This window comes from Perna viridis, chromosome 12 (assembly GCF_037379345.1).
Source record: "Perna viridis isolate PV_CMFRI_1.1 ecotype Kerala chromosome 12, ASM3737934v1, whole genome shotgun sequence".
NCBI classification, from domain to species: domain Eukaryota; kingdom Metazoa; phylum Mollusca; class Bivalvia; order Mytilida; family Mytilidae; genus Perna; species Perna viridis.
The window spans coordinates 2,043,830-2,159,442 of record NC_142456.1 but is presented as its reverse complement, the minus strand read 5'-3'; the positions used below and the strand labels follow the sequence as shown (position 1 = coordinate 2,159,442).

General features: G+C 32.9%; 4 protein-coding genes and 1 pseudogene across 4 annotated transcripts; 1 reads left to right on the top strand and 4 right to left on the bottom strand.

Annotated features, from left to right (window-relative positions):
* Nucleotides 1-15,606: 15,606 nt before the first annotated feature.
* LOC148600744 (histone-lysine N-methyltransferase MECOM-like) lies at nt 15,607-29,371 on the bottom strand. The gene is made up of 4 exons (XM_088555760.1): nt 29,230-29,371; nt 22,052-22,184; nt 19,019-19,127; nt 15,607-18,489 (listed from the first exon to the last, which is right to left on the bottom strand). Exons 1-4 carry the CDS (start codon nt 29,240-29,242, stop codon nt 16,546-16,548), a joined length of 2,199 nt encoding a protein of 732 aa, XP_088411886.1. The 5' UTR covers nt 29,243-29,371; the 3' UTR covers nt 15,607-16,545.
* A 27,609-nt stretch (nt 29,372-56,980) lies between these two features.
* On the top strand, nt 56,981-62,974 carry LOC148600743 (uncharacterized). Its single transcript, XM_088556507.1, has 5 exons — nt 56,981-57,098; nt 58,737-59,216; nt 61,787-61,872; nt 62,333-62,417; nt 62,749-62,974. Exons 1-5 carry the CDS (start codon nt 57,038-57,040, stop codon nt 62,928-62,930), a joined length of 894 nt encoding a protein of 297 aa, XP_088412633.1. The 5' UTR covers nt 56,981-57,037; the 3' UTR covers nt 62,931-62,974.
* Nucleotides 62,975-69,227: 6,253 nt separating this feature from the next.
* LOC148600742 (neuronal acetylcholine receptor subunit alpha-3-like) lies at nt 69,228-81,680 on the bottom strand. Its single transcript, XM_088556277.1, has 6 exons — nt 81,673-81,680; nt 79,734-79,959; nt 73,361-73,405; nt 72,607-72,716; nt 71,304-71,836; nt 69,228-70,410 (listed from the first exon to the last, which is right to left on the bottom strand). The coding sequence occupies exons 1-6, from the start codon at nt 81,678-81,680 to the stop codon at nt 70,034-70,036; spliced, it is 1,299 nt and encodes a 432-aa protein (XP_088412403.1). The 3' UTR covers nt 69,228-70,033.
* A 4,871-nt stretch (nt 81,681-86,551) lies between these two features.
* Nucleotides 86,552-95,855, bottom strand: LOC148600741 (uncharacterized; annotated as a pseudogene).
* A 2,755-nt stretch (nt 95,856-98,610) lies between these two features.
* LOC148600740 (neuronal acetylcholine receptor subunit alpha-3-like) lies at nt 98,611-110,398 on the bottom strand. Its single transcript, XM_088555090.1, has 6 exons — nt 110,274-110,398; nt 107,196-107,335; nt 102,228-102,272; nt 101,475-101,584; nt 100,228-100,760; nt 98,611-99,324 (listed from the first exon to the last, which is right to left on the bottom strand). The coding sequence occupies exons 1-6, from the start codon at nt 110,323-110,325 to the stop codon at nt 98,948-98,950; spliced, it is 1,257 nt and encodes a 418-aa protein (XP_088411216.1). The 5' UTR covers nt 110,326-110,398; the 3' UTR covers nt 98,611-98,947.
* Between the last annotated feature and the right edge of the window lie 5,215 nt (nt 110,399-115,613).

Sequence of the window (115,613 nt, the reverse complement as noted above, 5' to 3'; positions counted from 1 at the left end):
TGAATTGCGGACTGCGGACTGATCGACGTTAATGACGTCACAATACCAAGTTTCTTTATGCTATCTTGCCAAAATTAGAAGAAAACAATCAGATTAAATTACTAGAACGTACAATGAATTAAACAACAGTGATGTGAAAGCACTAAACAAATAGAACAAATTCACAAAGAAAAAAAAACTAATGAAATTGGAAATAGAAAAAGGCTAGTGACTGCTTTATAAAATATCAACAAGCATACACAGACATTGGTTCAGATAGATAAATTACTAGTGTTACTATCATGTCAATATTTTATGCAGTTTTACATTTTTATTTCTTTTTAATTTGATTTCTATGAAAATAATACTGATTATTATTTTTGAGATCGACATGTCTCTTTCTTCAGTATTCTTTTTTCAACGACACAAATTATGGTTGTTCAAAATTATAGAAAATATATCTGAAGCCAAATGTCATTGGGACGTGATGGATAAACAATTAAGTCGGAAATACATGCAAGAACAGAAGATAATTTGGGAGGAAGACGAATAGAATAGTTAAAACTACAAATGACACAAAATGAAGTAATAACGAGCTGATAAAAACAATACACCTACAAAATTGGTCTGTATTATCATAAACTTAAATATTGGCCGGAAGTTGTTCTGCAGTAAATGCAGCCAACAATCGTCAATATTCACTGCAGAATAGCTCAATAGAAGAATAAATATGTCAAATCGATCCCACTTTTCCTGTCCTGTCAAGAGTAATACAAATAAGATTAATTTTTCGATTTTTGCAGAATGACCAGATTGCTATTTTTCAGGAAAAACGGAAAAGGAGATAAAGTTTATCATATCACATTGAACTGGTAATTAATAAAATAATCGAACGATTCCGTACGAAAATGATCTTTTTACTTTTGTAATGTGATTCTACTGAGATTTTAATTATTTTGACTTCCCGATGTTAAACGACCTGGTTTGTAACCAAACTTGTGTCAGATTTACATCTAGAACTGTCCGAACAACTAGGATTTTTATTATGAATGTCCTACCAATTTGTTATTGTGATGTATAGGTGCTTATTTAAGTAGCAGTCTTGGTAAGAAACATACAAATTCTGTAATATGTGATACACCCCCCCCCCCAAAGAAAAGGGCTACATTTTTTATTTTTTGTATCAAGTTGCAATGTTGGTATATATGATGAAATGCATAATTTTTCATTCCAGTCTCTTTGCTCTTAGGAGATAATTCGCGTTGAAAATCCAATACTTTCAACGGTAATTCAATGTCATTTACAGAGTTATCTCCCTTAATTTAGAAAACTACACTACATTCTATAGGACTTATATCTCTGAAGTGCAAGGGTTCTATGAAGAGCGACATAATAATTTCTGTTAACTAAAGCATTCTAAATAAAATATAAAAAAAATAAAGAGATATAGGCTTTCCAACCATGTATCGCATGATTCTAATCAGGAGTAGTACTTAAATACAAAACGATTTATAAAAAATACATTTTAGACAATTAAATAGCTCATTTATCCCTTTAAAAAAATACATTATAAAAATTGGATTGCCCATTTTTCCATTTTTTTAAATAGTTGTCAGAACATTTTTGTACAATTGGAATACTCAATAAACAAATCCAGAAGTGGTAAAATAATACACACTAGAACAGTGTAGAAAGAAAACTATCTATGATAGGAACAAACAAATGATATGTATCCACTGGGGTACAAAAGTACAATGTAAAACTAGCATAAAGCATAACTGAAACATATATATATATATATATATATATATATATATATATATATATATATATATATATATATATATATATATATATATATATATAATTACGCTGCATTTGTCGGTAAAGAAACACTTGCTGAACATATCAAGTTGGTTAACTCGTCTATCATGTCCTGCTGGTCAAACTTCAAGGCTCGAACTCGTACCGCTGTGACACCGCTGTGACATCTATGGCAACACCGCCTGTACTAAGTCCGAGTGGTCTAGGGCGCTGGACTTAGTGCAGGCGGTGTTGCCATAGATGTCACAGCGGTACGAGTTCGAGTCCCGCGGAGGGAACGACCAAAAATTTGCAGTTCTAACATCGTTGGGAATTTTTCAGACCCATATATATATAGAGAGAGAAAGGTCTGTAAGTACTATTATGGTTATTTTATGTTCTTTGTTGTGTGTGTGTCTGTTTCACATTCTTTTGATTTCCCTTAGAATCTTGGTTCCCTTGGTTACTCTTGTCAACCTGATTTTATTGACATATCCTTTTCAAAAATATGTAAAAATTAATGTCGGTTTGAATTGTGTATTTTTTCTTTTTGTTCAAATTAAAAAAAATCAATATGACCATTATACTGCTGACGTAATCTGCTTTAGATGCTACAATGAATAGGTGGACAGTAAAACATTAATTATTTTAATAAGTCAGAAATAAATATATTATATATAAATATATCAATACTTACATATCATGTGCATAAGATCTGACATTTTGACATGATCCCCATTGTGTATGTCTTGTCAAATATTTATATTATCAAATAAAATTATAAAATTATTTTCACATTATTTAACATGTTATTTTTAATTTAATTTATTTTACTATATTTTGCATATCAATGAATACTTTAAAAAAAATAATTTCCCCGTCCTCCCCATTCAAAACCCCCATCCCCCATACAATATCCTATCAGAACTGTATGTATCTCCTGCTTTGATCGGTTGCATGCAAAAACAAAGAAAACTATATTCACTTGTACGTTATTAACACGTGTCGTAGAACAGCATTATTGTTGCTAGATCATTACAGGATTATTCTCACTTGCAATATGACAAATGCTGCTAGCGGAATAGGACGTGATTACCCTTACGGAGCATCTGATGGCACTCCCAGTTTTTGTGGGGGTTCATATTGCTAGTATATTAGATTGTGTGTGCCGTCTTATTTCCCTCATCTTCAGACTTCATGAGTAATCTATTTTATTGGTTCGCTACTTTATATACGTATGTAGAATGTCTTGGGTTCATGTGTTCACGTTTAGGTCATGTTTATGGATTTTAACGTATTTGAATAACTCTTCTGCTGACGCTTCGGATTTATTTGCCGATATAGGATGCCATGCAACCAGCCAACCTCCGGTACTACGCTGTGCTTCAGTCAGTAGAAGTATCAAAAAAGGAGGGGCAGGCTATGAAGATATATGAGGGTTTTAGCCAGATGAAAACAACAAAATGGGGCCAACCTATTAGTCCACCAGCTGGTCGAAGACGATGTATAATCCTCAAATAAAAAGCAGATTTGCAAAAGCCGACAAGTTAAGCACAGGACGTAAATAGTACGAGGCTTCCACTAGAAAGTAACATGCGATGTTATAATAATAATAATAATCATAACAATAACAATAATAATGAATTTAATCGGAAAACATCAATATATTATATGAACTGCATTTCAATTTTTAGACTATTTATGGAACAGTAATGACATTTCTAGAATTTTCCATCATCAGAGTGAAATAGCGAAAAAAAAAAGAATAATTATAAAAGCAATCTCTTTGTCATAATAATTGAAAAACAGCAATTGTTTTATGTCACATTAAACAGCTTTTGGAGTAAAATCGTGAGGTTAATCAGTTCACAAGGATGGTCAGTTATATGACTCATACAACCACCGCAAAACATTAAAAGACTTGTTCAAAGAAGAAAGAATAAAATTCATATTTGTCTGTAGTCATCAGCATGGTTCTATAACACGGAAATCGATCAACCCTGCACATGTTTGTTTTTAAAACAACGATCCGTAGAAATTCAAAGTCCATTGTTGACAAATAAGGCATATTTTACATTTTAATTACTATTGTGAACCGTTCAATAGATCAATTTAACACCTCAAGTAACGGGACGAACTGCTGATAGTAATATGATACTGGTGTCACACGGTGTATATTTTATTACCGTGATTTAGCAAGTTATGAATTTTGTGCCAAAGTACATAGATATTTGCACGTGGGTTCCTACTGCAGTAACTTAACTATAGAAAAGGGATAATTTTGAAACACACTGTTCTCATTGTATTTAATGTTAATTAATTATTAAGAGGCTCTAGAGACAATGATTGTTTATAAGACCATGTTTGCGAAGTAACTTATAACGTCAATGTTGGCGTATTTCTCTCATCCAATTGTACATGTACTATTTGGTACAATCTTAGCTCAAGTTCATTCAATACCCCATATGGTAAAAAGATCCGAGGGTCGATGAATATGAAAATGATTAGTTATGACGGAGTCACTACGGAGCCATAAAAAGGATAAGTACAATATATATGTAGACATTAAGTTGATACGAAACAAATGTGTATACATCAACTCTTTCATTTATGAAGATACCAGGAAAGATGATTACCCTCCGGTTCTAATAGACCCTGCTTCCTTTTATCATTTTTTTGCGTTCACTTTGACCCTTTGTTTTTCATTTGGTATAATGTACGCTGTTCATCTATAACCTTGGTAACGTTTATTGAAAATTATAATAAACAGGGAATCGTTTTTACAGACCATATACCTCAGTTTAGACCCCTCATCATGTCCTCTCTCTAACTGTTAATCAAAACGTTCGGCATTGGTGTCGTTTGTTATAAATAACGTGTATTAATTACTAATTGACTAATTGTAGCCAAAACGATACTTATAATTATGTTGCTCGTCTTCTGTATAAACGTCAGGAATGTGTTTATCATCTCTTTTAAGGAACTAAATCTGTACCGTTTAAACTCCTAGTCTTCAAATCAGCATTGTTCGTGTTCATTTTGAATGACGGGTCATAAATTGTTGCCCACTCGTGTGATGACTTACTTTAGGGATGAGGTATGTCAAGTATTCTGGTATGATTGACAAGCAATGTTAATGTAGGGGTGAAGTAAAAAAGTTATATAACAATGATAATAATATTAAAATAATAGTAATAACATAATTAGTAATGATAACAAACAATTTATAATGATATGATGATGATGATGATGATGATGATGATGTTGAACACAAACGTATATAATGATATTATAAAGATAAAGATTATGATAATACTGATGATGATGATGACGGATATAATGTTATAATGTACAATTACAAAATTGAATTGAAAAACAGTCAATTTGGTAAAAAAAAACTTCTTGCTTATTTCTATGATATATATTTTTTTACTTCATTATCATACAATTAGCTTTTTTTATAAAAAGTATGTTTATCCTTTGAAACTAGTCTAAAACTACTGTTCTTTTACGCAGCTTATACTCAGTATATGTTACGAATGGAACCTTTTTTTTAACATTTCAGATTTAAAAAAGACCCAACCAACAACCAGGTCAACAATTTCCGATACATAAATAATTTTCTAGTCTTAACAAATATTTAAAAAAAAAATAATCTCATTCACGTAAGGACATCGATTTGGACATTTTCATTTGTTTTTTTATTGACATAAGTGGCATCTTTTTTTATCCTATAATATAACATCACCGAGTTCTTCATAGAATTAGTTAGTACCTGTCGTGCGAAAATGACATATGTTCTGTGGATTGTATATTGATGATACATTGTAAAAGAGTAGCTGTCTATTCTCCTTTGGATTTTGTGTCTAATTCATTTCTTAACAATCAATTATTTTGTCTTCAAAACCATGCTCAATCAATTGCGAATAATGAAACTTGATCAATTTTTGTTCATCCGATTTTAATTACGCCAACTGAACTTTAGTCTTGTAGAAATGAAAACGAATATTTTTGTCATAATTTCATGTTGTCACAATGTTATAAGTATTTATTTGATAGAAGCTACTCGGTTCAGTATTGAATATTATCTTTATGATAAAAGTGCAAACAAAAAGAGGAATAACGAACTTCATGCACAGAAAATAGTGCGAATAGGGTGATGCATTGGTTCTACAGCTCTAACCACATTGTATGCCCAGCTAACGTGATATTTGACAGCTTAATGTCAAATCAACGACGGATTTCAGTTACTCTTACACGATTAGAACTCCCGTCTATGATACGATGTAATGGTCAAGAATCGGATCTGAGTAGATAAAATCATAACTTCTGTATAAAAAAATAAATTTCAAAACAGTTCTGAAATATGATTTTCAAGCCAAATCCTCCATGAATATTCTAAAGGAAATCGATTGTATGATCCGATTTGCATCCATTTAAGGCCCGTTGTTTCTGTCATGATAGCTTACAAATTCTTCCTGCAGTGCCCAGATGTACATATTTTGAGGGAAAAAATCCGTGTGAGCAAATGTGGATCAACAAATAAGAGTGGCTTATAGCATAGTACATTTTTATTACTTCTTTGTCTACTTAAATACCAATTACGTCGTATGACATGTCAGATAATACTCCCCATGAGTGGTTCACTCTTTCTGACTCATTGGTACGGCGCAACGATACTTTTGACCGTTCCAGTACCGCTTTCCCGCTGATACCGAGAAAAGGGAAGTCTGAGTGAGGTGTGTTGATCATTTCTCATACTTCAATAAAAGATAATATCCAAGTTTAAGAAACAGAAAAGAAAGAAGATTATTGGGATATCATCCGTATGTATATATGTCCGTACTAATGTCGACCAGATCCGTATTGATTGTGATCAGGTTCGTTATGATGGTCAGCATTGATGACAATCGAGTACTGATTGTAAGGAGGTTAATTCTTATTGATACAATGGTGAGCCTTTACTTATAGTGAACTGATCCGTAATGATATCGACAAGATCCGTATTGATGGCAAGCTGGTCCGTTATGATGTCGGCCAGACCCGTATTGATGGCGAGCGGGTCCGTTATGATGTCGACCAGATCCGTACTGATGGTGAATTGATCCGTAATCATGTCGACCAGATCTGTATTGATGGCGAGCGGAACCGTTATGATGGTGAGCGGGTCAGCATTAATGAGTATTGATAGTGAGGATGTTCATACTGATTGGGAGCAAGTTCGATTTAATTGATGGCGATTGGGTCCGCACTGATGATAAGAGGATCTGCACTGATGATGAGAGGGTCCATACATTCCGGCTGTCCGATGAGACCTAATACAGAAAAAAACCTAGTTGAGATAAAATAACAGTGATATTTATGTTCAAACATCTTCACAGTGTTAAAATCTCAGTATTTAATGGAAAGGTTCATCCCATACACGTACTTAAATTGACATCACTGACTCGCAATATTAAAAGAAAAAAGATTTTAGTTAAAAATTGAATGGTAAATCATCGGTGATAATTATTCCTCGTGTTTTTGTAGATACTGTACTAGACAATTATACACTCCACGGGATCGATTGAAAAGTCAAGTGTTATTTTCTATAGTATTCAAGATGAAAAGATTCCATGAAAACAATTTCAGGGATCTTCATGCAATTTTCTTATAAAGATTTATAATTTGCTGGTTTGCCTGTCATTCTGTAGTGTCCCAGTGACAGATCGGAGAACCATTCATTGAAATTTAATTTGAAAAATAAAGGATTCCCACAAGGTAATGTTTATATCTGTGAGTTAATTCATCTTTTCTCACGAAACATCTTTATTAATTAACAGGTAAAGTCAATGTTCCCGTGGATCTCAGGTGAGACAACATCACTTAATATCGTCTATTTCAAAGGGATGTGGATTCAATTAGAAAAAGATATTAGGACTCGCTGACAATGCTTCAGCAGCCCTAGTAAGGCGTTATTAGGCATCAATAAAGATAGTTATTGCTGGTTATTAGATGACAAAGATGTATCGAAAGTTATAATGTGAAAACAGACGCAAATTTGTTAACTGAATAGTTCGTATTTACAGATCATGCTAAAATAAATCTGTTCTCTCCGATACCAAGTTTTAGAACAGTAGTACTGGTCATGTATACAGTAAAATAGCTCCCTATTGATATACGTAACATTTACTTTAAATATAGTCTTTTTATCTTTCTGGCTTTGTTAACAGAGTGTCTATCTTTTTAATACTTTGGCATTTTACTTTAACCAATTAAAAAAAGAAAAAAAAAAGAAAACATCAACAAAAGTGAACAGCAGCTAATTACATACAGCAACTGAAGTTTAAAGTACAAACATATAACAAGCTATGAAAACGGGCTTCAGAAAACAACGTGAAAACGTAGAAAAGAGACGTACATCAAACTTCTTTTCTAAAGTAGGAGCTGTTTTTTTACCTCTCGTAGTCAAACTGTATACCGTTTGGGTTATACTATTAAAACGGCCACAAGCATGAACTTGTGACTGCTGTGATGTGTATAAACTATTATAAATATAGGACATAATCTTGGGGATAGATATGGTGAGTCTCCATCATGATTTAGACAGAGCATGAACTTGTCTATGGGAAAGGTGTATGTCTTTAAAGCTATGAAGACAGAGCATACAATTGAAGGTCGTGTATCCACCATCATGAGGACAGAGAGCATGACCTAAAACTTTGGTATGGTGTTTGACGACACCATGAATTGGATAAATATCAGATGGTGTGTGAATGTATCATCGTGAAGACAGAGCATGGCCTTGAGGATCGGTATGATGTGTGACTGCATCATCATGTAGACAGAACATGACCTTGTGGACCGGTATGGTGTGACTGCACCGTGATGTAAACAGAGCAAGACCTTTCGAATAGGTATGGTGCGTGACTGTGCCACGATGGAGACAGAGCATGATCTTGTGGATCGGAATGGTGTGTGATTGCATCATCATGTAGACAGAGCATGGCATTGGCATTGTGTATCAGTATGGTATGTGACTGCACCATGATGTAGACAGAGCATGTTCAAGTATATGGATATGCTGTCTGATTCAATCACCATGATGACAGAACTCCAACTTGTCAATCGGGGGCATCATGATATAGAGCATGAAGTTGTAGATTGGTATGGTGTGTGTACTCACCATAGTGAAGGAAGAGCATAAAGTTGTCGATTCGTAGGTGTGTGTCTACATCATCTTGTTAATCGGTATGGTATGTCGACATACATTTTTGTCTATTTCTCTAAGGTATCGTTCATCATAAAAATGGAAAAGCAGAGGACGCATTCTCTACTTTCACTCTATTGCAGTGTTCATACATACACACGTAAATATACATTGCACAGTTTTAGATGTTTTATGTATTCGTCGTATTTGCTTTCAGTATCTTTATAAAAAAAAACAGTATAAGCTGTATTGTTTGCATTCTTAGTTTTTAATTCGATATCTGCTTATTGGTATTGTTATAATTGTGTGTCACAATTTTTATTTAATAAAATTTATTCACGATGCATGCATATATGAATTCAAGAATTCATAGTGTAACATGACATTAAACATCTCTTCAGGGTATTTTAAGTATAGAGACTAGGAAACAATAAAAGTTTGACACCATATACCTCCACTATCTCTCTACTGAAATGATGGCACGTGCCAATGTTTACATAGGATTAATTAGATCAGCCAAGGTATGGTATCATGGTAATTTCTCTGTCAGATTCTAATTGATGTGTACATACAAGTGATAATACCGTTATTGAGCTTTGTCGGAGGTGGGCTTAAGTAAACTGGGATCACACCACCAGAGTTTGTTACATTGCTTGGTTGGTAGGACTAGACTAGATACGAACGTCCTCGCTGGAATTATGGGTAAACATTCAGATTAGGAAATTGGTCAAACAATAGATCATTAATTTCAGTTTCTAACACGTGGTTTATGATAATGTTAGGAAGGATTATATGGTTAAATGATAACGGTTTCTGTGTTTATGAAGCGGTGTTTTAAACATATAATCTATAGTAACAGTAAAAATGAGAAAATAATAAGGAGATTCAAAACTTTTATTTTAGAAAGCTGTTTTTAATTCTAAGGGTAGTAAGGTTCTAGTATTACTCTATAGAATATCGCTGCACCAAAGCGGACCAATCAGTTGTTGTAGATAAATGAAATTCTGACTTTACTGCATTGTATAATTGTATGCAAGAGTAAACTCATGTATTAACCCTATCATTTTTATGTAATACAAAAAGAACGGGTATGGTAAAACACAACAATGAACCAGCGTACATCCTGAATACTTTCAGTGGTCATCTAAGTGTAAACCAAGTTAGATGTGACGGTTACCCTGTAGGGTTAACCATACTAAGCAGGGACTAGTAATACTTCACATTAGAACATCAGAAATCTCCTATTTTTGATTAAACTTCAGTCACAACTGTTATAGAGAATTCTTTGTATAATTTTGACCAAATGGGGAAATGTGTGACCTTCAACTGAATTGACTCTTTGATATTGTACGGTTTTAAATAAATGCCAAAAATTAATTTTTTAAGACCCTATTGGACCGATGAAGTGGGGAATGTGGATAAAGGGGGGGGGGTCTGTATCTTAATGCTAACTTGAATATACACGATCGTTCTAAAATAGCCACAGCTGCCATGTTTGATCGGTTACGATTACACCATTTAAACGAGTACGTTAATATGGTTTTAATTAACTAGCTTTAAGATTTTTAGGATAATATATTAAGATAATGTTGAACACAAATGGTGATGGACCTAAAACCTCGTAACTTAGATAGCAGTTATATACATGTAGCTAAAACCATATAATCGTAGTAAGATAAAAAGGAAATAAAATAAACATCACACCTCAGGGCAGGCTGCATCAGGCTTCAAAACATTATTATACACAGGTACAGCAAAAGAAACATAACAAAAATCGGCGGGGTTAAAGATCTTTGCCGTGATTACAACCCTCCCCTTTAAAATCTGGTCACTGTGGAAAAAATATTACACAATTAAACTCACTTAAAAATCAGTTCAACAAACAGTATTTTGTTAAAACAGAATAAATAAACTGAATATAAATGACAGAAATGTACGAATTAAGGACTACTAGTAGTTAACTGACAAGCCAGTTCGAGACCAGTTTAAACCTACAAAAAGTTACATGTATGTCACCATTGTATGTAAAACCAATTCTTCCCGTGCAGGGTTGATAACCACAGGTCATAATAAGTCATAAAATTAGTAGGACATAATAGTTATTGTCTGAATTACCTTTTCCGCATTTGTGTCACATGTACAGTTTGAATGAAACTACATCTTGAAATAATTACACGATAGTAGCTTGTGAAGAATTCCTTCTTAAGACTGATATTAGAGTACTAAGAGTAAAAGGAATTCCTCTTAAATAGTGAGGATGAATCACAAAATATTTCGATAATCAAAAGAATTTAGATAATTGAATAACACACGTAGTAAAATGATTTTAATATCACAAAACAACAAAATAATGTTTTAAAGAAAACTTTAAAGCGTACCATTAATACAAAATCCCGTTCCAAAACTTCTCACACTTAGTAAATCCTTTTAAAAAAAGTATCGTTAATAGATTGACAAGGAAAAAATCTCCTTTTAACGACAATGGAAGTAACATTTTAATAAACTCCTTGGTGTCGTTTAATTTGTTCACTTCTTTAATTTGACAATAAAAGTAGATTCAAACAACTTCTCATCATCTTTTGGCAATAAACTGATAAGTGGTGTTATTATCATGGGATGACTCATCCCACCAGGTTCACTTCAAAGCAATCATTGTCAGGTAAGAATACAGGTAAACAGTCTAATTTACACCTTTAACAGTTGGTTTACAGCTCCATGATGGAGATGAGTGACGGATGATCTAAGAGTTCGTGTAAAGAAGGGTCCAGTTATACTATCTGTGCATGCGCAAAATTATTGCTGAGAACGTAGTTGTTAGGGGACAACCGTTTGACTCTGAGAGGGATGTCAAATTTTGTTGGTCAGAAAATTCATTTTCGAACATACATACCGGGGCAAGATTATTTCTTTCCATTTCACTGTATGATGTATCTGGACAAGGGTCAGATAAAGTTACATTTGTACTTATTTTCTAGGAGGTGTACTGTAGGTCAGAAAATTAGCTTTAAAAAAAAAAACTACTAGCCCACCCCACCCCTCAGAATCAAATGACCGTCTTCTTACACTAATCTGTTGGAGCATATGTGACAATACCCTAGCACTGATAAATACAAATGCATGTGTGTAAGTTAAATATGGATAAAGTAAAGTTACTCTCTGTCGTTCCGTCCGTCCGACACACTGTTGTTAACACTCTAGAACCATCACCTGTCTATACGAAATTTAAATTTAACTTGTTTCATTGCAAGCCCTTATGAACATCTAAAATTGTATTTTTTTCAAGGTCATGGGGTCATGTAAAATTATAACACGAAATTGAATCTTGAAAGTTTACAGATATACAGACAATTTACTCTTATCCCAGTTAAATTTGTTTCATCACTTTCCACGCAGCTAATCAAACAGTTAGAACCTGTTCGAATTAAAACAAGAAGAGGTTCAAAACGAGTCTCTGAATATCCCCTCGCTCCAGCGACGTTGTGGGTCAGTAATGTAACGCTACTATTTGCCATTCTGTTGCTCTTCTGTACGTCATTCGTCCGTAACACCTTCTTAAACATTCTGGAATCATCGTTGTATGCGGATTCAGATGTAATCGGTCCAATCTGATGTCTTCTATCTTTAATTACGCTAGCTGTATGAAAGGTCTGTAATTGACGCATAGAACATATACCTGTTTCTGCATCATACTCGACGTCAGCTGAAATATATCAGAGAGCTTGTAAGTCTTTTGAAATCGTTATGGAACGGGTGGGTGTTATGATTTGCAGGGATTAAAGCGCCTAAGGAGATTTTAATTTTGATTAAATAGACAACAGCTCCATTGTACCAAACTTTCGAATCTTGAGAAGATGCACAGTATCCTACCCACTGTATATTTTTCTAGACATTAAGGCTACAGATCATAATTATAGGTTATGTAACTAATCGTTGCATGTGATGACTTTTCTTTTACTTTATTTAAGGTATTTTTTCTTTATTCATGATAAATTTATTTGAAAAACTGTGGGCATATTACTGTATATTTTTTTTCTACGTTATTTGTTTTTTTTTTGTATTATAGACATTAAACATTCAAGTGTTTGGAGAATGCCAATTTATGCTCAGTGCAACTATTGGTTTTTTACTGTACCTTGGTGCAATTTCGAATGCAGTTGTATTCATGGAAGTCAATGTTCGTGGTTTTTGAAGGAGTGCGGTACTTTGCGGTCTTTAACACATTGTTTGACGACGATTTTATCTTTCGTTGGGAACTTGCATTCTCGGTTTTACTGAACCATGAAAATCGGTACTGCTTAAAAAATAGCTCTTTCACGGTATCGTACTTGTATTCCAAATTGAGAATTTATAGTAATCTTCTGCGTGTCTAATTAAGATTCAAATCCGATGTCTCGTTCTCAGTACTTATTACGGTCATCCCCACATTTCTTTCATAGATGAATGCTGCCGGTGAATTTAAGTCAACTCCTATGCATGTTAAATGTGATACACCCCAAAAAAGGCTACATATCTTTATTTTTGTAATTAAGTTGTTTTATGGGTCTATACTATGAAATGAGTAATTATTCACTCAAATCTGCCTACTCTTAGGATATAATCAACATTGAAAATCCAGTAGATTCTATTGTATTTGAGTGTTATTTACAGAGTTATCTCCCTTAATTTTGAAATCTACAGTGCATTCTATACAATTTTTATCTCCTAAGAGTACGGGTTATATGAAAAACCACATGTTAATTTCTGTTTACAACGACATTTCAAACAAAATATCAAATTTAAAAATATGTAGGCTTTCCAACCATGTATCACATTTTGCATGATTCTTAGCTGGAGTGCTACTTAATACGTTTCCGACGCTATTTATTACTCTTGTCGGTTTACACGTATATTGTACCAGCACACAGCACCATAGCTACATTTATATTTGTTCGTTCTGTTTGAAATTTGAAGTTTTTTATTTCCATTTTAGCTGAGTGCTCAAATGTAACGATTCCTAGTGTATTCGCCTTTTATGTTTTGTTCACATATTTTAGAGCGGTTTGAAGAGATATCAATGGAACCAGGATGCGGAAGGTGATGCAAAATATTATAATCCAAGGATAATTAATAGATTTAGCTTGAACGTTTTATATAATGTACATGTGCAATTGAAAATATACAATGAACAATAATATTTCTACTGTGAGCTTTTTTTATTGCTCGTTGCACAGGACCAGCTGGAGAGCTCTCTACATTTAATTCAACGTATTATTTGTTATTTATTAGTACATGTATAATTGCAAGAATTAAATTAGAATATTAAACGTTCGTTGTTTCTTACATCATCCATCGATAAGCTACGTGTACATGTATGCGTTTATAATTCTAAGTTAAAATTAAACAGTAGTCAGGGGAACCGAGATTCGAGTGGAATTCAAAATAATATAATCCGATGATAAAGATTAGACAGGGCAAACAGACACACAATACAGAGTATATGAAATAACCAATATAACACGAACAAAGAAAGAAAATTAAAAGAGCTACCCAAACTCCTCTAAAAGCTGGTAGTTTGGACCAGGTGCAGCGGTAGCGTTTTCAAGATACTTCTGTACAACGTCATTTTTTCTTCTTCAAAATTTCAAAAAGTAGATGTTAAGAAAGAGACAAGGCAAACCAATGGTACACAACATCCGATTGAACTATTTTAATACGAAATCACTTTAAGTCGCTTCAAATTCCTCATATTTAATTAATTTCATTGGTGTATTTATATCAATGACCGATACTGCACATACGTAAATAAGTAATAACTTCTCAATGCATAACATTTCTTGATGCTCTCTTTGAACCAAATGTACAGGTTCACATGTACAAGTCATTAAGAATTAAGAATGGAATACCATTTAAATAAAAAATACATACTTTTAAAGGCATGTTTTATATAAAATTCTATCAAATTAGGAAAATAGGAAAAAAATGGAAACCGCTTAATGATTCCAACAAAAGGCAACATGCACTTTATGCTTGTCTGGTATGCAGATATGATTTTAATGAAAATGGCGATTACATCCTCATTTTATATTGTTCCAACGATGTTTTTAAATGGGAGGAGACGTTTATATCATCAACCCATACCTGTCATTGTTACCATCTAAACGGTTGAAATCGGTTATCAAAAAGTCTTTTCACTTTTTCTGTGTGATGAGTAGAATGGGCAAAATGAATAATAGTCTCTTGACAGAATTATTTAATTGTAGTATCAGTGATAAATAACCCTCATTTATGGAATTAAATCAGATGAAATGTGTTTTTGTTGCTAATAGCTCATATGGAGCCGCATCTATTCTTTATAGCTGACGGTGACATATTGCAAATCATCATTCTACCATGCTATCGGGCGCGTTTCATTATCGAGAGAATGTATTCCCGCTCCGATGATGACATTTTAATGTTGTCTTCTCCAATAATGTATTTGGTATGTAATAGTAATGTGACATTGTCACATGTACAGAGAGAACAAAATCATACCAAAACCAGTGTAGAATAAAGAGAAATTCTTTGTGAAATCGACAGAAACCGCTACAGAAATATATTGATATATCAAAATCTTGAGCCCGGTGGTATAGGTATCTAAATGGTAAAGATAATGATTTGCTGGCTTGAGCTTTAAAAAAAATCACCCAAAAAAAAACAAAGCAAAACAAAAAGAAAAAGAAAAAGTAAAAGAAAAAACGAAAAAAGAAAAACAACACTGGACGGCAGATTTAGACATCCGACAGCTAGGTCTTCACACACAACACGTTCTAAAATGCTTTACATATATGGTTCTTAATTGGTCACATAATGAAATGAAGAACTTTGAACTGTCAATTTAAATTGTTTTATTCAAAATAATCATTGAAACATAAATAATGGAGACATAATGCCTTCTACTTTAATCACCTGTACAAAAAGCACTTATATATTATAAACAAATACATAATGGCAAATAATGATACTGAAAATATATGAATGAAGAATTTATGCCAAAATAATGAATTTTCTTCGCATATGACAGAGGAAATAAAAGAGGGGAGGGTGGGGGGCTTACGATAAAAATGCCTTTAAATAGTACTAAAATCAAGCACAGGTAAGACGGTAATATTTCTAGTACTAATGAACGTAAAAATGAAATAAATATATAATATGATCATGTGCCAAGATGTATACATGTACATGAATTTATTGTACAAATAGCGAAATTTGAATATCATATACATGTATAAATATGATGGACATTTTATTAAAAACTTAATCCAAGCAATTTTACTATAATGAGCACATGACAAAGCGTTAAGTACCTGTAACAACGTTTAAAAGCTACAGAAAAAAACTTATACAAACGTATTGTATACTTTAGTGTATTCTTATTGTTTCCGTATTGCTTGTTGCTAGAAAGTTAAAGCCATGTAACTTTAACATGTATTTCTCATGTTCATCTTAAGAAAACAGCTAGACTTCGTACAACACAACAAGAATTCTTTAAACGAAACAATCACACACTGGTGTCTATATTCTTACAATTAGCACAATTAATTGAGGTTAATATGAAACTACGTGAAACACGGCACAGATCTAAAACTATTAGGAAAGTTATATTTTGATTTCAAAAATTGATTATTTTGAAATGACGGATCTGGATATTGTTCACAGTTTTCCATTTCTGTGTGTTGTTCCGCTTTTTCTGTCTTTACAGCTTCAAGTGCATCTGATCGTTCAGTTTCGTCTTCATTAGACGTGACGTCGATTTTTTCTTCCTCCTCATCATCCGAAGATGGAATAGAACTATTGTCAAAAACATCATCGTCGTTCACTTTGTCATCAGCTGGCGCCAAAAGAGAAAAATCGTCTTGTTCATCTTTTTCAGTAATTTCAGGTTCAGGAGTGTCATGTACAATAGGTCCATCGGTCTCGTGTTTTTTAAGATGGCGATCAAGGTTTGTCTGCTGTCCGAAGCATCGTTCACACAGAGGACATCGATACGGTTTTTCTTTGTTGTGAATGTTTCTAACATGTCTTTGTAAATTTGAAGAAATACTAAAGGATCGTTCACAATATCTGCATTTGTATGGTTGTTCACCTGTATGAGTCCTCAAATGTCTGGTAAGATTGGCAGAACGAGGAAAAATTTTACCGCAAAATTTACAAGAATAGCGCTCTTTTATTTTGTTTACTGATGCCATAAACTGCAAATGTTCGTTAAATCGGCCTTGCGTTAAAGATTTCTCCATATATTCCGAACGAATCATATGTTGATAAAACGGATTAAACTGTGTATGCGCAGATCCGAAAATCGGATATCTTTGATAGGAAATGTCTTGAAATGATCTAAAAGGGAAGCACAATTCACCGGGTAATCTTTTCCCCTCACTCTTTTCTTTCGTGCCCTCAAAATATGGTTTACGATCAAAGATTGAATGAAAATGATGACCGAAACTTTCGTCTTTTTCTGACTTCTTGCATTTCTTCAGTTCTATATTTTCTGTTTCTTTCTTATCTTCTGTTTTATGTTTCAAAGGCTTGCTTGTTAAGTCTAATGGCTGATCCGTAGCTGATTTTAAAATAGAGTCTCGAGGCGAGACCAGAGGTGAAGTTTTTGGTATCATATTGGACCAATTATTTCCAAACATTGCAAACGGTGCCTTCTTGTCCTCAGTACGAAAAGCAGAAAGTGTGCTAGGTGTATAAGTTGGAATCTTCGGGATCGGTGCAAATATTTTTTGTGGCTTCAGTGTAGGTTCTGGGGTAATAGCTCGGTCATGTTTTGGCCTTTTTAAAGGCGATGCTTCCACATTAGGCGAAACACTCTCTCTGTCACTTGTAGAACTCAAGGGCGAGTCACCGAGCGAATGTTTCCGCTCTCGTTTCAGTCCAATATCTTGACTTAAACCTAATAAAAATGGCGATTTCGGTACACTCTGAATAGAGGCAGGAAACGGAACACTTAATCCTGGTTGCGGTGGAAAAGTTCCGTGCGGTATCATGTGAGCCAATGCCGGCAAGTGTTGATAGTACGGTAGTTGTGAGTGAAGCATGAGAAGAGGACTCTGTTGAGTGTTTAATTGTAAAGCGTCATACTGATTTGAAGTTTTATGAAAATTATCCCTACAAAGCCCAATATTAAGTCCATTCCGAAGCGCTCCTTCACAGAAACGTTTGTGCTTGCTGAGTGACGTTACTGTTGAAAATGTCTGATGGCAGTCTTTACACTTTATCTGTTGTCGACAGTCAGCGTGCATTCGTTTATGGCGACATAAGTTAGAAAATTGAGTATATGCTTTGAAGCAGACCTCACATTGAAAAGGCTTGACCGTACTGTGTATGTGTTGATGTTGTTTTAGTCCACTAGATGTCGCAAATGTTTTGCCGCATTCTGAGCATGTGTGAGATCGAGCACCAACATGCTGCGACCGAATGTGACGTTGTAAATTACTTGGATCAGTAAATACTTTGTCGCAATTTTCACAGGGATACTTCCTCATTGTGAGATGTGATATCTGGAAAATATAATAATTATCGAGGCTAAGATTTTAAATTGTAACTTAAATCAAATCAGCATGAAAACGAGTTAAAGGAATTTCATTGAGCCTTTTCTACAGAACAACATTGACAGGTTAACCAATAGAGTCCATAAGCCATGCAGTCTCCTACATATAGTGTAAGAGTTGCTATTTTGGGTCTTTTCTGTCTGCTTCCTTTAACTTGTTGTTCGCATCTGATTATTTTTTACTCGGTTCTGTTATTTTGATTTAGTTTCTGATATTATAGGTTTGGTTTGTTGTCCTAAAAGTGGTTTCAGTTGATTGATCTTCTAATATGAAATACTTCCATAAATTCAAAATACACTGTAATATAAATAGTTTAGTGGTTGGTTTCCAACACGTGAAATACGTGGCTTAATACCGAGTGTAGTATTTTATGTTTGTCCTCAGAAAACATCGAGATATATAATATAAAACTTTTCAAACTCTATGCATCATAAAGTACTATGAAATTTAAAGACTGAGGAAGATTTGCTGTTATTACCTGATGACGTATCATTTCCGGTCGTGATGGAAACGTCTGTTCACAATGACCGCAGTCATTTTCCCCGCCAAAATTTGACTGGTCATTAGCTTCGGATATGTCATCATTACTGAAAAAAATGAAGTTATACAAATAACAAAGAAAATGCATTTCAGTATTTAAAACAACTTGTAGGATCCAATTATAAAGCAGATGAATGCAGGCTTTACTTCTACTTATATTGTAGTTTTCATTTTCCAAAGAAAGTCACAATAAATATATTGAACGGAACAGCACTTCACACTTTAAAAATATGGCATTTTCGTTTTTTTTTTCAGGAAGTCTCCGAACAAAAAATGTCCTATGTATTCAACATTGGTACAATAGATTCAACTTTGCACGTCAAATTAATAATACATTAAAAACACAGTACCAAGAGATAAGTCGACTTCTATTCAAAGGAAGACAGCGTGACCATCATATCGCACATATGTAACTAAAACGAAGAAATGATAAAACCGAAAGCCCTGCGGGTAAACCGTGTTCTAATCCAAGAAAAGCTGCAGATAGCGGATAATTTGCATTTTAATGCACCACTACAAGGAAGAAAATGTATTTCTGACCACGCATCCGTTACAGAAGTTACAATGAAAGACAAAAGATATTTTTTTCGAAGAATCGTTCGTGTAGATGACCTACTGCGATCCAAAGAAATATTGAAGTGATTAAGCATTTATTGTTTCAGATTTTAAAAACAAACTGACAGCGACCGCTCATCAGATAAAGTCCCTCGAACAGTTCAAAACTAACGATGAATCAAGTCGTCATGTGAGGTGCACTCGAATACCTAGTGAGAAAGTTTTTATTTAATTCAGATGTCATATATTTAACTGTCACATAACAAAAGAAAGACAATCAGATAGAACTTATTTTAATTCCAAAAGAATGTCATTTTAGCCATTGAATTCTACTCGGAATGTCACCATGTCAATCGGAATACGACGGAGTCAATGGCCGTCTTTGTCAATTGAGATATTGAATGCAGATATCAAAGTCAACATCGCGTTTTATACTTGATGATAAGATTATGGTAGAAACAAGCATTTATTTGACCCGGATTATTAGCACATCATGATATTGAATATTGATAAAAATCAAATTTTATTTTATCTAATTTTGTCTGACATGGCACTCGGAAGAGCCTATCAAAACAGTTTACCAAGGGAAAAGTTCGATGAGAAACAGGGTAAATTTTTGAAAGGAAATACAAATGAAAATGACTCTAATTGTCCTCCTTTGACATTGAGTTACAATAAATGAGATCATGGAAATATCTTTTTAATTCTAAGATCATACTAAAGTAAAGAAATCATACTGATTTTAGATAAACAGGGAATTTCTTTTCAATGAACGTTTAGTGTCATGGTTTTGTAACCGTCATCAATGACATAAAATATAAAACCTGTTCGTCAACTTCGATGCTGCAGAAGAGAAAAAACTAAAGATCCCTGTTGTTTTTTCTTAATTGGATGTAGAAACCAGTCTACATTGTTATTTTATTATTGTTAGAATAGTTTCAATGGACCAATGGTAACTAGAAATTTTACTGATCATCGTCCATCTTAAGTATATTACGTTTTAAACTGAAAATGATAAAAATCCTCAACAATTTTTCAAACTTGACACGAGTTTTTGGGGGTGAAGTGTATTAGAAAGATTATTAAAAATCTAATTTTGATAAATGTATTTTTTTCTTCATTTCTACCACACTATTACCAGCGAGTGTTTGAACGGGTTTCATAAAAGGCGTAAGTATGCTTACAGCCATAATTTCTGGACGGTAACGCACAAACAACAGAACAAATCAGAATTCAAGTAGATCGTACCGATTTTTCAGGTAGAACCCAAAGTCTGTACTCCTAAGAAATACACGTCATAATGCATGACAGTGCAGAAAGTTTATTACGACAAATCCAAGGGAAGTAAGCAAGTACTGTTCAGTAAGTTAAGAGGATGGGTACGGTCATAAAGCTTCATTACACGTTGTTGTCAAATAGCAAATAAGATAAAAAGAAGACCAGAAATTATATCATTTTGAGTGTTTGTTGAGGCTCAGATTGAAATATTTTATGCACCTTAAGAAGTCAAATTTATGGCATTCGAAATCTTAATAGATTAAAGTTCTATCTTTTCGTATTAGAATGTTATATAACACGTGATATCTTCTAGTGTCTCAGCAATAAATAATACTCATCAAACAATATTTGAAGACATTAAAATCGTTTTTAGTCAGAATTTCCAAACAACAGCATGCTCGAAACACCTGCATGGAATTGCACCAAGTGTCATATCCTAAAAATCATCATGTCCCACCCGTATTTGTTTTGGAGGTTATAGTCTTCGTATCTCTTGTGATCTTTATCCTGAAAACGTTTGCCCTTGTAAATATGTGCATGATTGAAATATTGAGGCTATGTAACAAAGTCTCTTCAGATTAAAAAGGGACCGGGATAGGGAAAGTGTTAGCCTTGAGATAGATATATCAGTTTGCTACTTTAAAGTTTCCTTCGCCATTTTGTAACAAGTGCATGTATAAATATCATATAGATATATTTCAGCTTAGCTTGTCTCTTAAAATGGTATAAAAGCAAGCTAAAAGATGTCCATGGTAAGCACCTGTCTTTCAAAAAGTAAAATTTTCACTGAGGTTCGAACTTACTAGAGTCATTTTGTTGTCATGTAAATGAAACTTTCAGCCAAAGAAAGTACTGTGTTTATAGATTAATCAAGGGAACCAAGATTATAGCGGTAATAAAAAGAATGTAATCCAGGGGCAAAGACTAGACATGGAAAACAGACATACACAACAAAGAACATAAAGTAATTAAAATCGAACATACAAAATAACAAAAGCAAATGAGCAACTCGGACTCCACTAAAAACTGTGTTGGACAAGCATGTGAAAAATATACAGTAAGTCGACGATGTATTAAACCAATACTTTCATTCTGACTTCAGTAATTAACCTCTGAAAACAGTTTTCTTAAATCATACCTCTCACGAGATTCAGACATTCGTCTTACAGTTACATCATGACAGTAGTTTCTTTGACAGACATGTCGGTGACTGTCAAACTCGTCAATGGACGATAAAATTGTCCGACAAATACTGCACTGGAGACGGTCATCTGAAAATAAGATAAAATATGTTAATAACACTGATTTGCTTCCCTTGACAACCCCTTTTCCCACTTAGTGAATTCTGAATTAAACATACTATTTGGCTATAAAAACACAAATTAAAAAAAAACGCAACACAACACACAACAACAACAATACAACCAAAATCTCTGTAACTACCAACAATCAAATCATTTGAATTTCAAAGAAAACAATGTTCATTGTTTTGTCTCTTTTGAAAAAAAAATGACTGCTGAAGAACAGAACTACTCATAATGGCTTTCGATTTTAATGTGTTATGGGACAACCAGAAGTTAAAATTACGCAGTTAGGCATAACACACAAAAGCTTTCGTTTAATATTTTCAAAATGAAAATAAGAAAATATGTCAGCATTATACATGTACACTACATCCCGTGCCATTTCAAATGAATAGCACGAACCAACATTCATTAAATGAGAAATATCTGCGCAACACACCTCATTTTCTTTCCAAATTCTTAATTCGAAATGCATAAGTACATTTTAAGTAATCAGACTAGGTCTAGAACAATCGTATTATATGAACGGTGTAACATCCAATTCTAATATGACAGTCATAAAGATAAGACTTTCTCTCGGCAACAATAAAGAAGCTCTTGATGAGCAATCTCAAGAGTGATGTAAAATTGAAAGTAAATATAAAACCTCTCTTTTCTCTTGTCTTATGTGGGGTTTTGGCAGATGGGCTGAGGACCCATAAAGCAATATATATTGTCTTGGTCGAAAGCGTCTTGAGATAAGGTGAAATCAAACTTGTTGAATTGCTGAAAACCGTCAAGAGGCGTTTCAATTGGGTATAATAAAATTTTCACTGTCATTGTAGTAGACTTGTCCTTGAATAACGTGTGTTTTAATGACATAACGTAAACTCATCATACATGCACGGTCATGTGCACACAAGGAGACATACAAAAACCGGATTGTGACATGTAAAAACTGTGTATATGGTACCATCGTCGTTATTGAAAAAAATGACGTTAAAATTTCAGATTTTTTTAAAATTCCAAATTAACAATAAAATTTTGTGGGTCATTTTTTGATAAATTATAATGGATCTTATACTATAGAAATGGCCGTTTTCATTGTTTACGGCGAATATTTTTTTTTTCACATGTACGCAATCCCAATACCTGGTTCTGTATCAATAGTTAAAAAAAGAGTAATGTCGCATATCATTCAATTTTAGATTTAAGAGAAAGGAAAGCGACTGCTAGAATGGAATGATGGTTGTGTACGTTGGTTTGGTTCATTGATGATCCATGTATTCATAGAAGATCCCGCAATACATGATCAGAGAATGTAAAATTTACTGTTTTTCAAATCATTAATTCAAATATTATTCTGGGTTATTCTGTAGGTCTAAATGGAATCAGCGACCGTAAATGGAAACTCGTGTCAAAAAGTATGCATGTAGATCTATAAGACAATTAAATTGATATGCACCTAATTTGACCTATATATAAAATTTCACTTGATAAAATTAGTTACAATTTTAGAAGTAGGTCAAAAAGTATCTTATTACTTGTAGTTCATTGTCTCTGTAAGTGGAAAAAATCAGACTAATTAGGTCCTTAGCAGTCGTGATAGAACATTTCCCATCCCTCGGTAATTGGACGTACCCATCCTTGTCGCTCCGAATCTCTAAGTGCTGAGTACTATATGCGTAAAATGTACATACATGAGATTTTACACATCTTCGATAAATTGGGAAACAATAGAAAATTATTAATATGTATTTTGTAAATTTGACATAATTAGAAATAATTGAATAGTGAAACTAAATGGGTGTTTCTGGAGCTACTTCCCCGGATTGCAACAACACACGACTATACAAATTTTAATGCCTATACTTATCAATACGATACATATAATCAAATATAATTTATACATAACTAATAAATTGTTTTGAATCAAATATAATACCCTTCAAATATAATTTTTTCTATAATTTTACTAGACTCTTTTCATGGACTACCACACACGCGCACACAAAAAAGGTATCTCCTTAAATATGAGTAATGTATGTATGTACATTTTATTAAATCTCAAAACCAACTGTCTGTTTTACGTCACTGATATACATACATAACCTAGATCAAAGTACCTCTAGTTATTTTATTCCCATATTTTAACATCAAAAGTTAAAATACCATTTTGCAGCTGAGAATACATTGTATGACCCACAAGTGTAATCTTTCAAAAAAAAAAAAAAAAAAAAAAAAAAATTATACAAAAATATATAACCTTAAAAGAAGAAACTTTATGAAATAAATATTCGGCTTTATCATATCCTATAGGGAAATATTTAGAGACGTACATGTATATGTAGATGCTACTGACCTTAATTGAGAGTAAGACAAATTGATAAGACAATTCAGGACGACTTGTCCTGTATATTGTATATTATATATAATAATCAATCGCTTCTTGGAAATTATATTTTCTCAGTTAAAACTGTGTATTTCTATCTTGATTGCAATTTCTTCGAAATTATTCCCGTATTAGAATTCCCAGAAATCTTCATCGCATTAACACTCCCAAAAAAATCAGTTATTTCACAGTAAAACTAGTCTACACTGAACCCCCTTTTATTCCTAGAAATTGGTTTAGATTTGACAGTTGTTAGGATTACAAATGTTCTAAATACATTAAAAACAATAAACACGAACTCTAAAGAGTGTTTGATTTAGAAAGATTTTCGGATTACTTGGGGTTTGGTTTAGACAAGTTTCGGATTAATCGGGGTTCGGTTTTGCAAGGTTTCACTGTTATATTAAAGGTCCTGACTAGTCAGTTAAAACAGAAGCCATATATATCACGACACAACATCCTTAAGATATTATTATACAAGCTTGATAAGGAGAGATTTCTCAAGTGGTCCTTACACAAAGGAAATTATGTGAGGTTAATATGCTAGCTTCGTTATGCTTCCGAAAGATAAACTGATCCCAAAAGATGAGAAGGAGATTGTGCAAGATGTCCTTGTGGCATGTCCTTTACAATGTAAATATGTAGACATTCAAGTTAGTTACAAGTACAAGTAGGATTATGTACATTCATACATGTACAATGTACTTTCTTTAAACAAATATTTTATTATATTGTAGTTCTTGAAGCACTCATTGTTTTAATGAGTATTGCCCGATACTGATACACGTACCATCGACTTCTTAGTAACAATGATATGGCCATACTCTGTTTCTTTACAAAAACAATATCATTAATTATTATAATTATAATTAAAACACATACAATTACATTTAAACTACATTGTTTTCCCAGTTATTAGAATCTACATATACAATGTACATACCCTTTCTACAGGTCGCTCATTATTATGAACAAAGCAAATACACATTTTTAGATAGTTTTAAGCAGTAATTCATTATTTTAAGAATTGCCACACTGACAAGTAATACCGTATATAGTTGCAGACATTTTTCATAGTACATTGTATCCTCTTGACATATTTACTAGTGTCGTAGTTTATCCAAGGATTATTGCATCGTATACTCAAAGAAAGAGTAAGCTTTATCGCTGACTTCTTGTAGACTTTCACCTTTTAACGCTAGTCATTGTTTCTGAACACTCGATGAATCGATAACTGAATAGTAACAGTAGCTGAAACGTGTTTGTATTGATTGTTGACAGACTGAAGTCCTCACCAAGATAATCTGAATTTTAATAGTTATTTTTATTTGTAAAAGTTTGGTTATCATACCCATCGTAATCTTTACAAGTTTTTAGGTATACAAGCATAACATTTTAACGAAAACTTTTAAGAAAAGTGCCCATACACTAAAGTAGGGTATAACAGAGGGGAACAGTATGGGACCATATAAACTGACGGGGCAACAAGAAAGACCAAAAAAATCTAATAATAAAAAAGCGATGGAAAAACTGATGGCTGTGTTTATTTTGTTCATTTTTTAAATACTATCTGCATTTTATAATGAAATCATGCAGATCCATGTGTGTCTAAACATCATGCTTTTCAAAAGGACATGTCTTTTCTTATATTGCTCTAATTCTCGTGTCCTTTGTGCCTGGCTAATGACCATTTTCTTATAATAAAATTTCTTCAATGAGATACATTTCATAGCCCATTAAATCATATCTCATTAATAATGCAGCAGTATAAATTATAACTGAAATGTACTTTTTCGGTCAAAAGTACACAAGTGAAAAGTTTCCCTTTACCAACATTTGTTCCTTATAAAAACATTCGCTATTTACCAATTTAAACAGCAAAAGCCATAAGATTGAAGTAACTGCACTTTTCAACTTTTAAGTTTTCTTGTATCATGTGTTTTAAAAATCCCCCACATTCAATTATATTTAATGTCCATAATGCACATCGGCATTCCGAATATCTAATTGCTGTCTTTTCATAAATTACCCCCCAGCCAATGGTCACTCATGGCAGAGCTTGACCCTTCCCATGACCTAATCACAACTCTTAGGACGTGCCATCGGTCCGTTGCGGTCAATATTCTTTTTTAACCATGATTGTCATTTTGTTAAATATTTTTGAGTGTGCATTGTCCAGTGTCAAAAACAATATCAGATGACCTATAACAATTATAATAATTCATAAATCAGGACGATTGTCCATACCAGGTGACTGGCGGTCGTCTTGACCGTTGGTTGACCAGTCCTTGTATTTTTTCTAAGTTCTGTTTTGTTAGAATCACACAACAGATGGGTCGCTGAACAAAAGATTATCAGTCCAAAAACATAAATCCTGAATTGTTTTTCCCCACCTTGTTCTTCGTTAGTTATTATTCTTTTAATTAAATATTAACAAAAAAAAATAGATAGGCATTTTTGCCATCGAAATATAATATAAAGTTTTAATTTCGTATGCTCTTTATAAATCGAAACTTTTGTTGTCACCAATAGCCTAGTCATTATTTTCAGTTAAACCTAACTGCTTATATGATAACAAAGATTGACTATAATTCATATTTGTTCAGATTCCTATTTATTTAGTTTTCAGCAACAAAATAACCTTATAAAGTTTCTTTTTTCCTTGAAAAGTCTAATCTGAAGTTGATTTGTTTCACTTGAAAACAAATTATTTGTGCCTCCAAAACACGGCTTGTTACATTGTAAGATAGGCGAGTATTCTCCCAATTGGCATGCTAAAATTAAAATATATCACAATTTAGTTTTTTAATTATTTTGAAGAGCTAAAGATTCTGTCAAAATATTTGTATTTTGTCATAATGGCAGCTTCACCGGACGGCAGTCATTTCTTTTTCCCAGCCTCTTTCTAAAGAAAAGGCGGGAAACTTCTTATTGAGTCTTTTCTCACCCAAACTTGAGTAGATTGAAAATACAGTCAATATATTTCATTCATCCTGTAACAAAACTGTGGGGAGAACCAAAGAGAATCACAATGAATGAGACTACTGGTTAGTTAGTGCAGAATTTACAAAATAAGTTTTGGCGGACCAACCGTGTGAGAATTGCACTCGGAAAGATACATGCACATGTACAACTGAGTAGGGTCTCTATAAACAGTGCAACTGATTGGAACAGTGTATAGATAGCCTGATGTGTCTTATTAATCACGGTCTATAAAAAGATGTGATGCGATTGGAGAAGCAATATAATGCTCTTTATCGAAACTGTCGAAATTTTGGTTGACTGACTGTCTAAAATACAAAAAAATTTCGGGTGGAAAATTTTCGCATCAAACTGAAAGCATATGTGTACACATATTTGTAGCTGTAAAATTATTTTATAAAACTTTTCGACGGTCACTTTCATTCTTTTAAGAATAAGTATTAAATGCAGAGTCGAAAAATATTTTTTTGCCCAATGACTTTGAACTTAAAGCTATTTAAAAAGTAAGTTTTTGTAGTAACATTAAACTTCTCAGTTGGTTGACAGTCATATAAAGTGGAACGCTTCTATGTATAAAATACTTCCATGTTGATATTGAAAAAGAAGAAGAAGAAAAAAAAGAAGAAAAAGAAGAAGAAGATGAAGAAGAAGAAAAACATTTATTATCTAATGAAAGGCCTCCAATGGGCATCAACATTAATTTAATAAACAATATATATATATTAATATTAGAAACAAAATGCCATCAGTGCAAGTAGTCAATGACGTTAATATGCTATTACATGTAACATCGTAGACATGAAAAAGATAAGTGTAATATAGTAATATAATACTGTGTCTCCTTGGCAAGCCATGACTTTGAATGCAGTTGTTTACTCATTCAAAATATCCTAATTTTCACCATACTGATATATGAACTGTTTATGTGAAGACCTTTTGATATGCATTAAGTTCAAAAAGAAATATTTCTATAAAAGTTGCCCGGACAGTAAGTTTTAATGTAAAGACGACTTCTACTATAGAATACAACAGAAAAAAAAACTTCAAAATTGGATTTGTTACTTAATGATGTACACTTGAGACAAAAATGCTACAAATAAACTTTTTAAAAGAAAATTTAAAACATTGAATCAAATCAATTATTAGTGATCTTGATTTAAATGATTGTTGCTTGCAGATAATTTGTCCTTCCAAAGAATTTCAAGTGCATGTAAAGCCCTCAAAATCATGGTTTTTCTTTTAGCAAATTGCTTCAAAAAGTTTTAAAGTGGAAAATTTATGTTTGCAGAGTGACTCTTCTTGACACTTTGGTATAACTTCGATAATTTTACTTTGATGGTATTTGGTAAAAGTTGTGAAAAAGCAAATATGCATCAATGTGACAGTTTTGTTTTCACATTCTGTGTCTGTAAATGGTCCTGATTAATGGTCCAAATATTTTAATGCGTTTTGATGACATCATTATCATTTTAAATGGAAAAAAAGATAATTCGTAGTAAATCAATTTACTAAAAATCTAAAAATAAAATTGAAAATTGATTTTATATAAGAACCTAAAAATACAAAATATAAAACTCGTCTTCACGACAAAACAGTTAAAAAAATCACACAAGGTCACTAAATATAAAAAGTAAAAATATGAATCAAAAGATATGTTACCTTCAGTATCCATTCCTACAACTTGAACAAATCGGATTTCTTTAACTTTCTTCACCAACTACGATCCCAAAACACCTGTTAGAATCAAGTATTAATTACTAATATTTACATCGGCATATTTTACATTTATCATTCCATCGATCCTAGCCTGTCAATCATTGGTTTGAGGCGTATCACAATCTGCCAATGGCGTTGTCCGTTACTCTTCAGGCATCTTGAAGTGTTTGTTTTTATCGTGTTCAAATACAATCACCCGTATCGGCTTATAATCAACAAGGGAGGCAATTATGTAGACAGGCCAAACTGATTGACAGATTCAAATAAAAACTGAATAAATACAATAAAATAAAATGAAAAGAAAAAAGAAAAATGGAGAAAATACTGATATGAAATTGAGAAAAATTAAAACAGGTGAAGAAAAAATAACTAAGTTTTAAAATACGTTCCAAATACAAATATATCTTTATACACGTAGTTCATGAACATTTAGCATCTACGATTGGATTGTACGAATGGTGAAAAGAACATATTGTGATTGCCCTAAACTCAGAGATCTGTTATTCCCGTTATTTTGCTGAAGCAACGAAACCAATGTAATACACACATAAAAACATATATATACATTACTAGCGATACACGTAGTTTCTATATTAAATGTGGAACCAATGCTTTTTTAGAACATATGGAACATTGATTTTTAGCTTGTTCGGATTCTTGCAAGATTGGGATGAAACCAAAATGTACAAAACATCATGAATTTATGACTTACATTCTAAATAGAAAAAAAAACTGTGAAATTAAATTTATATATAAACATATTATCATCTTTTATAAAGGAAACACAATAGTGTATGATAATTTGGTAAAAAGATTACTGATTATTTTACATGTTGTTTTAGATATCTAATAGTTGCTTTTCAACAGTTGTAAAAAGACATATTAACTTCTCGTACAGATATTTTTATAATATTTCCCATCTTTGGTATTATTCACGTTAATAACATATTTAATTCCGAGTAAAAATATCATTTTGTTCATACACGAAGGGATAACATTTGATTTTTTTTGTACCAGACTTTCTCCTCGTACTGAAATGTAGATTGCAATATACTAATTTTTGCGTGCTGTCCTGTTTTTCGTATCTCAAATTTTATAATATAATTGTATTTTATTTGTTGTCCCCATTACTTATGTGGATCATATCTGTTTCCTCTTCTCACGTTTTTGAAATGTCTTTGGATTCTGATGTCTCCAAATTGTCCTGTAGGTTGTTTTGTTACTTCGGAATCGGTACACAGTTGGCAAATCCCGGCAATGCTCGGAATCTATGTGATTGGCCTTCCGTAATTGTTTTGGCGATATTCTGATAAAAATCTAATTTAAGTGAAATTGAAAATTAACAGTAGTGAATAATATGTGCTTAATCTAACGAGAATAAGTGTAGTGAATATGTCAACGAAACAACAACCTCACCTGGATGAAAATGTCAGCCCTAGGTCCTCCATTGGTCTCCAATGAACGATGAGAAAACCCTCACACTGCAGGGATGGCTGCAGCTGGCCCCAAACATATTTGTATCCTGATTAGGTTCTGGAATATGCAAGAATAAGGAAAAAAAAATGAAAAATAAACGTATCAGAAAAACACATAAATTGTACAACGTTTGAACAAAGGTTATGGTCTATTGAAGATGAATTGAAAGTTCGTTCGTCTCAAAAGTGTTAGATGATGCAAATAAGCGAGTTCAAAATAGAATGATAGGTGAAAATTGTGTTACCTCATAATGCATTTCCATAATTATTATTAAAAAAGAAATGAATGCCATTTCTGCATTTCAGACAACATATTGAGTAAGATTGTGTACTTTTTTCCACCATGACTCACACATTGCCTGATTCTTACATAGAATAGCACAAAAATCTGTCTAATAATAATATAGTAAAATTTTACTAAGTAACTCCTTTTTCAGTTACTGGTCCCTTAACCTTTCATGCACACATAACTCACACAGCAGACGGAATGGTTCACTGTAATAGAATTGCAAGTCAATAAAAAAAAATCTTATGAAACTACTTTTAACTAATTGAACTTTATTAATTACTTGGTAATATCCTCTTTTTCGCTAACTGTCGGATACTCGATGAGTATGCGTGGAGCATGCTCAAGATACTCCTCCGCGAGGAAAATTCTTTTGTTCTACCCAAACGCTACCTCGTGGAAGTGTATATTGAGCATCCTCATTAAACATCATATAAATAGGTCTATTCGTGAATATTTTCCAAACCCATTCGACCAGGTATAAACTGAGAACTAGGTAGTTTTGTTTTCGAAGAAAAGGTTTACTGTTTACTTTATTGTCAAGCGGCCAACCAGTCTTACTGGTGTACAAGTTATTCCCCTTTGTATGGAAGGTCTGAGAGAAAGAGGACCTGAAAAAAAGGAAATCTGAGCTAAGACCAATGTATTTCTTCCAATCAAATGCTCTTTATCTGAAAAAAAAAACAATAAAAAAACTAAGCAAACAGAAATAACACCATGGATGTGGTGACTAGTGACATTGTCTGAAACCAAAGGCAGGGGTAGCGACACGGTCTTCAGTAGCACTGAGCAAAGAAAAAGATATAATATACATGCCATAGAACTTATACTTATTATACAAAAACAAGTAAAATTGGGAATCAGTGTATGAACACCCTTCACATTCAAATTGATAGATATACAAAAATGTAGCATATAGGGTAAGTGCACTTCAAATACCCGAAATACAGCAATGTCAAGATCGCACGGGCATCTAGAAAAACATCATTATAAGTCATGTAAGTTGGTATTTAACTAGACCCTCGTAAAACTACTTACTGTTTTCCTAAAAAACATCCTCCAGCGTGTAACACGACAGTCACGAGACGATGTTTATACTTCTATTTGAGGTTTCTTATAAGCCTTTTAAAGTGTACATTCAAATTGAAATGACCTTTACCGGTAGTTAGTAACCCTTCAGCTTCCATAATTGCAGAAAAATCTAAATTCGAACATTCTAGTAGAATTTGGCATAAAGTGCAAACAAGTACTTAACAATATCGAGTGTTACTATTCTTGCACTTTACAATCCACCCTAACTTCTAAATAACTATCTACCACGTTTTGTAAACGTAGCATCGTGGATTAAAATCCAAGACTAAAATAATCTATATAATGCAATATGTGAATTCAGACCTCTTTCAATCAATGCAGAAAAAACCTGTCTAAAACGGACTTTGAATAAACAGAAACTTATCCACACCCGACGTCACCTGAATGAAGTCCCTGTAAAACAGATTTAAAGCATTTTAAAACTATGTAAATCGACACATGCATAAACCAAGCAGATTATTTAGTGTGAAATGCGTACTTCTTAGACATGTTTTATTGTATATCTTATCTTGCAAAAATGTAGACTCTTCACTGTCAACAAGACACGAAAACTAAGACTAATTTTGAAAAATCACCTACGCAACTTGGAATAACCGAATGATTCCAGGATAGTTATCATACGTTGTCTCCCGAACCAGATAGTCTAACTATCAATGCCTGCAGGATAATAAATTAAGCAATAACTTCAGAACAAGGCTCATGAGACCGTATGCTACTTAATCCTTTATTACCTGCACGATACCGTTTTGCTGGCTTTTTATCTCTCAGTAAATAGTCTTGAAGAAATAAACTTTTATTTGATGAGAATCGGACGTCATCTTAAACAAATATTACAAGATGTTCCTTATTTTCTCTTGTCAGTTTCCGTCCATACTTAGTCAACAAAGCGCAAAAGAACGACATCATTATCCACCTGTTGCTAAGGAAGTGGCCGATTCTGAGTGCTAGCCTCGTTATGGAGATAAACATCTTCAAAGCGGCTCGATATCAATACAGATAATTGGTTAAATTGTCATTTACACACTTAAAATCAGATCGCTCAGAATCAATGTGATTTTCAGTAAAATATCAGACCTCGGAATTAATTATTCGATTAAATCTGCAGTTAAATTGAATGAGAACTTTCTGTTATCATTCACTACAGCTTACACTAGTTTGAAGACAAATTGTGTTGAACCTTCTACATTATACCTACAACCACAACGTACAAGGTATAAATTGACTGTATTGATGTTTATTAGTTAAAAATGTTCTTTTCTCTATTTTTAGTCGCAATGTCTTGCAAAATAAGGGAGGGGCTGTATACATTTGTACAAATGAGTTAAGACTAACGGTACCAAAAAGTCCATAGATCAAAAACAGTGCCTGCCCGGTTATGCTATACTGTGAATGTACTTATATCATATCCGTTCTTTTTTTATCGTTGGTACAGGTATCAATCATTTCTTTGATTTTTTTTTTTCATTCTTGGATTTTAATTGAATTGTATTTTTTTTTATAGAAATTTAATATTTTGGTGTGAATTTTGCCTTTGAGGTTTTGTCTGGTAACGAAAAACCGCGAAAGTCTGTTCGACAGTACTGAACCGCCAATACTTCTTCTACAATAGAAAAAAAGCTCATGAGTTTTGCTTGTGTCTGTAGGTTAGTATTAAAATAGCTCTATACGTTCATATGGCGTATTTCTCTTATATGAGTTCGAGTTGAATACTCATTTTGAATTAGAGTGTCTGTGAACATGTTCACAACTTCTTGAATTGCAATTTATTTGTTCTTACATGTGTATACTGGTAATTTCGTACTTTAGTGCAGTAGAGTATGAATCAACATTATTAATAAAAAGGGCGTTCGTCGGGCCGTTGCCACCACTCTACATGTTGACGTACTCCCAAATAGAGTGGTGATACGTTCTCGGACCCATGTGGGGTCTGGGAGTAGACCAGAGCGTCAACAGAGCAACCCAACTGCTAGTAGGACATACTTTTACTGAGATCTTCGGTCAGATATTCCGAAGGCTGGGCTCCGCTACCTCCAACTACTAATAGACATCTGCTTACACAATCGCCGTCAGGTGCGGTCGTGCAAGATTCATAAAGATATTCAAGACCGTAAAAACCACCAATCGTCGTCGCCGTTGGCACAATAGACATAAATGAAGTAATACAGACAGCGGTCTTCTTGTGGCATCTTTGCTTCGTTTTTCTCGTTTTCGCTTCGCCAACTTAAGAGTTAAAACAAAGCTCGGCATGATCAGCGGTTTATTATCTACCTCCTACAGCGATACCCTCTAATATCTGCCCGTAACTACAAAGGTGTTGTATATACATGTACTCATTGTGCCCAAGTTTGTCGAATTTCTATCGTACCTACTTCACAAAAAAAAAAAAAAAAGAAACAAACAAAAACAAAAAAAAAACAAAACAAAAACAAAAACAAAACAAAACAAATCAAGACAAGACAAAACAAAACAAAACAAAACAAAACAAAACAAAACAAAACAAAAACAAAACAAAAAGAAACAACAAAACACAACTGTAATAAATCTAACAATAGTTACAAATGAATGTATATAAAACTATAAAGTTATTTTCCAGTACACGTTTAAGACATCTCGTCAGTTTATCCATTCATTTCTAGTGCATTTTATTCAATACTAATCTATCGATATGTTACACAATGTGAAATCACGAATTGTTAATTAAAAGCAAAGTAGGAGCCAAAGACAAACTCCTAAATTTTGCAATTAAACTTGATGCTATTATATAATTACCATGCTTTGTAATAAAAATATTCAAAGATCATTTAACTGTCTCTAGCCATACAAATGAAGGTGGTCCACGCCTCGAATTACAAATTAATTCTTTTTGGGGAAGATTCCGAATTGTCAAATGTCATATTTCAAACTATTTAAATCATTTTTCTTCTTTAAATGACACTGTTCAGATTTATGTATTTTATTCATTTAACAAAACGATAAATGGTTGTTATCGGTTAATAGCGTATCACGTGATGACACCACCATTGTTAAAGGGAGATAAGCGACTCATTTAGAAACAATTAGTCTGTGATATGATATTGAACAATTTGTTGTCTTTAGTTAAACCTATTGTTTGTTTTGACATGAGACTTTTGTTATTTACGGACTGTCTTGGGAGAATGATATGTAAGGTCAGATCCTCTATCAAATATCACAAGACGTTACATTTAGGTATGAGTCAAGTGCTTTTATATGAATGCGGCGGTGGAAGCAAACGACGGCAATGTACTGTAACTAGGAGGTGGTTGGCAGTTTTGGTTTGTCTGTAAGCATTCGTTTTTTTATAATACAAAAAGAACTAACGCTATCTATAATATATTCCATTCAATGTGTTAATACATGTAACTTTCCAAAATATAATCTCAGCTAAAAACTTGTTTGATAGTTGTCATATCATCATAGATAGGATAAAGAAACAAAAGAAAATGTTATTCTTTGGCACCGTCTGCCTAGTCTAAAATATTTTTTGTTTTGCGTTTTTCCACCCCCTTTATTTGAATACCAATAGTAGACTATTTCATTAAACATTGTTTAAAATACATATTATTTTGTGTGTATGTTCCATATGTAAAGTTGGTTTTGCCTTATGTTTGATTGTTATTTTGATAGCTGTTTAGGTATTATAAAATCTGCACATAAATCTAAAAAAAAAAAAACAAACGAAGAACAACGTATATAGAATATACATGAAAAACCAAAACAGCCAGAAAACCACTAAAACCAGGAGTGAACGCCCGGAAGAGCGTTATCTAATCGCACGTTTTACTGTACACAACAAATTACTTGAACTTAATATTAATATATGAATATTTTTCTACCTGCTACTTACATTGTATATCTGTTTTTGTTTTGTGTACAAATCAGGGGTTAAAGTGTGAACCTAACTTTGTTGTATTTTTATCATTTTTATTATTTTATCAGTGTTATCATTTAGTTTTTGATAAAAAAAACCAAAAAAACAAAAAAACCCCAAAAAAACCTTGTCTAAACACATTCCAAATAGTGGTCAATCAACATATACACACTCTGTAGCCAACTGTGGAACACTCGGAACAAAAACAAGGAGGATGTGTTTTAAAATCACAGAGGTTATTCTATTTTATTTGTCAAAACCACATTCAAAATGTCAAGAAGATAGAAAAGATATGATTATAAAAATGTCAGATGAATGATTTAAAACGTGTGAATTTCATTCAATAGATTACTGTTTAAAACATACAAATAAACAATTATCTCTTAAATTCAAACCCACTGACATGGAAAATAATATACACAAACCTCCCCCATACATAATACAGGGTTACCAGACTTTAAGCAATGCTTTCTGTATGTTACATCGAGCTTTTCACCCGTGAAGTAGCTAAAGAAGCCTAATGATGATGAATTAGAACTACAAAATACTTTTGTCTGCCAATGATGAATGAGTTGTAGCCAAGTAATGTTTGTGTACCCTGTACGGATACCGCTGTACTGAATTTAGGGTGGTCTTCCGCAAAACGTTTCAATATGCGGCGAATAGGCCAATAAGTGCGATCGAATGATAATACATTTATAAACGTAATGTACCCCCTATGACACTTCAAAACTCATCCTTGGTAAGTAAAATGATAATATATTAAATGGCCATTTTAAGGGATCGTTCATGCGAGCAGAGCTTAGTCACTTCCGCAAATGGACTGTCAAGCAACGGTGTGATTGACAGGTGCTCGCATGACCCAGTGAATATATACATATCTGATCTATTTCATTCACTTCTTGTATTTACAAAATATACTAATTAATGAAAGTATTCCCTATGTGGTCTAAGTGTAATTGTGTAACCTTACAAATCAACGATTTAAATTAATGCTATTTACTTTTTGTTGAACACTAAAAAGGAAACAATCACCTTTTAAGTACCATTCTGAGTAAGAATAAGGCAATGGGTAGCACATCATTTTTCTTAATTTGGCTTTTTTGCCTCAATTATATTCAATCTATCTAAAAACAACCATAAAATTTCATATCTGTCATGTACATATATTTTTTTATTTTTTTGATTTATTATTAATTTATGAGAAAAAGTATGGGAATATTTTCCACTATTTCTAAATTTAATTTCAACCAAATTTGACCTATTAATATCTTAAAATGGTAAGTTTTACAAAGACTTCGATGCAATTTCTGAAGGAATAAAGTATAAATACTTTGATAATGTAATAAAATCTCCGAGTTTTCTTTCATCTGCCACACCTTTACACATTTTGTCTGATTCTTAGACAGAGAAGTGCCTAAATGAATTAACGTCTTTTGTTTTTTATATAGAAAATTCGTGAAGAACTTCAAACATTAGCAGAAAGGATAATTATACCTTGACATTTCAATTAAGATTTTTGAATCACGAACATCATGAACTAAAATCGCTATTTTTGCAAATCTATTTATAGATTTTTTCTTTAAGTACAAATTGGGTAATTGTTTTATTAAAGGTAAAACACATTTTTGTCATGGTTGATGATATCATTGGTTACGAAATCATGGACTCTTGGTTAAAACTTCCACAAACTTCTGCTCTAAGATCCGGTTGTGCGATAAGAGACCAAATGAAAATAAAGATTTCATCACTTTAAAAACAGCAAACTTGTCATCAGCTACATTTATTTATTGAGCTTTATACTAGATAAAAATTTAGAGATGGCCAAAGTTGTGAAACAAATTAACAGAACACACAAGTGATTGTTATGAATGTTTCTGATGTATACGTATATATTAACGTGTTAAGTAATGATCTTAGGATCCTCGATTTTTTTTCTCTATTTATATTGGGTGAGTGAGTTATGGTTGCCAAATCAGGATTTCTTTATAATGATAATTTTGTCTTTTATTTTGTATTCGAATTTTATTTTCTAATTCCACCCATATATCTACGTTATTTATTACTACATAGATTATCCTTGTCTTCTTGCAATAAATGTTGCATACATTCGACAGAATTTTTTTTTCATTTTTTAAATTTTATTTCCTGTCTTTAAAAATGATTTAAAAGTGTTAAGAGGAAAATTTCTTTCTTCAATAAATATTTTTATTAGTATCAACATTAGAGTACATGTATTTATGTTTACATTGAATTATAAAAGAGATATTGTATTTTGTACAAAGTATTTTATTTTTGTCAGAATCAATCTTACCCTACACCGGTGCACCAAGTCCATTCTCCCAGTTTTTAGTGGACTCTGAATTGCTCATTTACTTATGTTTCTTTTATTCATGTATATTATTTTTGGTTATTTTATGTTCGTTGTTGTGTAAGTCTGTTTTCCTTGTCTAGTCTTTGTCCCTGGATAAGATTCTTTTGATTTCCGCTAGAATCTTGGTTCCCTTGATTAGTATTTAACGTGACACTAACTATGGCATCGGAGTAAGAACGGTCACGACAGAGAGGGTCTTACAGTACAATTTATACATACACGTAAGACCTCAAATAACCTCTTTTTAATAACGATTAAACACCATATATGTACCTAACTAATTTCCGTCAATTAAATTGAATGAACACTGCACCATGCAGTGCAGAATATATGTGACCACTCAGTCATGTACCCATTGTGATGTTAAGTGTCAGCAATGACATCTTCAGATTTCTTTGGAACCGATCTAGTGAGAAATAAATTCTAACTGATGGCAGTTTAAACTTCAAAAGACATACTTCTTATTATCGTAAGTAAGGCAGTTCAGTGTATTCAATCTATTTCTCAAAGACTTTCAGGAACTAGAAACAATCCTAGTCCCATTTACTTAATCTATCTCTCTTGGGTTGTTATTGTCTTCACCGGCTTCTTTAGTAAACTTGATATTTTCTCATGATCAGAAAACCTGGGAATCCATTACTTGTCTTTTACATGGAAATGGTCTTTTAATTCCAAGAGATTCCCAGAGAAAACTCATCGTTTTAAAGCTTTGGTCGGAAAACAGGTAGTATGCACAAACGCCTCTCAATAACTAAGAGATATAAATTCGATTTATGAAGAAACCATTAGAAGAATTTTCAAGCGCTAATCAGATGCAGTGTTGTGTTGGTTTAATGACTCGTGTTAAGCGTTCAAACGTGTAACACTGACTACTAAGGTCCCTGCTGCGTTTGTTAGAAATGTCATCTACTTTGTGAGGTTGAGCTTTTTTTACTGTTCATTATCAGTCATTATCCCGGTTTTTTTATTTGTCTGTCGTTTTGTTGTTGATCCCATTTTTAGTGAAAAGTGGTTGGAAATGTTGGATAATTCTTCACTGATGGATTAAGGATGTTAGGAACTTAGAAATTAATAATTATTGACACAATATAGAATTAATTAAAGCTCAAGATATATCATATTAATCTTTTCTCGTGAGAAAGATACTTAGGGAAATTTTATAAGGCCGAAAAATAAGACGGATAGATTTCTTCTGGAAATTGTCTATTATGCATAATAAAAGGATAAGATCAAATGTCAACTCTAGTTCCGAAGCCACAAATAAGATAGAGAAAAGAGAAAACTATTATCGACACAGGGTTTAATTGGTTCTAGTGGCGGGGAACAGACATCATAGTGGATAATGAAAAAGATAAATACCTTCACAGATTACTATCAATCATCCGTATTTCTCATTTCATCTTTTTCTAAAACATAAGCTGTTGATGAAAATATTTTTCATTGTCTCAAAACAGAAGAGATCATAAGAGCACAATACATTATTGTCAATGAAAATGAAGATAACTTTTCTGGTGACAGTCTTTGGTATTTTGAACGATTCATTATATAATAAAGACAAGTTGATTAGATATTTAAATATCCTACGATGTAAAATGTATTCTACTGTGTAGGTATATTGGGAAATGATAAAGGAATGTTGTGGAGAATCTAAATGAGGTAGGTTGAGATATATAGTTGCACCCCTTTAATAAAATATGGAGTAAAAATAAATACCACCCAAAAAAAACAAAAAAACAAAACAAAAACAAAAAACAAAAACAAAAACAAAACAAAAAAAAAAAAAGAAAAAAAAAAAGAAAAAAAAACAGAACAAAACAAACAAATAACAAACAAACAACAAAAACAAATCAAAACAAACAAAAACAAAAAGTACAACATATAACTACAAAAAACAACAAAAAACAAAACAAAAACGAAAACAAAAATATAACCCTCATACCCAAAACAAACACAGAAGACACAGGCAACATCAATATAAAAAAGCCACAAACAGTAGTAACAAGTATTTGATATATCTTGGAAACATAAACAATGAGTTAAATCAATCGGGGTACACACGAAGAGTACTCGTGCCGGAGATATATCCCTCCCTTTCCATTACATAATAAAATATCGTTTAATAAGATAATTAAAGGGGACTTTTACAGCTTGCTTCATGATATGGTTTTTGTCCACCATTGAAGACCGTGTGGTGACTTGTAGAAATTTAATTGTTCGTTGCTTGACTTTTGGTGGATAACCGTCTCATTGTCAATCAATCCACATTTTCTATTTTCTTGTATGGTTTTAACTCAGTTTGTTTGTTTGTTTGTTTGATTGTTTTTTGGGGTTTAACGCCCGAGCAGCAATATTTCAGCTATATTCAGGCGATGAACATGAAATGGATGATAAAATGAACATGAAATGGATTATAAAATGAACATGAAATGATGATGAAATGAAAAATGGGATGGGACACAACGACAATGGGCTCGACAAATTTTGATTGCCACTGGAAATAGGGAGAGGTGGGTAGGGTCGGGCAATTTAGCCTCCTGTGCCGGAGCTCAATGGTTGCTACTCCGGGAGAATACCACAGTAGGGTTTTTTTAACGTGCGAGGAACGTGGCATCTTTCCCAACACGGTGCACCACTATGGTGTGCGGTCAGGTTTTCCGTATTATAGCCTGACAACCCCAGCATGTAACACACCAGGGGTACCCCATTCCACCATCTGGGGCACACAACCCAGTTGCTCTGTGGGCAGAGTGTCCTAGCCCCCGGCTAAGGTTCTGAGCACTATTTAGTGACCTTTTACGACAAGCTTAGCGCCGCTGCAGGCCTATTCTTTTGATACCTGGACCTGCACGGGTCGGTTTTTAACTCAGAGTGTTGTAACTTTCACATAGAAGTGTGGTGCATACATGTATATGTATATACAATAAATTACCGAGCTGCACGTTCATCTTATAAATATACAAATGCAAACGAAATAGTAAAATGGTAACATAGAACAAAATCATGTCAACATTTGAAGACTAATAAGTCAGTATTGAAAGAGGGGGTCTTAAGATAATCTTATTTATCAATATCTGATTCTCCCTTATTTTGAAAGACAAGGAGAATTCTGTATGTGTCAGTCGACAATCTTCCAAGCGACAAATTAAGTGTATCTACAAGTAAAGGGCATCAAGACGGCTTCCGTTCTCTGTTCAAATGGCAATTAAAAGAGCATCTACTGACTTAAGGATCAATTTGCCTCGGTGTCATGTATAATCAGCGGAGAAACTTGTCACTCTGGAGTAGCTTTTACCTCAGACAGTTTCCCCAAATGGCCAATATAGGATTCGTATAATCACGCATTCTGCAAACAGGATGAAACAAAATGTGTCGATTTAGGATAAGGAAATTGAAATTCTCTTCGGTTGATTGACACTTTCGCGGAGGAAGATGTCAATTTCGCTTAATTATCTTATCATAGAGGATCGCGAAGAACTATATTGTTTTGCGGTCGTTAGATATAACGAGAGTTCGCTTTGACTTGTTTTACTGGATTTTCGTACTAATTTGTCAACGGAAAGAGTAGCTCTACTGTGAATGACAGCTGAAATGGACAACACGAAAGAAATCTGAAAATACATCCAAGTCACATAAGAAGAAAGTTATCAAATCTGTTTTTAATATTAGGTCCAAAAGTTCTCGAAAAGAAGTTTGGTGTATGAATTGAATGATTGGAAACCATGTATAATATTAAGAAACCAAGATTTCTAAGGAACATAATAAGGATACGAAGCAAATAATCATAGTTATTACAATTGTTACTATCATCTATTCCATATAACATTAATATTATATATGCAGTTACATAAGATTCATAATTCATACTTTCCACTAACAGACAAATTAGAACTATAATTGAAATATTTGAAAGACTTGACCACAAGAAATCATGTATACGGTTTTTGTTAATATTAGCAGAGAAAATCTAATAAGGGTGTGCCTGTAGGTTTTTCCGTGCAACAGTTGTATTGTAATATTTTCAGTTGTAATGGATTAAAATCAATAAAATGTAGTTTCTCAATATCTTTGGAATTTTTAGGTGCTTCATGGAACCACAATTATTGTTCCCCAGTATACCTTGCGAAAGCGCAACGCAACAACAATAACATGATGAGCAACTCGGACAAACAATAAAATTTTATTTTGTTAGGTAATATTTATTTTATCTTGTGTCTATTACGTTGTAAACATTTCTGTAACAAACACACGCAAACACACACACTCTCACACACGAACGAACACACTTTGGGTTTAAGTTACGATCCTAAAACACAGTAAAAATGATGATATAGGAATTGTTCAAATTAATGTGCTGTGTTTTTTTTTGCATTTTCATCTGACGTATGGTCTTTAATGCTAGTCTTTAATCGTTCTATGTTATACCACAGGACAATTATTTGAAAAAAAAAAGGTTAGTTTGACAAAGGTATACGTTTACAGAAAGCAAGAAATTAAGATTAACATTCATCCAAGACAATCATAGCAACATCACCTTAAAATATAATTATTAAAGTTAGAGCATTGTACAGCTTGATTACAGTGAGCAAGAAGTAGTTAAAAACCTACAAATTACGAGAAATAGTAATATATCAATATAAAAATCTCGTTATTGTTTTTTGCTGACTTTTCTAGATTTGGAAACAGTATATGTACTTAGTCTGTACAATCTGCTACGAAAACATAACCATAGAACTGCTTTATTGGTACACTGTACATATGGAATAAGCTTCTAATATGCAATCTGACCTCTGAGTGACTTTCAATAGGACATTTAACCATATCTGTTAACGTTATTTTAGTAACTCAACAGTCCTTCTTTTTTTAATAAAAACTTAAACATGGAATACCTATCTCTACCTGCTACTTTACAGCAGTGAAGTTTCATTCATATTAAACATCATTTTAACATGACGAGAAAAGAGCATACATTCTGGACAAAACAAACGTAATGAACCAAAAACCCGTAAGAACGAAGACATCAAATATTTCAATGATACCGTTACTCATCAAATAACCGAGAATTTCATTTACGTTTTCTGAAAGTAAGAGACAAATCTAATTATTCTGTTAATGACAGTTCTTGAAAACCAATCGCATCCAGAAGTTAAAAGGATGGTAATGAACTGTTAAAAAACCTCTTAGTCTGATATGGAATTATTCATTTTCATGCGTGTTTGCTTTCCCTTCTTGCAAATTTATCTATATTCTTTCATTTTGTTTTTTCCCATTTATAATTTCAGGTGCGAAAATTACGCATTAATTTTGTATATCCAAGTTGTAGATATCGGAAATGTAATCATCCGAAATTTTCATTTCCGGTCTTCAAAATCATCTTCAGTAGAACGTTTAATTTATTTGTCGCTTAAATGAATACCGGAATAGCGAAGCTATACTCACACAAATCACATTGCATATGATGTTACCGACTTTCATTTAGTATTTTTTTTGTGTTAAGTTGATACCTTAGGGAAAACGAATGGCATCATGCAGACATTCGTCCTTAAACAAGAGTGATTAAACCAACAGTTAATGATAAAACACACAAAACAGTCCCATCCAAGGAAACAAAGCACGTGAAGTCTTGTGTTTATAACCATGTACAAATATTTTATCGTTTTCGACATTTGAATACATGAGAGTTTTTTTGTATTGTAAGAAAAAGGTGGAACACCAATCTGCATGTCTAACAAGGAGAAAACCCGTGACAAACCCATCCAAAAACGTTTAAAGAAATAACCGCAACAAAAAAAAGAAGACAAAAACAAAACCCCAAAACAAAGCAAAACAAAACAAATTAAAAAAAAACAAGATCAAAAGAAAGAAAAACAAAACAACAGAAAAAAAAACAAATTAAAAACAGTTAAATGTATTGCGCTAGACAAACTAGGTTACTCTGTATTAATACTATTCATAACTGGAAATTATCTATTTATCTATTTTGTGTATAATTTCCCACACATACCTTGCATTCAAAAACAAAATGACACATAACTTTACGTAATTTGTCAATATACCACCTTTCAAATTATCTAGGTTGTTCATCAAGGATAAACCATGACGTCTCATTTGTTTCCATTCTTCCTTTATGACTATCTCACCTACGATCTATATTTAGATGGCTGATTAGCTGACATTGACATAATAGTTCAACAAAAAGAAAAGACGGGTTAGTTGAAGGAAAGTTAAAAGATCAGAATTGATAGTAGAACTATTCTTTTAACACTGAGCATATGCGTCCCCATTTGGAAAAAAAATGACTCAGTCGTATTCAAAGATGATATCTGTGCAAGTAAGATACAAATGAAACTTTCAGTATTAAAGGACAATTGGTATCAACTCTACGCGTATTGAAATTAATTTTGTTCTGAGTACACGAAGTCCAAGGTTTTGATACATATTGAAATTCACTAATTATATTCTATGTGGTGGCATTTTTAAATAAAATTCAACACACTACAAAACAAAATAAGTACACGATCTTATTGACAACATTATATATTAATGTATCTTAAACGTCACTAAATTATTGAATATCTAAACGTAGAGGTTGTGAGATTTAAACTCACAAACACAAGCAAATATTGTCCTCGTCAAGTTCACATAAATTAAACACAATATCGCGAGAAATTAACTTGACATGAACTTCATGTGAAAAGTTCATATAACATTCACATGAAGGCTTGACTCACGTGAACTCCGCCATAAATTTTATTTCTTCAATTACACACAAGAAAAAAATCACAAGAAATTCATGTGGAAGAGTAACCAAGGTTATAGCAGTAATCAAAAGAATGTAATCCATGGAAAAAGACCATACATGGACACAGACATACACAACAAAGAACACAAAGCAGCCAAAAATCATACATACAAAACAATGAAAGCAAATGAGCAACTCGGACTCCACGAAAAACTGGGAGCATGGACCAGGTGTACCGGTAGGGTAAGCGTCCTCTGCTTTTCTACAAACACCGCCGAGTTGCTCATAAAAAGTCAAGTCAGGGGTAGACGAAAGAGGAAAGTAAAACTATGACACGCTGAACAAATCAGTTTTCACGGCGCAGATGGATACACCGTAACGATCCACGAGTTCATGATGACGACCAAAAACTTCTGTAGTGATGACTTCAATCTTGTAGCAACATAACCCTGTCCCCGAAGCCTATTTGTTAGAATTCTAGCACGATGAAAAAATCTGCGTAGTTACGGCAAGCTCTGGCATAACGTATGACTTGTGATATGAACAAAAACTCTTTTAAATGATTTTCCCATGTTCGCTAAAGCATCTGCCATGTATTGGTAGTTATGTCCCTGGATTGCATTCTTTTGTTTACCGCTATAACCTTGTTATGAACGATATGCATATGTTTTTATGCATATATTACACATGTATATATATGTTCTTATGCATACGAAAACCATAATCATATATGAATTTCAATGGAAAATTATATAAATATCATATAATGATTGTTTCAATTTGCATGAATTAATTATTAATTCCTAAATATATGTTTTTCAGGTGTTTACAAAAACAAGTGAAGAATATTGTATTTATGTGTGTATCTGTTGTTCCTTACACTGATGTACACATTCACTAGGCTTTATTGCTTAAGTGTCAGTCTTTGAAAGAATCAGGCAGTGGGTTAAACATGGTATGAAAAAAACATCATTTTGTTAGTATAATTTGATTATTTCATGATCAGAATCAAGGGAAAAACAATATTTTCCATATCATGTTGGTGCATTTAGATATAATTTCATTTAAATGCAAAGTAAAAGGAACATTTCAAGGACAGTTAACTCTGCCAACAACCTAATTTTTCTAAATTTCTATTGAAAAATTTGCAAGCAAATAAAATGATGTAGAGATCAAATAATAATCTTATAAAATAGAGAAACTATCCTTCAGTGAAATTATATTGTCAGGTCGAAGAGGTTTTGACATGCATGTTTCTGATTTTTCCCATTTGCTTGATTCTTACAAATACTTACACTTAAGTAGTTTAATAAAATATGATACCCCTTCCTTCACCTAAAACTTACTAAAAATACATTAGTATTGTTGAGCTCACCTTTACTTTATTTAGCAATTGCATGAAAAATATCTATAAATATGTTTCATAAATTATTACGCCAATCACATCATAACGATACAGATTAAACCATTTTGCATGTTACTCCGAAATTTGAATTATTTTTCATGGTTAAAAAGTCAAACTCTCTTTTGTTCATTAAATGATGTCAAACGATTCACGATTATATTCAAATAGTTTATGTCAATGTTTCTTGGTACTATGTTATTGAGAATAAAAGATAAATTCATTAGTTCGTGCAATAAGATCCACCTTAGTATGATAAATGTATCTGATAAGAAGACATTTTGTACGTACTATCTTTATTATGACTCTCTTTCGTCCTCAAATTATCTCAATTAAACAGCCCTATAAAGATAGTCATTGTCACTTAGTTGAGTGATGCATCTTGTCTCGCACATAACCTTTTAGTTCAAACTGACGTCGTTTGTTTACTTCGGCTTCCCATTTTGATATTTGTGATACCAAATGGAATAAAAGTGTTAGTAACTTAGCAAATCAGACCTGTTTATGCATTTTAGAATTAAATTGATGAATAGATCTACAAGTTACGGGTTTTTTTTACTGTATATAGTATTGAAATAAGTTATGATTGTGCCATCATTATTTCTACAGGAAAGTACACCTTTCGCTCTTTCGAAAAAATGAGGAACACAATATTATAGTACCATAATAAGTAGTACATACGAATAAACTAATTTGCATATTGCAAACGAATTGAAAAGGAAAACAAAATTAAACAAAAACAGATAAAAAATTAAAGAAAAAACACTAAAAAAAAAACACACACACACGCACATATTTATAAACAGACTTAAAGATAAGAATTCCACACTCAACAAAAAAAGTCAACACACAAAATAATTTAACCGCTCTAAGATGTCAAAATAACATGCAATATGGACATCCTATAACTCAACTTGGTTAATTAAGAAAACTCAAACTGGAGTTGACAAGTGTTGTAATTTAAACATATTAAAACATAGAATATACACATTGTTTTAGCTGTTTAAAAGTATTTGTATTGTGAGAATTTTTACGCTGGCTATCTTATGTGTGCTTTTCTATATCATGCAGCAAGGAATACATGGAACCGATGAATCAGTCATAAAAATATTACATATTCATACATCTAGTACAATGGTCTTTTTATGTACTGATAATGATATTTATGACCCCTACCAACAGAAAGAGTATCATTGACGATTTCTGTACTTTAATGAACAAAAGATAAGTGACAAAATGTTTTTACATGGTATTTTATATCATATAAGACAGTATAGTTTGATTGTATCGGTGTCGATCGGTAACGCAAACCAATAAGTTCATTTAATTTGGTAAAAGAGAGCTCTTGACCCATTGCATGTTAGGAGTGATATATCAGAACTGCACCCCTGGTGTTTATAAAGACGCGTGCATCCCCTTGTATCTTACTCATTATTATAATAGGACGGGACAAAGGGAGTGTTAACCATCGGAGATAGATGAGAAAATAAACGGTGCTTGTAGCTCGGGTGACTAAAGTGCATATGTACAGACAGTGCATAAATTTCGTAATAGGATAGGTATAGGTAAAAACACCCAAAGAGAAACAACAACAGAAATCAAAATAATAGAAATGAAGAAAAAAAGACATCAGTGTTTACGCTTGGAACATAAAGATGAACAAAACACATCAACCATGACATCAAATTCTTTAGGTATTGCCGCAATTACTTATGTAAGTAAATGAACAAATATAAATATAAATACGTTTTGAAGAATTTTTATTTTAGTATTTATATTTAACAGCTTTTTCACAAACAGAAATAAAATATATACTTGTTAAAAATATGATTTTAATACTTTGTTATTGAGGAAACGTAAAAAACCGAAATAAATCGAGAAATATGCCTTATACATATTGAAATATTCTTTGTCGAAATCAAACAAATATCCTGGAAGAAAAACACCACATTATAGAAAGTTATCATTTAATAACATGCTCAAGGCGGGGTAACTCTTAATACAATAGCAGGTCATGCAACCAAATTTTAGTGAAGTACGGGCTGTTCAGTCACTTTAGTTTATTTGTACGTTGTGTGCGCGTATTTTACCTGCCTAGTCGTCATCCTTGGAATGTGTACTTTTGATTTCAGCCAAATCTTGGTTTCCTTGTTAACTCCCTCAGAAATATGTAAACAAGGAATAGAAATACAACAAAACATTGTACTCACAAAAGTATATCAATGAGCACATGCACAAATAATACAATTAAAAAAAGAAAACAAATATAATACAAAGCATTGTTAATAAATACATTGGTTTTTCACAAGATTTTTCGATCGACTTTTACTTCTGACAGTACTTTACTGTACTGCGTGAATTTGCCTGTTTGACAAGTAACATGATGAAAATATATAATTATGATTGACCATGTAATAATGGTCCTTACCAAGTTTTAATGCCTGATAAATTTTGAATATCACACAATTAAACGTTAGTGTATGGAATATTTAATTGAAATAGTAATCAAGGAAACCAAGGTTATAGCGGTAATCAAAAGAATGTAATCCAGGGACAAAGACCAGACATGGAAAACAGACATTCACAACAAAGAACATAAAGTAACTAAAATCATACATACAAAGTAACTAAAGTAAATGAGCAAATCGGACTCCACTAAAAACTGGGAGCATGGACCAGGTGCACCGGTAGGGTAAGCGTCCTCTGCTTTTCTAGAAACACCCGCCGAGTTGCTCATAAAAAGTCAAGTCCGGGGTACACAAACGAGGAAGGGAAAACTATGACTCGTTGAATACATCAGTTTTCAAGGTGCTGATGGATACACCATAACGATCCACGAATACATGATGACGACCATAAAACTTCTGTAGTGATGACTTCAATCTTGTAGCAACATAACCCTGTTCCCGAAGCCTATTTGTTAGAGTTCTAGCGCGATACAAAAAGTCTGCGTAGTATCGGCAAGCTCTGGCATAACGTATGAGCTGTGATATGAACACTCCATACGTAGGAGCCGAAGGGGTGTTGCCACAGATGAAAGGAAAGTTAACAATTCTGAATGAAAACTCATCACGTTTGTCGTAAAGTTTGGTCAATAGTTTTCCTTTACCATCGATTTCTCAGTGTAGGTCAAGATATGAGGTTGACTTCATATTGTCTGTAGTATCCTTTATCTCAAGTTTTCTTGGATAGATGCGACGTATCAAATCCCCGAAATTAGGATCGTTTAAAGATAATACGTCATCTATATAGCGGAAACTGAGATTGAAGGATCTAACCAAACGATATTCTTTCTTTCAGATCAGCTATAAAGTCAGCCTCATAAGAGTGAAGGAATAGGTCAGCAAGAAAAGGAACACAATTTGTTCCCATTGGAATGTCGACCGTTTGTTGAAAAACACGTCCACCGCACTGGACAAATACGTTGTCGATTAAAAATTCCAGCATTTTGTAAACATCTTCCTCTGTATATGTGGAAGATGATTTGGAATTATTTCTTACAAAGTATGAGGAATCTCTACCAAGAACTATATATTTGTATCTGGGTGTGCCATCTTTTTTGGAAAAACAATGATGTATAATGTTTTTAAGTCGGGATTTTAACTGAGTATGGGGAATAGAAGTATACAGTGTTGCAAAATCATAGGTTTTAATGCTATTATATTCAGATAATAGTCTTGAACTGATTGTCTCCAAAAGATCTTTCGAATTTTTCAGGATCCACATTGAATTAATACCACTACGGGAGTAACAAGTTTTGTGGTAGGACTGTAGACCCTCTTTGACAGTTGTGAGTATAGAATTCAAAAGTTTTGAAAGAGGTTTGGTGGTACATTTTGCAGATCCAGCTATGAAACGTTGTTTGTATGGATTCTTGTGAAGTTTAGGAATCCAGTATATAGACGGTAAATCACAATCATCGTCTTTGGTAGAGAGACCAAAAAACGATAGCACAGATTTATGATTTTCCACAATCTCTTTTTTGAAGAGAGTGGTTGCAGTGTAGGTCATATCACTGCTATTATTTTCTACGTCTACCTCTGATAATAAACATTGGATATAAAACGTTTTGCAGACAAAAACAATGTTGTTTTGGGCTTTGTCTGCTGGTACGACAAAATACTTGTCATGTATAGTAAACAATGTTTTTGCTACATCGGGGCTTTGAAAACTGATGTAGCCTTGGCACTCATTGACCTACGTAAAACCTTCATTCGTTTCAAAATTAAAGACCTCACGGCCTTTAACCACTCTGACAGAGAATCAATGTCTTCTTGTTCTCGTTTTATCCATTTTCTTGCATAGACCTCGACGGCATCCATAAGAACTTTAAAGTTATATTCCAATTTATGGAGCGTGGTTCACGGTACTTGGGACCTTTAGAAAGGATATTACGCAGAGATTCGTTTTCGATAATGGTTAAATCTCCCGTAACGACGTGACCAGAAGGACCATATTTGAATGGAGAGGTTTTGCAAGAACAATCAGGTGGTTTAGCCTTGAAGTCCTCAATCTCGAGGTTCTGCAATAGCCTTTTATAATTGAAAATTTTGGATGCGATGGGTGAAGTATAGGAATATGAAATAATTGGTATGGATTGTGTCTTTGAAATATGGGGGAATTTTGTTGGTAACGTTTTTGTGATGGAGGATGTTAGCCAAATTAATTGCATCTATATCTTTGTTGACAAACGGTAGTGGAAGAAATGATCGTTTTTCTTCATCTTGACTTTTCACACAAACTGGTTTAAAGAGTCTGTGGAAACCAATATCCAAAATGATGGCAACAAGTCTGTATAATATGACGTGGGGTCAGAAACAGGAGTGTCAAGACTTGTTTTGTAAACGGAGTGTAGTAGAGTGAGAGGTATAGAATAAGGTTTGGTTCTAATGTGATGAAGTCCAAGAGGTTTTTGTATGAAAGGAAGGAGACCATCTATGGAGACATCATGTAACTTAGGTGACGTATAGTGGCGATGGCCATGACTCCTTTCCCTTTCCCGGATTTTTGTCAAATAAATTCATCACATTTATGTTATTGTTATATTGGCTTGAAAGGTTTCCTATACGTTTGATGTTGTCATTGCATCCGTAAGGTATTGCAGTACCTAGTCTGCGTATCCAGTACTCCGCTCTTTTCCTACGATAGTTTTGACTTAGAACGGGACTGTTCGTAGGATGGTAAATTTTTTCTAAAATACGAACTTTCATGGAGAAGATTGAATGATCTTGTTGATTAAAGTGTCGGGAATTTGGTGGTGTTAATTCCCGAACGATGACCGCATATTCATTTATTTAATCGTTCTTGCGTTTCTCCGACATATATTAAACCACATAAGTTGCATTCTAATCCATATATTAAGTTTGTTGATTTGCAACTTAAGTCATCGTGACTTCTTGTATTGAAGGTTTTGTTTGTAAGGCAATACCGATAATGTCGACTTTTTTTCTATAGTTATTTGTTTTTTATATGTTGAAAGTGTAATGCTATGACCATTTCACTGAACATGTATACTATTATTTTAAGGTCACGCCTCCTAGTATTAAATATTTTTACCGTTCATTGAAAACCCATGGACTGTACACTATTTGATTTCGTTGCCGCTCTCTATTCTTTATATTTACAACCAAAGAGGCGTAACTCAAAATTACTGCATCACCTACTTAGTCGTTTTTGCCTATGCCCAACGGTAAAAGTAATTGAACCAATATCGTTCATCCTATGTTGCCTTGATAACCGAACAGAGTAGCTCATTACCTGTGTGATGACTTGAGATCTTAGAAGTACTATTATGTGTACGAATCACACCATGGGTGGCACATGATTGCTCTCAATTTTGTCTTTTTTTTTACCTAAAAATATTCAATACATCTAGAAAACAACCAAAAAGCTATTTAAATTTATCTTGTAGCATATATGACAAAGATTTTCTGACTGCTTAAATAGGGAAAAAGTGTGGAAAAATTTTCCCACCATTTTATCATAGTGCATTTCAAACAAATTTGGCCTATCAAGATCTTAAAAAGGCAAACTTTACAAACACTTATTATTTCTGTAGATTACGAAGTTTAAATACTTGGATTGTGCAATAAAATCCTGCATTTTGTTTTCTTCATGTGCCACACCTGATATACATTTTTTAAAATTCTTAGACAGAGATATTAACAGAAGTAAAACAGGTATGTATGCTTTCCATGAAACATGTTTGATAATTTAGTAGGAAATCAAAGTCACATATCACGATATAACATCCAGCTACTATTAGGGGTATACGGTAGAATGAGAGTGAGACTATCCCGGTCTGTTGATTCAATGAGATTGGTCGAGTATGAAAGGAAGGCATCTGGTTTGTCTTTTTTAAGGGAGCCACAATTTACCAGGATGCAGGAGTGTTTGAGTGATAAACAAACCATATTTGTTATGTGACGAGATTGTCCTTTTCTACAAGACCTACAAGGAAGAGGATAATGCTAGCTTTTAAAGACATTTCTAGCAGAAGAAACCATGGACAAGGGTACCAAAGAAAATTCGCCGTGCAGATTTTGAACAATGAAGACAATGAACAAAAAAGGGGGCATTTTTCAGCTATTTGCTTATATATTAAACCTCTACTTTTGAAAAAAAAATATCCATACTTCAATTTTGGTACAATACTGATATTATATGGACGATTCGTATGCAAATCTATAAACAGATTTTCAGAAAACTTCACCGTGCTTTTTTCAATATTTTAATGACTGTAGGGTAAGGCATTACTCTATTTTAAATAACTAATCATTATAGCTAAAATCATGTTAATATTCAATAAGGTTACCAAATATCAAATTATGATGACTTATTGATGAAAGATCACTTCCCGGCACAGCTTGAGTCAACTACTGTTGCAAATTAATGCCAAGCAAATATTCATACTGCTACACGAAGGGGCAAACTTATATGTTAACATAGTTCAATGCTGGATAGGGTCATATGCTGAACAAAGCAACAGAATGAAAACAGAAAACTTGAAGTCTTATAAGAAATTATAAAAAAAAACCTGTAACAGGTTAAGGAGTTATAAAACTGGCAAGGTTATCGGTTAGCCATACTGTCGCATGAAAAGATATTATTTTCATATTTCAGTTCGAATATTTTTTATCTAAAGGAATTTGGTTTGCAGTAGAAACTTTTTCCCACCTTATAAAATATATTCCTCAATGTACCCATTTGAAACATTTCATCAATACTTCATTGTCTTCAAAAGAGTTACTGGTACTGGCATCTTTGTTCTAGAAGTTGAACCCTTTCTTGGAGTTATTTCCCTATAACACCAGTATCACTTTGAGGCTTGCATATTAGGAGTCATTCAAATGCTCTGGTGATTAAAATACAAGATAAATATATATTACAGTACTAAATGAAAGTGTATAAAAGCATGCGAGATTTTTTCGAATTTAGTCTCTTGATACTCATAAATCAGCTCAAAAGTTTTATCAATTCAAGGATAAGCATTTTCAATACAGTCTGGAAAAAATGGTGTGTAACGTATTCTTCTATCCTTATCCTTCGGCATATGACTTATAAACCAAAAAATAGGAAAATTGATCAAGAAACCGTTTATTTTTAACTTTAAGAATCGTCATCAAAACGTTTTGAACTGTAGAAATAACTAAAGGCATATTTCGGTTCCCCTCCGTTTTTTTTCTATCTTGTTCCATTTATTTCGATAACAAGGTAAAGGTAAACAATTTTAAGATCACCGATAACCTTTACCTCCAACATTTGAAAAGAATTTCAAACATAAAATATATGTTTTCCATACCATTTTTCTGTAACATGTGTCATCAATCTACAATTCATTGTTGCCGTTTTCCTTAAGAAGTATGTATGTGTTTCAAACGTGTGACTAACTCTTATCTTCTATATTACAAAATAATATATGCTATTGTTTCAAATTACAGTATGGTAAACTTTTCACAGTTCTGTTTCTATGGAAATTAGGATAACCTAAATCATTTCCATTTAAATATTAACTATTTAGCGTTTTTACCAACCAGTATTTTTCATTTTAAATGAACGAAAAACATAATCCAAATAAAGATTATCGCTACAGAGATTTGCCTTGTATATTGACCTACTACATCTATGGCTACATCCCGTCAGTCCTTCTGTATGGAGTATTTCACAAGCTCAACTTCATTTTTAATACCGCCGAAGATGTACGAATTTTTGTTCAGTACGCATCTTTTTACAGATGGACAGAATCAAATGTTTAGTGTCATTATGTTAAAAATGAAAGCTCGACATCATTCGTTGTTCCAAAAGGTGTAGAGATATTCATCATAAAACCAAATTTGATCAAAGTTTCGTAGTTCCCCATTTTCATTAAACCGGATTCGTCATCTCAAAAGAGAATGGGTGGTTGGTTAGAAAAGCTCAGGACATTAACCCTACCGACAGACTTGTCTATTCTTTTAGGTTTTTTGGAGTCCTAGTCGATCTTTTATTGTACAAAGACTGTGTGTATTCCATGAATTCCGTTAGTTAATATGTGGCATTTATGCTGTTTTGTCTGTTGTGTTGGTCTAATGTTTGTTCCCGGAGGGGTTACGCACATCCTTCTCCCCGTCTAAAATATATCTTATTGTTTAACTTTAAAAGTTTTGATTTATATATTTTTAAGAACGCCAAAACCTGTTTTGTGAATTTAATCAGATTAACTTTAAGAATCATCTATCGGTTTCACCTACTGTTAGATAACCTTTCACTACTTTCAAACGTCAAATAGATTAAAAATGAAACATGCTAGTCTAAAATTAGATGTTTTGAGGAAACGAATTTATTTCTATAAAAAAAATCGATCATATTGATGAATTAGTCTGTTCTATAAACAGAACACAATAGAGATTTTTTAATTTATAGTCACATGCATATTACACTCCTTCAGACGTATAGGTTTCCCGCACGCACGATATTTAAAGTACGCTAAACGCAAAAAAAACAAACGCTCCTAGCGTACGTTTAAACGCGCGATAGACGAACGCTCACGCTACAATGAAAAATAATAATTTAAACGCCCCGTGCAGGTCCGGGTGTCAAAAGAATAGGCCTGCAGCAGCGCTAAGCTTGTCATAAAAGGCGACTAAATAGTGCTAAGAAACCTAGCCGGGGGATGTGTGACCTAGGTTGTGGAATGGGGTATCCCTGGTGTGTTACATGCTGGGGTTGTCAGGCTATACTACGGAAAGCCTGACCGTAGTGGTGCACCGTGTTGGGAAAGATGCCACGTTCATCGCATGTTAAAGAACCCTGCTGTGGTATTCGATAGGAATACAGAAGGCTAGATTGCCCGACCCTACCCATCTCCCCTTTTTCTAGTAGCAACGACATTCTGTCGACCCTATTGTCCTTGTGTCCCATCCCTTGTTTCATTTCATCATCTTACATTTTCATTTTATCATCCATTTCATGTTCATCGTCTGAATATAGCGGCAATGTTGCTGCTCGGACGTTAAACCCCAACAATCAATCAATAATTTTAACAAATAATGAAGACAAAATAGGAAATACAATTAATGAAATTATATAAATTAATAATAGCAAAACATATTAAAATTAGAATTGAATCAACCAAATAATTAAAGTACAAAAATAAACGAACGCTTCTATCATGAGTTTAAACGAACGTTTTTTTGTTTGTTTGTTTGCTGGGATTTAACGCCCGAGCAGCAATATTTCAGCTATATTCAGGCGATGAACATGAAATGGATGACAAAATGAACATGACATAATGATGAAATGAAAAATGGGATGGAACACAAGGATAATGGAGTCGACAAACTTTGATTGCCACTGGAAATAGGGAGAGGTGGGTAGGGTCGGGCATTTTGGCCTCCAGTGGCGGAGCCCTATGGTTGCTACTCCGGGAGAATACCACAGTAGGGTTCTTTAACGTGCGAGGAAGGTGGCATATTTCCCAACACGGTGCACCACTATGGTTTGCGGTTAGGTTTTCCGTATTATAACCTGACAACCCCAGCATGTAACACGCCAGGGGTACCCCATTCCACCACCCGGGGCACACAACCCAGTTGCTCTGTGGGCAGAGCGCCCTAGCCCCCGGCTAGGGTTCTGAGCACTATTTAGTCGTCTTTTACGACAAGCTTAGCGCTGTTGCTGGCCTATTCTTTTAACACCCGGACCTGCACGGGGCGTTTAAACGAATGCAAACGATGTGTAAACGCACGATGCACGAACGTTAAAATGGGAAATGTGAACGTTTCAAGGAGTGTACAATAACATAAGCTCTGTAGAACTTTCATACTGACTCATCATCCTACGTTTTCAGAAAGTTTTATTAAGGTGTCTGTATCAACATCTCATGCGTTTTCCGTAAATATTTTTAACAACACACATTTGGAAATAGTACAAATCTAAATAAAAAATATCACATGTTTAAGATATTCGTATAAAACATGACGTGTTGGACTGACAGGTCCAAAACTGCCAGAAAATATGACGTTGAAATACATGTTTTTAGTTGTGCTGAATACTGCACTTTTTCTAGACGCTGCAGGTAAGGTTTCATAATTTGCATTTTTTGAAGCTCATGGCTTGGATTTACATTTTCATTATTGTATTTAGTTCTTTTTTATTTCTATGTATTTATTGTTCATATCTTCTATACTGTTTTGATTAGTGATTTTGATTGGTGCAATTTTCGGGGTGTTAGGCGCTATAAAACCTAGTTAAACCCACCCTTCATCATGAAATGGTTGTATCAAGTCAGGACCATACCCGATTTGTACCTTGTTGGTGCCGTTTGTTATACGTACCTTCCTAATGACTAGACTACTGCCTAGATTTGATTGGTTCGGTAATTTTGTTATTACCCTTTATTTAGTTCATTACAAACGTTATGCTTCAAAGACAATTGCATATATAATATGTATACATAATGAATTTAAATATATTGATATCAGGATTTTAGTGTGGCCTTTGAAATATCCAGAAATCTTTTTTTTCGAACTTGTGAGCATTTTATTTATAAAACAACTGATTTTACTCCATGTAAATGCTTTATATAATAATAATATTCGACTAAGAATTAAATGTGTATACAGAAATATATATTTGTCAATAATAATTCAACATGATCGAGTAACCACTATATTTTAGTCACTAGTACTTTCATGCCTTGTGGCAATATTCAGGCGTACAATATGACGACGTTGTTAGAGAGAACCCGCCTACCGATATATACCTCTTAGTGCGCACATTGTCACTTGCGCCGGCGGGTTTTTTAAAATACGATGAGGGTCTTCGAAAATTAAAAGAAAAACGTTTTATCGAAAAGTTTAAACTGTCGTTGAATGGGCAGTAATTCATCCCATTTATTATAACTATTGTAACGTCACATAAACGTTACCGTTAACAACGTAGTCATATTGTTCACCTGTAGATTGCCACAAGGCATGAAAGTACTAGTGACTAAAATATTGTGATTACTCGATCATGTTGGATTATTATTGACAAATGTATATATATATATATATATATATATATATATATATATATATACCGACTCGAACTCGTACCGCTGTGACATCTATGGCAACACCGACTGCATAAAGTCCAGCGCCCTGGACCACTCAGCCAGCTGGGCTATATAGGCCAGCGAAAGCTATATATTACGGTGTTGCCATAGATGTCACAGCGGTACCAGGAACGACCAAAAATTTGCAAATTTGACAGTTCTTACATCGTTGGGAATTTTACAGACCTTTCTATACGTTTACATCAGACATTTCTATACGTTTACATCAGACATTTCTATACGTTTACATATCTTCTCTGTATCAATTGGATCCGATGGAGCAGTGTAGCGAACAGAGTTGTCACATTCTGAGACGTTGTTCTTTTCAAGCAGAACGGAAATGCTTCCGAAATAAGCTGTTTTGTAAAAGATCGCATAGAGAGACTTTAAATCATCCATATGTGCGGAAGTTTGAGCGGATTTCGTTTAAATGTAATATGTTGTGTATACTATGTCATTATTATTTATATTCTTTTATACTGCAACAGGTAGGATAACGCCGTTTGTCTTGTTTTATATCAAGGTGTCGTTACTTTAACATGAAAATATAGCCATACGTTATTTTATCATTTTGTGCGATGGCCACATCAGGATTATGAAATGAAACTTCTATTTCAGCTAGGGAATCAGAATGGAAAAAAAGAAATCTTCATGGTAATGTACGGTATACGTGGAGACCTTGGGGTATGAAAATAAATAAATGCCGTACATCAATGACTTTTCCGGAACCAAAACCTACCGATTTGATGAAAAGCATTACTCCGACTCGGACAACCAGTCCTATGACCACAACTATTCTGATGCAAACCTCTTTTCCCATAATGACCACCAGTACCATGACAACCTCTATTCCAACGATGACCTCTACCCCATCAACGACAAAACGTATAATGACAGCAATTACCACAACCGAAATCACTACTTCTAAAACGACCAGCTCTTTAACAACAAGCACTACTCCGACAACCACTTTTGCAACGACCAGTCCTTTACCAAAAACCACTCCTACTCAGACAACCACTTCTACAACGACCAGCCCTTTATCAAAAACCACTCCTACTCCGACAACCACTTCTAAAACAACGACGCCTGGACCATGTAAGTTATGCTGATATACTTAAATAAGTGAAAGAATGTTTATTTATTATTCAACATCAAATCCATAGAAAAGAGTATAAGAGTACGTTACTTCCAGAAAAAAGGAGATTTAAAAGAAAAATGGAGAAAAACTTACAATCATTTCATTGAAGGGTAATATTTTATCTCTTATTCCGAGTCATTTATAAAACAAATTTCATGGTGTATTTATTTGTGTTATGTGTGTGTTTGAGTCTCACATCGCTTTTCTCAATTGTTACTCGTAGTTATTGATTCTAAAACCTGTTATATTAGGGACTTTTGAACACTAGGTATAAAAGAATATGTTCTTTTAGTTTTATGTTCAATATCTAAAAACAAACAAACAAAACCAATATAATGAGAAATTACGGTAGAATGCAAATCTAAATCGGGTTTTAATATCACTATTGAAATCATTTATTTTATTATATTAGTACCTTTTTTGTTCTGAATTGGTTTGTAATGTTCGAGCTACAGTCTATATGTTTTGTAAAGGGGCCACACATACATATCTCTCAACTGAAATATTTCCAAATCCATCTAAATCTTTGTCTAACCCTCAAAAGAGGCAACCCTATCTTTAAATAATGTGTTTACAAAATGACCAGGACTTGTTTTATTTAAAGCTTTACACTATGAATTGGATATCAGTTTGCCGATCCAAGCTTTATCAGTAAGTACACATCAAAGTTGCTCAAATTACCGATAAAAATATAAACAGAACCCTTACTGTACTAAATATTGGTGATAATGTAAAATTGCCAATACCGTCCGTAAGTGTTCAACTGAGGTTAGAAATTAGGGGTGTTCTACATACAATAAAGGAACATGGGTCATATAGATGGGAACAATGGAAGATAGGTGAGTCGAAACCGGTTTGAAGGTCTTCCTGACGCTACACTTGGGGTGTCTAATGTTCATATGAATGAATGTAGTGTGCGAGAGATTTTCAGTATATTATCATTGAGTAAAGGACAGGGACAATCGCACTGTATTTGTCCACCCTCCGACATCTTAAGTCCCGTACAGACATCAAAGCTGCGTACAAAGGTGGAGCTGTAGTTGCCTAGGATGCTCAGTGCTATGTCTCAAAGGGGGATTTTCAATTTTCTGATTCTAAATTTTATTAAAAAAATACGGGCTAATAATACAATAGACAATCATAAAATAATCACGAAATTCATTTCAACATCAATAAACAATCAGGATCCCCCAAAAGAAGTCATCAATTTGGTTGTATCTCAACCCTGAACTCCACGTTTCTATATGCGTTCCAAGAAACATAAAGTTGGGAACCCTGTGAGACCTGCAGATGTCCTACTGAATACATATCTAGTTTTCTGCCATCGAAGTTCGACTGTACCTTTAACATCACCAAGGAGAGCCTTTCGTTCCTTGACATCAATTGTCAAATTCAAGATGGAAAAATTTCAGTTTTTTAAAAACCAGTGGATGCACATTTTTACCTAAACTATCAGTCCTGTCATCCTCAGTCATGCAAATATGCTATTCCCAAGACACAATTTCACATACTTCGACGTATTTGCAGCGATAACGAATTTCAGGGATCAATGTTAGTAACACGATGAAATCTTTGTTTGTCAAGAGAGGCTATCCAAACAATGTTCTTGATCGAGCGATCATGTCACTTTCCCAAGTTAAGAGATCTGAGTTTATGGAAAAGAGCATAAGAACATAAGTGGCGGTGTTCCTTTGGTCTTAACTTATCATCCTCACAACGTTGCGATCCAGAACATCCTTATTCTCAACTTTAAATCCGTAGTTCGTGGAGACGAATACATGTCGTCAGTATTCAACGGTTCGCTTTCAATTACTGCCTATAGAAAGGAAAAGAGTCTAAAAGTGCACTTGTAACTAGTTCTTTCAAGAGTGCCATTAGATCCCCTGCCAGTTCAAAGACACGTGACACTGTAAGCGAACACGTTTTTCCACATGCTTTTTCACTTTGGAAACTGATGCAGTCGTCAGGCCAGCAAACGTCTTTAAATTAAAAGTTGATGCCACATGAACCCCAGATAACGTCGTCTACGCTGTGGTTTGCAAACGCTATAAAATTGTTTACGTAGGAGAGACCTATCGGAGGTTCGGTGATCGTTTTTTTAGAACACAAATAAAGCATCACCAATGGATGGGATTGTCCAGTCGGGAAACATTTTCGGGAAGCAAAGCACAGAGTTGACGACATGAAGTAACTATCCTTTTGAAAACACGTTCAGGGGAAAACAACAAAGTTCCTAGAACATCGTATCATCAGCTTTCTTGGGACTGCCCACCCTTGTCTCTGTGGCAGAGATTGACAGTTTACTCCTCATTACTTTTTGCCTCTGAAGAAGGTCATTATGCCGAAGATTTGGGCTCATATTTTTCAGTGTTGTTACGTTTTATTCATATTTTATTTCAATGTATTTAGTTCTTTTTTTACGTTCAATTTGAGCCGATTCACAACATTTATTATTTTTATTTTGATTTTGCAGAAAATGTTAACCTTTCTACAAAGATTTTGTGAGGTTTTGTATTTATGTTTATAGGTTATGACCCTAACAAGAAGGAGATATTTTGTGATGGAACACGATATCATTTCTCTACAATCTCACGTTTCTTCATAGTCTCGAAAGTAAGTTTTTGTTCGAAGCAATCAATTTAAAGACATGTAAATGTATCAGTCCAACTATTTTGTTAAAAACTGTTAAAAATAAAAATTCAAAGGAAGATCTTAGATCAATTCTATAGTTTTTTTTTTTTATAAAGATAGACCTTTTTTATCTATTGTTTGTTTCAAATCTTTTTTGACGCTTTGTATTTTTGACCATTTTATTTGAGAATTTCTTTCCACATATATAAACTCTCCAAAATTGTACGAATGAAAACAAATTGATATGGTTTTTCATATTCTATTTACAATGTAAACATATTTGAAATTAAGACCATAAATTTAATAGTTTTGTGTCACGACACATTATTGCATGTTTGAATGAATGTTAATTTATCATTATATTTGTTAACTTTGTTTTTCATTTAATCTACAACTGTATATATTTTATCTTGTTGACAATAACTTTATCTCAACTTAACAGCAATGTTGTATGGACGAGGGAGGATATCTCATAATAGTAAATTCCGAAATGGAACAAGAATGCATCAGGCAAAATGGCGGTGGAGGTAAAATAAATGTTCATGTATACTATTATAAAAGAATCTAGTACAGTCACTGTTTAATCAATATGCTTGTTGATTTACATTGTAAAGATTCATTTCCTAAATACATGTTTTGGTAATGTTGGGTTGTCTATCCAGTCAATGGCTTAATGGCGATGGGGATCGAATTTTGTATCTTTCCCGGAAAGGAAAATGGGAATCGGGAAAATGGTGCATAATTTTTCAAAAAGTTTGGCAATGTGCTTATTTAACAACATAGAAGATAAAATTCATCTCTAATGTTGATTAAAAACTTCGTTCGATTGTTATTGAATTTTATGTATGCATTTTACAGAAGACTGGTGGATTGGACTTTTTGACAAAACGTGGGTGAACGGAGAGGTCTTAGATGATACGGATTATTCCAACTTTCCTGATAGACGAGAATTTGGTTTTTGTACATATGCATTAGCAGGTGATAAATGGCACAGAGCGAAATGTAATATTAATAAAAAGTTCATTTGTGAACTGCCTTAAACGACAATACAACTGAACTGTTCAATAAAGCAGACTAATGGATATTGTTACTTATATTTCCTCGTATGACATGTAAAGTAACACTCTTGAAAAGAATCATGCAAAATGTGATTCATGGTTTGAAGGCCTAAATATTTTTATTTTTGACATTTTGTTTAAAATATTATAGTGGCTTTCCATATAAGCCTTGTTCTTAGGAGAAAAAATAATAGCATGAAATGTAGAATTCAAGATATAAGGGATATAAATGACACTAAAATACAATAGAAGCTGTTGGATTTTCAATGTTGATTATCTCCTAGGAGCAGACAGATTTGAATGAATAATTGTACATTTCATCATATAGACCTATGAAGCAACTTAATAACAAAGTAATTGATATTTATAGATATTGACAAAAAGATACCAAAGCGTAGAAAAGTTCATCCACATCAATATTTAAGTGTCAGTCCATATAAAATTTAGACACTGCCCATATTAAAATGATTAATGGTGAAGAAAAACCCATCAAACAAACAATTCTTTTTTTCAATGAACATATGCTATATTTTTACTTAGCAATTGTCCCTTCCATATTCAGATCAGTACTTTTGAGAGAATAATCAAGGGAACCAAGATTATAGCGCTAATCAAATGAATGTAATCCAGGGACAAAGACCAGACATGGAAAACACACATACACAACAAAGAACATAAAGCAACTAAAATTATACATACAAAATAACAGAAGAAAATGAGCACTCCACTAAACACTGGGAGCATTGATCAGGTGCACCGGTAGGGTAAGCGTCCTCTGCTTTTCTAGAAACACCCGCCGAGTTGCTTATAAACAATCAAGTCCGGGGTAGACAAACGAGGAAAGGAAATCTATGACCCGTTGAATAAATCTATTTTCGTGGTGCAGATGGATATACCATAACGATCCACGAGGTCATGATGACGACCATAAAACTTCTGTACTGATGACTTCAATCATGTAGTAACATAACCCTGATCCAGAAGCCTGTTTGTTAGAATTCTAGCCCGATACAAAACGTCTGTGTAGTTTCTGCAAGCTCTGGCATAACGTATGAGTTTTGATATTAACACTCCATACGAAGGGTACTGAAGGGATGTTGCCACAGATGAAAGGATAGTTGACAATTCTGAATGAAAAGTCATCACGTTTTTCGTAAAGTTTGATAAATAGTTTTCCTTTACCATCGATTTCTAAGTGTAGGTCAAGATATGAGGCTGACTTCACAGTATCTGTAGTACCCTTTATCTCGAGTTCTTTTGGGTAGATGCGATGTATCAAATCCCTGAAACTAGGGTAGTTTAAAGATAATACGTCATCTATATAGCGGAAACTGAGATTGAAGGATCTAGCCAAACAATATTCTTTCTTTTTGATCAGATCAGCTATAAAGTCAGCCTCATAAGAGTGAAGGAATAGGTCAGCAAGTAAAGGAGCACAATTTGTTTCCACTGAATGCCGACCGTTTGTTGCAAAACGCGTCCACCTCACTGGACAAATATATTGTCGATTAAAAATTACAGCATTTTGTAAAATAAGTTTATACAAGGAATTTGCTTGCCACACATTTTAACACTTTAAGTACATCTGGTATATTCGCTTAGTTTTGTTTTGGAGTCTGAGTCTGAGTCGCTCTTTTATTGTACAGACACTCTTTGCATTCCATTAGTTAATGTGTAATATTCACACTCACTCTTTCGTCTTGTGTGTTTGTATAGTCTTTTTTTTCTTCTCCCCATCCTTGAATTGTAATTGTAAATTGACCTCAATTTTTGATTAGTATATTAAAAATAAAACAAATACAAAAACAAAAACAAAAACAAAAACAAAAAAACAAAAAAACAAAAAAAATAAACAAAAACAAAAAGAAAAAACATTTTTTTTATCTAATAGAATTTATCGATAAAGAAAATCGGACCATTCATTCACAAAACAAATGCAAGTCCGAAAATGTGTCATCATAGCTTTATTTGACTGTAGTTTGTACTTCTTTTTATACCTTTAGTTGTTCGTGTCTATTTCTTTGTACCACGCGTTCCTATGGCTTTAATTGTTCAATATCTGTTCTAACTTCCCATGTGTTTCAATAGTTTTAATAATGCAGTCTTCCTTTTCAAATAATCAAAATAGTGCCAGAAAGTTTGTATAACAATTAACAAGGGATAAGGTACATTGACACAACCAAGGTCCGTACAGTGGCATATGTTCGTTTCCTGTCTTACTAACTGCTGCAGACAGGCCTTTCGAAATTCGTTATTCAAACCATACGTCGTATAACAATCGGATAACGTCGCGTATAATCATTCACTTTTTCCGACTTTACAAGATTCTTGTATTTTTGGAGAGGACAGAGTGCAGCGTCAAGAATCAATTTTGAACGTCATACACTGTTAGGAGCTTGCGACGTCAAACGCTGTTCGGAACTTGTGAAACCACCCTAATGGTTCTGATTTGGTACAGATATTTCCGATGGAATTGGTGGAGTGAAGAATTATTCTTTCCGCTATTATAGCTCATCATTCATAAGCCAAAACGAAAGGAAAATAAATACAATATATATATTGATCTGTATATTATGAAATAACCAGGTTTGTGAATCACTATGATAATACCCTAAACAGTTTCACATACTGTTAAATAACCCATAGCTTCTTTTAATGTAAAATAAATCATAAAAATATAGAAAAATGAATGATGTTGGTCTAAAATTAGATGTTTTGAGGAAACGATATTTAAAATCTGTCATATTGATGAATTTGTCTGTGCTATCCTGTCATTTTTTCAATAGCTTAAATATTTTTGTTTATTATCTATAGAACAAGAATTGACAACTACTGCAAAGTATGACAAATGTGCAGTGAGTTATGGATATTTTGAATTTGTTCTCTGAATAATAATAATGAACTAACAAATCACTTCAATTACAGTAAAATGCACCTGGTCCATGCTCCCAGGGTTTAGTGGAATCCGAGTTGCTCATTTGCTTTTGTTACTTTGGATGTATGATTTTAGTTGCTTTATGTTCTTCGTTGTGTATGTCTGTTTTCCATGTCTGGTCTTTGTTCTTGGATTGCATTCCTTTGATTACCGCTATAACCTTGGTTCCCTTGATTATTATTTTAATCAGATTTTATGCTTATTCAGCTAAATAGAAGAGTAATCAAGGGAACCAAAATTCTAGCGGAATCCACAAGAATGTAATCTAGGGACAAAGTACCGTGAACCACGCGGCATAAATTGGAATTACACTTTTAAAGTGTTCATGGATGCCGTGGAGGACTACGTAAAAATGGATCTCACAGGAACATGAAGACATTGATTCTCTGTCAGAGTGGGTATATGCCTTGAAGTCTGTTATTTTGAAACGTATGAAAGTTTTTTTGAAGTAGGTAAATGAGTTTCAATTCTACATCATTTTTCAAAGACCCCGATGTAGTGAACACATTGTCTACTATACACGACAAGTATGTTGTCGTACCAGCAACAAATTAGATACTCACAGCTGTCAAAGATGGTCTCCACTCCTACCACATTACTTGTTACATACGTAGTAGTATTTATTCAATATGGATCCTGAAAAATTCGAAAGATATTTTGGAAGCCCTCAATTCATGATTATTATCATAATATAATATCATTAAAATCTTCCAAATATACAGAAGATGTTTCCAACATTTGATCGACAACATATTTGTTGAATGTAATTGACGTGTTTTTTTAAACAAATGGTCGGCATTCCAGTGAAAACAAATTGTGCCCCTCTATTTGCTGATTCATTCCTTCACTCTTATGCGGCTGATGTTATAGCTGATCTGATCTACAAAACAGAACATCGGTTAGCTAGATCCTTTTAGTATCAGCTTCCGCTATACAGATGACGTATTATCGTTAAACACTCCAAGTTTCGGGGATTGATACATCGCAACTACCAAAATAACTTGAGATAAAGGATACTACATTTACTATTTACTTTTGTTATTTTGTATGTATTATTTTAGTTACTTTATGCTCTTTGTAGTTGTTTTCTGTTTTTCATGTCTGGGAGCATGTACTGGAAAGATAAGTGTCCTCCGTGGTATATGGTTTTTGTTTTTTGTTTGTTTGTTTGTTGGGGTTTAACGTCCGAGCAGCAATATTTCAGATATATTCAGACGGTGAACATGAAATGGATGATAAAATGAACATGAAATGATGATGAAATGAAAAAGGGACGGAACACAAGGATAATTGGGTCGACAAATTTTGATTGCCACTGGAAATAGGGAGAGGTAGGTAGGGTCAGGCAATTTGGCCTCCTGTGGCGGAGCCCTATGGTTCCTACTCCGGGAGAATACCACAGTAGGTTTCTTTAACGTGCGAGGAACGTGGCATCTTTCCCAAACACGGTGCACTACTATGGTTTGCAGTCAGGTTTTCCGTATTATTTCCAATACTAACAAAAAATGTTTTTTCCTTCAAATTCCCTATTCCTCCTTTTATTGGACTTTATCAGAAACTCGGCCGTTTTATATAGAAGCCAAGTCCAATAAAAGGAGGAATAGCGGCCTTTAACCACTCTGACAGAGAATCAATGTCTTCTTGTTCTCGTTTTATCCATTTCCTTGCATAGTCCTCGACGGCATCCATAAGAACTTTCAAAAATTTATAATTCAAAAAGTTATAATTCCAATTTATGGAGCGTGGTTCACGGTACTTGGGACCTTTAGAAAGGATATTACGCAGAGATTCGTTTTCGATGATGATTAAATCTCCCGTAACGACGTGACCAGAAGGACCATATTTGAATGGAGAGGTTTTACAAGAACAGTCAGGTGGTTTAGCCTTGAAGTCCTCAATCTCGAGGTTCTGTGGTAGCCTTTTATAATTGAAAATTTTGGATGCAATGGGGGAAGTATAGGAATATGAAATAATTTGTATGGATTTATCTTTGAAATATGGGGGAATTTTGTTGGTAACGTTTTTGTGATGGAGGATGTTAGCCAAATTAATTGCATTTATACATTTGTTGACAAACTGTAGTGGAAGAAATGATCGTTTTTCTTCATCTTGACTTTTCACACAAACTGGTTTAAAGAGTCTGTGGAAACCAATATCTAAAATGATGGCAGCAAGTCTATATAATGATGAGGTGGGGTCAGAAACAGGAGTGTCAAGACTTGTTTTGTAAAGGGAGTGTAGTAGAGTGAAAGGTATAGAATAAAGTTTGGTTCTTAGGGTACTTAATTATATGAGTGCATATGTCAAATTCTTTTAACTTTTGCTGGATCAATGTTACCTTTGTATGTAAAAGCTGTTTGTCAGTTTTTCATTATTAATAGATAAGTCGGTCCCGTTCTATGTGCTTTCATTATAAATATATTAATAGATATGTTTGTCCCGTTCCATGTGCTTTCATTACAAATATATTAATAGATATGTCTGTTCCGTTCTATGTGCTTTCATTACAAATATATCAATAGATATGTCTGTCCCGTTACATCTGCTTTCATTACAAATATATTAATAGATATGTTTGTCCCGTTCCATGTGCTTTCATTACAAATATTTTAATAGATATATCTGTCCCGTTCTATGTGCTTTCATTACAAATATATCAATAGATATGTCTGTCCCGTTACATCTGCTTTCATTACAAATATATTAATAGATATGTTTGTCCCGTTCCATGTGCTTTCATTACAAATATTTTAATAGATATATCTGTCCCGTTCTATGTGCTTTCATTACAAATATATCAATAGATATGTCTGTCCCGTTCCATGTGCTTTCATAACAAATATTTTAATAGATATATCTGTCCCGTTCTATGTGCTTTCATTACAAATATATTAATAGATATGTCTGTCCCGTTCCATGTGCTTTCATTACAAATATTTGAGTTATTCATATTCTCATGTCTTTAACGGTTTAACACATTTTCGATTGGTTTTATATTTCAATATGATATAAAAAAGTATTCGCTGTTTTGTGTTCCCGTTATATTTACTTTATATCATTTTGATTGGATACAGTGTCTTCAAATCATTCCTCAACATTTGAAATGGCACTTGTTGTTCAAAGGTCAGAAATTTGTATCCGTAACTATTGCACATATTCACATATAAACATATATAGGCCTCGTTCCACAATGTTTGATCAAAATTTACTTTAGATTCAGAAATTTACCTTTGAGATGTCCCAATTTCTCGAAAGCCATTAATTGGAGAAGACAAATAAAAATAAACTAATAAACAACCTTTATTTTTCTGTCTACATGTCACATTGTAAAAGATAATTGTAATTCATATGTATAAATTTTTTGTATTTTAATTGGAAAATATTTACAACACTAACCCGTTTCATAATCAAGTCAAGTAAAGAAACTGCACGAAAATTTAATTTAGAAATCTGATTTTCATTTTTCAGTTTGGATTGTTATTGTCATCTCCGACGAAAACATTCGATCATCATTTTGTGGAGAAATTACACTGAATTTTGCAGTGAAATTGCATTTTTTCCCCTTTTTATTGGCAATGTAATGATGTTGCAAATGGAAAACAACGAAACAAATAAGTAAATGATATTAGACACTACTAATCCCATATTAATTGCAAAATTGTGTCTGTGATGCAATGTGTCTTGCATATCTCGCCGAAGGAAATATCATTCTATACAACAATGCAGTGCAAGATGGTTGTTATTGGCTGTTAAAACTTTTGAAATATATTTTGACAAAATTTATTTTGTCGCTTTGTATAGTTTCGTATTAATGTAGATATAAGTCTTTGATAAAAGGACGCTTACAATCATATTTCACTGCATTTTTCTTTATTCTCTAAATACTATTATCATATTATTTAAAACGACATACGGACAGACGCCCAATAATCTTTAGCGCAAATGTAAATAGGATAAGTTTCATACGTTCAAATTTCTTATAATATACTTGTTTAGCCAATTACGGCTTTGTGTCATGCCACAATAAATACCGCGTGATAGAGTCAGCCTCTCAGATTACATGCTCACTTTACTTGTACTAGAGTGTGTCCTACGCATGGCTCGGTGTAGCCATATATTACATGTCAATTTCTTAAATATCTTAACTTTGTCATTCGCTAACACAAAGCGTCACTGTAAAACAGAGTACAACCACGATGTATATAACCGTAAATATCAGAAACAAGACCTTGTCAAGAAACTCGGCGAGTTGTTTATTAGAAGGCTGGGTGGAATCGGCTATTGACAAGAACGAATTTGCCTTTAAATTAGAATTTTTATCCTTGGATGACTCAGCTTTTTCATCTGTATATATGATATGATCTTTAATGCTGTTTCCACGACATCCTTTGCTTTTCAGACATTCGATAATTTTGTGTATCCATTTCGGTGCTATGTAGTGTTCATGTTTGTGATATAACCGAATGATTAGTACTGTCAAAATAATTGCCAGTGATGCAAGTCCAAGGGTGACGGTCAAAAATACAACTGAAATTAAGGATTTCAAATTAAAATTAGAACACTCCATACACATCGTACAAATATAATCAAAATACTCTCCACTCAAAATCGACTTTTCATAGAAGTATAAATTGATTGAATTCATTATAACAAAAGATTTATGGTCGTCATCGAGGATTGTTACGGTGTATCCATCTGCACAATCAGAACCGATTTGGTTATTGCGTCATGGATCTCAATTCCTCTTTCGTCTACCCAGACTTCAAATTTTATGAGGAACTCGGCTGGTGTTTCAAAAAAAGCAGAGGACGCTAACCCCATCGGTGCACCAGTTTTTAGTGGAGTCTTGATTGCTCATTCACTTTTTTTGTATCTTTGGCAATTTCAAGATTTTTCTCCTAGTATAGTAATACCTGTCCGAGTTGCTCATTTGATTTTGTTACTTTTGTATGTATGATTTTAGTTACTTTATGTTCTTTGCTGTGTATGTCTGTTTTCCATGTCTGGTATTTGTCCCTGAATTACATTGCTTTGATTACCGCTATAACCTTGGTTCCCTTGATTACTATTTGATCAATTGTTATTTCTGTTTGTATCCTGGTTATTACTCCAGGTTTATAGTGGAGTACGTTTTTCTTGTTCTGTGTGCGTGTTCTTCTGGTTATTTTACTTTTTATGTTTTTGGTTTATTTCTTTTCCCTGATTATCACCTTTTTGATTACCCTAGTTCCATTATTGTCCTGTTCTACTACATATATAAGCATTATTGTTTGCGTCTTAATGTCAACATTTTTTCAAGCTATTACCATATATGTATTTTCAACATTAAAACATTGTATTAGATTAATTCAATATACATGCTAATAATATACTATTGACAATATGATCTATACTTTCCTTGTCTATAAAGTAAGGCATACCTAGAACTGACGTGTGCTTGGAAGTGGTTGGCATATTATCAGCAAATATTGTTAGCAAAACGGCAAGAGCAAGTAGAACTGTTAAGATGTAGCTGACTTTTTCACCTGACTCAATTGGTAATAAAAATGTTACTGTCGTTAGTATAGCAGTAAGTATCACAGGAAATATAACAGTCATGATGTAATGACCCGGAAGCCGTTCTAGTGTTAAACGAAACACCAATTCCGAATATGCAAATCCATCCTCTACTATTTCCGAAGTGTGCTGAGAAGTTGAGACTAGTTCCCACTCTCCATTCGTTCTGTAATCTTGTAAGTTTATATCGGTCTTCAGAAATGTCAGATTAACTGCATCATTGTGGAAGCCCCAGCTGGCGAGTTCAATGTCACATTTCTGAGTGTCGTATGGAAAGAATGTGACATCCATGTCACACGATGTCGCTAAAATAGCGGGTGGTTCCCAACGTATCTGTCCGTCATAACGAATTCTTAGCTGACTATCATCATCCCCAAGACCAGTTAAATCCACAAGTCTGAAAAAGTGTATTATTGAACGGCTATTATTCTAAATCTACTTTACTTTATCATGCAAAATACATCAGTTCACGTCTACTAAACACTCGTCATTGATCAATACATAGTGATTGTGCAATTAAATGCTCATTTATTTAAAACAATATTAAACCAAAAGCAGAAAATCAAAAAGAAAGACGCAAAAGTACTTGGATGAAATAATTTTAAATGGAACAAGTAATAATACACCTCAACTCTTGCAAATAAGGCTACAACCAAATTAATTTAAATCTAAACTTCCATAATGAATGAGAGTTGAATATCGCATAATATTAACTCAAGTAATTTAATTTCAGCCTCATAACAAGCTCGTCGAAGATCGTTTTTTATAATGTTTGAATTAAATAAATTAAGTTGATATTTGCGATATTATTTTATGACTTCTTTTAAATATTTTTGCCGCTTGACATTCGGCATCTGTCATAGCGGAGGAAATTTTAACGATCGTCTATTTATGAAGGTACCCATTGTGTCGGGAGAACAACATAAGAAACATTACAAACCAATCTGTTTTGTAGAAAACGATGCACAACATCTAATCACAACGGAAACTTGTTCATGTCACAAGTTAGTATCACATCGTCCATGATGTGATATCGCAAATCTACAGCCGTTCAAAAAGTATGTAAAAAGACCAAATCATAGAGGAAGTACAACTTTTGCTATCATTTGTTTTTAACATCTCGATTAAAATTAACTTAATGAGATATTAATAAGGTAATATTATTACGAATTCTGTATGATGATGTGGGGATGCCACAATGTTGACTGTGAAGCGTAAATATACTCTATTCTGCCATGAGATGCTGGAGTCCATGTGAGCCTTGAATCCGTCCACTCCTTTAATCATAATGACATTAGTGTATTAGTTAATCATTAATTCATTGCAACTGACCAATTAAAGTAAAAAATGTTCTGAATTCGTTACTCATATATAGTGACAAAAAACTAAACTCGCCAAATTGTTTTGCTTGATACTTATAGATAAAATGACCTTTGAGCACTGGAGCCAACACAATATAAGTTCGTATATTTTATAATGTTTACACGAAAGCACGTTTTTTAAAGCATAAAACAGATAAAAGTACAATTCAGCACAAAATATGTCATTTTAAATAAAAACTGGCCTATATATTACCCAACTTGTACACAATACTTGGCTATACAGATCAGTTACAAAATACGTCAATATGGGAAACAATCGTACAAATGAAGATTAGATTAAATGAGTTTGTACCTGCCTTGTATATTTGTTCTATTACCGGTATTTGCACTAGGTTTAGAATACTCAATATTAATTTTTGAATTATCACCCGAATGTGTCCAATTCTTAAACAGATTTTACTCAGTAAGCTGGTCGGGCCAGTTTACACTTTATATACCGCGATATATATGTATAAATTACCGCAAACCTGGTTACTTCATATAATTTGAAAAAAAAACCAGAATCATTCCTTAATCCTAATTATTAGTTATAATCATACCAATGTAAACCATCCTGATGTTGAAAGTGTCTGTGATTTTATGTCCTGAAAAAGGTATTTCATAACAATTTTAGAAAATAAAAAACTATCAAGAGGTAAACATTAGCTGGGTAAACCTTGTCACTTTTCCGACGTTTCTGGGCACTCAGTTTTACCTATAGGTCAGTTCTTTTTATTAGAATGAATATTTTGGGAATAATGTATGTTATACATAACCCAAATCTCAATTTTACCATAGAGAGTGGAGAAATATATTTTTTAAAAAGCTGAGGACGAATTGGTTTTGCCAATAAAATTTGTAGAAAAATAGGAAATGTGAAATGGCGGGAAAACTCTCAGAAATTTCATTAAGTTTATTGATTACATAAATCATTTAAAAGGCAGAGAGTTTTACATCAGGTAATTATATTGCCGTGTTACCAAAAGGTAACAAAGAGGGATCTATAACAAATCTGAAATTTATGTGATTATCTGAAGATTTATCTCGCATATGGAAAAAAATATAAATATGTACGGTCGTAAAATCATCAATCTTCAGTTTATAAAAATTCTCTTTTAGAAAGCTATAAAAAATATTTGAATCTGTCTAAAAAATAAGATTGATACAAAGCTTTTTCTTTTCAACATTCAAGTGAAAATCAGCAGTGTGCAATAACTCAAATACTTGCATCGTTCTGTTATAGATTTTATCGGAAATTAATTTTTTTTCTTTAAATGCATGTGGTGCATTCAAATATGAAATAAAATATTCACTGCAAATAATAAATTTGATGATGCATGATATACCACATTCGATTTAAATGTAATGTTATTTAGTATTCGTGGATAGTAAAAGTTTGTAAAAACATTTAATTGATGAGATTTACATCGTTGTATGATTTATTTATTTGTCGTTATTGTATCATATAAAAAAAACACAGTATATGCTAAAGTACATGCGTATGAACATTGTTTTAAAACTTGCAGAACAATAGGACGCCGGATTACATATTGAGTATGTAAACTGATTGCGGCTCATACACAATTCTTTAATGTTTTAGATAATTCAAGGTAACCAGGATTAAAGGGAAGCAGGATTTGATCGGTACTCAAAAGACACAATTGAAGAACAACAAACAGACGGGAACAATAGACACAATCACAACCAAGAACATGAAACAACCAAAATAACACCTTCAAAGAACTAAAGTAAATGTGCAACCCAGACTAAACAAAATATAATAAACACTTATCCAATCCATTATCAAGTCAAGTCCAACATCAATCCGGCAAAGTAGAAATTACACCACCGGAGAGCTGGTGCCACAATTTTAAACGAAATTTAAGAGGATTGATTTGGTACAGCGGTATGGTAAGCATTCTCTGCTTTTAAGAAACATCCAATGAGTTTGCCATAAAACATAACTCCCGGGATAGAAGTAAGAGGAAAGAACACAGTGAACATGACATAGAATACAATGATATTCAACGACCAACTACATATCTTTGATCAATAATGCTGAAAAAGAGCTTACATTAATGAATGCCGTAAGTTCAACTGAGTACCTAAAGCTCTTTGAAATGTTGGAAATGCATTAAAAAATTACCTTTTTTCCACCTGTGGTGGCGTTAGCGCAGTGTACATGTGTTGAAAAGGAGCATAAAATGAAGCTTAATCATGGCCATACAAAATGTTACATCAGCAACATTCAACTCTGGAGACCATGTTTATTATGTAAACCAATTATTGCTGAAATCAAAGCAAATATAAAATTAGCGGGACAATAACAGCCATTTTGACAATTGCCACCCAGAACAAACTTTCGTCTTCAACAATCAATAGGAAAACGAACAACTGTAGAAACAAAATTTCAATACTGCAGTCAACTCAGAATATCATATTTATCTTATAAGTAGCTTTCATTTCATTATTTTTCTACAGTTGAGGAAAATACAGAAAAAATAATTTGACCCCTTTGTTCTATTTCTAGTAACGACGGCATGTTTTCCGACCGAAGAAAAATTTAAAATGATCAATTTATGCAAGATAGCATAAACACAATTCTGCCAACTCTCCTAACCTCATTAAAGTTTGTCTCATCGTCTCAGAGAAAAAGTTGTACACGTGGGAAAGCGACACAAAATTATTTCAGGGACAATAACTCCTACATCGGAATATATATCGTTTAAAAATTTCGGCATAGGACTTCTGATGGTGAACAATGCAACGGTTTTTAAGTTTGAGTTATTTGCAAAAAACCGCATTTTTGCTTTATGTTCTATTTTTAGAAACAGCGGCCATGTTTTTCCAAATTTAAAAATGTTTAACGATGTTTTTGTTCAGAATACTATACCATAAAGAACACTCATACCAAGTTTCATTCAAAAGCATGTAATCCAGGGACAAAGACCAGACATCGAAAACAGACATAAACAACAAAGAACATAAAGTAACTAAAATCATACATACAAAGTAACAAAAGTAAATGAGCAACTCGGACTCCACTAAAAACTGGGAGCATGGTCCAGGTGCACCGGTAGGGTAAGCGTCCTCTGCTTTTCTAGAAACACCCGCCGAGTTGCTCATAAAAAGTTTAGTTCGGGGAAGACAAACGAGGAAAGGAAAACTATGACCCGTTGAATAAATCAGTTTTCATGGTCCTGATGGATACACCATATTGATTCACGAGTTCATGATGACGACCATAAACCTTCTGTAGTGATGACTTCAATCTTGTAGCAACATAACCCTGTTCCAGAAGCCTTTTTTTAGAGTTCTAGCGCGATATAAAAAGTCTGCGGTAGTTTCGGCAAGCTCTGGCATAACGTATGAGTTGTGATATCAACACTCCATATGCAGGAGCCGAAGGGATGTTGCCAGAGATGAAAGGAAAGTTGACAATTCTGAATGAAAAGTCATCACGTTTGTCGTAAAGTTTGGTCAATAATTTTCCTTTATCATCGATTTCTATGTGTAAGTCAAAATATGAGGCTGACTTCACAGTATCTGTAGTATCCTTTATCTCAAGTTCTTTTGGGTAGATGCGATGTATCAAATCCCCGAAATTAGGATTGTTTAAAGATAATACGTCATCTATATAGCGGAAACTGACATTGAACGGTCTAGCCAAACGATAGTCTTTCTTTCTGATCAGATCAGCTATAAACTCAGCCTAATAACAGTAAAGGAATAGGTCAGCAAGTAAAGGAGCACAATGTGTTCCCATTGGAATGCCGACCGTTTGTTGAAAAACACGTCAACCACACTGGACAAATATGTTGTCGATTAAAAATTCCAGGATTTTGTAAACATCTTCCTCTGTGTATTCGGAATTATTTCTTACAAAGTATGAGGAATCTCTACCAAGTACTGAATATTTGTATTTAGGTGTACCATCTTTTTTGGAAAAACAACGATGAATAATGTTTTTAAGTCGGGATTTTAACTGAGTATGGGAAATAGAAGTATACAGTGTTGAAAAAATCATAGTTTTAATGCTATTATATTCAGATAATATTCTTGAACTGATTGTCTCCAAAAGATCTTTCGAATTTTTCAGGATCCACATTGAATTAATACCACTACGGCAGTAACAAGTGTTGTGGAAGGACTGCAGACCCTCTTTCACGGTTGTGAGTATAGAAGTTAAAAGGTTTGAAAGAGATTTGATGATACTTTTTGGAGATCCAGCTATGAAACGTTGTTTGTTTGGATTCTTGTGAAGTTTAGTAATCCAGTACATAGACGGTAAATTACAGTCATCGTCCTTGGTAGAGAGACCACAAGAGGATAGCACAGATTTATGGTGTTCCACAATCTCTTCTTTGGAGAGTGTGGTAGCAGTATAGGTCTTTTCACTGCTATTATTTTCGCACGGCCTTTAACCACTCGGACAGAGATTCAATGTCTTCTTGTTCTCGTTTTATCCATTTTCTTGCATAGTCCTCCACGGCATCCATAAGAACTTTCAAAAATGTCTAAAAGGGGCAAATACGCTAACATGGATCGACAGATTTGACCACAAATAGATCTCATAGATATTCATGCTGAATATTTTTATCCTATGTCAGAATTTCGTTAAACATAAAGGTTTTGGAGATAATTGCGAAAAACTACAGTATGACCCCTATGTTTTATTTTGAATAGCAGCAGATCACATATCGAAGCATAAACTTTGTTCAGCATACCATAAGGAACAACCATGATAAGTTTCATCCAAATCCATTCAACAGTTTCGGAGTAGAAGATGCTTATACAGTTGTAACTGTAACGACGACGACAACGGACACCAAGAGATGGCAATAGGTCAGCTAGCCTATGGCCAGGTCGGCTTAACAAGGTAAAAGCAGAATTTAAGTGCATTTGAATAAGTAATATTTATATCAGTGGGAAAGATAGGTGTATGTTTAGATAAACGTTGGTGGTGTGTGCGATATTTGATGGCAACTTAATTTATTAAGGTACATATGTGTCTTATTTGCAGTCATATTTGATAACAACTGTTTTATTCAGATACACTTGGTTTCTGCCTGTCCTGTTTGATGTCAACTATATCTACACATGAGTTGCTTCGGTCATATTTGATGACAAGTGTGTTAATTTAGATACACGTAGGTTGTGTCTGTCATTTTCGATGACATATATTATTGTCATTCCATCAAGAAAGTACAACACCATCTCAAATTGTCGGAGTTACACTCTTATATAGTGATATAGTATAGTCTAATAAAATATTTATTCAAGTATTTCCGTTGTAACAAGTAAGGTATTTGCATAAATCATCCTAAGGTTTCAAATTTAATCCTACATTTAGGCTATCTACTATTTAAATAAGTTTACGCAAAGCTTTATTTATCCACTGCATATCGTCTCCTGGTTGCCTCAATTATAGACCACGTCAAAAAACAGGAAATAAGTAACAAGTTCAAAGGTGCTCTCACCGACCACTGCGCTCAAAAGATTGCTTACAATTAAACTATTTTGAACAAATTTCGCATGTTTTATGTAGAAAATGAGATTGCAGGAGAAAAACAATACATGAACATTGTCGAAAATATCAATAAAAATTTATTTATATTCGCTTCGAAACTGTCATATTAGCTCGGGGAACCCTCGGTGTCACCATTTGACTGTCTCTAAAGCTCGTCAAATTAATTGATATTTTCCGGCAGTAAACATGTTTTGTATATATATGTACCCAGCGATTTGCTTACTATAATAACACCAATAAGTGTCAACGTTGATGCAAAAGTTAAAATTGAAAAAAAGTATTGTTTTGTCATAATGAAAAGGTGATGCATTTTGTGTTGTCAAGTAACACTTTATTGACCACGCAAAACAAAGAGATAAATGAAACACGATGCATAAATGCAAAGCAGGACACATTCTATAAATATTCTTAATTTTAGAAACAAATAGTACCAGTCACGAATAAGAGGGAAAATGTGTAACTTAAAGTTGATTGTTTCTAACAGTATTCCCTTGCATTTGATTGCCGTAGGATCTCATATAACGTTATCAATAAATATCAACAGATAATTTAACAATCATTATAAAATAGTTCATTCGAGCAGTTTACACTGTCACATATATAATTCAGAGTTCGGCGAAATCATGTTTGGTGAGATCAAATAGTACGATTTGGGAGTGTAATAAAGAAAACCAAGATTCTAGTGGAAATATTTAAATGATTCTGTAAGTGGCTACAAGATTAAGGTCATCACTGCAAAAGTTTTATGGTCGTCATCATGAATTCGTGGATCGCTATGGAATATCCATCTGCGTCCTGAAAACTGATTTGTTCAACTTGTCATAGTTTTCCTTTCCTCTTTCTTCTACCCCGGACATGACTTTTTATGAGTAATTCGGTGGGTGTTTCTAGAAAAGCAGAGGACGCACACCCTACTGGTGCACCTGGTCCATGCTCCAAGTTTTTAGTGGAGTCCGAGTCACTCATTTACTCTTGTTACTTTGTATGTATGAATTTAGTTTTACTTTATGTTCATTGTTGTGTATGTCTGTTTTCCATGTCTGGTCTTTGTTCCTGGATTACATTCTTTTGATTACCGCTATAACCTTGGTTCCCTTGATTACTCTTTTAAGCTTAACGTAAATAGATTGATTATTTTCATATTTGTACAGGTGCAGAAAGTGTTCAGTATAATCGAATGTTAGATGGAACATAACTCCAAATAAATTACTCTTGACTTAATGTGGCATATCTAGTAACCAATTGATTGATTAATTGTTATTCAAACATGGTAAAACTGTGTGACTGCTTTTGGTCCAAATGTATCACTTTTGTGGCATAAATAATAAACCTTACTGACAAAAAACTGGCATCTTTTACAACTTCTTATAAGAGAGTTATTGGAAACAAACATTATTATTTACCAGCGAGTTTATGGTGAGGATGTTGTACTCTGTTGCTATGGTAACAGGAAACGCAGGTAAAACATTTGTTTTATATCCTGTAAATATTGTGTCGTGTATGTTGTTGGCATCAGATGTAGTATAGGATGATACTGTACGAACTAAAATAAAAAAAAGAAATGATGATACAGTACGTATTCTACTTTTTCCGTCTTTGTCTTCCACACCTTGCCTGACTTGGAGTTGACTTTTGTATTAGATACGTGGAACATCATGACATAATGAGATATATATACAAACTGGCCAAGTTCATATATATATATTTTTATAAATAATATGAATTGAAATATATATATATATATATATATATATATATATATATATATATATATATATATATATATATATATATATATATATATATATATATATATTTCAATTCATATTATTTATAAAAAATCATTTAAAATCTGGTGATAAAAATTTCAGAATTAGTCTTGAATAATAATTATATGTCAATTGTTTATTTCTTTTCAATGGTAGACGGCCTTTGTTCCGGATGAGTTGAATCTTGTATTAGTATCAATAATAAATAATGTGAATGTATGATAATTAACGGTTTAACCATCCACTCCCAAGATTACAGTAAAATACTATGGTTTATGAGGACCACAGGCGTTTAATATGATTTTTAATTATTAATTCGGCGGATGTTTCTAGAAAAGCAGAGGACGCTTATCCTACCGGTGCACCTGGTCCATGCTCCCAGTTTTTAGTGGAGTCCGAGTTGCTTATTTACTTTTGTTACTTTGTATGTATGATTTTAGTTACTTTATGTTCTTTGTTGTGTATGTCTGTTTTCCATGTCTGGTCTTTGTCCCTGGATTACATTCTTTTGATAACCGCTATAACCCTGGTTCCCTTGATTACTCTTCCATGTCTGGTCTTTGTCCCTGGATTACATTCGTTTGATTACCGCTATAACCTTGGTTCCCTTGATTACTCTTTCATTACCTGAACAATACATATTCAATAAAACAACATTATGTGTTATGCTACAGAGGAGGTAGAGTGTGTTTGTTTATTATATCGCTAGTTCGAAATAAAGATTTGATTTTAATTAAAAAAATAAGTCAAATTAAAAATATTATTAGTATTATTAAAATAATATAAAAATCAAAAATCAAAACATCTGAAAAGGCAGCCATCAAATCCTATTTATGAAGGACATGCACACTAATCTCTAAATACAGATAGGTGTCAACTTTGATTTTAATGAATGTGACGAAATTATTGGTTGTCAAATGTTAACAATGCTCTGTGCGTTCTTTTACAATATTGAAAGTCATGTGACTTCCATGGAAAAATAAAGTATCGGATATTGCTTTATATGTACTTTGTGACCATGTAATTAACTAACATATAGCCATATTCTATAATGATAGTTTTTTCCACAGGAAAAAGAGCGAGGAGATTCTTGAATGGTTTGTACAGGACAAGTTGACAGATGTCATTCACATCAAGATAATTAAAATTGATTTGCAATAAGTGTTTAAATAAGTTCTCTTTGGGCAACATTAATTATTTTGTATTAACTGCTTGTGTATTATGACGTCATAAACGGCGAATGGTAAGCAGTCCGTTTTCTTAATTATCAGAAACTAAAACAACATTTTGATTATAGATCATATTTACCTTAATCGCAATTAGGTCTAGAACTGATAAAAAATATTTAATAGAGTAATCAAGGGAACGAAGGTTATAGCGGTAATCGAAAGAATGTAATCCAGGGACAAAGGCCAGACATGGAAAACAAACATATACAACGAAGAACATAAAGTAAATAAAATCATACATACAAAGTAACAAAAGCAAATGAGCAACTCGGACTCCACTAAAAACCGGCAGCATTGACCAGGTGCACCAATAGGGTAAGCGTTAAATGATTTTTATTTTTTACATAGTCATGCTAACATACCGTGTTGTTGGGCAGTTTAACCTTATGCGGTTGATGAAGCGTAAACTGTCCCGAAGTTGATTGAAAATCTCTTGATTTTCATTTCAATTTTCATTTCATGAAATGGACTGGTGCAAATTTCCATGTTTTTCCTAAAGATCCGTGTTTCATTATTCGTATATTCAAAACACATATCATATCAGTGTATTAAACTTACATGTTAATTTCGTGGGTATTTGGTTATAATTCTTAGAAATGAAAATTATGGAAGATTATTATGTTAAAGAAGACTTTTTGTATATTATATAACAACATTAGGCCGTGGTGGTTTTCACATAGCCCTTTGTTACGGTTTTGACCTCAGAATTATGATTCTTTTAATGGATTTGAGCAAGCTTGCATTCTATTTATCTTTTTTTCAATACTGTGAGGGATGTACTTAAAATGTTTTGCTATAAACTCTTGACAAATATATCACAAAATAATTCAAATGCCCCATTCATGAATGGATTGAAGTGAAAGTTTTTGTGAGAATCAGGCAAAATTGGAAAAATCATAAACATGTATAAAACCCCATATATCTAAAACAATGATTTCACTCAAGGATGTTTTCTCCTTTTGAAAAGACAATTACTTGATCTTCGCACTGGATTTGCACAGAAATTTATCATTAGAACGCTAGAAAAATAAGATTTTCGACTGTGTTATCTTACCTGAAATGTTAATTTTCAGTGCATGTTAATAAAATAATAACCCAATTTACCAAAATGATATGGTATATCTTGCCTGTTTTCCTGGATTCTGATGGTGCAATTAAGTTGTTTTTCATACCATTTTCACCAAATACATGATTCTTACCGACATTGACACTTAAGTACAAAACTTTCAATTAGGAGAATATCTTTTTAAGAGAAGCTTTTATAAACTTCATACATAAACATAGATAAATTCTAAACAACTCTTCTGTTAATTATTATCGGCTGACTCTTATTGCTAACTAAATTTGCTTGCTTGTAAAAAGCTGTTTAAATTGACTACTAAAATATCCACTAATTTTCAAATTCAAATCAAACCGAGAAAAAAACACTTACTAGAAATAATTATCAGGAAGGATATCCAACACAACTCATGAAACTCTTTCATTCTGTTTAAGCTTCAAAAATCGTCACTGTAACTTTAAGAAAAATATGGTCTTTAATACACCTTATTCACGAATCTGTAAATATACAGGAAATACCAATTGATTATCTTGGAGAACTGTTAATTATAATGATGCTTCAATTATAACTACATTTTTTCCTCAGTCAATAAACCGCAAAGCAAATAGCAAAACCTCCGCTATTAATTTTGTCTAAACATAATAAAATTTGCTTCACCGTCCATCCATTTAGAGCTGTTTAAACTGTATGATAGTCAGTCACGTGATATAGTAGAAGTAATTAGTGCAAGTTTTAAGGTTGTGAAATTATTGATAAAACCTTTCTCATTATCTATTCCGAAAGGTTCATGTCTAAGCCATACACTTATGGAATTCAAATATGTATTTAATTACCTATGATTTAACTATCTAATATATATTTAGTAGCATTATTCATTTTATCCAAAGGAATCCATTTCATCAAATCGAGCGAGGACCCTTGGACTTACTATCAAGACTATTATCTGAATATAATAGCATTAAAACCTATGATTTTTCAACACTGTATACTTCTATTCCCCATACCCAGTTAAAATCCCGACTTAAAAACATTATACATCGTTGTTTTTTCCAAAAAAGATGGTACACCTAGATACAAATATATAGTTCTTGGTAAAGATTCCCCATACTTTGTAAGAAATAATTCGAAATCATCTTCCAGATATACAGAGGAAAATTTTTACAAAATGCTAGAATTTTCAATCGACAACATATTTGTCCAGTGTGGTGGACGTGTTTTTCAACAAACGGTCGGCATTCCAATGGGAACAAATTGTGCTCCTTTACTTGATGACCTATTTGTTCACTCTTATGAGGCTTTCTTTATAGCTGATCTGATCAGAAAGAAAGACTATCGTTTTATGGCTAGATCCTTCAATCTCAGTTTCCGCTATATAGATGACGTATTATCTTTAAACAATCCTAATTTCGGGGATTTGATACATCGCATCTACCCAAAAGAACTTGAGATAAATGATACTACAGATACTGTGAAGTCAGCCTCATATTTTGACTTACACATAGAAATCGATGATAAAGGAAAATTATTGACCAAACTTTACGACAAACGTGATGACTTTTCATTCATAATTGTCAAATTTCCTTTCATCTGTGGCAACATCCCTTCGGCTGCTGTGTATGGAGTGTTCATATCACAACTCATACGTTATGCCAGAGCTTGCCGAAACTACGCAGATTGTTTTGTATCGCGCAAGAACTCTAACAAATAGGCTTCTTGAACAGGGTTATGTTGCTACAAGATTGAAGTCATCACTACAGAAGTTTTATGGTCGTCATCATGAACTTGTGGATCATTATGGTGTATCCATCAGCACCATGAAAACTGATTTATTCAACGGGTCATGGTTTTCCTTTCCTCATTCGTCTAGCCCGGACTTGACTTTTTATGAGCAACTCGGCGGGTGTTTCTAGAAAAGCAGAGGACGCTTATACTATCGGTGCACCTGGTCCATGCTCCCAGTTTTTAGTGGAGTCCGAGTTGCTCATTTACTTTTGTTACTTTGTATGTATGATTTTAGTTACTTTATGTTCTTTGTTGTGTATGTCTGTTTTCCATGTCTGGTCTTCGTCCCTGGATTACATTATTTTGATAACCGCTATAACCCTGGTTCCCTTGATTACTCTTTCACATGATATTTATATGATAATGATGTTAAGTACTGTTCCATTTCTAAAATCAAATATATATAAGGATGAGTGTAACACCCATGAGGGACTTGTCAAAGAAGTTGAAAATGTTAAAAACCCCATCATCATAATGGTGGTGGCATATAATGGTTTTTCTAAGTTTTATTTAGTTGTCTATTCAAATATTGATATAAAACGGTTGCAATAAAAGCAAACAACAATGTAATATTTTGGCAGTTAAAATTTAAAAAAATGTCTTCACTGTACACAATTAATCAATTATCTCCCTTTGTAACATTGCTTTCTAGTGCTGTCTTTGTTAAATATATCTTAAAAAGTAGAAAGGTATAAGAAGTCAAACTTTGCAAAAATTCCAAATTAATTAATGTGTGTTGAACAAAATAAAAGCCAACTATAGTTTTAATGAAGTTGAAATGGAAATCATGCTAAGTACTCCATTTTTCCTGAATATTTTATGAAAAACATTAAGTAGATCAGGAAAATAGTGTAGCTTAAAGATGACTACAATATCACGCTTCTGTCCTATATCTTGATTTAATTAAGTATAAACAGTTTTCCTTGCCTGTAGTTTACTTGTGAATATTTATATATTTTTCACGTACGCAGTGTGTGGGTATCAATTTTGTATCTATCTCAGTTAAGTAAAATTTATAAAATATAGAATAAATACCATATTCTTCTACTTAAAAATTGTTATTTTATAAAATTTCTTCTACCTAAAAATTGTTATTTTATAAAATTGATATGTCATACCAATATTAATTTGAACATCTGCATTGAAGTCTATTTTTTTTCAAATCAGTAATGTAAAGAATAATAGTTACATTTCACAGATGAATTGAAAATATACATAGGAATGGAGTTAATATATTGCATCACAAGATAAGTTATCAACAATATATCCATATTTTCTATTTGCAAGCATCAAATGACCATCTTAACATCAAAATGTAGCAATACAATAAATTAAACTATTTATATGTTACATATAAATACAGAAGATAAATCTATGATATTAATTGTTACAAAATTTTTAAAAACTCTTCATTTGTAGAAAGAAATAGAGCTGATAGGACTTGCCCCTTACATCTTAAAGTGTATTGTCTAGTAATTGAAATGTCCATATTTTATGCAAAATATTGTGTATCTTTTACAATCAAAAGTAAAATATACAAAGTAGCTTATTGACACAAATGTGATACACAATGTACTATAATAATTGTACAATAAATGAATAAATATGTCAGGTAAATAAACACAATATCTGCATGATTCAAAATGAAACATATTCAACCAAGTATATCAAACCACAAACTTGTACAATATATCACCTCTATGAATTGAATTTAGATAAATATTTACTGTAATGACAGTGTAATAATGTAATGTGCTTTTTAACAAGCTTTCTTGGTCCCCCTTCTGCAAATGATATTTTTTTTTTGCATAACATGAATAATATTTTGCAATATAAATGCAGTAATCCTGTATGATTTGAGATTATCAAATCATTAGAAATAGTCTTTCCTCTTTTCAGTTAAAATTGAACAGAATATAATTTCAACATGTAAAAACATTAATTTAGATAATTTCCCAGTGGATTCCCCAGCTAATAACTACATTCCTTCCTACATGTGATACTAAAAATTCCTATAAAATTTCATAAATTTCCTTGAACGGTTTAGGAAGAGTTGCGATTATAAGTTATAAACATATAAAACCCTTAATTTGGATTATCTCCCCATGGAGTTCTTTGACAATTATTATATTCATTTATGCATATCTATAGTTGAGATGCAACCTTCCTATGAAATTTTATCAAAATCCCATAAGCTGTGTAGGAGGAATTGAGGATTTAACATGTAAAACCCCTAATTGGATTATCCCACTTTGGAGTCCTCTAGCAGTTATTATATTCCTTCATGCACATTTATATATGCTACTAAAAAATCTATAAAATTTCATGAAAATCCCTTAAGGCGTTTAGGAGGAGTAGTTGCTTACAAGAAATGTGGACAAACGGACAGACAGACAGGGTGATTTGTATGTAACCCCTGCAATAAATATACAATCACTTTTCCATAAAAGTCCTTAATTTCTAATCGTAGACTAATTGACAAATTTGTCAAATAAATGTGTTATTCGGCATTTGTTAATTACATAGATACTATGACTCTTGGTATGCCTAAAAATGTACCGCTAACTTAATCTTCCTCCTGTTCTGGTCTCTCTTTTATCAATCCCCAATTTTAATTGGCATCTGCAGTCATGCAATACATATAGAAGTTGAACGATGTTGGAGGATATGGCAACTGTGCTGGCTTCTTTGACAGTCAATGTTTGACACCAATTGCCATCTCCTGTGTGTCTAACCTCTACATTTCTTAAAACTGTTACGTAATGCAGGTTATTTTTCGAATTAAGTCTTATGTGCTTTGTAATTTGTCCTATTTGGTTCTACAAGGGAAAATGCTAGCAAATAAAACTTGATCAAAAGCATGTTATGCAAACAGTCATCCCAATTTCACCAAAAAAAACAAATGTAATTAAAAAGTGATAAAAAAATTTTAAATGTTTTTTTATTGTACTAAATATCATGTGCCACCTGAGAATGAGACAACCACATAACTAAAATAATATATATATATATAATATAACATGTATAATTCTCATTGAAATTGGGTGTGTCTTATATTTTCATAAAATAAAAACAGTGTATAATGCTGACAAGCTCCTTCAAGCACATGCTCGCATGTGACCTAAGCTTACTATCCACACATCAAAATATGTTCACGAGTTTAGAATAAGTGCTTACTATGTTTAACTATGTACAAAAATTGAAGTTGAATCATCTTCCATTGCAGTACTTAGATAATAATTATCTTCATTCTTGACATATTAGATTAACCCTCCTATAAAATTTCATGCTGTGTAAGTTAGAAATTGCATATAGAAGATATACATGTATGCAGAGGCTTGTAAAATCAAATGGACAGATCATGAGTGATTTCTACATTCCCTCACACTTCGTGGTGGATAAAAGTACTTACTACATTTTCTTAATTATTAAACATTGCAAAACTACCAATAGGAGCATTTTCCCCGGCTTGGGTTACACATTTCTTAAATTCTGTAATTTTGTTCATTGCTATCTAAAATTCGTGGACTGCCGCCACATGTTAAGATAGCTTGAAGTATAATGACCTGATTGCTGATTATGTCTCTCCTTGCTTGGAAAATTAAAACAGTGAACTAAAAGTTTTGTCAAAGTTTAAAATTTACGACATAACAAAATCAAGGAACTTTAGTAACCACACTCATTTTTTTAACTAAGCCCCCATATTTAAAGTTATTGAAACCTTTTTAGTGGTCACCAATACTTTATATACAATGAAAATCTGACAGATATGGCAAGAATATTATTCAAAGGTTTGTACCCAAATCTTCCTCCTGAAAAAAATTGTCCTCATCAGTGAATATCTGTGACAAAATAATCGTATTTAAATTACTGAAATCAGTACAAAAAAACCCCCAAAAAAATAAAACAGTGGTATGAACCGGTTAATGAAACCCAATCATATTTTGTTGTGCTACATTTTACATGAAATGTTTATATAAATAGCAGTTTTTTTTATGAAATATTCCCAGCATAATAAATTTATAATTAAGTTCGGTAATTTCACTTTCGGACTTTCTCCCGCCAAAACGTCACAACATAGATATCAACCCGCCAATTACAGAATTAAAAATTCGTGTTGAAAATATCGATAAATTATGACGAAAATCTATACAATAAATAGGATAATCAATTGGTTATCGTAAATAGCCAAAATATGATCACTCGTACCAAGAACGCTTGAGGATTTAACTCTTGCGCGGAATAAGTTTCGCACACTTAAATGTTAAATCTAGGCGTCCGTCGGCACTCGTGATAATATTTTGGTTATTCACTCTTTCCAATTAATTATTGTATTTTTAACTTTTTAACTCTTCTATATAGTCTTCTATTAATGTATTTTTCCTTTTTCCTTTTTCATGGCATAAAGATCTATGTGGAAATCAAAAGGATTTCATTCCTTCAATTATGAAAATTTTACGGTTTCCTTTGTTTTGGTTTGTCATTTTTACAAATATTTACTAAATGATATAAATCAAAACATCATATTCAAAATGAAATACTTAATGTTTATTTGATTTTCTAAATCAATAAACAAAGCACTATAATGAATTAATGAATTTGTTTCAATCCAAATTTTGACATTTATAAGAACCTAGCAACTACCATTTTACTATCGTCAGTCATTGATCTTTCAAATAGTTGTGTGGATCAGTAAAGGGACTGTATATATTAATAATTCATTGCCATTAAAGCTTAGACCTGTGGCAGAGATATAAAATTTGGTACACATAGTGTTGCTTAAAGAAATAAAAAGAACCATGAGCAAAACTCAAATAGTGATACCCCCTGCTTCCCTATCAAGTAACAATATAAGATACCTCATAAGTGACTAAAGCATTTAGATTTAAATACAATAGGAGGTGCGCAGTGGCATCCTACATTAAAGAATCTGTGAAAGTTTCATCAAATTCCATTCAGAGAAGTTTCCGATTATAACTAGGATTAGACAGACACCATGATCCTTATTTACCTCCAGCTTTTCAAGCAAGGGCTACAATAATTGATAAAGAAAACTTAATTAGAAATGAAATGCCTTTTCATTTTTAAAGAAAATATTTGAGCAATTTTGCCTAAAGTTTAAAGTCATAATATATATAGGCGTAGTCATTACCATACACCTCCTTCAGGAATATATCCCCCTGATATCACATGCCTCATTAACGTATTATTTACGAATTGTTCAGCAGTATCTCTAGAACGAGCATGGCCATTTTGATGTGCTATACCACTTCTGATAGCTTTGTGGTTTTTTTTTCAAAGGCATCCTTCATGTACCGCAGTGGATGACCATGTCGCTCCATATCTTCTGGTTGAAAAGAGAAGTTATTATTGTGCATATAAACAATTAATCCCCCCCTGATGTAATATACAAGTATAATCAAAGCTTCGTTTTTTAATGTGAATATTTTTTGCTATATATGAATCATTTTTTTCCTGCGTAAAACACTTGTTCAGGTGCAATAAGTTACTTAAGTAAATTTATATTTGCCAGGAAATATTTTCCATTTCAATCTTCCAGAAATTCATTTTATATTTTTGAATCAATATAAATTTTCTTATGTGACACAATAAAAACTGTTAATCCATTCCTTTTACAGTATCAACAAAGACAATAACTGACTGAAGATCACAAAATTAGTATTAAGCAATTATATTTTTTGGCATGCATACAACATACAGAATCTACAACAATAACAAATTGATTATGGAATTTCTAACATTGAGTGAAATAAATCTTATAATTTTGATCACGAGGCTTGCCGAGTTATTCAAACTAAAAAATATTTCACAAGATGTGAGAAACTCATAATCAACAAGCTTTGAGTGTAGATTCTGTTTCTCTAATGCCCTAAAAATGTCAAAAATACACAAAATGAAAAACTCGCAAAATGTTATGATTCCGATTCATAGGAAACATGTTGACTCACACAAACGCAAACATTCCAAACAAAAACTAGATGATTTCAAATGTTCCTGAATCCCTTCATAATTCTCATTTAAGGTAAGAAAATACCAAAATTATCTCATTTAACTGAAATATAACTACAATGGCCATCGATGCGATTCAAGATGAAGTGCAAGACAATCGATTTCTAAGCCAATCGAACTCCGAGAACAAAAAAGTCACTAGTGATGACAACCGGTCAAGCGGTATGAAAAGTGAAGCAAGATTAGAGAAAATTTATTACCAGATGCGCACATAAATGTGCGTTAGATTTTTTCCTCTCTCCGGATTAACAACCTCTAAAGTGTCAAGGTATTCTCTTATCTCCCTTGATCACTGTTCTGTAGGACATCTCTGAAGAACATGTTTTGAAATCTAAAACAAATATTGTATCATTGTATGCTTCATAAAAAGTTAAAGTTGATTATGAATACGTGTACTTTCATTGTAAGGGTAATTTGTTGTGATGTTGAAATTAAATAAATTGAGTTAATATTATTTCTGTCATGAGTTATATTAAACCATTTTTGTCTGTGATGATTTCTAATTATCTGACAGCTTGATATTTGGCATCCACCATAACTTACTCTATCAGTGACAGTATTCTCTGCTTTTTAATAAAGGTTTTACAGATTTATATATGAACTTAATATTTACACTCAATTGTTCAATTTAGTTTTAAATAATACATTTTTTTAAACTTCTTATAAGTACATTATAGAAGATGTCAATTAAAGACTCAGGCAGTGGATGGTACATGCCAAATTTTGTTTTCAAAACTATTTTATCCATTAGTGATCAGTTTTGTAAGTTACTGAAATGGAAGGAAAATACATATAAAGCACCGGAAACTTTAACATCAAGGAAATACGTCTTTGATCGGTTAATAATTTAGTTGATTTGTTATGGAACTTTGCACATATATTCCGGGCTATCCCATTTTTTGTTACTGACAAATTCCAGTTCTATCAGGCATTTTAATAACCATCATGAGTGAAACATCCATAAGAGGATAAAATAACTTGTGGGAAGATCACTGTTTATTTTTGTTATAAAAAATAACATACCATTGCACGTTTGACTACCACTCTTACATATTTTGGATGCAGACCTGCAAATTCCAAGTTCAAAGCAGCAATCTGAAGCTGTAAGTAGAAAATAGATTATTTTAAGGAATCTTAATAAAATTCAGAAAAAAAACTTCTAATTCAATTACTTGTATCATTTTACACAAGAAATTTCATTTGGTCAGTTATTTTAATAGCTTTTGCACACAGAAAATGTGTTACAACAATTTTAACTCATTCATACATTATTCATTGTGTAAAGTTTAAGGTACATTTAAATCATGTGTTTTTTGTTCAATACATGAATCAAAACATTAACTTTATATTTATCTTAAACAAGAAGACGCAATGTTCCCCTTTATACTAACATAGTGTTTAAAATCTTTTCCTTGTCTGCTATCTATATATCTAAAAAAAGCTCTCTTTGATTTTATAGGTGAAGTTAGTCTGGTCTATGCTGTTCAGGTGTGCCCTCCATAAAGTTTTCCGACCAACATTCAGTGTCTCCAATACAAACTGCATATAGATAATGTATACATATTAGCATTTTGAAAAATATTGTTCAGTCAAACTGCAATGGGTGTAGCAAGTAAGGAAACACAATTCATGTTTGATACATGTCCGAATTCTGGTTGTCTACATGTACCCCTTCCTTGACCTCAACTTTACTTGTAGGATAGATGGTAGTTTGCAAATACATAAATCACCTAATAAGTCTTTTTTTCAAAATTTATTTCTTAAACGTAAAGTTAGTAAGTTTCATATTAAATTTTATCTATTATCCATATTTAACAGATCATCTGGCTTAACGCCATGTAAGTTATTGTCATCACTTGGCGTACGTCTACGGCAAAAACTGATCATAGGGTTAAGACAGATGTTTTTTCTCAATTATCTCCAAAGCTGTCATGTTTAGCCAAATTCTTATGATTGCCAAAATGATCCCTATTAAAAGGCCTCAAGGAGTTATTGTCCTTCTACGGCAAAAATTTAACCTGGTGAGCAATTCAGACTAACTCTGGGGAGCCTCTTGTTTCGTTTGATCTTGTTAATATATATGAAATTGCTAAAGATACAGTAGCATCAAATTCAAAAGTACATGTAACTATAATTCTAAATACCTTTAAAAATAATGTAATATATATACACTTGATATTTCAACAATATTAACAATAAGCATAATTAACCCAAATAGTCATTAATTACGGTTAAAAAACAATTAAAATATTCTCATTATTTTCACCTTTATCAACTGTTTTGCAAGGCCCAGGTACAGAAAATGCAATCAACCAATTGGTGTATCCCTTTAAAGTAAAATTAATTTATGTAGTTACCATCAGATAACAAATCAAGAAATGACACTTCAGTACATCACTGCAATGCACTGTAACCCATTGTGTGAAAGTTAAATAACAAACTAAGGCAGACCCAAAAAGACTGCTTTAATAAAAAGGACATTTAGTATCATGGCGTATAAAAAAACACATTTTTAAACAAAACAATTTAGCTGCTTATTGTTAGTATCACTGTGAACATCATTTTATAGCTGGTATTTTGTCACTGTATGTTCAACCTTCATAACAATGCTTATCTATTAAATACATTTCACTATTTAAAAAAAGTTTAAATACATTGCAATACAAGCAACATATAAGAAACAAATCTGAGGAGATGACTTAATATCCAAAGAATAAAGCACAATTTTGATAGTCATTCTTAAGAAAGAACTTATAATAATTCTGTTTTAGCAATCAAATTGCATTGACAGTTTATTTATTAATTTAATAGAAACATCTTACTTATGACAATCGATATATTCCCATAGACAATTTTCGTATCTTTTAACACCAGTTAATGTCATTGTCATGAGTAATTCTGAGTCTTTCCATGGTGTGCAAAGTTTGTGACTTTCTCCTGGCATTCCATTTAACAAATGGATTTGAATCATCAGCCTATGAAAATAAGTACACATACATTTATCATTTTATTATATAGAGCTCAGCAATCAGCATAATAAAGAAGAGGCTCCCAGGAGCCTGAATTGCTCACCTGGTAGAATTTTGTTTTTCAAGGGCAGTGAATTTAAGCAGAATTTCTATCATAGTTTTAAAGATATTAGCTGAAAACTCACGTTTCCTATTTTAAGGGCAATAACTCTTACAAGGAATCGTCTGACAACTTTTGACCCTGAAGACTTGTGTAGTCCTTATACAATAATAATATGGATAATTTCAGCTATTGAAAGAATTTTGCTAAACCTAACAGTTTTGCAGATATATCCGAAAAAACTACCTCTGACCCCTATGTTCTATTTTAGTAGCGGCAGCCATGTTTTTCGACAAATCAAAAATCCTCACATCAATTCTATACAGGATACCCTAAAGAACATTCATACCAAGTTTGGTTCCAATTGGTCAAGTAGTGTCAGAGGAGAAGATTTTTTAATGAAATAACATAAAAAATAGCAAAAAATGTTGAAAAAGGACAATAACTCCAATATGGCTTCAAGGATTAAAATAAAAAATTGACCACAGATAGATCTCATCATGCTAAACACTTTTACCCTATCAGAATTCAGCTTAACGTAATGGTTTTGGAGCTATACTCGAAAAGCTACTGTCTGACCCCTATGTTCTATTTTTAGTAACGGTGGCCATGTTTTTTAACAGATCTAAATTCCCACATCAGTTCTATGCAGGATGCCCCAAGGAACATTCATACCAAGTTCGGTTGAAATTGGTCAAGTAGTGTCAGAGTAGAAAATTTTTGAAAAATTGTTAACGACGACGACGACAGACGCTAAGTGATGGCAATAGCTCACATTCCATCTGCCAGGTGAGCTCATAAAAGTACAAAATATTTTTTTGCATAGATTAACAAAATAAAAGATTATTTATTGAATTCCAAATACTAAATATTTTGATAAATGTATCAAATCCAATTGGATATTGCCATCTTTATGAAAACAATATTTATTTTCTTTTGTTTTGATGTTGTTATTTTAATTCACATGGATTTAGAGCAGCAAGTATAATATATGTTTGCAAATTGAATGAGGTTGTTGATAGCCTTTTCTAAGAAAAGTTACAAACTTACTACACACATTTAGAACAAAAATGGTTGGCAGATGGACCAATATGGTTACAAACATAACTCATCATATGGTAATCTGACACAATAAGGCTGATATATGTTGTTAAAACCATATTTTTCTGTAAAGATGCATCAAATGTTGTAGGACATAAGTAATATTGAGATAAGTAATGTTTCAAACCTCTTTCAAAACTTTTGACTTCTATACTCACAACTGCCAGAGCTTGCTGAAACTACGCAGACTTTTTGTATCGCGCTAGAACTCTAACAAATAGGCTTCTGGAACAGGGTTATGTTGCTACAAGATTGAAGTCATCACTACAGAAGTTTTATGGTCGTCATCATGAACTCGTGGATCGTTATGGTGTATCCATCAGCACCATGAAAACTGATTTATTCAACGGGTCATAGCTTTCCCTACCTGGTTTGTCTACCCCGGACTTGACTTTCTATGAGCAATTCGGCGGGTGTTTCTAGAAAAGTAGAGGACGCTTACCCTACCGGCGAACCTGGTCCATGCTCTCAGTTTTTAGTGGAGTCCGAGTTGCTCATTACTTTTGTTACTTTGTATGTATGATTTTAGTTACTTTATGTTCTTTGTTGTGTATGTCTGTTTTCAATGTCTGGTCTTTGTCCCTGGACTACATTCTTTTGATAACCGCTATAACTTTGGTTCCCTTGATTACTCTTTTTTTTTGTATATTGCATGTGGATAGGTACAGGTCAGTGCATTTTCATTGACCAAAAGGATCATTTTTAAAGTAATTATATTTGCATGTTCACTAGGAAAGATAACCATTGATAAATACAGAATAACATTTTTGTTGTTGAGAAAGATAATATATCACAGTGAGGCTGAGTGAGCCCAGTAGAGTAAATGTGATATTCAAAGCTAGAGTTCTGTTTACAGGTAATGTCACATTTAATTTGATGTAACATTATCATAAAAAGTTACTGATATATTTTGATGATTTAATTTGATTTGTAGCAAGCTATCTGATTGGTTGATTTATCTCTCCTGTTATAAGTACAAACTGCTGAAACTCAGGTTATAATTTGTATAACCTGTTTAAAAACTGGAAACATTCCATAAGTATCATGACGGTAGCCTATGATAGTAAATATCTAAATATACAGAACAATTGAAAAAAAAAGTTGCTAATGAAATTCTTTAATACAGACAATATAACAGTGCATTAACTTTAAACTGATACAGTCACACTTAGGAAAAGGTTATATTCCAAGTAAGTGACATCCAGGCAACATCCAACCATGTAATGTTTGTGACATCCCAACAGAAAGTCATTTGAATCATTTTTACATAATACTGTCTAGAATTTATTGCAATGATATTTCTTCAATGTATTTATAATCATTGTTTAAGTTTTTAATAACATCTTATATTAATTATTTTAAATGTATATTTATTTTACAGAGGTCATTTTGCCATGAATAACGGCTCCTTAGAGCCCAAGCAGTAGAGAGAGAAGACGAAGTGATCGACTTCTGGGGCTCATTTAGGTGTTACCTGCAGGACATCCTAGATAATCCTGCAGGTGACAAATGGAAGTCTCTGCATGAGAGGGAAAGAAAAAGAATTGAAAGATACAATAGTTATTAACAGCTTAATATAATTAGTTATCTACTCCATATATGTTTTATACCCTTAGCCTGGTAAATATAGAGACTATCATATATCTTTGCTCAATGTCCATCTGCCTTTCACTCCCCACGCATTATGTTTTTTTTCTATACCAGACCCTCTGTGTGTCAGCATGTTGTCATCTGGATAGCACTTCGATTTACTTCGAACTTTGGAAGCTGCTTAACAACAAAAATCATATCTAAGATGGGATTCATTTGAGACATATTCCTTCAAACTAGGGTTAATGGTTTCTAGTAAAAATTGCTTTGATAAAATTGATTTTCATTAAAAATGTATTCAACTGATGAGAAAATTATAACTTGAAATAGCAAATAGTCAGATCCAATTTTTTTAAATTAAGTTTAATACCATAGTGTCGGAATAGCAATTGATTCAGCAATAAAAAATATAGGGAAACATTTATTGGCCAAATGATGCATTAATCAAACTAGAAAAAAAACTATAGTTACCATTTTATAGATATATCTAAATATATATGATGTTTAATGTCTTATTAATTATAATTTCTCATTTTCAGGAAATGAAGAATAGTGAATTTTCCAAGAGATTGGCAAATACAGAGTGACTAAAGAAATTGTTAAAAGGACAGTAGTGAAATTTTCATGTTTTGTGAGGGTTGATTATGTGATGTTGTTTATTAATAATGCTGATAAATTTTGGAAGAAAAAATTCAGTAATATTCAAAAAACCTTTCAGAAAAAAAAATAAATAAAAAAGATAATAATAAATTATAATAATAATAAAATCTCAAAAGGGGAACAGGAAATAATAGACTTAAAAGTTTGTAACCTTAAAGAGCTTTGCATGAAGGTCACTACTTAGACACAGAGGTATGTTTCTTATTCATTATGATAGCGACAAAACAGAGAGCTTTAAACATAACTTTTAAACATAACCTTGATTTTTCTCAGTGTCAACTATATAATTATTTTTTTATAATAAAAAACCTGTATTGTGGAGTATAACGAGCAGTTATTTCTAAACTATATCAAACAAATTAAGAATTCAATATCAAATTAATATCAAAAAGCCCATTTTATGTATATTAAATATAATTTCATCCAAAATATGCAACACCTAAATCGAAAAGAATGGTTATTTGGTCTGTACTTGTTTTTGTGTTACATCCGTTCTGATATGTATAAAATACAGCTACTGTCAATGAATATGATGAATATTTAATTTATTTATTACAAATTTAACTTAAAGTATGGGTTTAGTCATTAAAAGTGTATATTTTGTGTTTTGAATCTTTAGTGAGTCCAAGAATCAAATAATGAATTAGAAAAAGAAAATGAAACTTACATAATCTGACCTACACATGATATAATCTTTACCATAAGAAATAAATCTTTCGTCATACTTACTTTTTTATATTGAATCATATATGGTATCATGAACCAAGCAGGTATTTCATAGACGGTAGGTAGTGAAGGGTGCTTAATTTTATGAGTGCATATGTCAAATTCTTCTAACTTTTGCTGGACCAAAGTCACCTTTGTATGTAAAAGCTGTTTGTCATTTTTTCATTTTTAATAGATATGTCTGTCCCGTTCCATGTGCTTTCACCACAAATATATTAATGGATATGTCTGTCCCGTTCCATGTGCTTTCACCACAAATATGTTAATAGATATGTCTGTCCCATTCCATATGCTTTCATTACAAATATATTAATAGATATGTCTGTCCCATTCCATATGCTTTCATTACAAATATATTAATAGATAAGTCTGTCCCGTTCTATGTGCTTTCATTACAAATATTTGAGTCATTCATATTATCATGTCTTTAACAGTTTACATTTTCGATTGATATTATATTTCAATATAATATAAAAAGTATTTGCTGTTTTGTGTTCCCGTTATATTTACTTTATATCATTTTGATTGGACACAGTGTCTTGAAATCATTCCTCAACATTTGAAATGGCACCTGTTGCTCTAAGGTGAGAAATTTGTATTCGGAACTATTGCACATATTCACATATAAACATATATAGGCCTCGTTCCACAATGTTTGATCAAAATTTATTTCAGATTCAGAAATTTACCTTTGACATGTCCCAATTTCTCGAAAGCCATTAATTGGAGAAGACAAATAAAAATAAACTACCTTTATTTTTCTGTCTACAGGTCACATTGTGAAAGATAATTGTTATTCATATGTATAATTTTTTTTTGTATTTTAATTGTAAGTAAGATTAACAACAAAATTACCCAACACTAATCCGTTTCATAATGAAGTCAAGTAAAGAAACTGCACGAAAATTTAATTTAGAAATCTGATCTTCATTTTTCAGTTTGGATTGTTATTGTTATCTCGAAAAAATTTGATCATCATTTTGTGGAGAAATTACACTGAATTTTGCAGTGAAATTGCATTTTTCCCCTTTTTATTGCCAATGTAATGATGTTGCAAAAGGAAAACAAGGAAAGAAAGAAAAGTAAATGATATTAGACACTACTAATCACATATTAATTGCAAAATTGTGTCTCTGATGCAATGTGTCTTGCATATCACGCCAAAGGAAATATCATTCTATACAACAATGCAGTACAAGATGGTTGTTATTGGCTGTTAAAACTTTTGAAATATATTTTGACAAAATTTATTTTGTCTCTTTGTATAGTTTCGTATTATTGTAGATATAAGTCTTTGATAAATTATATTTCACTGCTTCTGTTTATTCTTAAGTACTATTATCATATTATTTTAAACGACATACGGACAGACGCCCAATGTTCTTTAGCGCAAATGTAAATAGGATAAGTGCCATACGTTCAAATTTCTCATGATATACTTGTTTAGCCAATTACGGCTTTGTGTCATGCCACAATAAATGCCGCGTGTTAGAGTCAGCCTCTCAGATTACATGCTCACGTTACTTGTACTAGCGTGTGTCCTACGCATGGCTCGGTGTAGCCATATGTTACATGTCAATTTCTTAAATATCTTAATTTTGTCATTCGCTAACACAAAGCGTCACTGTAAAACAGAGTACAACCACGATGTATATAACAGTAAATATCAGAAACAAGACCTTGTCAAGAAACTCGGCGAGTTGTTTATTAGAAGGCTGGGTGGAATCGGCTATTGACAAGAACGAATTTGCCTTTAAATTAGAATTTTTATCCTTGGATGACTCAGCTTTTTCACCTGTATATATGATATTATCTTTAATGCTGTTTCCACGACATCCTTTGCTTTTCAGACATTCGATAATTTTGTGTATCCATTTCGGTGCTATGTAGTGTTTTGGTTTGTGGTATAACTGGATGATTAGTATTGTCAAAATAATTGCCAGTGATGCAAGTCCAAGGGTGACGGTCAAAAATACAACTGAAATTAAGAATTTCAAATTAAAATTAGAACACCCCATACACATCGTACAAATATTATCAAAATACTCTCCACTCAAAATCGACTTTTTATAGAGATATAAATTGATTGAATTCATTATAACAAAAGATTTATGGTCGTCATAGTGGATTGTTACGGTGTATCCATCTGCACAATGAGAACCGATTTGGTTACTGAGTCATGGTTCTCAATTCCTCTTTCGTCTACCCAGACTTCAAATTTTATGAGAAACTCGGCTGGTGTTTCAAAAAAAAGCAGAGGACACTAACCCCATCGGTGCACCAGTTTTTAGTGGAGTCTTGATTGCTCATTTACTTTTTTGTATCTTTGGCAATTTCAAGATTTTTCTCCTAGTATAGTAATACCTGTCCGAGTTGCTCATTTGCTTTTGTTACTTTTGTATGTATGATTTTAGTTACTTTATGTTCTTTGCTGTGTATGTCTGTTTTCCATGTCTGGTTTTTGTCCCTGGATTACATTCCTTTGATTACCGCTATAACCTTGGTTCCCTTGATTACTATTTGATCAATTGTTATTTCTGTTTGTATCCTAGTCATTACTCCAGGTTTATAGTGGAGTACGTTTTTCTTGTTCTGTGTGCGTGTTCTTCTGATTATGTCACTTTTTATATTGTTTGGTTTATTTCTTTTCCCTGATTATCACCTTTTTGATTACAGTTATTACCCTAGTTCAATTATTGTCCTGTTCTACTACATGTATAAGCATTATTGTTTGCGTCTTAATGTCAACAATTTTTCAAGCTATTACCATATATGTATTTTCAACATTAAAACATTGTATTAGATTAATTCATTATACATGCTAATAATATACTATTGAGAATATGATCTATACTTCCCTTGTCTATAAAGTAAGGCATACCTAGAACTGACGTGTGCTTGGAAGTGGTGGGCATATTATCAGCAAATATTGTCAGCAAAACGGCAAGAGCAAGTAGAACTGTTAAGATGTAGCTGACTTTTTCACCTGACTCAATTGGTAATAAAAATGTTACTGTCGTTAGTATAGCAGTAAGTATCACAGGAAATATAACAGTCATGATGTAATGACCCGGAAGCCGTTCTAGTGTTAAACGAAACACCAATTCCGAATATGCAAATCCATCCTCTACTATTTCCGAAGTGTGCTGAGAAGTTGAGACTAGTTCCCACTCTCCATTCGTTCTGTAATCTTGTAAGTTTATATCGGTCTTCAGAAATGTCAGATTAACTGCATCATTGTGGAAGCCCCAGCTGGCGAGTTCAATGTCACATTTCTGACTGTCGTATGGAAAGAATGTGACATCCATGTCACACGATGTCGCTAAAATAGCGGGTGGTTCCCAACGTATCTGTCCGTCATAACGAATTCTTAGCTGACTATCATCATCCCCAAGACCAGTTAAATCCACAACTCTGAAAAAAGTGTATTACTGAACGGCTTTAATTCTAAATCTTCTTTACTTTATCATGCAGAATACATCAGTTCACTTCTGCTAAACACTCGTCATTGATCAGTACATAGTGATTGTGCAATTAAATGCTCATTTATTCAAAACAATATTAAACCAAAAGCAGAAAGTCAAAAAGAAAGACACAAAAGTACTTGAATGAAATAATTTTAAATGGAACAAATAATAATACACCTCAACTCTTGCAAATAAGGCTATAATTAAATTAATTTAAATCTAAACTTCCATCATGAATGAGAGTTGAATATGGCAAAATATCAACTCAAGTAATTTAATTTCAGCATCATAACAAGCTCTCCGAAGATCATTTTTTATAATGTTTGAATTAAATAAATTAAGCTGATATTTGCGATATTTTTTTATGATTTCTTTTAAATATTTTTGCCGCTTAATATTCGGCATATGTCATAGCGGAAGAAAACATTACAAACTAATCTGTTTTGTAGAAGACGATGCACAACATCTAATCAAAACGGAAAATTGTTCATGTCACAAGTTAGTATCACATCGTCCATGATGTGACATCGGAAATCTACAGCCGTTCAAAAAGTATGTAAAAAGACCAAATCATAGAGGAAGTACAACTTTTGCCATCATTTGTTTTTAACATCTCGATTAAAATTAACTTAATGAGATATTAATAAGGTAATATTATTACGAATTCTGTATGATGATATGGGGATGCCACAATGTTGATTGTGAAGCGTAAATATACTCTATGCTGCCATGAGATGCTGGAGTCCATGTGAGCCTTGAATCCGTCCACTCCTTAAATAATAATGAAATTAGTGTATTAGTTAAATCATCAATTCATTGCAATTGACCAATTAAAGTAAAAAATGTTCTGAATACTCATATGTAGTGACAAAAAACTTAAGTCGCCAAATTATTTTGCTTAATACTTATAGATAAAATGACCTTTGCGCACTGGCCAACAAAATATAAGTTCGTATATTTTATAATGTTTACACGAAAGCACGTTTTTTTAAAGCATAAAACAGATAAAAGTACAATTCAGCACCAAAGATGTCATTTTAAATAAAAAAACTGGCCTATATATTTCCCAACTTGTACACAATACTTTGCTATACTGATCAGTTACAAAATACGTCAATATGGGAACAATACAGATGGAATACAATCGTACAAATGAAGGTTAGATTAAATGAGTTTGTACCTGCCTTGTATATTTGTTCTATTACCGGTATTTGAATGCTCAATATTAATTTTTGAACTATCACCCGAATGTGTCTAATTCTTAAACTGTTTTACTCAGTAACCTGGTCGGGCCAGTTTACACTTTATATACCGTGATATACATGTGTAAATTACTACAAACCTGGTTACTTCATATAATGTTTGAAAAAAAAACAAATCATTCCTTAATCCTAATTATTAGTTATAAACATACCATTGTAAACCATCCTGATGTTGAAAGTGTCTGTGATTTTGTGTCCTGAAAAAGGTATTTCATAACAATTTTAGAAAATAGAAAGGCTATCAAGAGGTAAATATTATCTGGGTGAACTTTGTCACTTTTCCGACGTTTGTGGGCACTCAGTTCTACCTATAGGTCAGTTCGTTTTGTTATAATGAATATTTTTGGAATAATGTAGGTTATACATAATCTAAATCTCAATTTAACATAGAGAGTGGAGAAATACATTTTGTAAAAAGCTGAGGAAAAATTGGTTTTGCCTATAAAATTTGTAGAAAAATCGGAAATGTGAAATGGCAGGAAAACTCTCAGAAATTTAATCAATTTCAGATTTTGTAAATACTTTTATCCAAGAGTAATCAAGGGAACCAAGATTATAGCTGTAATCAAAAGCATGTAATCCAGGGACAAAGACCAGACATGGAAAAGAGACATACACAACAATAACATAAAGTAAAACTAAATTCATACATACAAAGTAACAAAAGTAAATGAGCAACTCGGACTCCACTAAAAACTGGGACTATGGACCAGGTGCACCGGTAGGGTGTGCGTCCTCTGCATTTCTAGAAACACCCGCCGAGTTGCTCATAAAAAGTCAAGTCCGGGGTAGACAAATGAGGAAAGGAAAACTATGACCCGTGGAATAAATCAGTTTTCATGGTGCTGATTGATACACCATAACGATCCACGAGTTTATGATGACGACCATAAAACTTTTGTAGAGATGACTTCAATCTTGTAGCAACATAACCCTGTTCCAGAAGCCTATTTGTTAGACTTCTAGCGAGATACAAAAAGTAATTTCAGCAAGCTTTGGCATAACGTATGAGTTGTGATATGAACACTCCATACAAGGAGCCGAAGGGATGTTGCCAGAGATGAAAGGAAAGTTGACAATTCTGAATGAAACGTCATCACGTTTGTCGTAAAGTTTGGTCAATACTTTCCTTTACCATCGATTTGTAAGTGTAGGTCAAGATATGAGGCTGACTTCACAGTGTCTGTAGTATCCTTTATCTCAAGTTCTTTTGAGTAGATGCGATCTATCAAATCCCCTAAATTAGGATTGTTTAAAGATAATACGTCATCTATATAGCGGAAACTGAGATTGAAGAATCTAGCCAAATGATATTTTTTCTTTCTGATCAGATCAGCTATAAAGTCAGCATCATAAGAGTGAAGGAATAGGTCAGCAAGTAAAGGAGCACAATTTGTTCCCATTGGAATGCCGACCGTTTGTTGAAAAACACGTCCACCACACTGGACAAATATGTTGTCGATTAAAAATTCCAGCATTTTGTAAACATCTTCCTCTGTGTATTTGGAAGATGATTTTGAATTATTTCTTACAAAGTATGAGGAATCTCTACCAAGAACTATATATTTGTATCTAGGTGTACCATCTGTTTTTGGAAAAACAACGATGTATAATGTTTTTAAGTCGGGATTTTAACTGAGTATGGTAATAGAAGTATACAGTGTTGAAAAATCACAGGTTTTAATGCTATTATATTCAGTTAGTCTTGAACTGATTGTCTCCAAAAGATCTTTCGAATTTTTCAGGATCCACATTGAATTAATACCACTACGGGAGTAACAAGTGTTGTGGTAGGACTGCAGCAGACCCTCTTTGACAGTTGTGGGTATAGAAGTTAAAAGTTTTGAAAGAGGTTTGGTGGTACACTTTGCAGATCCAGCTATGAAACGTTGATTGTATGGATTCTAGTGAAGTTTAGGAATCGAGTACATAGACGGTAAATCACAGTCATCGTCCTTGGTAGAGAGACCAAAAGAAGATAGCACAGATTTATGGTTTTCCACAATCTATTCTTTGGAGAGTGTGGTAGCAGTATAGGTCTTATCACTGCTATTATTTTCTACGTCTGCCTCTGATAATTAACATTGGATATAAAACGTTTTGCAGACATAAACAATGCTGTTTTGGGCTTTGTCTGCTGGTACGACAACATATTTGTCATGTATAGTAGACATGTTTTTGCACATCGGGGTCTTTGAAAACTGATGTAGCCTTGGCACTCATTGACCTACTTAAAACTCTCATTCGTTTCAAAATTAAAGACATCACGGCCTTTAACCACTCTGACAGAGAATCAATGTCGTGTTGTTCTCGTTTTATCCATTTTCTTGCATAGTCCTCGACGGCATTCATAAGAACTTTCAAAAATGTCTAAAAGGGGCAATTTCTCTAACATGGATCAACAAATTTGACCACAAATAGATCTCATAGATATTCATGCTGAATACTTTTACCGTATATCAGAATTTCGTTAAACATAACGGTTTTGAGATAAATGAGATAATTCAAATCCAGTTTCGGAGTAGAAGATGCTTATACAGGGGAAAGATAGGTGTATGTTTAGATAAACGTGGGTTGTGTGTGCGATATTTTATGGCAACATAATTTATTAAGGTACATATGTGTCTTATCTGCAGTCATATTTGATAACAACTGTTTTTATTCAGTTACACTTGGTTTCTGCCTGTCCTGTTTGATGTCAACTATATTTAAACATGAGTTGCTTCGGTCACATTTGATGACAAGTGTGTTAATTTAGATACACGTAGGTTGTGTCTGTCATTTCAGCTGAATATATTATTGTCATTGCATCAAGAATGTAAAACTCCATCTCAAATTGTCGGAGTTACACTCCTATATAGTGATATAGTATAGTCTAATAAAACACTTATCCAAGTATTTCCGTTGTAACAAGTAAGATATTTGCATAAATCATCCTAAGGTTTCAAATTTAATCCTACATTTAGGCTATCTACTATTTAAATAATTTTACGCAAAGCTTTATTTCTCCACCTAATTGCCTCAGTTATATGCAACGTCAAAAAACAGGAAATAAGTAACAAGTTCAAAGGTGCTCTCACCGACCACTGCGCTCAAAAGATTGCTTACAATTAAACTATTTTGAACAAATTTCGCATGTTTTATGTAGAAAATGAGATTGCAGAAGAAAAACAATACATGAACATTGTCACCATCAAATTAATTGACATTTTCCGGCAGTAAAGATTTTTTTGTATACATATGTACCCAGCGATTTGCTTACTATGATAACACCAATAAGTGTCAACGTTGATGCAAAAGGCAAAATTGAAGAAAAAAGTATTGTTTTGTCAAAATGAAAAGGTGATGCATTTCGTGTTGTCAAGTAACACTTTATTGACCACGCACAACAATGAGATAAATGAAACACGATGCATAAATGCAATATAGGACACATTCTATAAATATTCTTAATTTTAGAAACAAATAGTACCAGTCACAAATAAGAGGAAAAATGTGTAACTTAAAGTTGATTGTTTCTAACAGTATTCCCTTGCATGTGATTGCCGTAAGATCTCACATAACGTTATAAATATCAACATACAATTTAACAATCATTATACAATAGTTCATTCGAGCAGTTTACACTGTCACAAATATGATTCGGAGTTAGGCGAGATCATATTTGGTGAGATCAAATAGTACGATTTGGAAGAGTAATAAAGAAACCCAAGATTCTAGTGGAAATATTTTAATGATTCTGTAAGTTGCTACAAGATTGAGGTCATCACTACAAAAGTTTTATGGTCTCATCATGAATTCGTGGATCGCTATGGTGTATCCCTCTGCGTCAAGAAAACTGATTTGTTCAACTTGTCATAGTTTTCCTTTCCTCTTTCTTCTACCCCGGACATGACTTTTTATGAGTAACTAGGCGGGTGTTTCTAGAAAAGCAGAGGGCGCACACCCTACCGGTGCACGTGGTCCATGCTCCAAATTTTTAGTGGAGTCCGAGTTACTTATTTACTTTTGTCACTTTGTATGTATGATTTTAGTTACTTTATGTTCGTTGTTGTGTATGTCTGTTTTCCATGTCTGGTCTTTGTCCCAGGATTACATTCTTTTGATTACCGCTATAACCTTGGTTCTCTTGATTACTCTTTTAAGCTTAACGTAAATAGATTGATTAATTTCATATTTGTATAGGTCGCCCTCCGTGTAGAAAGTGTTCAGAATAATCGACTGTTAAGTGGAACATGACTCCAAATAAATTACTCGTGACTTAATGTGACATATCTAGTAACCAATTGATTGATTAATTGTTATTCAAATATGGTGAAACAGACACCAAAAGAAATACTGTAGGTACTGAAAGTAATTTTTTAAAAGAAATCACGCTATGTAGGTACTCGAAAGAGTAGTTAATACAAGAAAGTTTGAGAAGCATATGGATATGAATAAAGCTGTCATGTTTAAATTTTAATGTTAGGACAGAAAGTGAAAAAATGATTTTAATCGAGGATAGATTTAGGTTTCTCCAATGAAATTTGTCAGAAAAAACTTTGGAAAATGACGATATCTTAAAATGCTTGCTAAAGTTTACCTGCTGGAATCTTTTTATTTTACAATAGAGAGTAGAGAAATAATTTAAACTTTTCATTACTGAGGGACAACCTATATTAAAATGAGAAAACTACAAAGTGCACACACACACGAAGTGCATAATATCTTCCTTCTTTAATTACCATGCATCTCAACTCATATCCTATAAAGAAATATTTTACCAGAACAAACATTACATGATAAGAACATCCATTTTTACAATATCAGTAATATACGACGAAGTACATTTGGGGCTTTCGACTGACAAAAAAACCCCGTTATTTCTTTATCTGTTTGGGTGGCCGTTTGACATCGTTCAATAATGGTCATTCAGGAGCATATGTCTGTCAATTGTTTTAGTCTAATAATCTGATAACAGGCTTATTACGACTGCTTTTGGTCCAAATGTATCACTTTTGTGGCATAAATAATAAATCTTACTGAAACAAAAAAAAAAAAAAACCAAAAAACCCCCCAAAAAATGGCATCTTTTACAACTTCTTATAAGAGAGTTATTGGAAACGAACATTATTATTTACCAGCGAGTTTATGGTGAGCATGTTGTACTCTGTTGCTATGGTAACAGGAAAAGCCGGTAAAACATTTGTTTTATATCCTGTAAATATGGTGTCGTGTATGTTGTTGGCATCAGATGTAGTATAGGATGATACTGTACGAACTAAAATGAAAAAACGAAATGATGGTACAGTACGTATTCTACCTTTCACTCTTTTTCTTCCATACCTTGCCTTGGAGTTGACGTTTTTATTAGATATTTGGAACATGACATGAGATATATACAAACTGGCCAAGTCAATATATATATATATATGAGGACCACATGCGTTTAATATGATTTTAATTATCATTACCTGAACAATATAGATATATATTACAATTCATATTATTTATAAAACTTCATTTTAAATCTGGTGATAAAAATTTCAGAATTAGTATTGAATAATAATTATATGTCAACTGTTTATTTCTTTTCAATGGCAGACGGCCTTTTTCCGGATGAGTTGAATCTTGTATTAGTATCAATAATAAATAATATGAATGTATGATAATTAACGGTTTAACCATCCATTCCCAAGATTACAGTAAAATACTATGGTTTATGAGGACCACAGGCGTTTAATATGATTTTTAATTATTAATTCGGCGGGTGTTTCTTGAAAAGCAGAGGACGCTTACCCTACCGGTGCACCTGGTCCATGCTCCCAGTTTTTAGTGGAGTCCGAGTTGCTCATTTACTTTTGTTACTTTGTATGTATGATTTTAGTTACTTTATGTTCTTTGTTGTGTATGTCTGTTTTCCATGTCTGGTCTTTGTCCCTGGATTACATTCTTTTGATTACCGCTATAATCTTGGTTCCCTTGATTACTCTTCCATGTCTGGTCTTTGTCCCTGGATTACATTCTTTTGATTACCGCTATAATCTTGGTTCCCTTGATTACTCTTCCATGTCTGGTCTTTGTCCCTGGATTACATTCGTTTGATTACCGCTATAACCTTGGTTCCCTTGATTACTCTTTCATTACCTGAACAATACATATTCAATAAAACGACATTATGTGTTATGCTACAGTGGAGGTAGAGTGTGTTTGTTTATCATATCGCTAGTTCGAGAAAAAGATTTGATTTTAATTAAAAAATAAGTCAAATTGAAAGTATTATGAGTATTATTAAAAAATATAAAAATCAAAAATCAAAACATCTGAAAAGGCAGCCATCAATCCTATTTATCAAGGACATGCACACTTATCTCTAAATACAGATAGGTGTCAACTTTGATTTAAATTAATGTGACGAAATTATTGGTTGTCAAATGTTAACATAGCTTTGTGCTTTCTTTTACAATATTGAAAGTCATTTGACTTCCATGGAAAAATAAAGTATCGAATATTTCTTTATATGTTCTATGTGGCCAAGTAATTAACTAACATGTAGCCATATTCTGTAACGATAGTTTTTTTCCACAGGAACAAGAGCGAGGAGATTTTTGAATGGTTTGTACAAGACGAGTTGACAGATATCATTTACATCAAGATAATTAAATTTGATTTGCAGTAAGTGTATAAATAAGTTCTCTTTATTAGTTATTTTGTATTAACTGCTTGTGCATAAACGGCGAATGGTAAGCAGTCCGTTTTCTTAATTATCAGAAACTAAAACAGCGTTTTGATTATAGATCATATTAATCTTAATCGCAATTTGGTCTAGAATTGATAGAAAATATTAAATAGAGTAATCAAGGGAACGAAGGTAATAGCGGTAATCGAAAGAATGTAATCCAGGGACGAATACAAGACATGTAAAAAAACATATACAACAAAGAAAATAAAGTAACTAAAATCATACATACAAAGTAACAAAAGCAAATGAGCAACTCGGACTCCACTAAAAACTGGGAGCATGGACCAGGTGCACCAGTAGGGTAAGCGTTAAATGAATTTTATTTTTTACATAGTCATGCTGGCATACCGAGTTGTTGGACATTTAACTTATGCGGTTCTTGAAGCGTAAACTGTCCCGAAGTTGATTAAAAATTAAAATCAATCTTCTGTTTTTCATTTCAATTTTCATTTCATGAAACGGACTAGTGCAAATTTCCATGCTTTTCGGAAGGACCTGTGTTTCGTTATTCGTATATTCAAAATACATATCATATCAGTGTATTATACTTAGAAACAAAGAATTGATACATGTTAATTTCGTGGGTATTTGGTTATTATTCTTAAAAATGAATATTATGGAAGATTATTATGTTAAAGAAGGCATTTTTGTATATTATATAACAACATTAGGCCGTAGTGGTTTTCACATAGCCTTTTGTTACGGCTTTGACCTCAGAATTATGATTATTTAATCGATTTAAGCTAGCTCGCATTCAATTTTTCTTTTTTTTCAATACTGTGAGGGATGTATTTAATTTGTTTTTTGTTTTAAAATCTTGACAAAAATATTACAACATAATTCAAATGCCCCATTCATGAATGGATTGAAGTGAAAGTTTTTGTAAGAATCAGGCAAAATTTGAAAAATCATAAACATGCATAAAACCCCATATATCTAAAAAAAAATGATTTCAATCAAGGATGTTTTCTCCTTTTGAAAAGTCAATTATTTGATCTTCGCACTGGAGATGCACAGAAATGTATCAATAGAACGTTAGAAAAATAAGATTTTCGACTGAGTTATCTTCCCTGAAATGTTCATTTGCAGTGTATGTTAATGAAATAATAACTCAATTTACCAAAATGATATGGTAAATCTTGTCTGTTTTCCTCGATTCTGAGGGTGCAATTAAGTCAAATCAAACTTTTAAAATGATTATTGTTTTATATCATTTTCACCAAATGCATGATTCTTACTGACACTGACACTTAAGTACAAAACTTTCAATTAGGAAAATATCATTTAAATAGAAGCTTTTATTAACTTCATATACAAATATAGATAAATTCTGAACAACTCTTCTGGTATTAGCTGCTGACTCTTATTGCTAACTAAATTTGTAAAAAGCTGTTTAAATTGACTACTAAAATGTACATGACTACTAAAATGTACAATCATTTTCAAATTCAAATCAAACCGAGAAAAAAACACTTACTAGAAATAAATATCAGAAAGGATATCCAACACAACTCATGAAACGCCTTCATTCTGTTTAAGCTTCAGAAATCGTCACTGTAATTTTAAGAAAAAAAATGGTCTTTAATCCACCTCATTCACGAATCTATGATGTACAGGAAATACCAATTGATTATCTTGGAGAACTGTTAATTATGATGATGCGTCAATAATAATTACATTTTTTCTCAGTCAATAAACCGCAAAGCAAACAACAAAACCTCCGCTATTAATTTTACCTAAACAAAATAAAATTTGTGTCACCGTCCATCCATTTAGAGTTGTTTAAACTGTATAATAGTCAGTCACGTGATATAGTAGAAGTAATTAGTGCAAGTATTAAGGTTATGAAATTATTGATAAAACCTTTCTCATTATCTATTCCGTAGAGGTTCATGTCTAAGCCATACACTTATGGAATTCAAATATGTATTTAATCACCTGTATTTTAACTAACCTAATATATATTTAGTAGCATTATTCATTTTATCCAAAGGAATCCATTTCATCAAATCGAGCGTGGACTCTTGGATTTACTCCCATGCATGTATAGATATATATGCATGGGAGTATATATTCCAAAGGAGCCCTAACATTAAATGGTACCTACAACCATTGGATTTATTCCCATATATTATGTTCTTTTGGTTTATTGTCATTAACCTATGTCGCAATAAACGAAAATGTCGTAATTTTTATATTTTGAAAGGAAATCTTAAATAAAATATTTTGAACAACAATTATTAAATATCAAGTGCTATTTTTGCTTTCTGTTTGGAGTATTGGACATTTAAAATAATCATGTATCCAGTATTTCTTTGTCCTTGTATCTGTCAACTTTTCACAGAATAGAAAACGATAGATCAGGTTACAGATTTTAATGATATCAGGTCATTGTAAACAAACTTAATAGGAAAGTCTTTCGGAAGACTGGACCTTTACGTGCTTTCGGAAGACTGGACCTTTACGTGCTTTCGGAAGACTGGACCTTTACGTGCTTTCATGAACTTTAGTTGATTATTATAGGCATGTATCATATTACAGCAAGTTTATAGACATCCCGTAGAGTGTAAGCTTTTGTTGTGATCATAATGAATGAACTGTTCATGTATGTTGAATACTTCCCACTCTATCGAAATTTGGGGGTTAACGGTGCTAGGAGTTTATATGTGGATAAGGATTTTGAAAGGTATAATTAATTTCAAACATATATATTTTTCAAAGCCTTTTGATTTATCTGATATCAATATTTAAGATAAAGAGGAAATACGGGTAACTACGAAATCACCGAACTGATACAATCTACGCATTCAGCAAATGGAATAGTCAAGAGGAAAAGCCGTACAATAAATGGCAATATCAGAATAAAATCCGAGGAGTTGAAATCCATCAGATTGTCCTGACTTGGCGTAAGAATTTCTGATAGGATTGGTATGTTACAGCAAAAATCGCTAAACCCCCAATTAATTTCCTGTATAATTCACCATAAAACAAAAAAACTTCCGATATAAAATTTCATATGTATAATTGAGTTTGAACATGTAATTGTATATGCATCAATCATTTCGTCATTGTTTTGAAAAAGTGTGTGTTCTTTACTTGTATAAAAATAGAATCATACACAATAATTGAATAATATAGACGCCAGTAATGGACTTTTGAAAATAAATCCTTTTCCGTTGATTCAGAAACTATTGTACATAATTATAATTACGATTTAAGTCTTTTATTATAAAATGCGATGTTAAGTTCCGCTGTGTTGAAAAAAAAATGTTGAAAATTCCAAAATGCTAGTTTTAATTTTTTTCGATTGTGCGTTATTCATTTATCAAAGTATTAAAAACATAGAAGTAATTTCTGTATTTACTGGAAAATTTGAAGAGATATAATTTTAGTACTTATTGGTTGTAACGTACTTTTTACGAACATATGATTGGTTATTTTACTCCATTGTAAATGTTGATACGAAAAACTAACAATAATAAAAGCCATTGCATATCTGAAAAGATGGTATCATTTTAAAAGACCAAAAACATCAAGCATTTAAGTAATAGTCCACGTAAAATTCAGACACTACCAAGGGTAAAGTTATTCATGGTGTAGAAAAACCCACCAAACAAACGATGCTATTTCAGCCTGCGTATACTATATTTTCACATAGCGATAATTATTTCTATATTCAGATCTGCACTTTCGAAAAAAAAAAAGAAAACATACATGTATCTACAATCAACAAAATCAAACAAAATTAAGAATGATATCTCTTGCTAAGAGCCAGTTTCATGTACAATATATATATATATATATATATATATATATATATATATATATATATATATATATATATATATATATATATAACGTCTCGGAATGTGACGACTCTATTTGCTACACTGCTCCATCGGATCAAATTGATACAGGGAAGATATATAAACGTGTAGAAAGGTCTGAAAAATTCCCAACGATGTTAGAACTGTCAAATTTGCATCGCAAATGTTTGGTCGTTCCCTCCGCGGGACTCGAACTCGTACCGCTGTGACATCTATGGTTTCAATTTGTTCCGATGGAGCAGTGTAGCGAATAGAGTCGTCACATTCTGAGACGTTTGTATAATATTGATTTGTTGTGACATGCATCATTAAATTGATCCTCTATCCTAAATAATTACACCTAAATGAACTGTCGCGTACTACCATACATCGTGTACTAAGCTGCAGCCCTAGATTAATCCTACGAGGAGGAATGACCCGGCCAGCGAAAGCTATATTTTATATAGCCTAACTGGCCGAGTGGTCTATGGAGCTGGACTTTGTGCAGGCGGTGTTGCAATAGATGTCACGGCGGTGCTAGTTCGAGTCCCGCGGAGGGAATGACCAAAAATTTGTATCGCAAATTTGACAGTTCTAACACCGTTGGGGAAATTTTTCAGACCTTTCTATACGTTTACATATCTTCCTTGTATCAATTTGATCGGATGGAGCAGTGTAGCGAATAGTTACATTCTGAGACGTTTATATATATTATCTCAAAAGTGCAACAAACAAACAAAAAAACTAAGTCTTCTAATGTGATCAGTAACTGTTTTTGAACAAGAAATAAAACAGAATTCGATGTGTTTTTGATATGCATGGATCACCTCCTGCCTGATTTTTATTAAGACTGAAGTACAGATTCTCCTTCATGTATCAATTTTATAATATTGTATTGATATCTCATTCATCCTTCAAATGTCCTTTCTGCAGCTATGGTTAAATAGAAGTGATTTTCCTGCTGTTTGGAAGGAAAGGGTCCATATAGTTAGGAAATAATCTGTGAGAGTAAATATCTTAATTATTCTTGAAATATACGTAGTCGCGCTATACATTACTTTTATATTTATGAAGAGCAACACTAAACATAAAACAAGAGGACCATGATTATAATTACAAACAGTATTTTCATAATCCAGGAAGAAGGACTAGACTTAGAAAATAGACATAATACCATAAAAACCCAAATAAAATCTAATGATACACAAAAAAAAAACTCATAAAAAATAATTGCAACTGAACAATTTTGGTTAAATTTACATATTTAGTTTCACATTTACAGATTACATTGTGAAAACTTCGAACACTTGTAAAAATGCAAAACATGCAACATTCTTATAACCGACCCTTATCTCTCCAGTTCCCTTACAAACAAAACCTTCCATACAAGAAGCCACGATGACTTAAGTTGCAAATCAACAAACTTTATATATGGATTAGAATGCAACTTATGTGGTTTAATATATGTCGGAGAAACGCAAGAACGATTAAATAAAAGAATGTGCGGTCATCGTTCGGGAATCAACATCACCGAATTCCCGACAGTTTATCATCACTTTAATCAACAAGATAATTCAATCCGCTCCATCAAAGTTCGTATTTTAGAAAAAAAATACCTTCCTACGAACAGTCCCGTTCTAAGTAAAAACTATCGAAGGATAAGAGAGGAATACTGGATACGCAGACTAGGTACTGCAATACCTTACGGATGCAATGACAACATCAAACGTATAGGAAACCTTTCAAGCCAATATAACAATAGCATAAATGTGATGAATTTATTTGACAAAAATCATGGTCATCGTCACAATACGTCACCTAAGTTGCATGATGTCTCCATAGATGGTCTCCTTCCTTTCATACAAAAACCTCATCACATTAGAACCAAACTTTATTCTATACCTCTCACTCTACTACACTCCCTTTACAAAACAAATCTTGACACACCTGTTTCTCACCCCACCTCATGATTATACTGACTTGTTGCCATCATTTTGGATATTGGTTTCCACAGACTCTTTAAACCAGTTTGTGTGAAAAGTCAAGATGAAGAAAAACGATCATTTCTTCTTTTGTCAACAAAAGTATAGATACAATTAATTTTGCTAACATCCTCCAGCACAAAATCGTTACCAACAAAATTCCCCCATATTTCAAAGATAAATCCATACCAATTATTTCATATTCCTATACTTCACCCATTGCATCCAAAATTTTCTATTATAAAAGGCTATTGCAGAATCTCAAGATTGAGGACCTCAAGGCTACACCACCTGACCGTTCTTGCAATCAAATATGGTCCTTCTGGTCACGTCATTACGGGAGATTTAAACATTATCGAAAACGAATCTCTGCGTAATATCCTTTCTAAAGGTCCCAAGTACCATGAACCACGCTCCATAAATTGGAATTATAACTTTAAAGTTCTTATGGATGCCGTCGAGGACAATGCAAGAAAAAGGATACAACGAGAACAAGAAGACATTGATTCTCTGTCAGAATGGTTAAAGGCCGTGAGGTCTTTAATTTTGAAACGAATGAAAGTTTTAAGTAGGTCAATGAGTGCCAAGGCTACATCAGTTTTTAAAGACCTCGATGTAGCAAAAACATTGTCTACTATACATGACAACGTTTTACATCCAATGTTTATTATCAGAGGCAGACGTAGAAAATAATAGCAGTGATAAGACCTATACTGCTACCACACTCTCCAAAGAAGAGATTGTGGAAACCATAAATCTGTGCTATTCTCGTTTTGGTCTCTCTACCAAGGACGATGATTGTGATTTACCGTCTATGTACTGGATTCCTAAACTCCGCAACAATCCATACAAACAAAGTTTCATAGCTGGATCTGCAAAATGTACCACCAAACCTCTTTCAAAAATTTTAACTTCAATACTCACAACTGTCAAAGAGGGTCTGCAGTCCAACCACAACACTTGTTTCTCCGCAGTGGTATTAATTCAATGTAGATCTTGAAAAAATTCGAAAGATCTTTTGGAAACAAT

Bases quoted from the DNA above. Each gene is read 5' to 3' on its own strand.
- LOC148600744 (XM_088555760.1), bottom strand. The intron at 19,128-22,051 runs GTATGATTTAAG...CATTTTTTTCAG, and splicing joins ATGTCTGAATCTCGTGAGAG to TAATGATGACATATCCGAAG. The intron at 18,490-19,018 runs GTAATAACAGCA...TATATTTTCCAG, and splicing joins CGGAAATGATACGTCATCAG to ATATCACATCTCACAATGAG.
- LOC148600743 (XM_088556507.1), top strand. From the start codon at position 57,038: ATGACGTTGAAATACATGTTTTTAGTTGTGCTGAATACTGCACTTTTT. The intron at 57,099-58,736 runs GTAAGGTTTCAT...CTTCTATTTCAG, and splicing joins ACTTTTTCTAGACGCTGCAG to CTAGGGAATCAGAATGGAAA. The intron at 61,873-62,332 runs GTAAGTTTTTGT...TCAACTTAACAG, and splicing joins GTTTCTTCATAGTCTCGAAA to CAATGTTGTATGGACGAGGG.
- LOC148600742 (XM_088556277.1), bottom strand. The intron at 73,406-79,733 runs GTAAATAATAAT...TACCTTTTTCAG, and splicing joins TCCTCACCATAAACTCGCTG to GACATAAAATCACAGACACT. The intron at 71,837-72,606 runs GTAATAATATTA...ACACTTTTTCAG, and splicing joins CACATCATCATACAGAATTC to ACTTGTGGATTTAACTGGTC.
- LOC148600740 (XM_088555090.1), bottom strand. From the start codon at position 110,325: ATGAAGGCGTTTCATGAGTTGTGTTGGATATCCTTTCTGATATTTATT. The intron at 102,273-107,195 runs GTAAATAATAAT...TACCTTTTTCAG, and splicing joins TGCTCACCATAAACTCGCTG to GACACAAAATCACAGACACT. The intron at 99,325-100,227 runs GTATGCCTTACT...TCTTAATTTCAG, and splicing joins CAAGCACACGTCAGTTCTAG to TTGTATTTTTGACCGTCACC.